The 144,179-nt window shown below is 36.1% G+C and overlaps 3 protein-coding genes across 6 annotated transcripts; 2 read left to right on the top strand and 1 right to left on the bottom strand.

Moving 5' to 3' along the window:
* The first annotated feature begins 7,026 nt into the window (after nt 1-7,026).
* On the top strand, nt 7,027-82,918 carry LOC106074221 (chitin synthase chs-2-like). Of its 2 annotated transcripts, XM_056008386.1 has the most exons (24): nt 7,027-7,403; nt 10,107-10,364; nt 11,043-11,154; nt 12,035-12,427; nt 44,014-44,132; nt 46,280-46,459; nt 48,486-48,687; nt 49,393-49,530; nt 49,727-49,854; nt 49,990-50,147; nt 50,309-50,433; nt 50,732-50,971; nt 51,854-52,195; nt 52,851-53,044; nt 54,095-54,185; nt 54,627-54,784; nt 55,856-55,935; nt 56,178-56,280; nt 69,874-70,027; nt 70,482-70,643; nt 74,187-74,322; nt 75,339-75,539; nt 76,365-76,591; nt 77,051-82,918. In XM_056008386.1, exons 1-24 carry the CDS (start codon nt 7,366-7,368, stop codon nt 78,929-78,931), a joined length of 5,820 nt encoding a protein of 1,939 aa, XP_055864361.1. In that variant the 5' UTR covers nt 7,027-7,365; the 3' UTR covers nt 78,932-82,918. The 2 variants fall into 2 exon arrangements, with proteins under 2 accessions (XP_055864361.1, XP_055864368.1); XM_056008393.1 differs by lacking the exons at nt 7,027-7,403; nt 10,107-10,364; nt 11,043-11,154; nt 12,035-12,427 and adding an exon at nt 31,906-32,813.
* Nucleotides 82,919-94,959: 12,041 nt separating this feature from the next.
* LOC106074220 (uncharacterized) lies at nt 94,960-121,165 on the top strand. Of its 3 annotated transcripts, none has more exons than XM_013234958.2 (5): nt 94,960-95,165; nt 107,196-108,047; nt 109,743-109,809; nt 113,747-114,281; nt 116,641-121,165. In XM_013234958.2, exons 2-5 carry the CDS (start codon nt 107,613-107,615, stop codon nt 117,242-117,244), a joined length of 1,641 nt encoding a protein of 546 aa, XP_013090412.2. In that variant the 5' UTR covers nt 94,960-95,165; nt 107,196-107,612; the 3' UTR covers nt 117,245-121,165. The 3 variants fall into 3 exon arrangements, with proteins under 3 accessions (XP_013090412.2, XP_055864397.1, XP_013090413.2); XM_056008422.1 differs by lacking the exon at nt 94,960-95,165 and adding an exon at nt 97,391-97,545; XM_013234959.2 differs by lacking the exon at nt 94,960-95,165 and adding an exon at nt 105,642-105,720.
* An 859-nt stretch (nt 121,166-122,024) lies between these two features.
* Nucleotides 122,025-142,949, bottom strand: LOC106074215 (BOS complex subunit ncln-like). Its single transcript, XM_056008406.1, has 15 exons — nt 142,521-142,949; nt 132,476-132,666; nt 132,216-132,360; nt 131,705-131,799; nt 131,371-131,454; nt 131,180-131,283; nt 130,326-130,414; nt 129,650-129,774; nt 127,869-128,059; nt 127,295-127,412; nt 126,403-126,566; nt 125,545-125,598; nt 124,188-124,266; nt 123,987-124,069; nt 122,025-123,833 (listed from the first exon to the last, which is right to left on the bottom strand). The coding sequence occupies exons 1-14, from the start codon at nt 142,693-142,695 to the stop codon at nt 123,998-124,000; spliced, it is 1,686 nt and encodes a 561-aa protein (XP_055864381.1). The 5' UTR covers nt 142,696-142,949; the 3' UTR covers nt 122,025-123,833; nt 123,987-123,997.
* Between the last annotated feature and the right edge of the window lie 1,230 nt (nt 142,950-144,179).

Genomic DNA, 144,179 nt, shown 5'->3' on the forward strand with positions numbered 1-144,179 from the left:
GTCGTATATGTGGAGTTATTTCCCTTATTACTTTTTGCACATGTCTTTTCTCCTATTCTCGGGTCAGGTTGTAATTTCACACAAGTATTCATAGTCCATGACAATATATCAATCAATAAGGAACTCAACCAATCATTGGTAATTGATAACTTTTACTTTTTATTATAGAAAATGGGAGCTTACCAGTGTCATTCGAGGCGTGCTTCAGCCATCACTGTCTGGATTGTGTCATCATCATCATCATCCTCATCATGCTCAATACGATGGCGAGAACAGCTTTTGGTGGAGAGGGAGAGAATTGTGAATGGGTGGGGGGGGGGGGGGAGAGGAAGATGTGTCTTTACTTTCATTGACAAGGAGGACTCAAGCTGTTGGCTTCTGGAGAATTCATTGATCTGCAATCAACGATCTGGATCGATTCTAATAAAGATCAATAATGACGAGATTGACAATGAAACACTATCCGCGTCTTAAAAGTTAGTTAGTAAAAGGAAGGGGGGGGGGTAGACTAAGTAGCAGACACATGAGTTGCATTTCAAGTGTGTGCGTGCGTGCGTGCACACCGGCAGTGTCAAAAGGACCACCTCCTGTCCCGAGTATGCAGCTTGCTCTTTTTTTTTTTCTAAATGTTTTCTCTTCAATGTCCCTCACCGCCCCGCTCCCTTCTTTCTTTCCATGGGCTGGCACACACACACACACACACCAACTTGATGTTGACATTACCGGTGACGTCACGTTGTGTTCATTTGAAAGTTTTACCAAGAGTTGTGTTCCTTCGACCACTTAGGGAGTGGTGACAGCGCAAATTGGTTTGTGGACAGGGAAAAGTGGGAGGGGGGGGGGAGGTTGAAAGAAAGATAGTTAGCAGCAGTTCACTTAAGTCAGTCAGATACCAATTCACTTCAGACGTAGTAGGCTAGTCAGGTATGTCACGTGTCTAGAACTTCTAGACGGCACGAACCAATGATCTGAACTTTTGTTGGAATTCAATGATGATAAATGTCACGTCGTTACGTAACAAAGGTTGTATGGATGTGCCTCGGGTTATCAGTTATAATTTCCAGTAATACTACATGCATAGGCAATGGTGATAATGGATGAGTGCAATGCTTAAGATAATTAAAACCTAATCTAAACCAATTTGTACATTTTTGTCCAGAACTTGTTAACCTTGGTGGTATGGTAGGCGCTCTGGCTGCCATCTCAATGGTCTAGGGTCCGAACCCTGCCAGCCGTCACCCCCCCGGGAGCTTTGGGCTAGGATGTAATAATCTTCAATTCTGAAGGGATATCCCAAACATATAAAACAAACAAACATACAAACCTTTATAATGGTGATCTTGTCAACTCACTAGAATAGAAAACAAGTAAAATTATTTTTAAAATAAGACCATTCCTCCTTTATACAGCTGACTAACCTTTGTAAGAGCGATTACTTTGCTATTAGTAGCTATAGAATGATAGATTGTTTTTTTAAAAGGCACTTTTTTACCCCGCCCCTATGGACCCTACCCCCCCCCCCCAAAAAAAAAAAATTATGGTTAAGCGAATGTGTAAATCTACTCAGAGTTTATTAAATTCTAATGATATAGATCCATAATAAAAGACAGTGCGCAAAATGTGCCTGAATCTCTATTTATTTATTAAACCCAAACCATGATTAAGCTATTTAATGAATACGGCCTACAAGATGGAAAACCCGCTAACGTATGTCCGTTCAAGATAAAGATAGTCTAGACCTCTAATCAAATTTTAATTCATTTTTTTAAATTTTACTTTAACAATTATAACTGTCCAACTAGATTTTTCCCAGTGTGGCTAATTAACTAGTAATATTTTTTTTGCCAAAATATACATCAACTGTCATTTTTCTCGGAAAATCATTAGAGCCGTTTTCGAGATCCGTATCCAAGTTTCACCATTTTGTTCTTTGATGTTTTTTGATCCGATGAAGAGTTTGCAACCGGAAAAGAGGAACTGCAAAAAAAAAAAAAATATTAAAAAATTATGTATTAAAAAAATAAACAACCACTTTTTTTAACCTGTTGACCTTTCATGAAAATGGATCTTGACTTTCCTTCAGTGTTATCTTGCAATTGCCAGCTTCTAATACAAACTTACCATACACAAATCCACTAAATTATGGGCTACTAAATGAAGGATTCTTAATGAACACATGGAACATTAACATCAAACGTAGGCTATGACTCTGTATAAATTCAAATCTTTGAAACAAAAATAAATGCTTTACATTTGTTCACCATTTAATTTCATTACAATTGTCATAGTACAGGAGACCAAAACAAACTATCTGGAGTCAAGTCTGGGACTGTCTCTCCACAAGATCTGCAAGAACGAACCCCAGACAACAACTGTAATCTTCAACTCATTTCAGTGAGAAGTCAATGTCTTTGATTTAATTAATTAAGCTAACTATTACTTTCAGACTATTCCCCCATTAGAAGTGCCATCCCAGATGGTCAACATGTGAGTTCTGAGTCATCTGTTGATAATACATAGAGGTAGACCTGATAGATTTCCGACACGCGTATCACGTGACTCATCAAGTGGTCGGGTCTCTGGGAATTCATTGTGCAATTTAAGTCTTTGTTTCACGTGGGCCCGATAGCCCGCAAGCCAGTGTTCTCATCGCTGTGCGACAAGATAAATATTTCTAAAATAAAAAAAAGATATTTTTCTGTCAAAAGATGGCGATGTGTATTTTTCAATCTTTTTTTTTTATTACTTTAAAAACTATTGCCAAGGCTTAGAGTAGTGAACCAGAAGTCTATTATTTGTGTGTATTTAAAGTACAGCAACTCCTTGTTGAAGGCATTACTTCCCGCTGCTGTCATCACTAGCTCTTATAGGAGAAACAAATCTATTCAAATATTGACAGTGCTCTTTCGATTATGAACTTTAGGGGCTGAAAAGTGTCTTTTTTAACGATTTTACTTTGAAACCAGGCTAAGAATAGAAGTGACCTAGCTGTTTAAGTGTTTTATTATGACAGTTTGTATTCATTAGTGTGTCTCTATAGACTATTCACTATTTAGTCATTAAATGGTGTGACGTATCACCAGATGCAAGATAAGGACATCCTTGTAACAGGTGACATCCCCAGTGCATCTTGGTACCACTTATACTAAAAGTGAATCATCTCGTATTGTGGATGGGGATGATATTGAGTTATGGACCCAGGGTCAATGAATCATTGGCTGGAAACTGACAGGAGACTGACAAAACAACAGAGAGAGACGTTGGATAAAGCAAAGACAGACAGACAGACAGACAGAGATTGGGTGACACAGAAAACGTGAGAGTGAACATGAGAGAGACACACACACAAACACGAAGGGAAGACAAGATAAGAGAAGGAGATAGAAAATGAGAGAGGCGATAAAAACAATAATGAGAGATGAGGATACATCGAAGAAGAGCGAGGGGAGAGGGGAAGAGACAATGAGTGAAAGGGGAACGACAAGGAGAGAGATAAAGAGATGGAGCGAGAATATGAGAGAGAAGAGGGAGGGGACAAAAAGATAGAAAGAGAAGGAAGTGAGAAAATAAAGAGGAAGAAATAGTGGAGTGAGGAAGTGAGAGAGGAAGAGAGAATGAGACATGAGGAGGGAGAAAGAGAGAAATGAGAGTGACAAGCATAAGAGAGAGTGAGAGAGAGAGAGAGAGAGATGTACGGGAGAGATGGGGTGATAGAAATAAGTTGAGAAGTAGAGAGTGTGATGAACTAAGGATACAGACGAATGGAATGATAAGAAAGAAGTAGAGAGAGAGAAAAACAGAAGAGGGGGGAGATAGAATGTGTGTAAGAGAAAGTGTGTGAGAGGAAGACGGAGACAGAGGAGATACACAGACAGTAGGCAGGTAGATAGTTAGGCAGGTATGTAGGCAGGTAGATAGTTAGGCAGGTAGATAGTTAGGCAGGTCTGTAGGCAGGCAGACAAAGAGACGGAGATCTTTCGCTAACTGAAGTCAGAGGAATAAAAGAAAATGGTGAGGGGTGGCATCTTGAAAAAAATATTTACAAATTAGTGAAATGATGATGGCGTGTGGGGGGTAGGGTAACACTTATCAAATATGTTTGGGGGTGGGGTGACACATATCAAATAGGTTTGGGGGTGGATTGTAAAGTTTTTGCATGGTATAGAAACAAGCGCTTTAATTATTTTTAAAAAAGGCTATTTATTGGAAGAAGCTATGCAAGAAGATGTCGTCACTAGTAGAACTAATAAGAGTCAAGAGTTTTGTTTGGTATTTGATTGTACCAAATGTAACCAGGAGATTGTAATGGTGTCACAAAGAGAAAAGGTAATATTTTCTATGATCTGCCCTGCATAATATATTTACTTGCTGGAAATCAACAGTTACAGTAATCCCTTGATCAATATTGAAACACATTGACCAGGGATTCTCAAAGAAAGAATATAAGTTTAACAACATTTAGTATATGTCAATGGTGCGACCCTCTTTCAAATTTCATTTTAGGGGAGGGGGGGGGTTCATTAACATTTTTACTCGCTTGCCACAGACCTCAGATCCCCTCAAAAAATTATTTTAAAAATGCAGTTCAGTAACTTCATTTAACATTGTGAATTACGAAGGGTCGAATTGCATTGCGTTCCGGGCCGGATATGGCTCACCAGCCGTAGTTTCTGCATCAATGGTAAATGTATATGTAATATTAGGTTCATGTTTAGTGATATTACATGCACATTTTGTGATTTAACATTCATATATAGTGTTATTGCATGTGCATAGCCCAACAGAGAACATCAGAGGACTCGAGCTGAACATCAAAGCCCAGGGAAAAGAAATGTTTTCTAAAAATGTATCAATATAAAAAAAAATAATATAAGGTCTCTAGATCGATGTGTTTATATGTTAAATTAGAAGTTTTTGTTTAGAAAGTGTACAAATGTTCTATTCTACTTCTAGTAGTAACTAGGTTCACACAGATGCTCATTTAAACTTCCTTTTTAGCGGCCCCGAAAGGGGAATGGACGCTATTAGCCTTGTGTGGTCTGTCTGTCCGTCCGTCCGTCCTTTCCATTTAGATGTTGTAAAAATGTAAACTATCAAAAGATATTGAAAATCCGACATTTTTAAAATCGACTATGCAAGCAGTTTTTTCATTAAAAAATACACCATTTTTACAAGCATTCACTATTAATAGTAACAAACACGGGGGGCTATTTAGTAAGGGAGATAACTATTTACCATATTTTTAACACATTTATGCGAACGCTTTTAGATTTTTTGTCAAAAAAATATTTACAAATGTATTGCTAAGTTAAATATGCTCTGTCATATTATCTACTACATTCACAAAAAAAACAACAACCCCTGTTTACTTGTATTTTTAAAGAGAAAAATGTATTTAATATACCTTTAAGTGGAGCATAATTAAAACACCATATAGAAAGTAGTTTTTCATATTATCGCGTTAGCTGCAGCACTGTACAGTCCTGAATACATAACTGAAGGAAATGTTTTTGTTTTGTTTTCTTGAGGCTTTGAATAAGAGATCGACCCTTTAGAAAACAATTAGATCAATGAAATAATCATTATATTTAATCAGTTAGGCCAGATTCACGTCTAACTTCATCTTCACTTTCACCTATCCTTTGATCTGCTGGTCCTTTGGGCACCACACAAGATCTGTCAACCTTCTTTCTCCATTCTTGCTATCATTTGCCCTTTATAGAATTTCATTCTGATATTCTTTCTGAAAATATTGAAACCTACCTTTTTTCCTTCCTGGGTAGACCACTTCGAGGGTCGATTTTGAGTTTGTGCTCCCACACAAACTGTCTTCGTAACCTCGTTTTTAATTAGTCTCTAAATCAGGGTCCTGGCTATCAACAAGTTTTGAATACAAGCCACTAGATTATCATTAAAGGTATTTTAATGTTGAATTATGACATTTAATTCTTTCTTTCCGTAATTATTTTTCCACGTTTTGAAGGAATTCTTGTATTTGCTCATTACTATTTCACTACCCTGTTATGATTGGGCTTCAATAGCTTTATTGTTTGTTATCAGAAAATGTTTTATTTGGTATAGAATTAAAGGGAAGTGCATGACACAAAGCCAAGTTTTAAAAAAATTAAATATTAATTAAATTTAATGAGGTCACATCAACGATGGTATCGTCGATTGGGAGAGAAAGAGTTAAAAGTTTCTTATTGAATCACGTTCTCTCCAAATAATCCTGTGATTGGTTTCCTCCCTCCTAGACTAACAATGTCACGTGATCCACCCGGAGACGTAAATGTTATCCGCCTTCGCATAGATTTGGCTCCGAATCCACAAGACATTGGTCATCTGTGCACCCACACCAGGTTTAGTCACAACAACATAGGCGAGCCCCGAGACAAAGGCGGCACTCCTTAGCAATGGGGCGCCATGCCGTACCTTTGGCCTATACGACGCTCTATAACGCGTACCTCAGCGCCATTGAGTTGCACTTCTCACTGCATTGTTCTAGGGTTTAATTTTTTCTGTATCCTCGCTTGCGTCCCCTTAGCGTTATTTGAATACCGTCTGCAGTGTCTACAGCCTAACGAAGACTAGTCAAAGGAAGAAAAGCAGGGGTGAGGGGGGTATTGTCAATATCGTTACCATCCGGGCTTATAAAGAAATATGGGCGTTTCTGTATGTACTCTGGGGTGGGTGTGGTGGCAGCACACTATTGGTAAATATACCATAATATTACTGCCAATCTATAGAGACCAATCATAGGGGGGTAGTGGAGCTTATTTCTTACGGGCAAGTGCGAGATGTAATGGGGACAGGGGTAGGCAAGGAATTTTTTGTAAGTACCTCGGGATGGGATGACGGGTGGATGCTGGCTATCCGGTAGCAGTTGCGGTCTACCTGCACCACATCAAATACACACCTGGGCCATCTCGTTCTGTCGTTGGAGTAATTTATTTATAGACTTCCTCGCCCTCGTGCTCCTAGCACTGCCCCCCCCCCCTCCTCATGACAGTGATCTACACCTTCTTTTTATAAACAAATACATCGGATGAGTAGGTAATGCCACTGAACTATGTCAGTTGTCATTCATTTGGCGGCTGGTTGGCGATCATTTATTTTGCTACTTGTGTCGTGCATTGTGAACTGGGTCAAAGGAGGGTCTCTGACATTAGTGTTATATCTCGAGTTTGATTTAATGTCTTGATGTATTATCGCAATCAACGTGTACAAAGTGTATGAGAGAAGAAAGAGCCAGGTCAATGACACCTAAGTAAAACAACGAACGGAAATAGTGGACAGTGACTTTGTGTTAGAAGTGCAAGGGTTTCAAAGATCGTGTTGTTCTGATAGTGGCGGTGTGTCTGTGATATGACACGGGTGAAACCCCCTGATTCCCAGGACGTGAAGTAAGTACACCACTAGAGTCTAAGTACAGACATTTGGATAATTTGTACCATTTAATTGTGTTGTCTGTCTTTATCGACACTTGTATTTCGCCAATTCAATTCATGTTACTCAACTTGTAAACTTGTTTTTATTTCAAGCTATACTAACTCTAGTTAAAGTTCTATGAAAATAATTTTTAATTTAAAACTTCTTATGAAAATATTTTCCTGCATTGCTCCTTGGTTTCAAAACAAAATCCTAATAGAATAGAGTCTAATAGAAATCAATTTACTAATCAAGATTCTGTGTATATTTCTATCTACCATCAAAGGGCAGGGGGGACAAAGGAAGTTATTTCAAATCGTTCTTTTTCTGATAACATTCCTACAAAGATTCTGAGAATATCTTTAAAAACATCCTGATTTTTTTTTAAATTTTATTCTTAAGTTTTCTAGGCAGTTTGTGTGTCTAGGTCTTGTACTTTCATCAAATATCTTACTACGTGCAATGACTTGAGTTTCACTTCTGTACCAACTTTCTGTCACTTGATGAGCTCCTGAATGTTATGTTTCCTTAATTTATACATTGTTAGAAAAATCAACAACTGATTTTTGGTTTCGATCTTTGAAACTTCATTTTGGTGTCTTTGTTGTATTCATCTCCTGCTTTGACGGAAAATCTTAATGTGATTTCTCAGCTATTTAATTCATCTTAACACTGGTACCACTGTCACACATTTTTCAAAGTATAAATTTACAAGATTGCTATCGAATGTGCAATAATTTTTAATCATGATATTTCAAAAATGAAATAATGACCATACCATCTAAGGCAACAACATTTTTGACATAATGGGCCAGAAACATTAACAATAAAAACTCATGACGGCAAGTACAAAACTTTTGTACAAAATTTGAAATACAATGGTATACATTATTTTCTATAGTCGTTCTATAAAGAGTATACTCTCTTAGAGCTATTTTCTATAGTCATTCTATAAAGAGTATACTCTCTTAATGTCATTTTCTATAGTCATTCTATAAAGAGTATACTCTCTTAATGTCATTTTCTATAGTCATTCTATAAAGAGTATACTCTCTTAATGTCATTTTCTATAGTCATTCTATAAAGAGTATACTCTCTTAATGTTATTTTCTATAGTCATTCTATAAAGAGTATACTCTCTTAATGTCATTTTCTATAGTCATTCTATAAAGAGTATACTCTCTTAATGTCATTTTCTATAGTCATTCTATAAAGAGTATACTCTCTTAATGTTATTTTCTATAGTCATTCTATAAAGAGTATACTCTCTTAATGTCATTTTCTATAGTCATTCTATAAAGAGTATACTCTCTTAATGTCATTTTCTATAGTCATTCTATAAAGAGTATACTCTCTTAATGTTATTTTCTATAGTCGTTCTATAAAGAGTATACTCTCTTAATGTTATTTTCTATAGTCGTTCTATAAAGAGTATACTCTCTTAATGTTATTTTCTCTAGTCATTCTATAAAGAGTATACTCTCTTAATGTTATTTTCTCTAGTCATTCTATAAAGAGTATACTCTCTTAATGTTATTTTCTATAGTCATTCTATAAAGAGTATACTCTCTTAATGTTATTTTCTATAGTCGTTCTATAAAGAGTATACTCTCTTAATGTCATTTTCTATAGTCGTTCTATAAAGAGTATACTCTCTTAATGTTATTTTCTCTAGTCATTCTATAAAGAGTATACTCTCTTAATGTTATTTTCTCTAGTCATTCTATAAAGAGTATACTCTCTTAATGTTATTTTCTATAGTCGTTCTATAAAGAGTATATTCTCTTAATGTTAATTTCTATAGTCACTCTATAACAAAGTATACAAAGTATGCAAATAGGACAGAACAATTATGTCGTTTGAATGTTTAAACATTTAGATCTGGTACATGAACTATGATACAGGAAAAATCACTATACAGTAAAATTTAAAAATATATGCAAAGCCAGTATAAAATTAAATGATAATTATTTCATTTTTTTTTTACAGAAATAGTTTCAGAAAACATATTAAGTTTTATTTCATTTGCAAATTTGATGTCAGTTGCAAAACCTGAAGTTACATTTCTTATTTGTTCATGTAGATGTTTATCTGTGGGTCTAGATCACAGCTCATTTAGGCACACAATTAAACTTGAAAATATTTGTTCACACATGTCAGTGCTTATAAATCTACCATTCCCGCTGAAAACTTCTTCAACACTGGAACCATGTGACTTAGTGGTTCTCAAATGGCTTTAGCTTAGTTGATTTAAATATGTCTTAATGATTTCCGTTTGAGGAAATCCTTGATGGTAACTGCAAACGAATTTTGAAACAAGCGTTCATCAACTTTATAAGCTTGGAGGTCTTGCAGTACGTATAAAGCCTCAAAGAATTTTATCCACTGACCATTACCTGTTAGTTGTTCTTATTGAAATTCAAATTTAATTTCCCCAAAGTCGTGTGGTAATTTTTTTTTGTGTGTCTAGGATCGGTGACCCACATGGAAACCTTTGGAGGCCACATGAGGCCCGCGGGTCGCGTGTTGATTACCCATAAATTCTAAGCTAAGGACGTGAATGTTAACACAGCTTCTAGAAAAGACCAAAAAAAAAATTCAAATATTATATATTTCAATGAAATATTTCTTACTATTTGTGTGTACTTATGTTTCTAAATGTGTTCCTAATACTTCAGTTTTATTCACCATGACCACCTGGTGAAATGTGAAGATAAAACACTCAACATCTCTCACGCCAAGAAGGCAACTCACCACGAGCAGCTGGCCAGCAAGCTCAGAATGAGTGGAGCTGACCCCGACAAGGTCAAAGATGTAGAAGGCAAATCCTCAAAACGACCAGCCAGCAAACAGCTTGACCTAAGCAAAACAGACCTGAACAAAATTAAAGAGTTGGGATTCCCAGTTCGACTTCTGTTTGAGGAATTTATTCAGAAGTAAGAAAATAGTTTATTAGCATTACAGATCTATCAAAAGCTATTAAAGTGATAAGTTTTTTAAAATGTACACATTTTGTTTTGTTCTTTCAAAGTGTTCCTCTCTGTGCTAGACTACAAAGTGTTGTTTTTTTTTTATTGAATTTTTAGTCTAGAGTCTGGACCAAGTTTTTAATTTAAAAACTATACACATATATTTGCATAGATCTTTGCTACTTCCTATACCATTTATACATATTGTGCTAAAAAAAGAAGTCTTAAATAAATCAAGAATTCTTGTCAAGTAAATCGCTTTCCTTAAAGAGATCACATTCACTATTATTCGTTTAGCCACCCTATTTGGGGTAGAATCTTATCTGAAAACTGAATGACTGCAGCGTATACTTAGAAACAACACTACTGCCTACTCTTGTACTAATATAGCACCAGTAGATCTACAAGGTTTCAATAACTAATTTTAAATGCTACACACGTCCTAGACAGTGGCTAAATTTAGTCCTCTAGTACTACGCTAAGCTACATTGTAACCAAATCGCCCACCACTACTTTAATCCTCTAAGTTGCTTTTTTTTTTTTTTTTTTTTTTTTTTTTAGCCCAAGTTTTGACTACACTTTCGTTGTTTTTTTGTTTTTTTTAATTTACATTTTTTTTTTTTCGTTGTTGTCTCCCTTTATCAGGTACAAATTACTCGTATTCTCTCCCTTGGCGGAAATTGAACCTACTGCAGAGCATTGTAGATTTATTGCCAAAAGAGCGGGACTGCGGGAGTACGAGATTACAGATGAGAAGGTGCGTGTCGCAATAATCTATCCCTATCATCAAACACCATAACCAATAAGACTTATTATTAAGTTACAGAAATAAGTCCTTTATTACAATACCTCTATTCAAGTCACAACTTCTTGTAATCTGGGTGGAACCTGGACACGGATCTCAAACAATTTTCCTAGAAATTTAACAATTGGTGTATATCACTGAGAACAGAATGCTCGTTGGCCACACGGTGAAAACTTTAGTTTGACTGTTATAATTTTACAAAATAAAAAAAAAAGAAAGAAATACAATTTGGCTAGAAATCTAGGTCTACATCTTTATGCAACATTGGTTTTGTAAGGACTATCGCGTTCTTGAAAGCACTATCGCGTTCTGGAATTTTGGAATTTAATGTATTATTGATTCAAGAGCTTAATAAATTAATGTTCAGGAAATTTTTCTGAGTTTAGACATACAGACCTATCAGTATCATTGGAATATTATAAATTATTTTAGTACATCTAAACATTCGCTTAACCAGGATTCTTTCTCTTTGGAGAAAATGCGGTAGGATTAAAAATTGTTTTTAATTTAAAATTCATTATTACTAAGAGAAGCACTATCGGTCTCTAAGTTATAGAAAGGATGTATGATCTTTTTAAAAAATATGTGTAATGTTTTTCTTCTTTAAATCCATGGACCATTTTATATCCACTGTTTTAGTTACACAATAGAAAAAAAGGCTTTACATTAACTTAAGTAAATAACTTTAATAGCTATAAAATATAAAATTAAAAGACTTCATCAATCATAATAATCAATTAATACTTAAAATGAACAATATTTTTTTTACAAGGGAACACTATTCCGAATCTTGAATTGTCAAAAGTTTATTTCCCCCACCACTTTGTTGCAGATATTGCTGAGCTATGCTGACAGTGCCAAACTTCTGCAGATGAGGAAAGACGAAGAGAAGAAGATTATCTTGGCGCAGGCTCAAATCAGGGGCTACCTGGTGCGGAGCAGAAGCAAGAAGCAGCAACAACAGAACCAGGAGCCCAAGAGCTCCACCCCGAAATCTCTGGACCCATTAGGATTAACACGAAAACATTTGGAGAAGTTGTTGGACCAATCGCCAACGTCCACGATATCCACCAGAAGTGGGGACAGTCCGTCTAGCACGCTCATGAGGAAGCGGAAAGATGAACTGGAGATGAACGCGTACGAGGCGCTCAAGAGGAACAATAAAAGTTACGATGACCAGCTGAAAAAAACTTTAAAACAGTTAGACAAAAACCCAGACCTTAAGGTAAACATTTTTTTTTCTTTTAAACAACTTTATATCACAGAATGTTTATAACTGACTTCGGCGCTGTGGCTGAGTGGTAAGGCGCCTGGCTTCCGAACCGGAGGTCCCGTTTCGAATCCTGGTAAAGACTTGGATTTTAATTTCGGAATCTTTGGGTGCCTCTGTGTCCACCCAGCTTCAATGAGTATTAGAAATTAGTTTGGGAAAAGTAAAGGTGGTTGGTCGTTGTGCTAGCCACATAACAGCCTCGTTAACCATCAACAAAATATTATCCATTTTCTGTTATGTTCGAAGTGAAGCGAGGTGTGAATGTGTAGTTATGTAAATGAGTGTTTGAGTATGAATGACGTCAGAAGCAATTACGTTTTCATTAACATAAATATTATCTTCTGAAATTAAAATATGAAAAAATTCAGACCTGTATATGTCATGAATTTTTTACTGAACGTAGGAAACATTCTGTAACATACAGGGGCGGACTGGTTGTCCAAATCGGCCCGGGCATTTCCATACCATCGGACGATAAATTGTATATCATATGATGGGTCTACATGTCCTCAAAATCATTTTTTAAGTTTGATAATGTACCGATAACTGTATACATGCATACATATATAGGCCTTATGTCGCTTTTTAATCGCTAAGTGTGTAGGCACTAAAAGGATGAGTCCTACTAGTAGCACTGTCTACAGATGTAGGCTTTTACATAATAAGCTGGAAAATGTGTTAAGATTAAATTAGTATTGCATTTTCAACCTAGGAAAAGAGTTTTTATAAGATAATTTTATAAAACTTTTTAAACAATTTCATACGTGTCAGAGTAACCCTTTCGGTGGCTTTAACGGCCCAAATGGGTACCGGCCCACCGGGTACTGCCGGGTACTGTCCCAAATGCCAATATAGCCAGTCCGCCCCCCACCCAGTATATATATAATTAAATGAGACATTAAAAATGGCTCTTAGTGACACTGGCAACTCCTCCATTGCATCAACGTCGTGCTGTCAATGGCACAACACATTCAACTAATTAGCTCAATGTTGACCCAAGAGCTCCACAGTCCGAGGCGCTGCATACCATCCTTATTGTTACACACTGACTGCCCACCCCACCCGTACACCCACAGTGCAGCGTACGCTGTGTACCGTAGTGATCCAAGACTGTTACACCCCCCCCCTCTCACCTTACATTTGATGTTTACCACCCGCCCACTCTCCCATTCAATGTAAACATAGATCAGCGCACATCGCTTGTTCTCAAACTGAGATATACGGTCTCTCTATAGTCTATTTGATCAACTCAGATCATCGATTCTCAAACGGGGTGTCGCCTATACCAACTAACATCACTTTTGACAAATTTTAGTCGAGGAATATGGTATGCTAAAATGAACCATTACGCAAGTGTATCAATCTGTCAACGTTGTAACCAAGTTACATCGATCAGATTGTTGAGGCTGCAACCATTTAAAACGAACGATATTCACAAGTCTATCAACTGACCATCCTTGTAAAGTGCGATACACCATCCTGATACATGCTAATAGTGAACGTAGATGGGTTTGAAAAGTTGTACCGCAGGCAGACGCTAAATAAACCAACACTTATTAAATCCCACATCTCATCAATCATCAGATTAATTTACATTTATGTTATATATATATATATATTGCAGCCACGGGAAATACTGCGTTCCTCACTGAACTTCGGACTCGAAGACTAGCCTTATATATAATTGCTGATTGTTAAATAAAATTTTATGAATATTGAATAAGTCTTAATAATTTTTTTTAATGAAGATTATATCAAATGGACACTTCTGTTATTATACAAGTTCAATTATTACTTGATCTGATTTACTCAAACCGTTAGATTTTTATTTCATGAGTTGGCAGCTTTTTTTGTTTAACTTTAGTTGCTGCTAGCAATAGTGTAGATTTTTGTGTTCTTATATTTGCCTCATTCCGACGTAGCCACAAATTTAACATCGATGTGTGACTTTGTTCCAAAAGTTGTTAACTTTGCACCTCTCGTTTTAATTCTCATGTACATACAAATTTACAGTTGGACTTCACGTCATAGGTTCAATGGGTCATTCAGACTTTGCAGGTTTTTATCCCAAAAAAGATGAGGTCTCACAGCAAATAGTAAAACTCAAGAGTTGAGAAATGTAGACATTTTGTTTATCGTTTGCTCAATAAGTTCAAAAAATGCGCCTAGGAATTGTAAATTAAGTTTGTCTTGATAACGGTTTTCACAACTGATTTCCTTTCTAGAGAATACATTGACACTGTTATAAATTGTCTTTACACATACAAATTAAATTACGTATATTTCAATTAGTAAAAAAAAAAAGATTTGCAGTAGTCTCCCTTAAAGGTTTGCAGTAGTCTCCCTTAACTCATTATAATATTTCCTTTATATAAACAAAAAGTATTTTTACAAAGCTTATATAAACTCACTCTTCTGTCTGTCTGATTGTCTGTCTGGTAAAAGATAGTAAACGTTATTTCTCCCAAAGCTATTCTCCGATCTAGTTAAAACTTTGCACTATATTCATTGGCATAGACAAGACATAGACAAGACATAGAAAATAAATACATTGAAAAAAAAACAACAGTTTAGTCAATGAATTACTGATAATTGTTATTTCGTTAGATACCAACAAGGGAAATTAATCCTTCAAAGTTAAATATGTCGCTTTTCGTCCCTTCAGGTTTGACTACGATTTGTTCTCCCACACCAATTTGAGATCCAGTTGAAACTTTAAGCAAAGCTTTATTGTACCAAGTCAAATATTAAACCATTTGAAAATTAACTTTAGTCTTTAGTAATATCTAGACTTTATTCTAATAAAAACTGACTATATGCATAGCATAGGCTAGACTCTTATCTTATCTTATCTTATATAATACAGACGTTACTCCAAAAAAGAAGATGATTACGTCCTACGCGTCATGCATTTAGTCATGCATATTAACCAATGACTTAAATTCTGACAAGTCACTGGTTTTCCTGGCTAGCTCAGGCAACCCATTCCATGCTCTAATAGCACTAGGGAAGAAGGAGTATTTGTACAAATTTGTCCTAGCATATGGGACGAGGAATGTGCCCTTATCTTTGTGTCTTTCAGAGTATTTTATTAAATGTTGTTTTTGTATTTAAAGATTATGGTTCAGTGTTTTATGTATAATTGCTACTTTACTTTTGAGCCTTTTGTCCTGAAGGCTTTCTTCTTCTTCTTCTTCATCGTTCTCATTGTTATGTTGGAGTGTTCATATGACTAGACCAATACATGAGATGAACTGCGCAGTGGTTTCCAAATCAGGGAGCTCTCCATATAGTTTTCTTTCTATTGGGGTGATTTGGGGCCAATGTCTTATACGGGCCTCTTGGTAGAGAGAGCAGTTTTGGAGGACGTGGTCGGCATTTTCTGGTGATACTCCACATGGGCAGATTTCACTGGTTCCAATTTTGAGCTTCCGGAACATGTGTTGTCGCATTCTGTTGTGTCCGGTCCTGAGTCGAAAGATTAGACGTTGGTCTTGTCGGGATAGCTTATAGTAAGCGTCATCTTTCTTGTGATTTGGATGGGAGCTCGTCCATTTCTCATTTATTTTATCTACAATTAATTTCTTCATTTCTTCTGGATAGAGTGCAGAGTTTATTTGTGAGTTTGTTCTCCCACTCTTGGCGAGTGTGTCAGCCTTCTCATTTCCTGCTAGTTGTATGTGAGCTGGTATCCATTGAATAACAGTTTTTTTGCTATTGTTGTTGAGCTTTGTAAGTGCTGTTCTGAGGTTTTTAATATAAGGGGAATCAGAGTTTTGCAAGCTTTGGAGGGTTGTTTTCGCGTCTGTTAGAAAGACAATTTGACTGTGAGGGGAACTTGGATGATTTGCTAGCATGGTAGCAGCTAGTGCTAGTGCTTCCCTTTCTGCTCTGTGACTGTCAGAGAGCTCTCCAGTTGCAATGGATTTTTCTAGTTTTCCTCCATCTGGCCATTCGATAAGTATTCCAGCTTCTCCATTTGTGGTGGCTTTATGGGATGAGCCATCCGTGTAAACTCTGATCCACTGATTGCTAGGGTAATTGTTATGTAGAAAACAGTTCACTATTTCCTTGAGCTCTGTTGGTCTGTAATCAGATTTTCTTTTTATGTTTTCAATATGGTCCCTTATAGTAGGAAGAGGGCTTTCATCCCAGGGTGGAGATTCATTATAGTGTATCGAGGATTCCAGAGTAATTTTTTCAAGTTGGTGTTTCTTTTTTAGGTTTAGAGATTCCTGTATGAAATTGGTCCTTTTGAGACGGTTTTTTGTGCCAGTTTTGTGGATTTTTGTTCTGAGTGGGTGCCTCTCCAAGGTTTCCAATTTAGTTAATTTCCGAAAGGATTTTTATTTCTCTTCTTTCATCCAGAGAGATCAGGGCAGCGGTTTCCTCCATAGCTCTTATGGGTGTTGTTTTGATTGCTCCTGTCATTATCCTTAGACCAATATTTTGAACCTTGTCTATTTTTTCTTAGGTTTTCTAAGGCTTTCTAAATTTAGTGATTTTACTAAAAGTGTTACTCTAGTCAAATGTGAATATTAGTTTGTTATGAATCTCACTGCTCTATTTTGTGTCTGTTCCAGTTTCTTAATGTTTTCTTGAGTTGAGGGGTCCCAAATGGAGGATGCATATTCTATTATTGGCCTAACCAAGGTTAAATAACATTTTAGTTTTATGTTCTTATTTGATTTATAGAAATTTCTTTTAATAAATCCTAATGCTTTGTTTGATTTTTTTGTAGTTTCATCAATATGTGGATTCCATGACAGTTTTTCATTTATTATAACACCTAAGTATTTTGCGTTTTTAGTCTGTGTTACTGGTTTGCCATGAATAAGATAAGTGGAATTAATTTGTTTTTGTTACTCTTAACAAGTGACATTTTTCTGTGTGGAAAGACATGCTCCAATTTGATTCCCATTTCTGTAATTCATCTAATTCTCTTTGTAAAATATCTGTGTCTTGTGTTGTTTTTATTGTTCTATATATTATGCAATCGTCTACAAATAATCTGACTTTTGTTCCTGAAGTAATGCAATTTTTTAAATCATTTATGTAAATTAAAAATAGTAGTGGACCCAAGACTGTTCCTTGAGGTACGCCTGAGTTTACTGTTATTGGTGTTGATTTAGAGCCATTTATTATTACAGTTTGTTCTCTCCCTATCAGAAAATCTTTAATCCACTGATGCAGTGGACCATTAATGCCGAAATATTTTAATTTTTTAAGCAAATTATGGTGGTGAACTTTGTCAAAAGCCTTTGAAAAATCTTGTAAGATAGCATCTATTTGTTCACTATTATCTAAACCTTTTGAAAAATCATCAATTAGTCCTATTAGTTGTGTTTCACATGATCTATATTTCCTAAAGCCATGTTGGTATGGTGTGAGGACATTGTGTTTGTCTAAGTGGTTTATGATGTTGCTACATATTATGTGTTCTAGGATTTTACATGTGATGCTGGTAAGTGATACTGGTCTGTAGTTTCCTGGGTCAGATTTTTCTCCTTTTTTAAATAGGGGGGTGACATTAGCTTCTTTCCAGTCCTTTGGTACTTGTCCCTGGTTAAGTGAAGCCTGAAAGAGTATTTTGAACAATGGGGCTAGCTCATTGCTTAGTTCTTTGAGTAATCTAGCTGGAATACCATCAGGTCCAGACGCTTTATTTGGTTTGGTGTTGGCTAATAGTTTTTGAATTGCATTTTCTTGTACTACTATATCTTCTATGTTGTCTACTTGGTTCAAATTCAGTAATATGTCTTTGTCTCCTGGGGCTGAGAATGCTGATGCAAAGTATTTGTTTAGGATGTTTGCTTTGGTTTCATTATCATTATGTATTATGTTATGTTCATCTTTTAATGGCGCTATGCCTGTTGTTTCCATTTTCTTAGACTTAATGTATGACCATAGGTTTTTGTTGTTATCTTTTGATATTACATTATTTATGTATTCACTCTGCAGCTGTCTGCTTACTTTTTGGCTTAAGTGTTTAATTTTTATATACTTTTTGTAAACTCTTTCTGCATTAGTTTCTTTAAATTTTCTATATAGGTTTTCCTTCTGTTTACAAAGCTTCTTTAGTCTATTATTAAACCAGCATTTATTTATTTTGTTTAATATGTATTTAGTTGGTATATGATTTTCTATAATGCTTTTAAGATGGTTTTTAATGTAATTCCAGAGGTCATCGACTGGTTGGTTAATGTCTTTTTCTAATAAGAATGTTTGTTGAAAGTTAATGCAGCTTGGTGTAGTTGTGTTAGGTTACATTTATTCCAGAGTAAGATTTTTCTTTTGGGTTTTGTATTGGCTACTGCTTTTATCTGACTGTGTATTTTTATGATCTCATGGTCTGATAGACCAGGGATAATATCATAATCAACTACTAATCCAGGTCTGTTGGTTAAGAAGAGATCTAATGTGTTGTTTAATCTAGTTGGCTTTTTAATGATTTGATCTAAACTTAGGTTGTGTAAAGTTTCTATGAAAAGCTCATTTATGTCCTTAAGGTTTTGGTGTTTATCTATGGTTAGTGTTTTCCAATTTATATCAGGTAGGTTGAAATCACCCATAATCCAAAAAACTGCATTTTTATTTGTCTCTTTAAGTGTAGTAATCTGATTACATAGTTCCTGCATGTATTCTAAACTAGAAATTGGTGGTCTGTGAATGCTGCCTATTATTAGGGATGTTTATGTGGTATTAATTTTACAAAATGTTGATTCTATATTTTTTGAGTTAGGTAAGGTAATTTCTTCTGCTATAAAAGTGTTTTTTATTGCTAAAAGAACTCCTCCATGATTATCAGCTCTATGTTTTCTAAAAATTTCATAATTACTATTGAAAATTTCTGCATTATAAATTTCAGGATGTAGCCAAGTTTCTGTTCCTGCAATTATGTCTGGTTTCTCACATTCTAATAACATTTCTAAGTCTGCTGTTTTGTTCCTAATGCTTTGAAAATTTATTACTAAGGTTTTAAGGTATTTTGGCAATCTAGTCTCAAGATAGAATCTATACTATTACTAGATCTATTCGATTTTTATATATAGATCTAGACTAGAATTAGATTATAGATCTTAATATACTAATGGAGAGATGATATGCGGTGTTAGCTAATAGCGTTGCACAAGAAACGAACCTGGGTTTTTCTAAACTCTAATACTTGGTATGTAATAGTAAAAAAGCACCTACCTAAAGAAATCGTAACTAGAAATAAAAAAACTATCTTTATTGTAGTATATATACGTCTGTGATTGTATATTATATAGCCTTCGTAACTTCTTCTATAGAGAAATGACTTTTGTAATTTCTTTTACTGAAAAATTGGGCTATTCGCGTCCGACAAATATATAATTTTTATGTTCAGCAACGAACCCCATTAATTATTGGTAATTAATTAATTTGTTTGAAAACGTATAAGGGAAATAACTAGAGATATAGTCTGGAGCTCGTTTCCGTAAATAAGCTTTAACAATTATTTTTTTTTTATATCTTATTTGTGTCAATGTACTCATATTTCAATCCCTACATTTAGTTCATATTTTCTTTATAGTCATAGAGGGAAAATTAGATTTTGGTTTAAAGAGGAACTTGCGCAAGAAAAAAAAAGTACCTCCTATTGTGGATTTATAGAGCGATTTACTCATCTAAATAACAAATGAATGTTAGATTGAAAATAATGGAATACCCATATAAAATGGTTACGTTACATTATTCTAACAGAAAGTAGTCATTGATTCTCATAACATATATATTATCTTTTTATATTTTACTTTCTTTAAAATTCATCTAATTCTCTTTGTAAAATATCTTTTTAACGAAAATATAACAAAATTGAAAAGTCAACACTAAACATGTGTGTTCCAATGTAGCACCATTCTGACAAGATTGTGTATTGATTCCTTCTCTTTACTTCCACTAATGGTCGTGCCGTGGGATATGTTTTTCGGACTGTAGTTAAGATCGTCCAGAGTTAGTTCGAACCCCTCTCGCTATCCGCTGCCATACTGTGGGAGGATGTAATTTTCACGACAAAACGTCAAATAGCCTACTTAACTAGAAAAGAATATCCAATAATTTTCCTTAGATGTTTAATTTACATGTATTAAGAATAAGCCAATTGTCAGGAATTATAGTGGAGTCTGAATATTTAGACACACAGAAGTGTTTGATTTATTTAGGTCGTCCTTTCTAATATTTATTCAACTAACATGAAGTCATTTTGAAACAGGAATATGTTTAAAAAAAAAAAAAAACATCGCGGTTACAATTATAAATCAGACACACTATCATATAACGTCATTGGGGCCAGTCAGCGTGACATGGTCGCACTGACCAGACACTGATGATCACCCGTCACACCAGGAGTGTCCAGTGATCCTCCTTCTATTTGTCCACAGCTGGTCTTAATATTTTAAGACCAAGTTTAGTTTGGTCAAAGTCCATCTGTCTCTTTTCAGTTGACCTCGCCCCTCCTATCCGCCTTCATTTCTCTCACATTTTCCGTTAGTCATAATGACCCCCCCCCCCCCCGTTTGACATTCCCATGTTCCGAGAGAAAGAGAAACGCCATTGAAGTGCTCTTTGAACACACCTAAGATCCCATACTACGTAATAGAGAGACTAGTTGAAGGAACACATGTATTAGATCGGTAGCAGGAACATTGTGACATAGTTAGTAATGTTGCTAGACACAAATGTAAACTAGATAGAGAGATAGATAGATAGATAGATAGATAGATAGATAGATAGAGTGATAGAGAGAGAGAGAGAGAGAGAGAGAGAGATAGATAGATAGATAGATAGATAGATAGATAGATAGATAGATAGATAGATAGATAGATAGATAGAGAGAGAGAAAGATAGATAGATAGATAGATAGATAGATAGATAGATAGATAGATAGATAGATAGATAGATAGATAGATAGATAGATAGATAGAGAGATAGATAGAGAGAGAAAGATAGATAGATAGATAGATAGATAGATAGATATACACATAGATACATAAATATTTGAGTATTTTAATTATTTGAATAAATTAGTAATGAAGTTAGAGGCTTATCCTTTGTGGCACATAAAGCATGTTGTCAGGTTATAATTGTTTTTGTTGATTAACTTGTATCTGGTGTTAAACATTGTGGTAGTATAAAAATGCTGCTATGCTTAGGGTTACCAGATGTCCGACGAAAGAAGGACATGTCCTCCTTTTTGTGGTCGTGTCCTCCGTCCAGCAGGCAATAGCCTAAATAGCGAAAATGTCCGTCTTTTACTCTGTTTTTCACTGCAATGGCTTTTTAGCTATCGATCCTAAATATCTTCTGGTTGAAACACACTGACCTCACTCCTTCGTTGAAGTCATAGTCAAAAGTATTTTGACTACCTCCTTCCTGATAATGTCTTGTGTTCGTACAGTCAAGATAGTTCAAAAGAAACATTCAGAAGAGCTTCTGAAGATCTGTGATTTGTAATTTTTATTTTATTTTTTGGCCATTACTTGGTAGAATACTAGACAAATAGGACGTTTTTGCTGATTCATTGAGAGGCATATTTTATTCTTGACCAAGTTGGGGTCTACAATCCAAAGTAAATAAAGTCAACTGAATTCAACACTAATCCGCGTTTGTGCAAATTATCTCATATATATAGAGTATTGTTGTTTTTTTTCAAGCCATTTAGTGACATGTTTCCTCTAATACATTGTAAGCTGGTGTTCTTTTGTCCTCCTCTGGAAGTCTGGGGCTGTGGTACATTTACCCATGATGGATTTTTATGAAATAGTGAACCGTTAACAGTGGTTTCATTATTTAGTTTGGCTTAGTATTGAATCAAGCAAAATATAAAAATACTTTTAAAAAATAAACATACAAGTATATCTAAAGGGGAATAGCTCCACATTTACAACTATATATCTCAATAATATATCATTATTTTCGTTTTTGATATCAAACAAAATAATTAATTACTAATAATTATTGCCTATTAATTGGTAAAATAGTAATTGTTTAAGGTTTTAACTTGATCCGAGAATGTATGTGTGAGAAATAACATGTAGAAATATCTAAAGAGACGAAACCCCGCATATTTAGCCAAAGCGATTAATATTTAAGGATAAATTTCCCTTTATGATATGTAACTACACACACGGCTGATTCTTGTTTTATTAGGTATAATAAATAATTATGTAACTTTATCCTACAATGGGTGTGGGAGAAAAAACGTGTTCAAAACTTACACCGGATAGACAGATTGACAGAGGGAGTTGATAGAAACTTTGTAAAAAGCATATGAACATTTCTAAGACATTTGTTTCCTTTAATACTGCTGACCCATCACCTAATTTCCAATGACTCACCATTAGTTGGTCTACGGTCCTTTCGCTAGGAAAAAAATCCCCCCCCCCCCCCCAGGATTTAAACGATGTGCCCGCTGGACGACAGACTTCATTCCAGACCACAGAGACAACAGGATGTCCAGTAGAACGTCCAGTGCTGAAATGTCCACTGACACGATCGGTATGTGCAAAGATGACCGCGATCAGTGTTGGTCTTGAGCAGAAATATGTTCCAGTTTTTTCGTTCTATTGTTACTTGACGTGTTGTAATGGACACAAGATTGAACAGTATTAAGGATTTTTTTTTTCTTCTGAAATTGTAACCATAAAAAGATTGTATTTGAAAGTGCCTCTTGGTGCATCTTTTTATGAAAAAAACCTCTGACTATTTTTAATGGTGGGAGGGGGAGGTAATTAAAATTTAAAAAACTAATAGCATTTATATTTTAAAATATACATATAACATTTAAAGTAAGTAAAGTGTCCCTTTCAGACGGGAATTCGAACCCGTGACCCCTCGGATTAGAAGCAAGGCGCTGTACCCATCACCCACCATGCTGGAAATCCTCCTTTATTCACAAACAAACTAAATACCTATACCTTGAGATCGTGTGGCCAGCACAATTAGAAACGTTTATTTTTTCCTACCCACTCCCTTTCCTCTTTGTGATTGAATGCTCTTGAATGTCCAGATTGTTGTCCGATATTAGAAAAATTCTGTCCAGTACCCGTACCATCTCTCTGGCCGGGCCTAAAGGTAGTCGTCCCCCAGGTAGGAAAATGTAACGCATTGACATCATCATGCTACGTGACTGCTGTTCTACGAGTTCAATCGACCATGGAGTGACGTCATTCAAAAATATGTGTATTTCGTTCCAACATTACTGTAAACTGTTTCCATTGAAGAAGAGAGGCGTAAACTCGTTATTGTTTGATGAGGTATATTTTAATTCAACGTCTTGTGTCATTACCGATATATTTTAGTTTCATTATAGGCTGTTATGGCACGATTAGGAATTAGTTATTTGTTTCATAAATAGGGAAAGTTTTGACTTAGAGACAATGACGCGACTAGTAAAAACTAGACTAGGTTTTGAGGAAGAATAGCGAAATGTGAACAAAATACTTTTGAAGGCTTAAAAGAGAGGCAGTTTTTATGAACGTAAAGATTTATCTTGACGACATTCGACAGTTCCCTTCGCTATTTCTAAACTTCTTATTCGACATTCGCTATCAGCATCGACTAACTTCTAGTGTTGGCCTTTCGTCTGTGTTCTTTGATTTCGTTATTTGAGTGCTACCTACGTTTGATTGTTTGATTTATCTGTATAAGACACAGCGCGGAAGCTCTTAACAAGACTCTAATAACCTTTGGTTTCTCAAATATGAGTTCCACCTCTCTTGTCCTCATCATGATCATTAAATGAAACTTACGAGTTGTGAAGGCGCTTGGATAAGCTGAAATCGAAGAGATAAGCTTTTAACAGATTGTTACCTCCATGCTGTGGGAGTGCAACATCTCAGAGACTTTGGGGTAGAAACCAGATAGCCCAGTCCAAAAAGTCCACCACGCCTGGAGAAGAGATTCTGCTTCATAACTCTTCAGACCTTTGTAAGAAATCCTTCTCAGAGGCCCACAACTGTCGGATTTTTATCACAGGCTATTCCGAAGAAATTACTCGATACAAAGAAAATGACAAGTTTCTAAAGTAAAAGCTAAAAAAAAAGGTTATTTGGACATGGTCTGATAAAAATTCCTGGAAATAGTTTTAAAGGAATATTTGGAAACAAAAAGTCTCAGCTCGTTGGCAGAAATGAAACTTAAACCCCTCAACTCACTTTACATGTATTAAAAGGTCTTACAAGGACCTTTTCAGCATTACAGAGATACATAAATACCGACATTCCTCTCTTTCATGTATCTATCTAATACAGAGAGAAAGAAATATTGAAAATTTATAAGTATGTGAAACTCTTCTAAATAAAAAATATTTCCTGAAATTCTTTTCTTCTTGAGTGGTGTAAAGCTCTCCCAACACACATAATACCACACCACACTACACACACACAAACATCCACACAAACATGCACACAAACACTATATTCCCTATTTCTAACTATAGTTTTGTCCCACCTTTGACTCCCTGCTCTGGGAAAAACTGAACTTTCAATGTCTATAGTCCATTGACTCGCCCCGCAGTTCCGAGTGACTATTAGTTCTACACCTCCCATCAAATATCCGCTTCCCATTTCACTAAAAGCGGTCATTAGTCTCCAAACACTGCAATCACTTTGGAGTCACCTCGCCGTGACCTTGACGACATTTGAACATCTACTTCTCTCGTGCTGTGTTCAAATATCCCTGGTGACTGTGACCACACGCTGGCTAGCAGTCGGTCAAGAGTACGGACCCAGAAGTGACAACTTCTCACCATTGTCTTTATGCCGGGGCAGACACTGACCAGAGACCTGGGGAGGGGGTGGGGGAAGAAGAGGTTTCTTCTTTACCATTTGCATCTCTGTGCCTGAAGAGCATACACTGAGCTGATCCAGAGTTAGCTCCCCTTCCTCCCCCTTTCCACCTCCTTGTGGGATTAACATATTTCTAAAGGGCGGATTTTGGATGTGATCTTGTTTCATTTTGTTTGTAATGAAACTCGGCTCAAAGATTTCGTTTGGTGTTTGAAGACGAAGCGTCTAGTGAAGACCTTTGCGTGTGCGTGTATATGTGTGAGTGTATATGTGTGAGTGCGTATTTGTGAGTTAAAAAAAGGTGGGGTTGGGTTATGTCCAGATACAATAGTGTAGCAATGATACTCGGATATGATAAAAAGTTATGCTCTGATTATATATGTTGTTTTTCCTGTAAAAAAAATCTGGCTTTGATTTTTTTTTTATAAATAGCCACGTTCTTCCTGCCTTAGTTTTTAACTATCTCTCAAACACATTCTTTATCCTTCACTTTAATTCATTACAAAGTTTATACCAACTCACTCTGTCTGTCTGTCTGTCTGTCTGGTACAAATTTTGTACACGTTATTTCTCCCACTTCCCATTCTAGGATCAAGTTCAAACTTCGCACAATTATTCATTGTTCTAAACAAAAATGAAAAATAAAAAAAATAACCAGTTAATTATTGAATTAGTGGTAACCAATTACTTTTTTTATTTAGAACAAAGGGAATAAATCTTACAGTATTGGAATGTATGTTGTGCAGTTCTTTCCCTTGTGTAAGCTTTTTTTAATTTTTTTTTTTCTTTACATGTTTGTTTGTTTTGTTAATTTTATTCTGTTTCCTCTTAACTGTCCTTCCATTTCTCTACATATAATCAAACTTTTGGAGATCCAAGATCTTTAGACTAAAGTTTGGTGCTTGTAAGACTTTATAGGCTTTCTTTTAAGTCTCTTACTTTCTAATATTCAGTCAGTATGAAAACTAATACGATTGTGTTATTAAATCTCACTGTGTCTGTAGACTTGATTTAATATTACCATCCGTCACCAATAAAATTACCTTCATTCAAAAAAAATAATTCCCCAATTTTTTTTTTTCATGGGCATCACTCTCTGGTTGGTCTCAGCTTATGGGTCTGCATTCGTTGCATAACTGGCCTTCATACTCTCTGGTTGGTCTCAGCTTATGGGTCTGCACTCATTGCATAACTGGCCTTCATACTCTTTGGTTGGTCTCAGCTTATGGGTCTGCATTCGTTGCATAACTGGCCTTCATACTCTCTGGTTGGTCTCAGCTTATGGGTCTGCACTCGTTGCATAACTGGCCTTCATACTCTCTGGACTCGAAGACATCGCCATTATTATTATTTTGAAAGTGTTATTAGTTAAATATTTGTACGCTTCTGAATGAAGCGTAAATAAAGAAATTTTATTTAAAAAATGAAGTACAATTTCGTTAAGAATAATTATTAAAATGTAATCAAAGAGTAATCCAAAGATAAAAGAGTTCATTTACATTTGACCTTTGTAAGAAAACTAGATTCGATAGTGGGCATTCACTTCCAAACTATCATTGTGACAATGAAGGGGAGGGAAAATACTGCAATGACTCTTACAACATAAAGAGTTGTCGTTACTAGCCTATCAGGTCTCCCTGCTTCCAAATAGACTTCTCATTTGATAATCTAAAATTAATCTTATCCTTAAAATTTTAGAGGCGTTAAGAAAAAAAATTGATATTAAATATACTGAAACATAGTGGGTTGTTCTGATACTTCATAGATACTTCATAGATACTTCATATATCATAGTGGCCGACACAGAACTATGTTTAGGAGCTTTTTATGTCAGTTCAAACTATTTATGTTTGGCTACAATCACAACATCCAGAACAACCCACTATGTTTGGGGTAGATAGGTCACTTACTAATCGTTGCGTTCTGTAAATTAATTATTCGCCAACCAATATAAATTAATTATTCGCCAACCAATCTACATGATTCTCACTACTCTTTTATATCTTGGAATAGTTGTGAGGTAACCAAAAGTATCAGACTTCGGATCTTTTCCATTTACCACCCATGTAATAAGTAAAAAAAAAAAAGTCAGTCTATCAATGCCGATAGTAGTTATTCTGATACGATTGAGATAGCTGCTCATCACTACAATAGCCTCGCTTATTCTCACGCTAAAAGTTTATCACGTTAATAGCTCTTTGTTTACACTTTGATTTTAAAGATCCTGTTCACGTTCTTTAAGCAATAACATTCAATGCGAGAGACAAAGAAGAGAAAGTGATGGGGACAATGTGATGGCAAAAAATTGGAACCCAAATAGATAAGGGTAAAAAAAAAGAGGAACATTAGGGGAAGATTTCAAAACAATGAAACGACAGTTTCCATACGGTACTGTATGGTTCTGAAACATGGAGATCAACTGAAGCGACAACAAAAAAAAGTGCAGACCTTCATCAACAGATGCCTGAGAAATATCTTTAAAATACATTGGAATAACAAAATAGAAAACATCAAACTGTGGGAGATGGATGGACAGAGAAATATAGAGGTGCAGATCTTAGAGACAAAGTGGAGAAAAGATACCAACAAAAGAGCTAGACAGGCCTTAGAGTGGAACCCACACGGCACAAGACGTAGAGGAAGACCAAAAAAAGAACGTGGCGACACAGGGTACTAGAGGACAGGAAAGAGCTGGGAAGCCATTAAAAAACTAGCAAGAGACCGTGGAGAGTGGCGTGTTTTTACCGAGGCCCTATGTTCCATGAGGAACGCCAAGGAAAGATGATGAAACGACAGTTTAGAAAGGTCAAAGACGCCTTTTTGAAAGATCACTGCTGCCAACTAAATGCTACTACAAATCAAACAACTTGATCCTGCAATGCTGAAAAGTACACACAAATGAGTATATGGTTTATTGAAAGTCTTATCAGAACTTCCTAGATCTGCACACCGGATACACCAGAAAGCTGGCTCTTTGATTTGCATCCATGTAGGAAAAGCTCCACTACAGACCTAATCCTAGACGTCACCATTATATGTGTCACGTGATGTCTCTATTTTTAGAATTGCTAAGTATACCATGCATAACTTCTTACTTCATTACAAATGAATAGTATCAATGTCTACAATATACCATCGAGATGCCATTCAATTAGAGTTTTTTTTTTTAATAAGAACTGGGCTAAAAAAGAAGTGAGCAGATTCCCAGACGCCGTTTGTACAGTTCTCCCTTGAGTCCTGGTGAGGCTGGTAACATTACGTGTTTGGTGTGCCCCCCCCACTCATCTTTCCCCAACAGTTTTGAAACCGTCTGGTCGGATTACGGAGCAAGCAGTAAACTTAAGGGTCCCGGGAATTAAATATTGGTTCATAAACAGAGGTCCCCTTTCAGTCTTGTCCTCAGCCCTTTGGTCAAACGATGTGACCGTATTTGTTGCCAAACAAATACTCCAGCCTAGCCGTAAGTGGGGCATTGCATTGCGCATGCGTGATTTTGATAATCTCTGAAGACCGTAGTCTGCAACGAGAGGATTGAACTGAAATTCTTTTTTTAGCCAATTGTGACCCTTGTGTCCATCCTCTTTGCATCAGATCGATGATAAGTTTCACACAATTTCTGGTTCTCTCGGACTCTCATTTTTATACGTCCGGAAGACGAGCAGTCTTTGAAACTGACTGCATTCTAAAGCAAGGCAGCTCATCCGCCTAACATTGTTGTCTAGTGGTGTCAGAAGTGGATCCCTCAGAAATAGTCGTATAATTTAACGTGACGATTTGTGCAACAGTTCAGAGAGACTCACAAGCTAGCGTTGTCACCTAAAGTTGGCTGTTCAGTTCGTACTCTCTGGATGTGTGTGGTGCTTTCATTCTCAGCTGGGACTAACATTTCCTTTGGGAGAACATTCACGTGGCTGTGTATTTCAATCAGATCAGCTCCATTGTTGGTTAACAGAGATTTTTAATTCTGGGAACTGTTTGATCTGAAAACGTTTCTTTGACTTTGTGGTTAGAGTATAGACATTCTCTTTAGTTCAAAGACAGGTAAAAGACTCATTAAGATGTTAAGATAAATTCATAGACAATGTACACATGCCTGGTTGGGTAAGTGATTTTATTGCAATGATTAACATTTTTAGTTATGGCTAAAACCTTTAAAAACTTTCTAATCTAATAAGAGAATAAATTAGTCAAAATATATCCTAACCGAATAGACACTAAGGGTTTAGGTACGAGATGAAAAGTAGGACATGATAGCTTAACTCATCAAATAAAGATCTTTTTGTAAGATAAGTAATCTATAATCAATGTACGTGATTCGATTCACACTCAACGAACTCGTAAGATGATATTTGAGAGTCTACGAAATATTCTGTGGCTTTTTGAGCATTCAATGGTAGTGAGAAGTCGGCAAGTATAATCCGAAGTTAAGAAATTTCAATCTAAGATTTCGTGTCAAAAGAAAAGAAAACTTCGTTTCCCTTCAACGATTGGACTGGAATTTAATTGTGGGATCACCTTAGTCTATGACCAATTATTTTACACGGTAAATGCTAAATGGACAATAGCGCCATCCTCTGTTGAAAATATCATGTATAGAAAGATTGAGCTGGGAAAAGTTAGATATTATTTCCCTTTAAAACTTGTTTGTATGAAAAAAAAAGAGCCCCCTTTCAAATTTTGTTAAAGTAAAAAAAAATCTCTATTTTTAAACTTCTGGTTACTTGCGAAACTTCGACTTAAATCATCCCCCCATTTTAACTCACAGGGCGACAAGCCGCGTCCATAAAGCTCGGTCGCAGGTGACTTCCCAGCCAATGAATTGAAGGTCTTCTCAGAAAATACTACACCATGTTTTCTCTTTACTCTTTACGACCTCCACGTTGACCTTCACCTATCCCTTAGTCTGTTGGACCATTGGGGCAACTTACTAGATCTGTTGACCGTCTCTCTCCATTCCTCTATGTCCTTTGCTTTTGATAGAATCTTCTTCGGTGGCAGGCCCGTCCTTTCTTTTATGTTGTCTTCCCATCGTTTTCTCTGTCTGCCTATTCTTCTTTTTCCTGGTGCGATGCCATGAAGGAAGGTTTTTTGCTAACTGTGAGAACCACAGAGTTTTAGTTTGAGTTGTTGTTTTTTAACCAGTATTTAGCAGATCATCGAGGGGTCTGATCGCTGAACTAATCTAGTCTCTAGTCTCTTCGTTGTTCATGTCATGGCTGTGTTTAGTCAACATGTTTTGTTTCGTCTTGTCTAAGGATACGTCCCGTGGAGATGTAGAGCACAATTTTGTATGCCGGGTAAGGAAAGCAGGAGCCGTCTTTCAAAAACTAGGATCAATTCGAGCAAACAATTCAATTAGCCTGGAGACTAAGATGTACCTCACTGTTCCAAACTTTTGCTTATCGAGCTAATATTATTTACCATTGAAACTTTTGTCCTTTAGGCCACATTTATATGTGTAAACATGAGTCCAGCGTTACCCATCGAGATAGAGACAATAATATTTTTATGCATTAATTTAAAGTTAGAATTTAGTTAATTTGTATTACTTGCTCCTCTGTAAAGAAGAAATTCCACAAACTTTTTCTTCTTTCAAGAAGGGAGCAAACTTATACATACTAGTTGAACTAGTTCCTTCCCTCTATGGACACAGTCATCGCCTCCATATTGACAGAGTTTCGTCATAAAGTCTACCACTCTTAATGTATATATTCTAGAACAAACAGAAGATTCTATTGAATAACTACTCTGAAGCTTCTCTCCTCTTCCCCTGCACCAGTCTCTTCAAACGGAGGCTAACTTTTAAAGATGTCATCACTTAATGGAAGTGCAGATGTTACTCTGGTCCTGGTTCAAATAGTCTTATTACATCCCTAGAGATTTATCTGTGTCAAATAGTCTTATTACATCTCTGGAGATTTATCTGTGTCAGATAGTCTTATTACATCCCTAGAGATTTATCTGTGTCAGATAGTCTTATTACATCCCTGGAGATTTATCTGTGTCAGATAGTCTTATTACATCCCTAGAGATTTATCTGTGTCAGATAGTCTTATTACATCCCTGGAGATTTATCTGTATCAGATAGTCTTATTACATCTCTGGAGATTTATCTGTGTCAGATAGTCTTATTACATCCCTGGAGATTTATCTGTGTCAGATAGTCTTATTATATCCCTGGAGATTTATCTGTGTCAAATAGTCTTATTACATCTCCAGAGATTTATCTGTGTCAGATAGTCTTATTACATCTCCAGAGATTTATCTGTGTCAGATAGTCTTATTACATCTCTGGAGATTTATCTGTGTCAGATAGTCTTATTACATCTCTGGAGATTTATCTGTGTCAGATAGTCTTATTACATCTCTGGAGATTTATCTGTGTCAGATAGTCTTATTACATCTCTGGAGATTTATCTGTGTCAGATAGTCTTATTACAAAATAGTATTATCATAAGATAGTCTTATGACAAGATAGTCTCATTACACCTGTGATCTCTCCAGTTCTCATGTTTATTCCATTTCTAACCATTTTATTATTTTTCTAAATAAAAGCTATTTGGTCTAGTGTTGGGCTAAAAAAAAGGACGGTATGCAATGCTGAATCTGTAAATAGGATGTATGTATGTATGTATGTATGTATGTATGTATGTATGTATGTATGTATGTATGTATGTGTGTATGTATGTATGTATGTATGTATGTATGTATGTATGTGTGTATGTATGTATGTATGTATGTATGTATGTATGTATGTATGTATGTATGTATGTATGTATGTATGTATGTATGTATGGAAAGATCTAAAGTTTGGATGGATTCAATAAATAAACATCAGGTTTAAGGTAACAAGCAAACACCATTATCAAATTATAATACAAGTTAAAAATTCCTTTTCTTTGATTTCTTTAATTAATTTCATATTAGTACCTCACCCCGTAAATCAAACAGACACCCACTCTATAGACTGTGTCAAAGAATGTTTCTATTTTTATCACTTTTGAAGAACCTATCAACTCTTAACCAATCACAGACTTTCTTTAGAAATGTTCAAATCATTAGACATCAACTCCACCCCCTTCCCGCAAGCCTCCCATGTACATACAAGTTGTCACATCAAAATTCAGTATTTGCGTTAGACTCTTACCACTGACTGCAGTTCGGTAGCTGGAGGATGTCAAGAAAAATACTCATCATCATTTCAGAACGAGGCTTCCTTTCAACTTCATCGCCATCAAAAAGTGAACCTGATAAATCAAAAAAGGCTATTTGCTTTACAATTCTAAGTAAAAAAAAGATGAGAAACTAAGTTCGGGTCCATACAAAATGTATTACAATGCATTACATTTAAAGAAAGCTGGAAATCAGCAACATTGGCAGCGTATTTTTTTTCTTTTCGTGAAATGAACATTGTGTTAACATCTTTAAGTCATATTGTGTTAGTGTTTGTTTCTTAATCAGAGGATTACTGCACTTGAACTTTGACTAATATCTGATCATGTTCAGTCAATAGAAGGAACTTTTTTTACGTAAGTCTTTTTAGTAGTATAGTGGTTGTGTAAGTGTGTGTGTGTGTGTGTGTGTGTGGTTTGGAGTGGTAAATCGTGTTAATGTTTCACATTCAAGATTTCAAAACACAAAGTATTAGGTTCTAGTTCAGCTGAATGTTAATAGTTCAACGTACAGTTTCCTCAAGGTGTACACTTAGAATAGAGGCCTACCTACTCAACAAAACAATATTTAATGTAAATCTAATAATCAAGACTATACAAAGTAATATTTAGATCTGGTAACGAAGACTTCTTATCTGTAAGACATTTCTTTATATCTATTCTGCTAATAGAAATCTCATTAAAGTGAAATGTTTTTTTTGTTCTTCTAGTAGCTGCTTTTCTAAGTCATTGTGTTCAGTTTTAGTTTCTTCTTAATTCTAAAAGGTTTTTGATTCCTAAAAGTTTTTTTTTTTAAATGAGTTGGCAGTGATAATATTTTCTGCAAAGTCTCATCTGTGATTAACGAGATTTTTTTCTGGTAACTCTTTTCCATGCTGTCTTTTTGATATGTTATCTCAATGAGAATTATTTTAAAATAACCTTATGGTTAGTAAGAAATGAGAGTTAGAATTTTATTATGTGAGTCATTTTTTGTGAGCCACAGTAAATATATCCTCATTATCGCGGCCTACAATCCCAATCGTATAGTGACGTATACAAACTTATACTTTTGTTGTCGTTTTTATTCCCGCTTCTTTCTAAATGTTTATTCCATGTTAATATTTACACAGTAACTAAGTTTTGTTGGCGGTCATTGAATCAGAACAGAAAGTAGACTTGTACATGTCTTGTTTCCCAAGTGACACGTGACACGACTGTTTAAATACCCCGTGAGACAGCGAAAGAAGCGACCTCTTCTTCAATACACTGAGTTCTTCAATTTGTTCATGGCGCCGACACATCCAAGTGTTAGGAAATGTAACTCTATAATGTTCAGCTCTCTGTCGGAGCCATGTACCCGCTGGTTCTCTTCTTCTTTGAACTAACGTCTGTGTGTAATTGATTAACTATGTGACCATTGCATTAAATCGTACCAAATTAGCATAAGCAGACGTTATCTTACTGGTAGCATGGCATTCTTACTGTTTGTTGTATCTGTAAGAGGCTTATGTTCGTTAAATCTGGCACACATTTCACTTTGTTTCAAATACAATACAATGAACTAACTTAATAAAACAACGACAAAGCTTATACGAAGTGTTGTATCAATTAGATTGGATCTGTCATGTTATTAAGTTTGTAATAGATCTAGACTAACCTGTGCGATTAGAAATATTTCTACCAATTGTTTAGCGCTATTTCATGCTTTTAGCTTTCTCACTTATCTGGACCAGTTAGGAAAATGGGTGTGGGGGGGGGGGAGAGAGAAAGAAAGGGTTGTCTGGGTGGATTTTACCGTCATTGGTTTTTAAAGGCATTTACAACAAAAACGAAGGAAACTACCTGACTTTAAACTTGTGGCTCACGTCACTCTCTGGTAGTGAGGTACTGATGGCTCACGTCACTCTCTGGTAGTGAGGTACTTATGACTAGAGAAGATTGTTTAGTTATATTGTTTTGTTTCCATTTAGATCAGCAAATTGTAAAGGGGCTAATTCAGGGTATACCACCTCTTCAGTCAAGTACAATTTCTTTCCTTTGTTTGAGATATCAAACAAAATATTTAATTACCAATAATTAATGAACTAATTGTTGTTGTTTTTTTTAATTTATCCTTGTTTTGTCAGGTAAAAGAAATAATTGTGCTAAATTTCAGCTTGATGCGACATTGGGTGTGGGAGAAATAACGTGTACAAACTTTTTACTTTGATATAAGCTTTGTAATAATAAAAAAAAACAACTTATATTTCTTTCTGGGAAAACTCTAGCTTCTTTAGACAGCCCTGTTACTTATATATGTCAGTTAAAATGGTGTTGTTGAGTCCTATTTAATAGTAATAATAATAATTGTAACAATTACTACTACTACTACTACTACTACTACTACTACTACTACTGTCACTACTACTACTACTACTACTACTACTACTACTGCCACTACTACTACTACTACTACTACTACTACTACTACTACTACTACTACTACTACTACTACTACTACTACTACTACTACTGCCACTACTACTACTACTACTACTACTACTACTGCCACTACTACTACTACTACTACTACTGCCACTACTACTACTACTACTATTTCTACTACTACTGCCACTACTACTACTACTGCCACTACTACTACTACTACTACTACTGCCACTACTACTACTACTACTACTACTACTACTACTGCCACTACTACTACTACTACTACTACTACTACTGCCACTACTACTACTACTACTACTACTACTACTGCCACTACTACTACTACTACTACTACTACTACTACTACTACTACTACTGCCACTACTACTACTACTACTACTACTACTACTGCCACTACTACTACTACTACTACTACTACTACTACTGCCACTACTACTACTACTACTACTACTGCCACTACTACTACTACTACTATTTCTACTACTACTGCCACTACTACTACTACTGCCACTACTACTACTACTACTACTACTGCCACTACTACTACTACTACTACTACTACTACTACGGCCTTGTCTTCGAGTACGACTATGAATGAAGAGTTCAGCAGTGCACGTGACTACACAGACGTCGCTGTAACTTTCATCTTTTGTTACATCTGTTGCAAACAAAGGCGTTGCTGATGATCTCGCTATGTTCTCTTTTTGATATCCGCTCCTGTCTACTAACTAAATAAAAGGGCACTCACTGTTTCACTCATAACAGAGAGTACACGTCATATCAAGGTCTCTGACACAGGCAGTATGACATTAACTTCAATTATCTTGTATCAGGTCAGGTCTCAGGGTGTGTACTGCGCAGCACTTCATTTCTGAAGTGGCTTAAAGGTCAGAATGCAGGAAAATGCTTGGCAGTGCGTATCTGCGAGGCATAGGTCCACTCAAGTTGTATTGATGAGTCTCCCAACGAAAATTAAAGCCCCTATATTGATGAGTCTCCCAACGAAAATTAAAGCCCCAATATTGATGAGTCTCCCAACGAAAATTAAAGCCCCAATATTGATGAGTCTCCCAACGAAAATTAAAGCCCCAATATTGATGAGTCTCCCAACGAAAATTAAAGCCCCAATATTGATGAGTCTCCCAACGAAAATTAAAGCCCCAATATTGATGAGTCTCCCAACGAAAATTAAAGCCCCAATATTGATGAGTCTCCCAACGAAAATTAAAGCCCCAATATTGATGAGTCTCCCAACGAAAATTAAAGCCCCAATATTGATGAGTCTCCCAACGAAAATTAAAGCCCCAATATTAAATGAGTCTCCCAACGAAAATTAAAGCCCCAATATTAAATGAGTCTCCCAACGAAAATTAAAGCCCCAATATTGATGAGTCTCCCAACGAAAATTAAAGCCCCAATATTGATGAGTCTCCCAACGAAAATTAAAGCCCCAATATTAAATGAGTCTCCCAACGAAAATTAAAGCCCCAATATTGATGAGTCTCCCAACGACAATTAAAGCCCCAATATTGATGAGTCTCCCAACGAAAATTAAAGCCCCAATATTGATGAGTCTCCCAACGAAAATTAAAGCCCCAATATTAAATGAGTCTCCCAACGAAAATTAAAGCCCCAATATTAAATGAGTCTCCCAACGAAAATTAAAGCCCCAATATTGATGAGTCTCCCAACGAAAATTAAAGCCCCAATATTGATGAGTCTCCCAACGAAAATTAAAGCCCCAATATTGATGAGTCTCCCAACGAAAATTAAAGCCCCTATATTGATGAGTCTCCCAACGAAAATTAAAGCCCCAATATTGATGAGTCTCCCAACGAAAATTAAAGACCCAATATTGATGAGTCTCCCAACGAAAATTAAAGCCCCAATATTGATGAGTCTCCCAACGAAAATTAAAGCCCCAATATTTCAATGTCCTGACCTGCTAGTACTATGATATAATGGATTTGGTTAAAATTATTTGTCCAAATTTATTATGGCTCAGTCTCCAAACGCAGTGGAACTGACCAGATCAATTTCTGGTGTAGGTTTTTTTTCTTTTTGAGTCGAGATGGACTGAACTGGCAAATCTTGGAGAGGCAAACTTCTCAGTCATTGCATGAGAATGCACGGTTGTAGTTTTTGTCCATAGCCACATTTATTTATAGATTGTTGGCATTGTCTAGTGTTTTTTTTTTTTGTCATGGTGAGTTTTATATTTCTCTCTGGTCACATCACAGTGTCACATCGCAGTGTCACATCACGTTGTCACATCGCAGTGTCAAATGGCGGTGTCACATCGCAGTGTCACATCACGTTGTCACATCGCAGTGTCACATCACGTTGTCACATCGCAGTGTCACATCACGTTGTCACATCGCAGTGTCACATCACGTTGTCACATCACAGTGTCATATCACGTTGTCACATCGCAGTGTCAAATGGCGGTGTCATATTACATTGTCTTTAAATACTGATTGCAGTTTACAAATCAACATTCTTTAAATATTGTATTCTTACTTGGCCGTCTCACTTGACTTGACTTTCTTGCTCTCTTGACTTTCACTTATGACTTTCATCTTCAGACACCTGACAGCACCTTTATACGCAGCGCACACACACACACAAGATCGCCCTGGGTGTGCCTGTTTACCGGCACCGCCTGACACATGGTGACGTCGTCTTAAGCAGCCACTTCACAACGCCTCAAGTCAAACACGTTTGGTAGTGGCTCTGTGGACCGAGCATCTTGGACCGTGCATAAATTGAACACATTGATGCAGTAGAGAAAATAGACTGACTCAAGCAACCAAATAGTAAAGTTTCTGACGCCTCTAGTTAACATCAACCTCAGGACGTTTAAAACAATAATGTAGGACAATAATGTAGGACAATACGCCACCATAGCCACCATAACCACCACCATCCTTTTAGTCCCTGGGTAAAATGTAAATCACCCGTTGAAGACAGGAAGCTAATTAAATAGTTACACATTTTTGGGGGGATAGTGTGCGTTTCGTTAGAGAGATTGTAGATAAAAGATAGTATCTGTAAAATAAAAGGGGATAAGCTTTAATCAATTAGTCAGATTACACTAAATGACACAGATACAAAACGATTATACGCTGTTAGAAATGAAGACCAATTTTAAGCTTTTAAGAAGAATCAATGTTTGTTCATTTTTTATAATAAAAGTTACCGAAAATGTGATGCTATTGTATTGTAAACATGACTTTGTTTCGCAGTTAATAATTAAATATGCAATGCAACAAGATGTGATTAAAGAAAGATAGATTCGACTTTATTGAAATTTAAAAAAAAGTTTTTTATGTACATTTTATGATGGTTCGTTATCTACGGAGACCTAATTATAATTGGGTAAGTGACACTACTATACGGTAGTAGACGCCACAGAATTAAGAAGAACATTGCTTTATAGTGGATTTCCTAATCATTGGGACCGGACCTATTACCGATTAGCGAATATTTCGGATTCAGCGAAATGATTACAATACGTCAACTGGTACATGATATTTTATTCCATCTCTCTGAAACCAATTCTGTGTATGAATTGTGTGACCAGAAAGTGAAATGTTTCATATCCACTTGTATAGGCACTGTACTGGTCGAAAAAAAAAAAAAGTAGTTTAGAGCCACATAAAACATTGTTCTGTTGTATTCATTACAATGTCTATCTATGAAACATGTACTGTCATTTTCAGTACATAATAAGCTGCTTCACTGTTCTTTTTTAGTTTTTTTTCTCTATTCCTAAACATATCCTAAATATCGGTTTCGGATTAAGCGGACTTTCGGATTTACGAATTATCAGGACTACTCTGTGTTAAGATATAGTCACAAACTGCACTATGCCTTATGCATTGATAGATAAGAGATTTGTTTGCATAAGTTAACCAGGACAGGCATAGTGGTTGGCAACTAAAAGCCTATTTACTTTAGATTTACATAAAATTAACTTACTTTTCAAACTTATTTCTAACTATTTTATTTTAAATATGCAACATGTTAAAATAGTATAAATTAGTTATTGATCTATGTATTAGATATATTCCATTGACCTTCGCACTTATTGATCTAGAGTCTAGAACTAGTGAAGCCCTTTACATTTTGTATATCTCAAAACATTCTTGGACTTAACGCTGTCCAACAAGTCTACAGAAGACGGGAAGTGTAGGCCTCCGTCTAATTATTTACTCAACTCCTAATTGAATACAAATGAGCATTGTAGTCAAGTGCAGTAATACCTCTTGAAGCCGAGTTTTACAAAAAATATATTTTGTTTTTAAGTCATTGGAAACAATTTCATTGATAAAAAAAATAATTTCTAGATAATTAAATAATCCTGAAAAATGTGTATCGGTCAACCCTTCAATGAGCGGTCAATAAGTGTATCGGTCAACCCTTCAATGAGCGGTCAATAAGTTCGTTTTTCTTTCCCCCCATGAAAAGAGTCCAAGCTAATAGTTAGAAATAAAACAAAACACTAGATTTGACGTTTCATTGAAACATTTACATATTATACATGAAGTAGTCAGGAGACACAAAGTACTGTATAGTGGTAACCGGATAGCTCAGTGTCTATTCGGTTAGTATTGAAAATTATTTTCTGAATTTGTATAAAAGTATGGCTTTTAAAGGCTAAAAATACTATGTACTTAATGTAGTCAATATTTAATGTAACTTAATACACGCACACATGCACGCACAACCCTCGACATGGTCATGTTCCATTCGTTTAATGTTTACCAAGGTGAGTGCTCAATGTCAGAGTGACCTGGAGAGAGTGCCCACCTTTCTGTGATCTCCACTTGTCTGTCCCCTGACTTCTTGTCCACTTCATGTCTCTGTCACTGTCCAAGCCACACTGCAACTGGGTAAGTCACGTGATAGGAGCATCTGTAGGAGTCACGTGATAGTGGTATCTGTAGGAACCAAATCAATGTTGTCAATTTGTTTTGGGAAGTTTCTGTAAGTTCAAAAAAGTCAAGATGTGCCTTTGCTTTAGACAAATAATTAAACACCGAAATTAGATCTAGATGGCTTATATTCATGTTATGTCTGGTTTTTCCAGATAGTTATGTATTGATTACTTAGCTTTATGTTCAGAAGCACTTTATTATTTGTTAGTTTTACAAGACGGTTAGTTTTGAATTACCTAACAATGAGGTTTCTTTAATTGTAGAAGTATTAGTTCAGTATAAAGACTGTTTGCAAAATTAATTTTATTTTAAAATAATTATTTTTTTTCTTACTAATGAAATCAATTGTATGAAATAACACTTTTTTTTCTGTTTAGTATTCAAGTGTATCTTTCGAGAGATACTAAACTCTACTGGCAGGGACATCTATATACAAAAAATAGCACTCTATTAATTGAAATACTTAATTTGATAAAAAGTCTGCAAGTTCAGATCTGAAGATATTAGTTCAACTATAATGAAAGCATTTATTATTTAATTTAGACAATTCATTTTAAAAAGCCTTGAAAAATAGCTAGTTCTGGAGACCATTAGTTATGTATTAAAATAATTCTGAATAAGTCCATCTTTGTTGACTCTCTACTGCAATATACTACAGCTCAATGTGTTTTGTTTTTTCTTTATTCGATGGTATTTAGTTTGATCGAGACCGAACGTTTATAATAGGCCTGTCTTTATCGTGTGTGCCATGTTACACTTTTACTATTTGCCCCATCGATGTTGTAATTTTTATTCTGTTCAACTTAATTTTGGTGTTGTATTTTATGAATACTGTGCATGAAATGTTGTTCACTAAATTACAATGACTTTTGCATCAACGCTTTATCAAATTTAGTCATGATATCTTTATGTCCTTGCTAAAAAGATTGAAGATTTCCATTGTTTAAATTTTCCCTTTGGCAAATACATTTTTAAAAATTGGTATAACAGAAAGACAGGCCAGATACAAATATATTGGATAAATCTCGCTGATAGGAAGTCGAATCTCAATCTCTTTAAAATCTTGTTTAAAACGGTTTGATATTGACTTATACATCTATTTATCTCGTATAAAGTATTCTACTAAGTACTATTTTCAATATCACTAAAAAAAATTGTATACCAAAGCGTAAGTATCTATTGTGTTGCATGAACATGTAGTAGTGTCTGTCTAACTAGCTACAATTGTAACTAACAATCAAATACATAGCCATGTAAAAAAAAAAAGAGGAAAGCTATTGATATTAGTATTGCTAGAAAGAATTACTTCCTAAAACTACCCGTTGAAGTATATAGATATACAAAACCATAATTGAGAACCATTTGAACTGGAAGTTCTCTTTAATTCTACCTCAGATAGTGAATGGAAGCAAACATCGTGGCACCTTCATATGTGTACGCTCTCACTACTAGCAAACCTTCTCAAGAAATAACAATACACATTGTATCTATCGACGTCTGTCTATCGTATCTTATATAATACAGACGTTACTTCAAAAAAGAAGATGATTACGCCCTACGCGTCATGCATTTAGTCATGCATATTAACCAATGACTTAAATTCTGCCAAGTCACTGGTTTTCCTAGTAATCTCAGTTTGCTCTCTATTGTGTTCATGAGGGGAGGGGACATTTAGGAGAAAACTTCCAGGATATCTATGAGCTTTTAAGCAAGCTCAGCTCCAGTTAAGCCTCGAGTTAGAAATTAAAGCATTAAAAGAGTACTCGTCCCGTTTAGAACTCTGGACAGCTCAAAAAATTTACCAGGCCAGTCAGCCAAATCTCTCGGTTATAGAATTATGATAACATTAGTTACTCCATGTATAATCCCATCAACCTCAGGCGTCCTCAGGTCTGGTTTAAACATTGTTTTAAAAAACTTTTTTTTTCAAAGTACCCTTTTTTTCTTTTTCTTTTTGTTTAATTCTCTGAATCCGAGACTATTAACATCGCCCACAAACAAAACATTAATTATATATATTATAATAATAAAAACTGCCTGATAATACTGTATTAACAGATTTAAACAAATAAGGCTTATTGATTGTACAATACAGACATTTATTCTTTACTACATGTCGATCCTATTTGACTCAATGTGAAATAATGCAACTATGTAAGAAAACAATATCACAATCCAAATATTAAAAAAATATATATAAAAAAGAAGCTTATCTATGTGAACACTCTGCATCTACAGCTATATATCGCAATAATATAGAAGTTATTTCCCTTATTTAATATAAAGCAAAATAATTTATAACCAATAGCTAATTGGTTAAGTTTTTACTTGAATCATGTTTTGTTAGGTACAATAAATAATTTTCTTCAAATTTCAACTTGATCCGATAATGGGTGTGGGAAAAATAATGTGGTCTATTATCTAAAGGGACGAAACCCTACATATTTAGCCGTATTTGTGAAAACTGAAGTATTAATTTCCATTGTTGATATCAAACAAAATTATTAATGTCTAGTAATAAATCGACTAATTAGTTACATTTTTATTTATTGATTCATACTTTTTCTAAGCCAATGAATAACTGAGCAAAGTTTCAACTTCATTCGAGAATGAGTGTGGGAGTAATAAAGTGTACACACACTTTGTATCAGACAGAGACAGTGAATTGGTATAAGCTTTGTACAAATAGTCAATGAGTCAATGTGTATTATAACTAGATCTATCTACATTTAGTTTTGTGGACAAATCATTTACATCATTGATGAATATGTCGCCCACTTCAGACAAGTTTGGAGACGAGACGTTGTCGAATTCTCAATTAATAACGTAAAATATTTTTTAATCAATATTAGCGCGTTAATGGTTGCCCATACTGTGTACAGTACATAAATGGTTGCTCATACTGTGTACAGTACATAAATGGTTGCTCATACTGTGTATAGTACATAAATGGTTGCTCATACTGTGTACAGTACATAAATGGTTGCTCATACTGTGTACAGTACATAAATGGTTGCTCATACTGTGTATAGTACATAAATGGTTGCTCATACTGTGTACAGTACATAAATGGTTGCTCATACTGTGTACAGTACATAAATGGTTGCTCATACTGTGTACAGTACATAAATGGTTGCTCATACTGTGTACAGTACATAAATGGTTGCTCATACTGTGTACAGTACATAAATGGTTGCTCATACTGTGTACAGTACATAAATGGTTGCCCATACTGTGTACAGTACATAAATGGTTGCTCATACTGTGTACAGTACATAAATGGTTGCTCATACCGTGTACAGTACATAAATGGTTGCTCATACTGTGTACAGTACATAAATGGTTGCTCATACTGTGTACAGTACATAAATGGTTGCTCATACTGTGTACAGTACATAAATGGTTGCTCATACTGTGTACAGTACATAAATGGTTGCTCATATTGTGTACAGTACATAAATGGTTGCTCATACTGTGTACAGTACATAAATGGTTGCCCATACTGTGTACAGTACATAAATGGTTGCTCATACTGTGTACAGTACATAAATGGTTGCTCATACTGTGTACAGTACATAAATGGTTGCCCATACTGTGTACAGTACATAAATGGTTGCTCATACTGTGTACAGTACATAAATGGTTGCTCATACTGTGTACAGTACATAAATGGTTGCCCATACTGTGTACAGTACATAAATGGTTGCTCATACTGTGTACAGTACATAAATGGTTGCTCATACTGTGTACAGTACATAAATGGTTGCTCATACTGTGTACAGTACATAAATGGTTGCTCATACTGTGTATTGTACATAAATGGTTGCTCATACTGTGTACAGTACATAAATGGTTGCTCATACTGTGTATTGTACATAAATGGTTGCCCATACTGTGTATTGTACATAAATGGTTGCCCATACTGTATATTGTACATAAATGGTTGCTCATACTGTGTACAGTACATAAATGGTTGCTCATACTGTGTACAGTACATAAATGGTTGCTCATACTGTGTACAGTACATAAATGGTTGCTCGTACTGTGTATTGTACATAAATGGTTGCTCATACTGTGTATTGTATATAAATGGTTGCTCATACTGTGTATTGTACATAAATGGTTGCTCATACTGTGTATTGTATATAAATAGTTGCTCATACTGTGTACATTTTGTGTACTTTCAGATCATTAACGCTTTCAACCCCCCACCCCCAGCCTACGAGGGTTTCAGGAGAGAATCAGGAGCAACATCAGGAAGTGATGAAGCCTTAAAGGTCATGACATCAGGTCTTAACACACACAGGTCAGTAAGCACCCTATATTATGATTAACATTATAGTAGTGTGTACTATATAAATGAAGGGGAAATGACTGGAGATGTGTGCTTCAAGTCATAAAAAACAATGTGCCTGGTATAACGATAAGATTTATATCATATACTTTGTTCTATACGTAATGGTATGACATTGTATCCGAGATGTTACATGTAATAAAAATAGTTTTACAAACATTATATAAGGGGAAAAATAGTGCTTATTTCCAGACCTATCTCACAAATCTTGTAAGATTTATTTCCCTTTTTCTATATCAAACAAAATGAATTAATTACCACAAATTAATTATTTTTGTTATTGATTCTTGTTTTGTTAGAGACAGTTTCAACTTGATTCCAGAATGTGGGTAGTGGGAGAAATATCGTGTATGGAGTGAGGTGATAGAAGCTTTGTAATGACAAAGAACAACTAAGAAAATCCTAGCTCGCAGATTAAGCGACTATGGAAGTTAACAAGAATAACCATATCAGCCAAAAAGTTTGGTGCTAAGTGATCTCGCAAACATCTTGGTGTTCCTGGCAGTCCTAAAACGATTCTTTTTACCTGCTGCAGATCTGAAATACCTTTGGAAAATTTCTCAGTACACCTTCTTAGAGAGTTACAATGTATTTTGTTTTATAACAATTATTATCCTCATTATTATTACTTTGAAAACATCGTTATCAAATTTCTCTTCAAGTTTTGCTTATTCTGAAATAGTTGGCTATTGGTCATTTGTTTAGAAGTTTTAGACACACGTGATATGTAAGATTGGTCACTAGTGCGGTGTCATGCAAAATAGGAGGCCAATAATATTCTGTTTCAATTAATTCGCTGTACTAGATACTCACTATTTCCTTGCACAATTATAATGTTTTAAATTTTTTGGGTGTCAGATTGTTTGTTTTCAGTGACATGGACAATTCCTTTTTTAACAATGTCCATTATATTTAAAATGTCATTGTCATTCGAGCTATTGGCTGTGTTGACAGAGTATAATCAATAGTTAATACACAGGTTTTAAAAGGATGAATGGAATTATTTTTTTTACTTTTTGGTAAACTATTTCTTTTTTTTTCTCTCTCTCTCATTCTTTCTATTGTACTCTCTCTCTCTCTCATTCTTTCTATTGTACTCTCTCTCTCTCTCTCTCTCAAACACACTCAAATTAAAACTATTTCATTCAGATTTAGTATCCGAGTCCTTCCCAACGCTATGTCAACTTCCCCTGTACGATGAGATCTAGTTCTGGGACCAACGGTCGAGTTCCTTTTACGGCGAGTCGATATATCAATGTAGTCTTGGGTCATGTGATCCACAGTTCAGAGAGTACACGCAGACGATCAATACTTCCTGGTTTCATGGACGTAGTCTATCTCCCGAGTACAAGAATGACCTTTTGAAGGACAATGTCCATTATAATAATATCTGAATTAGAAACATGTTTCTAATAGGCCTAAAAACAATTATGATAACAATCCATCTCGAAGACATATTTGAAGGCCTGAACTTGCTTAAGAAGTCTTTTGTTACTTGTTAAGAAGTCAGCACTGCTGCTGATCTGCCACATTATCATCAAATTCCACAGTGGACTATAGTACATTTTCTTTCACTTTAACGAATCTTGATCCTAGCAGTGCCCGAGAATGATTTTAGATGCTGTTTTTAATAACAATAATATCTTTATAATCCTAGATGAAATTTATTTTACAATATACCATTACACATTTCATATATCATAATAATAACTTGTGAGAGCTCAGCATCTCAAACACTTTCAGTAAATCTTAAGAAATATTTTGACAAAAAATTACAGAAAAAGTGTTTTATTTCTGTTTGAAACACATCTTCTATTTGGCCCTGGATATTTATTAGTTGAACGCTGTAAATCTTAATTGATGACTTGAAAAAAAAACTCAATAAGATTTTTTTACTATTCATCTTTTTCTTGATGTTTAAGTTCAATAAATGTAATGTACAAGTAATGTAATGTACAAGAAATGTACAATGCATTACGATTTATTGTATAAGTCCATCCGTTGATCAAATGTAATATTTTGGTGAATTTACTGGCTTTGTTTTATGTCTTGTGTGATCAAACAATAATTTTGATTAAAGCAGCAATATTTTTTTCCAGGGGCGGCGACACCATGCGTACAACCACAGGAAGTAGCGATGACGAGTCCAAGCAGCAGGGCAGGAAACGTCGCAAACGTCATCGGAGAAACTCTCAAAAGTCCAACACCACGGCCTCCGAGAGTACAGCAACCACCAACATCACCAACTTGTCCGGCGCTCAGACCATGGAGGACACCAAGTAAGTGGTGCTACATTTGTCCGGCAGATGACCATTCCAACTTACTTCGCTTTAGCTGATTGGTACGTTTCAATTTAGAGAGGCATTGGTTCACTTGTGGTACTTTTGAAGAACATCAGGCTGATCGAGAATTGGCATTTTAAAGTATTGGTCTATTGGTTTAGTGTTTAATGAGCATTAATGATTAATGTGAGTTCTTAGGTTTCGAGTAAAAGAACTTGAGAGGTGACAGTTGACAGACCCATAAGACGCGTAGTTGAGTGGCCTAAATCAGGAAGTTTGAGTTTAAATCCCTGTGTAGAATAGGAGTTTAAGATTTAACTCGAGCTGAGTTTTATGTTTGATGAGTGCCCAAAGACGTATTGAAACCTTTTCACAGCGCCTTAGACCTGAGCGCTCTGAATATGCTATAGATACATGGAAGACCTCTTATACAAAAGCAATAATAGTAATTATTATATTGTTTATAGTTCTTTTTGTTTTTGTTTTTAGTTAAATTCTGTCTAGTTATAATATGATATGAAAGATTGGCTACTTTCACTTGAGTATTTTACTTCTCAGTAGACTTAGATATCCCGTTATATGGCTGGATTCTATTGTTTCACTTGAGTTATAATTCAACATTTTAAAATATTTACTTAAAACTCTACCACCCACACTGCACAAAGTCCAATCTAACCAGCAGGCATTAGTTTTGTTTTTTTTTGTTGATGTTGTTTTTTTTTACCGTTCGGTCGTTTAACAATTGTATTTATCCTTAAGAGATCTCCACTAACACTCAGCGGTCAGCTATGTCTTTTTAGTGGACGAGCTTCTATTAGTGAGAAAAAAAAAACTTCCTTGGACTATTTTTTGTCTTAGTCTGCACTCTTTGTCCAGTCTCCATCTATTTTGAGAGGAGATAGCCAGTGGTCAGCAACTGAATTTAGCTTTCTCTGTGAGCATTTTAGGTTTGCCCTCCTCTGTCCGGTCAACACAAGGGCGTTTGTCAACGTTTTTCTGGACAGTCTCTGGGATTACATTGGGCATTAGATGGGATTGGAATCATTTTAATGGAAGCCAGTATCGAAAGATTGAGGTCAGTATGGCCGACCAAGACAACATCAGTGAGGTTACAAGGTCAATCTGTTTAAACAAGCGGACTAGGGTTAAATTTGAGTTTGGGTCGAAAAAATCAATACATTTGCCTCTCAATTGTCAGCTTTAGCCAATGTCCAGTGCTGGGCTAATTGTTTGACCAGCTTTGAGTCTGTGGACTACTTGTGTGACTGGTTTAACTTATGTTGTAATATTTGGTTTCCCACTTGCCAGTGTTGGAGAAAGTGTCATAGCTTTCAATAAGTTTCACTTTTAGATTCATGACATTCAGTTTAAGTGTATACATAAGAGATTTATATCACGCACCAAAGACATTGAACAATACATAATAATTTAGTTTTTTGTTTATTCAAAGTATTTTTAATGAATTCTTATAGAATTCAAAGCTATGTTCTTCTAGTATTTAAGAACAACTTTTTGGGTATTTTGAAAACTTTTCTCTAGAATTGAACAGGCTCTTAAAGTATTTTTATAACAAACACTTTCTGGTTATTTAGAATAATGTCTCCAAGTATTGTTAACATATTCCTCTAAGTATCTTGAAATAATGAGAACTCCAACACAATCATTAAGAGATGACAGCTATGGCCACTAGATTACTTTGTTCTGGACAAATTATATATATATATACATTGCTACATTATTTATTAAAAGAAACAGGAGGTTATCCATTATCAGACAGACAATACTAACATTATAAATATCAGCGAATTAATTAATTTTAATTAACCAACATCTTTAAATCCTCAGGAGCGAGAAATCCAAACCTTATGATAAACTCGATTGTTGAACTGCACATTTCATTCAAGATCCTGACATACTATTTCTCTAGTCTTTAAGCTGGAAATCTATTATCCATTATTTTTTATTTATCTATCTATTTATCCTAGACATTAGTCTTTAAGCTGCCTGCATCTTCTTGTTACAGTGCCGTGGCATGGGATGTGTTCCGGACAGTGTCCAAGAGAAATGAAACTTTCTACGAGTCCACCACCAATTGGTTTGAGGTGGCTGCCAAGACAGTCAAGGTCGTCGCCTATGTTATTATCTTCATTGCCGTGCTGATTACTGCAGTGACCAGCAAGGCCAGTCTTCTGCTCATGACCTCAGCCATTGGCAACGCCGACTTGGTATGTATCACTTGAGAATCAGGAATCAGACTTGACAGTCTCAGTAGTAAACCTTTAAAATGACTTTCATATAGCTTTGCGCATTCTTAAAATGTAAGTCTATTTGTACTGATGTTAAAAGTGTCACTGAACATACATTTCACAGTGTCATTATATCACATTATGCTGTATTGGTCAACGTTGTCCTTCAACTCAAATTGACCATTAGTTTTACTTTAAATGTTTTTTTAGCTCCTTTCCAAGCCGCCTTTAACTGGTCAGTTATCTCAATGTTAACATTTGTCAAGGATGTAAAGGGGGAGGGGGAGATATGGGAAAGATTTTAGCAACAAAACTTTAGACTTTATGTTGTAAAAATGCTTTTTATTTATTTGGGCGTCTGTTACTTTTGTGTGTGTGTGTGGCTTTCCGTCAAAACCAAAGATTCAGGTAGAATTTTTTTTTATCCTAAAATTTTCAAAAGCATCATTGCGTCAGACTTAAAATCTGAGTGTGAACAATTTCGTCCAATCGCCTTGGACATATTCAGAGGAATTCTAAGATGTACAGTTTTCTAAAAGAAAAAAATATATATGTAAATTTTATTACATTCCGAATCAAAATATCTAAAAATAAAATATTTGGACAAATTTAAGAGGATGATACAATTGCTTCAAAGGCCGTTGTGATAATATTTTATGTGTTTTGAACTTTGGCATTTACCAGGGCACTGAAAACAGAGACAGATGGGTGTATCTTCTGATAGCTGCTGTAGGATTTCCTTATCTGGTGATATTTATAGAATCTTTAGGCAAAGCTCTGTTCGGCAATCTACCAGGACCATCGTTCTTAAATCTTATATGGGTAAATATATTGACTTTACCTTTTTAACCTTAAGATGAACAGACAATATTTTGCAATCAAACAATTAGTATGTCAATGATGATACAGAAATATTCTAGATGTTTTAAATAAAGAAGTTGAAGTTTATGTAAACGTTTTTAATTTCTTAGTTCTAAGTGTGAAGAGTTGATGCTGAATTTGATGTTTCTGTTTTCAGGTGTTATTTATAGAAACCGTTCACAGCTTTGGTCTGTGTTTGTTCTTGTTCCGCGTATTACCTTGTCTGGACACAGTGCGATGTTTATTGTTAATGAACGCCTTGTGTACAGTTCCAGCCATTCTAAGGTACTGTGAGAAGCTTTAAATAATATTGTAGTCAAATAAAAAGAAAATACATGAACCCTAGACTGTCAATCTTTGTGGTGATTATTTACATAAATCACTTTATTGATCTTGTTTCTGTTGTTGTATTTTTTTTAGACTATTCGCAACTAAAAGGTCAGAGGACACCAAAAGAAAGATAGCCACTATCTTGTTAGACATCCTGGCTCTGCTGATGCAGCTGTCAGCCTATGCTATTGTCCTGGCCTCCATGAAGTCCGAGTGTGTTAAGTCTCCAACAGTACCTGGAGATAAAGGTATAGAAGTATAGAACTTGGTGCCCAAACAGACGTCTCAAAAAACTCTTTTAATTAGTATAGTTTCTTTGAAGGTAGTACCAATTATAGCTGCAATATTGGAAAAATGTTTCCCACTTTGGAAATATTTCTGAGGTAGTGCTTATTCTTATTCCTTATAGAGACGCCAACTGTGTCCACTGGCTCCGCCTGGCAGAATAGCTACAGTCTGTCGGACATGTCTTGGGAAATACCTTTGTCTCTGTTACTGATATCTGTCAAGTGGTGGGAGAACTTCTGTGACGAGGTAAGAACACTAACACTTTTAATGGCAGACTGTCTATATAGACAAGATTCAGTGTCTACAAGTAAATAAATAATCCAGCAGAGAAAGCATGATCGTCAACCAAAGTTTTACATTCACATGGATGCTAATTATTTCTTAGAGCTATCTTTTTAGTACATTCAAGTTATTAAGATCTATTCGTTTATTCATTCAATTATTTCACTAAACTGGAAGCACTAAATGTAACATCCAAATAAATGTTTTATTTTTGACATACCAAAGTACCGGTACTACTTAAATTCTATCCTGACATGTCCAGGACCTGCGTATTGGCTGCCTCTATGTGCCCGTTAAACAGTTCAAAGAGACGCTTCACAGATGTCGTGTCAAGTGTTACATTCTGGCGAGTCTCTGGAAGATTGGGGTCACTTTCGGCTTCGCCTTCCTGCTGGTGCCTCGCCTGGCTATGGTGGACAAGGCCTTCTCTGACCTCCTGTACACTCCAACGGAGATGGTCACTTACAACGGGTCCCACATTGGTCAGCCTACGCCTGATCCGGTACGTCTTTATACAACCTAGTTTAGGTACTGCTACTAATGTATTGAACCTATCCAATGTCTTCTATTGTAATGTGAACATTTCTACAAAACTCACAGTCACACGTGACATCAATAAGTAAAATAATTTACTACTGTTAGAAACAGTGAATAGGATTTAAATAGAGTTTATTTGTGAAAGGTGTAAATTTAGATTGAGTTGTCTTTAATTACAATAGTTCAAATCTTTCAGGTAAACATTTATATTTATTTAGCTTAGCACCATCCTGGATCGCTCCTACTTTCCACTAGATGTATTGCTTTATATAAGTACTTGCTTAATTATCGTGTTTGCTAAATAATATCTCAGAAATTATTTGAACATTCAGAGTATTTATTTTCTGAACACGGGCTCTTTCGTCAAATTATTATGTATAGATTTTTTAAATAATATTTTCAATTTTCAAAAATAACTTTAAGGTGTGTATGTATCTCTACTAAAATGTAAAAAGATTGTTAATGATTTGATTTTCTAGGCATGTTATTTATTAGCAAAGTCTCCATTCTTGCTCAATTTATTTACTTTGTCTTAGAGTTCATATAAGTATTTCATATACTGTGTTATTGTGTTCAGTCCATTCAGTTCCCTATCAACATTACACTGTGTTATTGTGTTCAGTCCATTCAGTTCCCTATCAACATTACACTGTGTTATTGTGTTCAGTCCATTCAGTTCCCTATCAACATTACACTGTGTTATTGTGTTCAGTCCATTCAGTTCCCTATCAACATTACACTGTGTTATTGTGTTCAGTCCATTCAGTTCCCTATCAACATTACACTGTGTTATTGTGTTCAGTCCATTCAGTTCCCTATCAACATTACACTGTGTTATTGTGTTCAGTCCATTCAGTTCCCTATCAACATTACACTGAGTCCTATCGGAGCTGCCACGGACACGGAAGGCGCCAAGATGCCTGAATCTCTGTTCATGGGTATAACTCACCAGAACTGCTCCAAGACCAACATCACCGTGGATGGGGACAAGAACACTACCGTCTGCACCACCACCAAAGTGTACAGGTGGCGCCAGTGGCAGACATACCTGCCCCCTATCGTCCAGATCGTCAGTACGGGTTTGTGTTACTACTTTGCCAGGTTGGCCTGTAAATTGTGCATGCAAAGAATCTCATTCTCTGTGCCGCTGAGTCTGGCCACTCCTGTGTCTGTAGCTGTCATTATCACGGTAGGTTCAAACATTTCCATCCCATTAGACAGTTGTGTATTTGGCTTTCTGTTTGTTTTAAGATTAGGGATGATAGGTTTGCATTGACAGGAACTCTGTCTGATATGGAAGTCAAAATAACTGCATCAAATTGTATAAAATAACATTCAAACAAAATACTCAAGAAGCGATAGTTCAGTATAAATGTAATCACGAACACAAAGAAACATTCGAATTTTACCTTTTCAAAGATATTATTTTAATGATTATATAAAATAAAACTATTTAATATGTACACTCTAATTATCCCTAAGTTGGCTGAATGTATAAAATAAATGTATAAGCTAATATTAACCTATTCCCAGTTTATCATTCGTATTTCCACTTTTTATGTTTATGAAAAGATTTGTTAAAACGAGATTAATTATGTTTATGCAAAGATTTGCTAAAATTAGATTAATTATTTTTGGAGTTAGATAATATTTGAAATGTGTGTTCTGTTTCACATGATACTATTCTTATTTTGCTTTTCTTTAGATGTATACAAGCAAGCAAAAAAAAAATCCTATAAACTTCAATATTAATTATCAAATACATTTGAGATTTATGTTAACAATTCTTAATAAGAAACAAAGGAACTTTTCAATGAAATGTCTACATTTTGTCTCCCCGCTAGATTTGTTATATAGACAGCAGTAAGTTGGAACTCATGACAGGTTTCCTCAAGTGGACATGTACAGAGGGCAGTGGCGAGAAACGTTGGCTTATATGGCACCTGGGCCTAGGATTTGGTCTATGGTGGGCATCGCAGCTGTGGATCACGCGTTATATCTGGACACCTAAGGCTCCACGTTTGGCATTCACAGAAAGGTCAGTTAGAACCAATAGAAATAGACCTGTTAGTGTTTCAAGCTGTTTTTTTTTTAAATAGTATTTATCTTTTTTTTTATCTGATTGGAAATCAGGCGATGATAAGGACTAAGCGACCAGAGCCCTCTATTTGTGTCCTTAACCTGTCTGTTCCTTACCTTTCTGTCCTTAACCTGTCTGTTCCTTACCTTTTTGTCCTTAACCTGTCTGTTCCTTACCTTTCTGTCCTTAACCTGTCTGTTCCTTACCTTCCTGTCCTTAACCTGTCTGTTCCTTACCTTTATGTCCTTAACCTGTCTGTTCCTTACCTTTCTGTCCTTAACCTGTCTGTTCCTTACCTTCCTGTCCTTAACCTGTCTGTTCCTTACCTTTCTGTTCTTAACCTGTCTGTTCCTTACCTTTCTGTCCTTAACCTGTCTGTTTCTTACCTTTCTGTTCTTAACCTGTCTGTTCCTTACCTTTATGTTCTTAACCTGTCTGTTCCTTACCTTTATGTCCTTAACCTGTCTGTTCCTTACCTTTCTGTCCTTAACCTGTCTGTTCCTTACCTTCCTGTCCTTAACCTGTCTGTTCCTTACCTTTCTGTTCTTAACCTGTCTGTTCCTTACCTTTTTGTTCTTAACCTGTCTGTTCCTTACCTTTCTGTCCTTAACCTGTCTGTTTCTTACCTTTCTGTTCTTAACCTGTCTGTTCGTTACCATCCTGTTTGGTCTCAAGATCTCAATGCTTCTGTAAAACGTGGTCTAGTTCCAAAGACTCGGCTATGTTGTCATCACTTACTTGAAGACTGCAATGAAAACTGTGTGTGTGTTGTGTTACTGATCCGTGGAATGTTCTTTGCAATGTCTCAATAACAACTTGATTCTCATAACTTGTCTTTTTCTTAGCTCTTCTGTTGTTTCCAGAAATTAACATAAGCAAAAGAGAAGATCAGCAAATGTCTCATTTTTGAAATGGTGTCATTTCCTCTTGATAATTTATTATTGTATTGATTCTAAACAAAGGTTTATAGAGCTCTAATAACAACATTTTGTTTTGTCTAAACATCAGGTTGTTTCTACTGCCACAGTACTGTGGTGCACTCATTGAGCAATCGTTATTACTTAACAGACGACGCAACGATAGAGAACGGATACTCAAGGTTTGTCAATAGTTGAGTCAATTAACTGTAGTTCTAAGGTTTACAATACCTATCACTTTTCAATGCTAAGAAAAAAACAGAAAAAGAACAATGTCACCAACTATTTTGAAAAAGTTTTAATTCTTTTTAAAATATATAAAAAGGATTTTTATCCTAGAAAATGTAAAAACTTTATTTTGCAATATTTTTTCCCTTAAAAAAATGGATTCTCATATGTTAAACGGCACATACTTGAACAAACTAACATGATTTTCTTTAGAGTTTAGAATACCAAGATTATTTAAACGTATGTTGTAATGAATTTGTAACGAGAGATAATTCTATGTACACGTACAAAGAATAATGTGCTTTTATTATCCGTGCATTTGAAATGTATTCAGAGTGAGTTGTCTTCTAGTACACTAACACTAAAGGGTCATCTCTACAATGTCTCTCTTCCAGGAAATGGTCTACTCAGATGACGTCAGCATGGACAGCACGAGCACGGATGCCACACTCCGCCGCCAGAGGGAGCAAATTGTCCCCAAAATTTACGTATGCGCCACCATGTGGCACGAGACTGAACGAGAAATGACCGAGTTGTTGCAGTCTGTATTTAGGTGAGACTTTCATTGTATTTAGGTGAGACTTTCATTGTATTTAGGTGAGACTTTCATTGTATTTAGGTGAGACTTTCACTGTATTTAGGTGAGACTTTCATTGTATTTAGGTGAGACTTTCATTGTATTTAGGTGAGACTTTCATTGTATTTAGGTGAGACTTTCACTGTATTTAGGTGAGACTTTCATTGTATTTAGGTGAGACTTTCATTGTATTTAGGTGAGACTTTCGTTGTATTTAGGTGAGACTTTCATTGTATTTAGGTGAGACTTTCACTGTATTTAGGTGAGACTTTCATTGTATTTAGGTGAGACTTTCATTGTATTTAGGTGAGACTTTCACTGTATTTAGGTGAGACTTTCATTGTATTTAGGTGAGACTTTCATTGTATTTAGGTGAGACTTTCGTTGTATTTAGGTGAGACTTTCATTGTATTTAGGTGAGACTTTCACTGTATTTAGGTGAGACTTTCATTGTATTTAGGTGAGACTTTCATTGTATTTAGGTGAGACTTTCACTGTATTTAGGTGAGACTTTCATTGTATTTAGGTGAGACTTTCATTGTATTTAGGTGAGATTTTCATTGTATTTAGGTGAGACTTTCGTTGTATTTAGGTGAGACTTTTGTTGTATTTAGGTGAGACTTTCACTGTATTTAGGTGAGACTTTCATTGTATTTAGGTGAGACTTTCATTGTATTTAGGTGAGACTTTCACTGTATTTAGGTGATACTTTCATTGTATTTAGGTGAGACTTTCATTGTATTTAGGTGAGACTTTCATTGTATTTAGGTGAGACTTTCATTGTATTTAGGTGAGACTTTCGTTGTATTTAGGTGAGACTTTCACTGTATTTAGGTGAGACTTTCATTGTATTTAGGTGAGATCTCCTCAGCTTATCCCTGTTCTAATTTAGGTCTTTTACATGTAAAAGACTTAAACTCTACAAAGTCATCTTTCTAAATGATTCAATTAATTTGCAGAGGTTTTGCTGATTTTTTTCTAGCAGAGTTTTTCTAATCGTTACTTTCTAAAGAAGCCCATTGAAGTTACTTTGAGTCCTTCTTTCAGGCTGGATATTGACCAGAGTGCCAGAAGAAACGCTCAAGATTATTTTAATGTCCAAGACCCTGATTATTATGAATTTGAAGGTAAGTGCTTAGCTCTTTGGACAGAATGATAAAGTTACTGCATTCAATGAACTGATATTGTTCAGGCCATTTGAGAATAGAAGTTATTACTAAGTTTTAGGCACGTCTATTGGTTGAAAAATAATCCATTATGATAGGAAGATAAAGGTATAACACTACTTTGGATAAAGTTTTAATTACAAACCAAATAGTCCTTCCTTGACCTCCTTGACCCTAACACTGTATTGTGTCCAATCTTGCAGCCAATATTTTTATGGATGACGCCATGGATTTCAATGAAGAAGGGGAGTGGATGCCAAATATTTTTGTCAAACAAATGGTGGCCCTTGTGGACGAAGCTGCCAGGTAAGCAAATGTTGCCAAAATAACGAGTAGCCTAGACTGTGCTGTTTGTCTTACTGCATACATTTCATTTTAAGAGGAAATTAGAAAACATTTATTAGAATGTTTCAATTTTTTTAGAACAATACTTACAAAAGTACAAGTGAGAAATTCATAAAATTCTTATGTTATCTTTTGAAATATTACAGCCGTTACTTCAAAAGAGAAGGCAATTAAGTCACACGCGTATTCCTGTGTCAATCTAATCAAACATGTTAACAAAGTATTTAAACTCTGCTAAGTCATCGGTTTTCCTGGCAGATTCAAGCAACCTGTTCCATGCTGTAAGGGCATTAGGGAAGAAGCAAGAAGGAACACATTTATAAAGTTCCCCCTAGCCTATGGTATAACAAATGTGTCCTTATCTTAGATTTTTTTTTTTTAGTTTGAGTTTTTTTACTTGTATTATTACTCGGGTCGAGTTGTTTTTTCCTGATGTAGATTTATGTAGTGTTAGGTCTTGATGAGGGATTCATTGGAATAGTGAAACGTCAAACAATGTTTTCAGAATATTAAAACCCTACTGTTGTGTTTTGTAGGGCTAGATGTTTGAAATAGCTGGCTATAGTAGATCTAGCTGTGGCTATAGTAGATCTAGCTGTGGCTATAGTAGATCTAGGTGTGGCTATAGTAGATCTAGCTGTGGCTATAGTAGATCTAGCTGTGGCTATAGTAGATCTAGCTGTGGCTATAGTAGATCTAGCTGTGGCTATAGTAGATCTAGCTGTGGCTATAGTAGATCTAGGTGTGGCTATAGTAGATCTAGCTGTGGCTATAGTAGATCTAGCTGTGGCTATAGTAGATCTAGGTGTGGCTATAGTAGATCTAGGTGTGGCTATAGTAGATCTAGCTGTGGCTATAGTAGATCTAGGTGTGGCTATAGTAGATCTAGCTGTGGCTATAGTAGATCTAGGTGTGGCTATAGTAGATCTAGGTGTGGCTATAGTAGATCTAGGTGTGGCTATAGTAGATCTAGGTGTGGCTATAGTAGATCTAGGTGTGGCTATAGTAGATCTAGCTGTGGCTATAGTAGATCTAGCTGTGGCTATAGTAGATCTAGCTGTGGCTATAGTAGATCTAGCTGTGGCTATAGTAGATCTAGGTGTGGCTATAGTAGATCTAGCTGTGGCTATAGTAGATCTAGCTGTGGCTATAGTAGATCTAGGTGTGGCTATAGTAGATCTAGGTGTGGCTATAGTAGATCTAGGTGTGGCTATAGTAGATCTATGTGTGGCTATAGTAGATCTAGGTGTGGCTATAGTAGATCTAGGTGTGGCTATAGTAGATCTAGGTGTGGCTATAGTAGATCTAGGTGTGGCTATAGTAGATCTAGCTGTGGCTATAGTAGATCTAGGTGTGGCTATAGTAGATCTAGCTGTGGCTATAGTAGATCTACGTGTGGCTATAGTAGATCTAGGTGTGGCTATAGTAGATCTAGGTGTGGCTATAGTAGATCTACGTGTATTCATGATTTGTTTTTCTTCTCTCCCACAATCTCTCTACTCTCTCTCTCTCTCTCTTCTCTCTCTCTCTCTCTCTCTCTACTCTCTCTCTCTCTCTCTCTCTCTCTACTCTCTCTCTCTCTCTCTCTCTCTCTCTACTCTCTCTCTCTCTCTCTCCCTCTCCCTCAATGTCGTATTACACTTTTTACTCTCATTCTCTCACACACAGACACATCTCTCTCTCTCTCTCTCTCTCTCTCTCTCTCTCTCTCTCTCTCTACTCTCTCTCTCTACTCTCTCTCTCTCTCTCTCCCTCTCCCTCAATGTCGTATTACACTTTTTACTCTCATTCTCTCACACACAGACACATCTCTCTCTCTCTCTCTTTTCTCTCTCTCTCTCCCTCAATGTCGCATTACACTTTTTACTCTCATTCTCTCTCTCTCACACACACATCACCTGATCATACACGCAGTTAGACGTCTCCATTCATCACCACCACACAAACACACACACACACCTCCGTCACGAAACTATGCCACCCTCAGTGCACATAAACACCAGTGCATCCCCTGTTCTTTCCACTCACTGACACCAGTTGACCTAATTTTACCCCCCCCCTCCCCGCTCCCATCCTTCCCCCAATCACAAATACAGTCAATTTGTTCATTTACTGAAATTGTTAAGTAGTTGAACAGTTCAATTAGATCGAGATTTGTTTGAGTTAGCTCGACCCTAACACAGTCTTTAACCATTGAGAAACCTAAACCCTAAACTATTTAAAGACTCTACATTCATTATATAACAAAACTGACAGGAGAATAGCTTAATATTTATTAATGTAGCATAATTGTATCTATTCTGGAGTTCTGAGGTATTTTCTTACTTCTATGTTAAAAAGTCACCTTGCAGAGTGGCATTACGATTATAAATATAAATTTTCCTTTTTTACAAAGCTTTTATGAGCTCACTCTGTCTGTCTGTCTGTCTGGGTGAAATCGTGTACACGTTAGTTCTCCCACTTCCCATTCTCGGGTCACGTTGAAACTTTGCCACAATTATTCTTTGTCAATCCCAACACATGAATCAATAAAAAAAAGTAATCAAATATTTTATCAATAAGTTGAAACTAATTAATTTTAACTGATGTAAGGGGAGATAAGCCCTGTAAAGCGAATACGGTCGTCCGCTAAAACTAACTATAAATTTTTCTGTTTGTAGAAGTACCTAGACTAGTTCAGTGACTTGCACGTTCGCGTTCCATCTTGCAGACTCGAGACATTCGGTTGGAATTCAGACTCAAGCATCAGGCAGGTCGGAAACCTCCTCCCAGATCCCCTCTGCATCCTCCCCCCCCCCCCCCCCCAAAAACACCTTTTTCCCAACTGGTCACAAAAGTGATTGGCTCATAGGGCACTGAGCACGCTCTAATCATGAAACTTGCGTTAAGACTTCTACATTTAATTTTTTAAAATTTCAAATCGCACAAATTTATTTTATTTTTAGTCCATGGTTAGTCTAGATTCTAGATCAATTAAAATTAATTACATGATTTATTCAAAATAATTGAATATCATTTGTGACGCTTTGTTTTAAACAAAAATATGTTTTACTTGTTTCAATTTTTTTATATTTTGTCTTTTATTTTTGAATAATATCACACTCTCTCATTTATGGCATACATCTTATTTCTAGAAATCGAACTAATTACTCTACCAGTTTAATTGTTACACCAATTTACGTTGACTTCCTGCTGAGTTAATTACACGCAATGGGGAATAAAGGCAGCCGAGTTTTACAACGAATACCACCCTCACACACACACACACACTCAAATAGCTTGACCACACACACACACTCAAATAGCTTGACCACACACACACAATTGTGATGAAAGTTTTCACGTTTTACAAACAGGAAAAAAGAGCCCCCCCCCTTTCCCCACACACCTTTTTTTTTTCCTCGTCCTTTGTGACACATGTGTGCGTGTGTGCGTGGAAGAGTTTCAGTCTAATGACCTCAAAGTTTGATGTCATTTAAACATTTGAAAGGAATCATTCACGTTTCTAGAAAAATAAATGTCATAAATACGAATTTCTGCCAATAAGTGTTTCAAAGCAAATATAAACACAGTATTAATAAACCCAGAAATTGAAAAACTGAGAAAAACTTTGTGTTCTTGTCCATAGCATGTTACATGACTATCGCTGTACTGTCTACGCTGTGTCTTTAGTTTCTCATTTGAAATGTACACTATGTCTCTAATTTCCGCGTCCATGTCTAGATTGTGACTCTACATTCTGTGCAAATGTCTAGATTGTGACTCTACATTCTGTGCAAATGTCTAGATTGTGTCTCTACATTCTGTGCAAATGTCTAGATTGTGTTTCTATTTTCCGCGTCCATGTCTAGATTGTGACTCTACATTCTGTGCAAATGTCTAGATTGTGACTCTACATTCTGTGCAAATGTCTAGATTGTGTCTCTACATTCTGTGCAAATGTCTAGATTGTGTTTCTATTTTCCGCGTCCATGTCTAGATTGTGACTCTACATTCTGTGCAAATGTCTAGATTGTGACTCTACATTCTGTGCAAATGTCTAGATTGTGTCTCTACATTCTGTGCAAATGTCTAGATTGTGTTTCTATTTTCCGCGTCCATGTCTAGATTGTGACTCTACATTCTGTGCAAATGTCTAGATTGTGACTCTACATTCTGTGCAAATGTCTAGATTGTGACTCTACATTCTGTGCAAATGTCTAGATTGTGTTTCTATTTTCCGCGTCCATGTCTACATTGTGACTCTACATTCTGTGCAAATGTCTAGATTGTGACTCTACATTCTGTGCAAATGTCTAGATTGTGACTCTACATTCTGTGCAAATGTCTAGATTGTGACTCTACATTCTGTGCAAATGTCTAGATTGTGACTCTACATTCTGTGCAAATGTCTAGATTGTGTTTCTATTTTCCGCGTCCATGTCTACATTGTGACTCTACATTCTGTGCAAATGTCTAGATTGTGACTCTACATTCTGTGCAAATGTCTAGATTGTGTTTCTATTTTCCGCGTCCATGTCTACATTGTGACTCTACATTCTGTGCAAATGTCTAGATTGTGACTCTACATTCTGTGCAAATGTCTAGATTGTGACTCTACATTCTGTGCAAATGTCTAGATTGTGACTCTACATTCTGTGCAAATGTCTAGATTGTGACTCTACATTCTGTGCAAATGTCTAGATTGTGTTTCTATTTTCCGCGTCCATGTCTAGATTGTGACTCTACATTCTGTGCAAATGTCTAGATTGTGACTCTACATTCTGTGCAAATGTCTAGATTGTGTTTCTATTTTCCGCGTCCATGTCTAGATTGTGACTCTACATTCTGTGCAAATGTCTAGATTGTGTTTCTAATTTCCGCGTCCATGTCTAGATTGTGACTCTACATTCTGTGCAAATGTCTAGATTGTGACTCTACATTCTGTGCAAATGTCTAGATTGTGTTTCTATTTTCCGCGTCCATGTCTACATTGTGACTCTACATTCTGTGCAAATGTCTAGACCCTTGTTTCTAGTTCCTGAGTCCATGCTAAAGTTGCCTCTATTTTATATGTCCATAACTAGACTGTGTCTCTACATTATGTGTCTGTGTCTAGACTGTGTCTCTACATTCTGTGTCTGTGTCTAGACTGTGTCTCTACATTCTGTGTCTGTGTCTAGACTGTGTCTCTACATTCTGTGTCTGTGTCTAGACTGTGTCTCTACATTATGTGTCTGTGTCTAGACTGTGTCTCTACATTATGTGTCTGTGTCTAGACTGTGTCTCTACATTATGTGTCTGTGTCTAGACTGTGTCTCTATTTTTACGTACACAGTCACATATTAAAACTAAGAACATTTCTTGTTTGTTTTATTAAAGCAGCGAAGGTTATAGGTGGTCATAATTAAGGAGTGATTAGCTTTAAATAAATAATCTTCCTCTTTACGAAGATCCGGGATGGCGGTGGTTAATCCCTCATTTCATAGGATACTTTCTTTGAGATGTCACCGGATATCCTTTGCGCTTCTGTCTCTAAGCAAACGGACGCGTTACAAGCGCGAACAATGTCGTCACGTCCAACTGCGGTATTAGATAATGTTTTCAAACTGTTGGTTGGGAAGAACTTGAATACACAATGACACTTTTCTTGTGTGTCTGTGAGTTAGAAAATAACCCGCCAGGGAGTGCTCAATGTTAATAATGTAACTCAAAGAGCGGGAAAGAAAGTAGCTGAATCGGATTGCACCAAGACTAGCAGATTTAAAATGTACAGTTCAAAGTTCATCAGCCTAGAAGAAGTCAATGGCGAGATAGAAATCGGATGCGCTTCTTGAAATAAAAAAAGTATTTCCACAAACTGTTTGAAACTTATTTAGTAATAGAAGGAACTTGAACATTGTTTATATAAAAAAAAGTTATAGAACATGTCTCAATCATGTAGAACTCGAGTTGACTGTTATTGGAGATTTTCAGACTAAAAGTAAACATCATTCATGTGACAATCTGTTGACACTTTGAATAGCTAAGACATGATGCGGTGCTGAGAAGTGTATACATGGTTCATTCAAACACTTTGAATAGCTAAGACATGATGCGGTGCTGAGAAGTGTATACAGGGTTCATTCCAAGACTTTGAATAGCTAAGACATGATGCGGTGCTGAGAAGTGTATACATGGTTCATTCCAACACTTTGAATAGCTAAGACATGATGCGGTGCTGAGAAGTGTATACATGGTTCATTCCAACACTTTGAATAGCTAAGACATGATGCGGTGCTGAGAAGTGTATACATGGTTCATTCAAACACTTTGAATAGCTAAGACATGATGCGGTGCTGAGAAGTGTATCTAGACGGTTCATTCCAACACTTTGAATAGCTAAGACATGATGCGGTGCTGAGAAGTGTATACAGGGTTCATTAAAATACTTTGAATAGCTAAGACATGATGCGGTGCTGAGAAGTGTATACATGGTTCATTCCAATACTTTGAATAGCTAAGACATGATGCGGTGCTGAGAAGTGTATACAGGGTTCATTAAAATACTTTGAATAGCTAAGACATGATGCGGTGCTGAGAAGTGTATACAAGGTTCATTCAAACACTTTGAATAGCTAAGACATGATGCGGTGCTGAGAAGTGTATACATGGTTCATTCAAACACTTTGAATAGCTAAGACATGATGCGGTGCTGAGAAGTGTATACAGGGTTCATTCAAACACTTTGAATAGCTAAGACATGATGCGGTGCTGAGAAGTGTATACATGGTTCATTCAAACACTTTGAATAGCTAAGACATGATGCGGTGCTGAGAAGTGTATACATGGTTCATTCCAACACTTTGAATAGCTAAGACATGATGCGGTGCTGAGAAGTGTATACATGGTTCATTCCAATACTTTGAATAGCTAAGACATGATGCGGTGCTGAGAAGTGTATCTAGACGGTTCATTCCAAGACTTTGAATAGCTAAGACATGATGCGGTGCTGAGAAGTGTATACATGGTTCATTCCAACACTTTGAATAGCTAAGACATGATGCGGTGCTGAGAAGTGTATACATGGTTCATTCCAACACTTTGAATAGCTAAGACATGATGCGGTGATGAGAAGTGTATACAGGGTTCATTCCAACACTTTGAATAGCTAAGACATGATGCGGTGCTGAGAAGTGTATACAGGGTTCATTCCAACACTTTGAATAGCTAAGACATGATGCGGTGCTGAGAAGTGTATACATGGTTCATTCCAACACTTTGAATAGCTAAGACATGATGCGGTGCTGAGAAGTGTATACATGGTTCATTCCAACACTTTGAATAGCTAAGACATGATGCGGTGCTGAGAAGTGTATCTAGACGGTTCATTCCAACACTTTGAATAGCTAAGACATGATGCGGTGCTGAGAAGTGTATACATGGTTCATTCAAACACTTTGAATAGCTAAGACATGATGCGGTGCTGAGAAGTGTATACATGGTTCATTCCAACACTTTGAATAGCTAAGACATGATGCGGTGCTGAGAAGTGTATACATGGTTCATTCCAACACTTTGAATAGCTAAGACATGATGCGGTGCTGAGAAGTGTATACAGGGTTCATTCCAATACTTTGAATAGCTAAGACATGATGCGGTGCTGAGAAGTGTATACAGGGTTCATTCCAAGACTTTGAATAGCTAAGACATGATGCGGTGCTGAGAATTGTATACAGGGTTCATTCAAATACTTTGAATAGCTAAGACATGATGCGGTGCTGAGAAGTGTATCTAGACGGTTCATTCCAAGACTTTGCTTATCAACACATTTTTATGTCTGTACACCGGATACACCAAAAAAGCGTGCTATTTATAGATTGTCCATGCATGAAATTCTCCTATTTCGAAATATTAAATTTATAATACGTGTTTCTACCGGATAGTGCAACAGTGCAGTGTATATGTATATCTTTTATAGTAAACATGAACAGAGATGGGGTTTTCCCGTTCATGAGACCTTCCACTATAGCCACATACGTATTATAGCTCCGATAATGAGACACTATAGAGGTCTTTATTTAATAGAATAAAATATAGGCTTACTGGGCTGGGATCGTTGTTTTGGTAGCCTGTAAGAACATGGAGCCACTCTTCTCAAAGTCGACCGCTCCTGATATTTTGAAAAAAAAAAAAAGTAAAATAGTATAAGAAATGGGCGCACAACTCTCAGGAAAGATGGTTAAAAAAAAAAAACAAGAGAAAAAGATTGGACCAAATGACAAGGAGAAAAAAGGCTAGGGAAATAGACCGTGAGAGAACGACCAGGCGTAGACGTTAGGGAACCGTTAGCAATGAAATTCCAAGTAAACATTCCCCAAATCTGATAGTTAAACAACCCCTCCCAACGGGACGCCCTCGTTGGACTTTGTGACTTCATTAAAGGAGTTTTGAAGGCACACGTCATCGGGCATTATTCAACGTAGTTAACCCAAAACATCTGTAGGTGGACGACGCGCCTACTTCCAACAGATACAACTTATTACCAAGTCTGTTATTGACTAAGTCAATGTTTGAGACATGAAATAGATCAAATAGAAAACAGGCGAGACGGGGGGGGGGGATTTCTTTTTTTTTTTATTTCGCTTCTGCCTATCTCTCTAGCCTAGTTCTTTCCCTTGACAAGTTTACTTTTCTTTGTCAATTATTATAGACTATGTCAAACTTCTATTTTGGGCTCCTCCAATACTAACATAGGAATTAACGAGAAGAACTTGTTCATGTTTCATCGTTCACTAATAGAACTAATTGTTGAGGTGTTCTCGGGGAGGTCAAACAAAAGTATTCACTCAACAATGTTTGCATCAGTAGAACAACAAAACAACGCAATAATAATAACCGGCAATCTTTCTTTCTACCCGGATGTACTTGTAGCTTGTTGAGCTTGAACAATAGAATTGTTTTCAATGACTTCTTCATCATCATCATCTTTCCTTTGAGTTCCTCCTGGAACATAGGGCCTCAGTAACAACACGCCACTCTCTACGCTCTCTTGTTCCTCATGGAACATAGGGCCTCACTAACAACATGCCACTCTCCACGGTCTCTTGTTCCTCATGGAACATAGAGCCTCAGTAACAACATGCCACTCTCCACGATCTATTGTTCCTCATGGAATATAGGGACTCAATAACAACACGCCACTCTCCACGATCTCTTGTTCCTCATGGAACATAGGGCCTCAGTAACAACACGCCACTCTCCACGATCTCTTGTTCCTCATGGAACATAGGGTCCCAGTAACAACACGCCACTCTCCACGGTCTCTTGTTCCTCATGGAACATAGGGCCTCACTAATAACACGCCACTCTCCACGGTCTCTCGTTAGTTTTGTAATGGTTACCCAGCTCTTTCCTGTCCTCTCGGCTTCATCTAGTACACTGTGTCGCCACGTTCTTTTTGTCCTTACTCTACGTCTTGTGCCCTGTGGGTTCCACTCTAAGGCCTGTGCCCTGTGGGTTCCACTCTAAGGCCTGTGCCCTGTGGGTTCCACTCTAAAGCTTGTGCCCTGTGGGTTCCACTCTAAGGCATGTGCCCTGTGGGTTCCACTCTAGGTCTTGTGCCCTGTGAGTTCCACTCTAAGGCCTGTGCCCTGTGGGCTCCACTCTAAGGCCTGTGCCCTGTGGGTTCCACTCTAAGGCCTGTGCCCTGTGGGTTCCACTCTAAGGCCTGTGCCCTGTGGGTTCCACTCTAAGGCTTGTGCCCTGTGGGTTCCACTCTAGGTCTTGTGCCCTGTGAGTTCCACTCTAAGGCCTGTGCCCTGTGGGTTCCACTCTAAGGCTTGTGCCCTGTGAGTTCCACTCTAAGGCTTGTGCCCTGTGGGTTCCACTCTACGTCTTGTGCCCTGTGGGTTCCACTCTAAGGCCTGTGCCCTGTGAGTTCCACTCTAAGGCTTGTGCCCTGTGGGTTCCACTCTAAGGCTTGTGCCCTGTGGGTTCCACTCTAAGGCTTGTGCCCTGTGGGTTCCACTCTAAGGCCTGTGCCCTGTGGGTTCCACTCTAAGGCCTGTGCCCTGTGGGTTCCACTCTAAGGCTTGTCTAGCTCTGTTGGTGGTAAATGTTTGGATCTGAATACAATTAGTGATTAGAGTGTGAACGAATTTATTCCTTTTGTCTTTCAACCATTTGTCACTGCTCTTCCTTCGTGGGTGGAGAGTATTGAAACAAAACGAAATCATATAACACACTTGATTTATTTCGGACGTTAAGAATGATAAAAAAAACCCAGATTAAACACATTGACCAAACATTGACATGAACTTCATTTCCTTTTTTTTTTTAATTTGTTCGTCGCTGTTTTGTATTTGCATTTAAAATGAGATGAAACTTAAAGTGACTTAAACCAATAACTTAATCTTGACTCTATTGACATAACTGCCAGATTTTCAAATGTTCATTTCAAGTCGCTGTACAATGTTCATGACTATTTGACATCTGATAACACTGATGTAGGCTCCTTAGGGTAAAAACACGCAGTATTGTTCACCACATGAAAGGAGCGTTGAGAATGTCACGAAAACAAGTTATTTGCTGATATGTGTTTAAACACTTGGTTTTAAATTTTTCAAGGATGATTATATACATATCTACATCATATATTTTGACGCAAACAAAAACTGACGACGTTTAAAAAATGCATCTGAAATATATTTTAAAAGAAACTTAATCTTGACTCTATTGACATAACTGCCAGATTTTCAAATGTTCATTTCAAACTTTTTATTTAAATGTGCAATGAAAGGTAAAATTTTGTTTATCGGAATATTTTATAAAACAATATTTTCAGCATCTATCTATATATATATATTCGTGGCTCAAGAGTTTGGACACGCATGAAAAAGTAAAGGAAATATCACTCTTTTATTTCTGCAAGTCGAACGAACTAGAGTTACCCTACGAAAAAAAAGATCTAGTGGGAAAACAAGTAGTATTCACCCGTCACTAAATAGCAGTGCCGGACTTAACCATTGTGGGGCCCTATGCGAAACGGAATTATAAGTGAAAATTAAGAATTTATATAAGAAAATACATTCGTCTTTGCATTTTATTCATTCTTTACTACGTACAGAATTACTTTACGAGCCTTGCGTGTAGCGAAGTCATACAGTATATCATAAAAATTTGATTTCCTACATAGATCACGCTCAATTGCAAGAATTACCAAATGTTTCAATCTATCTACGAGAATTGTTGACCTCAAGTAACTCTTCATTAGTTTGAGAAGCTTCTTTTACCAGACTCCAAAATTACGGGATAATGCCTTTTTTTATAGCGCGTAGGATTGTCGTTTTCCATATTGAATGACAACCTAAAATGACAGTTTTTATCAATATATTTCAGGAGATTAGTATGAGTTTTCTAAAGATTTTAATAATTTCCAGATATTTCCAGGACTTTTTCGTATATTTTGCATTTTAGGAGATTTCCAGGAGCTCCTGGTAAATCGACAGGAGGCCTCGGGAAATCTTTTATTAGTTATTAAATGGTTTAATTTAATAATTTATACACCTAGAATTAGCGCGGGTCCTATGAAAGTGCGGGGTCCACTGTGGTCGCATAGGTTGCAGTGGCCTAAGGCCGGCCCTGCAAAATAGTGGCGTATGCTACGTCACCCGTCGATTAGTTCAAAAATATTTTCTCTATTGCTCAATGCGTTCAAGTATGACAGATATTTCAGGGTTGTCAATTCACGAAGAATATAGGAAAACTCTCAAAAGCCATACCCATGTATACATAAATCATTCGTATGCAAAATGATATACACCAATAAATTTACTCTCCAAACGTAACCACTACATTTCACCGTATCTCTTAATATCTAGCGCTATACAGTAATGGCCTTAGAAAAAAATGTTTAAATCAGATGTTAATTGAAATGTAAACATAGAACAAATTCGTGTGATCCTCTCTAGTTTAAAAATCCCCTATTTAACGTTAAATAGACGTTGGTCTAAAAATAATGGTGAAGTGACTAGGTCTTGTTTGGGTCTTGTTTTGGGTCTCGTTTGAGTCTTGTTTGGGCTCCTTGCCCTCAACGAAAGAGGCTTGATTCAACGCTTTTCCATCTCAATGGAAAGAGTAGCATTCTAGGGTGTTATCTTTCACTCAAAATCTATTCTAACTAATCATCAGGACAAAACCAGCACACCTGATGCACCTAACAGATCGAGTAGTTTAAGGGCGATGTTCATTTCTGAGCCCCCCCCCCCAAATGAGACACTGTCAATATATCACTGTACACTTATGTCTCATCGACCTTAGCAAAGTCGTAAATGCTGGTGTGGTCTTTACATAATGCGCGATGGTGTATGATGTCCCATCATGCATCAGGTCACCCAGCATTCCTCAGAGGGTCAATCATCAATGTCAGTAGGCTGATAATGTATAGACTAGATCGTGATCGAAGGTGTCACTGACGTAATGGGGGTCCAATGTTGAAACAGGTGCGGGAAGAGAGGGTGGTGGTGTTGACAGAGCTCCTGTGTATTACTTGTTTCCCTCACTATTTAATCAGGGAAATTAGTGAGTGGTGATAAGTTTATACAGTAGGTGACGCTTAATCTATAAAATTATACGCTACAATGCTCTTCATATCTCATATCCATTTTTTTAGGGGGGAGGGATTTTAAATTATACTACTGCACAGAATTATAAAGAAAATAGTAATTTTAATCGTGAAGGACTAGAAAAAGAAAAGACTTCATCAGATTATTCTAAACTAAAATAAATGTACTTTTAAATGATAGATACAATGATCCTTAATATAATGTGCATGTTTATCACACCCATAATACGAAACTGTTTGTAATTTGTATTTTGAACTAATTATGAAGCTTTGATAAGGAACCTCATTCAAAATAGGAATGTCATGACCTTTTTTTATGAAATGAAATTCACAAAGGCATAAACCATACCTTATAAATGCGCAATGGATTTTATATATCCCTGGACAATAAGTCAACTCTCCGTATAGTATGTATTCTTATACAAACCTGTAGAAGCGGAAGAAAACTCCCCATGTACAATACATTGTTTTCTGACTAATACTTCTTCATTAGAAACATTATAAAAATAGACTATCCTTCTTACCAACGTTGTTGTTGTGACACATGAAATAGACTTCAAGGTTTCAGGAGAAGTGGAAACAGAAAGCTAATTACGTTAGAGTCGCTGCCAGTAGGAACTATTTATTGAAGGGAGATTTCGTAATAGAAATTAGATACCTTTCTAGTTCTGAGTTTGGGAATCAATAAATTGGGGAGACGAGCTTCTATCAGGATTTTAAAAATGTTCGTTCAGTCAATAAGTTGCAAGATTCATGCTAAGTCTACTTTTATTAAGCGTATTGGTGCTAATTGCGTGTTTCCAATTCATTTATGATTTCTATTAGTCTTTTATTCATAAAGAATAATTCTGTTGTTTCAAGGATATCCTGCATACGATCCAGATCAGGTCTTTGGATTCTATTGTTCAGTTTTACCAAGACGTATTAACCTATCAAATGCTTCGTAATAAAATTGTTGTTGTTTTTTTCAGCATTATCCACGAATCGGACATTACTTTACTTCCTCCGGTGAAAATTCCAACACCTTATGGGGGACGTCTGGTCTGGACATTGCCAGGTGGCAATCTGTTGATAGCCCATATAAAGGATAAACACAAGATCCGTTATAAGAAGAGATGGTCCCAGGTAAATAATTTTCATCAAACGATATGCATTTGTAGATTTATTATATGGTCTTTTTTATACATTGCTAAGAGTTTTAAAAAGTACACTATTGACTTGACACTACAAGTCTATCCTGCCATCTTCCGAAAATAATCAGCTAGTTAAATAATTAGATCGTAGTTTACGTGTTAGTGTATGAGAGACCTTAGCCTACCAATCGTCCAATTTTCATTCAATAAATTAGATGAAAGGTGAGTTTAAATGTAGGACACTCACATCTGCATGTGTTGTTTCATGACTTGTTTCACTGGTTTATTTGATTAGGAAAATTGTCAAATATAGTATACAGTGGTGTAACAGTGGGTCTATCTACCTCTGGTCAAAAGCAAGATATCTGTCTTTGTTTCTTTGACTTAAAATGTATTTTCAATTCTTATTCTATATTGGACTTGAACTCGTCTCATTGTTTCCCCAGGTGATGTACATGTACTATCTACTAGGCTATCGTCTGTTAGGTCAACAGGACGAGTCTTTCAATTCTTCCACCCTGGAACGTGATGAGAAGTGGAAGAGCACCTCCAGCCATTTTATTAAAGGGAATCTTTTCAAGTACATTCCAGAAAGAGTTCTAGTGCAGGTCAGTCAGCTCTCCAGACAATGTTCTAAGGCAGGTCTGTTAGCTCTCCAGACAATGTTCTAAGGCAGGTCAGTTAGCTCTCCAGACAATGTTGTAGTGCAGATCAGTTAGCTCTCCAGACAATGTTCTAAGGCAGGTCAGTTAGCTCTCCAGACAATGTTCTAAGGCAGGTCTGTTAGATATTCAATGTTCTAGTGCAGGTCTGTTGGCTATTCAGAAAATGTTCTAGTGCAGGTCTGTTGGCTATTCAGAAAATGTTCAAGTGCAGGTATGTTGGCTATTCAGAAAATGCTCTAGTGCAGGTCTGTTGGCTATTCAGAAAATGTTCAAGTGCAGGTATGTTGGCTATTCAGAAAATGTTCTAGTGCAGGTATGTTGGCTATTCAGAAAATGTTCTAGTGCAGGTATGTTGGCTATCCAATGTTCTAGTGCAGGTATGTTGGCTATCCAATGTTCTAGTGCAGGTCTGTTGGCTATTCAGAAAATGTTCTAGTGCTGGTATGTTGGCTATCCAATGTTCTAGTGCAGGTCTGTTGGCTATTCAGAAAATGCTCTAGTGCAGGTATGTTGGCTATCCAATGTTCTAGTGCAGGTCTGTTGGCTATCCAATATTCAGGTGCAGGTATGTTGGCTATCCAATGTTCTAGTGCAGGTCTGTTGGCTATTCAGAAAATGCTCTAGTGCAGGTCTGTTGGCTATCCAATGTTCTAGTGCAGGTCTGTTGGCTATCCAATGTTCAAGTGCAGGTATGTTGGCTATCCAATGTTCTAGTGCAGGTCTGTCGGCTATCCAATGTTCAAGTGCATGTATGTTGGTTATCCAATGTTCAAGTGCAGGTATGTTGGCTATCCAATGTTCAAGTGCAGGTATGTTGGCTATCCAATGTTCTAGTGCAGGTCTGTTGGCTATTCAGAAAATGTTCTAGTGCAGGTATGTTGGCTATTCAGAAAATGTTCTAGTGCAGGTATGTTGGCTATCCAATGTTCTAGTGCAGGTATGTTGGCTATCCAATGTTCTAGTGCAGGTCTGTTGGCTATTCAGAAAATGTTCAAGTGCAGGTATGTTGGCTATCCAATGTTCAAGTGCAGGTCTGTTGGCTATTCAGAAAATGCTCTAGTGCAGGTCTGTTGGCTATTCAGAAAATGCTCTAGTGCAGGTCTGTTGGCTATTCAGAAAATGCTCTAGTGCAGGTCTGTTTGCTATTCAGAAAATGCTCTAGTGCAGGTCTGTTGGCTATTCAGAAAATGTTCAAGTGCAGGTATGTTGGCTATTCAGAAAATGTTCTAGTGCAGGTCTGTTGGCTATTCAGAAAATGTTCTAGTGCTGGTATGTTGGCTATCCAATGTTCTAGTGCAGGTCTGTTGGCTATTCAGAAAATGCTCTAGTGCAGGTATGTTGGCTATCCAATGTTCTAGTGCAGGTCTGTTGGCTATCCAATATTCAGGTGCAGGTATGTTGGCTATCCAATGTTCTAGTGCAGGTCTGTTGGCTATTCAGAAAATGCTCTAGTGCAGGTCTGTTGGCTATCCAATGTTCTAGTGCAGGTCTGTTGGCTATCCAATGTTCAAGTGCAGGTATGTTGGCTATCCAATGTTCTAGTGCAGGTCTGTCGGCTATCCAATGTTCAAGTGCATGTATGTTGGCTATCCAATGTTCAAGTGCAGGTATGTTGGCTATCCAATGTTCAAGTGCAGGTATGTTGGCTATCCAATGTTCTAGTGCAGGTCTGTTGGCTATTCAGAAAATGCTCTAGTGCAGGTCTGTTGGCTATTCAGAAAATGCTCTAGTGCAGGTCTGTTGGCTATTCAGAAAATGCTCTAGTGCAGGTCTGTTTGCTATTCAGAAAATGCTCTAGTGCAGGTCTGTTGGCTATTCAGAAAATGTTCAAGTGCAGGTATGTTGGCTATTCAGAAAATGTTCTAGTGCAGGTATGTTGGCTATTCAGAAAATGTTCTAGTGCAGGTATGTTGGCTATCCAATGTTCTAGTGCAGGTATGTTGGCTATCCAATGTTCTAGTGCAGGTCTGTTGGCTATTCAGAAAATGTTCAAGTGCAGGTATGTTGGCTATCCAATGTTCAAGTGCAGGTCTGTTGGCTACTCAGAAAATGCTCTAGTGCAGGTCTGTTGGCTATTCAGAAAATGCTCTAGTGCAGGTCTGTTGGCTATTCAGAAAATGCTCTAGTGCAGGTCTGTTTGCTATTCAGAAAATGCTCTAGTGCAGGTCTGTTGGCTATTCAGAAAATGTTCAAGTGCAGGTATGTTGGCTATTCAGAAAATGTTCTAGTGCAGGTCTGTTGGCTATTCAGAAAATGTTCTAGTGCTGGTATGTTGGCTATCCAATGTTCTAGTGCAGGTCTGTTGGCTATTCAGAAAATGCTCTAGTGCAGGTATGTTGGCTATCCAATGTTCTAGTGCAGGTCTGTTGGCTATCCAATATTCAGGTGCAGGTATGTTGGCTATCCAATGTTCTAGTGCAGGTCTGTTGGCTATTCAGAAAATGCTCTAGTGCAGGTCTGTTGGCTATCCAATGTTCTAGTGCAGGTCTGTTGGCTATCCAATGTTCAAGTGCAGGTATGTTGGCTATCCAATGTTCAAGTGCAGGTATGTTAGCTATCCAATGTTCTAGTGCAGGTCTGTTGGCTATTCAGAAAATGCTCTAGTGCAGGTCTGTTGGCTATTCAGAAAATGCTCTAGTGCAGGTCTGTTGGCTATTCAGAAAATGCTCTAGTGCAGGTCTGTTTGCTATTCAGAAAATGCTCTAGTGCAGGTCTGTTGGCTATTCAGAAAATGTTCAAGTGCAGGTATGTTGGCTATTCAGAAAATGTTCTAGTGCAGGTATGTTGGCTATTCAGAAAATGTTCTAGTGCAGGTATGTTGGCTATCCAATGTTCTAGTGCAGGTCTGTTGGCTATTCAGAAAATGTTCTAGTGCTGGTATGTTGGCTATCCAATGTTCTAGTGCAGGTCTGTTGGCTATTCAGAAAATGCTCTAGTGCAGGTATGTTGGCTATCCAATGTTCTAGTGCAGGTCTGTTGGCTATCCAATGTTCAGGTGCAGGTATGTTGGCTATCCAATGTTCTAGTGCAGGTCTGTTGGCTATTCAGAAAATGCTCTAGTGCAGGTCTGTTGGCTATCCAATGTTCTAGTGCAGGTCTGTTGGCTATCCAATGTTCAAGTGCAGGTATGTTGGCTATCCAATGTTCAAGTGCAGGTCTGTTGGCTATCCAATGTTCAAGTGCAGGTCTGTTGGCTATTCAGAAAATGCTCTAGTGCAGGTCTGTTGGCTATTCAGAAAATGCTCTAGTGCAGGTCTGTTGGCTATTCAGAAAATGCTCTAGTGCAGGTCTGTTGGCTATCCAGAAAATGATCTAACGATTATACGATTATACGTTTCTGTAGGTTGGCTTCATGTAAATAAAAAGTTTTATTTGTCTACTGAATATTTTATTTTTTTTTATTAGTGGAAACATTTTATACTGTTAGTTCAGATAAAAACTAGACATGAAGACATTTTGAATAAAATATTTTCTGTTGGTCGTTAGGCTGAGAATACTTTTATCCTGGCTCTGGATGGGGACGTAGACTTCAAGCCTCATGCCGTGCAACTGCTGGTGGACAGAATGAGAAAGAACAAGAAAGTAGGAGCAGCTTGTGGTCGAATCCATCCTATTGGCTCAGGTTTGTCGTGCATCTAGTCAAAGTCTAACATAAAATCTGTTACGTAGTGTCACTACATTAATTGGGTTTTCTATTTAGTACCAACATTGTAGTTTCAACACGTTTATTGGCTCCTCGCCTTAGTATCATTATATATGTTGGCTCCTCGCCTTAGTATCATTATATATGTTGGCTCTTCGTCTTAGTACGATCACATACGTTGGCTTATCACCCTAGTGCCATCACATATGTAGGCTCCTCTCTCAATTACCATCACATATGTTGTCTCCTCTCTCTAGTACCATCACATATGTTGTTTCCTCTCTCTAGTACCATCACATATGTAGGCTCCTCTCTCTAGTACCATCACATATGTTGTCTCCTCTCTCCAATACCATCACATATCTTGGCTCCTATCTGTAGTACCATCATATATGTTGGTTAATCTCTCTATTACCATCACATATCTTGGCTCCTCTCTCTAGTACCATCACATATGTTGTCTCCTCTCTCTAGTATCATCACATATGTTGGCCCTTCTCTCTAGCACCATCACAAATTTTGGCTCCTCTCTCCAATACCATCACATATGTTGGCTTCTCTCCCTAGTATCATCACATATGTTGGCTCCTATCTCTAGTACCATCACATATGTTGGCTCCTCTCCCTAGTACCATCACATATGTTGGCTCCTATCTCTAGTACCATCACATATGTTGGCTCCTATCTCTAGTACCATCACATATGTTGGCTCCTCTCCCTAGTGCCATCACATATGGTGGTTCCTATCTCTAGTACCATCACATGTTGGCTCCTCTCCCTAGTACCATCACATATGTTGGCTCCTATCTCTAGTACCATCACATATGTTGGCTCCTATCTCTAGTACCATCACATATGTTGGCTCCTCTCCCTAGTACCATCACATATGTTGACTTCTCTCTCTAGTACCACTTATATATGGAACAACAGTTACTATTGCCGTGGCTCCCATTGTATATTTTATTTATTATATTCTCTTTATCTCTGGTAATTAGGTCCCTTGGTTTGGTACCAGATATTTGAATACGCTATCGGTCACTGGCTCCAGAAAGCTGCTGAACATATGCTCGGCTGCGTCCTCTGCAGTCCTGGCTGCTTCAGCTTGTTCCGAGGCTCGGCTCTGATGGATGACAATGTGATGAGAACTTACGCTACAAGATCTTCTGAAGCCAGGCACTATCTACAGTACGATCAAGGTGAGTAAATACCATGCTACACTTTTTCTTTTTTTTTAAACTTCTTTTTTACAGTTGATATTGTGAAAAAAACAACTTCTGACATACTAACAGAAACATTAAGACTAGAATTTTAACAATAATCTAGATTCGCTTGACTTAATTTGGTATTGGTATCTACGAAATGCATTTTTGAATATTTTGTATAGAATATCTGCTACGAAAACAGAATAATCTATTTGGAATAGGTATACCGACTTTTAACCTGAGTTATCCGTTCATTGTTTATATTAAGATTTAAAAAAAAAACGGTTTACATTATTTACATAATAAAATAATAAAATAAATCAAGATGGTAACAAAACAGAAAAGGGGGGGGGGAATGGTATAGAGAATGTTGGGGGAGAGGGGGGATATAAAATCATCGCCTTCATCCTCTGTCTCTTGACTTTTGTCGTAGTGGTGTGAAAGTTTTCGTAACCAAATACTTCCATTTTTCCTGGTCAGCACAGAAAGATTGGAAACATGTTTTGAAATTAATAGATAAATGAAGCAATGTACGCCATATTGAAGGAGCCCTGATGCCAACTAAATAAAATAAATGACTTTTTGATCAAAATGAAGGCGCATACAAATTGGATTCTCGGGTGCTGAAAATGCAGAAACACCAAATATCAAGCTACTGTAATTACCCGCCTGAAATAAAATCTACAATACGTTAGTCTCTATCGCTTAAAAAAAGCTTTTTTGTTTGCTTTATGTGTAGTGTTGTTACACTTATAAGCTTGCATTTTTCATATATGTAAAATAGTTTACAAGTAAAATTCAACGAATGTCCACTTCCAGGTGAAGACAGATGGTTGTCCACTCTGCTCTTACAACAAGGTTACAAGGTCGAGTACTGCGCAGCCTCTGACGCAATGACGCACTGTCCCGAAGCTTTTAAGGAGTTCTTCAACCAGAGGCGTCGCTGGATCCCATCCACCTTGGCCAACATTATGGACCTGCTTCAGTCTTTCCGAACAACTGTCACCAGCAATGATAACATCTCTTACCTCTACATGGCCTACCAGGTATGGCGCCAAGTGGTTTGTTTTGACTGACCACAGTACTGTAATGTACTCAGTGAGCTACCAGGTAGGGCACCAACTGGTTTGTTTGGACTGACCACAGTACTGTAATGTACTTAGTGAGCTACCAGGTAGGGCGCCAACTGGTTTGTTTAGACTGACCACATTACTGTAAGGTACTCAGTGATCTGTATTGTATGCAACTGTGCAGAAGCTAGTTAGTGGACAGAAAAGGGAAACTTGAAAGTAAAGTAGGCATATTTTATAGGGTCTAAGGTCCAAAGTAAATTAAAGTTAGAAGCTACACAGATATTATATATAGTGTTGTTTATTCTATCCCATGTATAAAACAGGAATTTCAAGACGAATTTATAGTATAAAAGATAAACATAAACATAAAATTAGTCCAGTATTACAGACAATCGATTAAATTCATGGGAATTTTTTTTTAAATCTCCACAGGGTCTTTTGATGCTGTCCACTGTGCTAGGACCGGCTACTGTACTGCTCATGATGGCGGGCGCTATCAACCCAGTGTTTAAAATCACTTTGTGGCAATCGTACATGCTGATCGTTGGGCCCGTTGCCTTGTATCTTATCCTTTGCTTCATCACTAAGTCGGATACCCAGTTGAACGTTGCTGCGGTTCTAAGTGCCGTCTACTCTTTGCTTATGATGGCTGTGATTGTTGGCACCGCCGTGCAAGTAGCAGAAGACACCGCAGTAAGTCCGAACGCCCTCTTCTTGTTCATGATGATAGCCATATTTATCGTTTCCGCCTCGTTCCATCCTCAAGAGTTCTTCTGCTTGTTGCCTGGTGCCTTATATTTCCTCGCCCTGCCTGCTGGTTACGTGCTTCTGATGGTCTACGCTATGTGCAACCTGCACGTTGTTTCTTGGGGCACCCGAGAGACCTCTTCGCTGGAGAGGAAAGCTCAGATCAGGCAGAGACTCGAAGCTAAGAACAGCGGGGGCATCTATGGCTGGATTCATAGACAGGAAGAGGAAAGTACTTGCTGTGGAAGATTCATGAAATATATCAAACGGCTCTGCGGCTCCGGGAGTCAAGACCTACACACCGAGATCTTGAGACAAGTCATTGAAAAACTAGACAAAGTGGAAGCTGGCATGAGAACTGTGGCTACCAACGGTTCATCCGCCTTCCAGCACAACCGAAAGCGATCATCATCGCGATCTCGTCACTCTAAGAAATCAGCCAAGTCCACCATTAACGACATTGAGGAAGAAGCTGAGAACGGCGATGCCAGTTCCTCCGCATCAGATACATACTCAGAACAAGACATCTACATGGAAGAAGACAGAGATGACCTCATCAACCCTAGATGGTTGGACGATCCTGGTCTGAAGCACGGAGAAGTCCAGTATTTGCCTATGAGAGAAATCGAGTTTTGGCAAAGATGTATCGCCAAATATCTTCACCCTATAAATCCGGACAAAGCTGTGGAAGCCAAAATCTCAACTGATCTAAAATCTTTAAGAAATAACATTGCGTTTGCCTTTTTCATGATGAATGCATTTTGGATGGTGATCATATTTATGCTTCAAGGAGTCAAAGACAAGATTAATATACTTATTCCAAAGTATGGCGGAGGGACATTGACAATTGAGCCACTGGGACTCATATTTCTGAGTGTTTTTGCATTGCTTCTTCTCTTGCAATTCATTGCTATGTTGCGTCACCGATATGGCACTCTGCTACATATCCTTGCTTCCACCGAGATACGTGTGGACAAGAAGAAATTCAATCAGAAACAAGCAATCGCTGACATTGTGGAGTACGCCAGAAAACTCCAGAAGCTCTCCGGGTTTGATGAAGACCTTACTGATCCAGACTATGAATATATGAGCTCAACTGAAAGTCGTCCAAGTAGTATGCCTTCAGGATCGGACACGGCGTTTTTGCCAGAGTCCAAGTATCCTAGGGGCTCAGACGTGGCCCAGAGTAGCCAGCAGGCCATGGATTCGCATTCCAAGATCAACCCAGCTTTCCAGGATGTCACACCCAATCCGTCTGATGCTGCGACTTCCGGTGAAGAGCCGACCAAGGGTAAAGGCGCCACAGAAGAGGGTGAAAAGAAAAAGAAAGGGAACCATTCCAAGCTCGGGCGTAGTAAGTCAACTATGGTGGACAAGAACAACACTCTGCGCAGGCAGTTCGAGCGAAGGTATAAACAGATGCTGAGGAATCACTCGGAGGAGACCGGACAAGATCCAAACTTCGACCCCTTCGTGAGCAGGTCACTGAGAGAAACACGTAGACCAAACAAAAGAGAATCCGTGGAAGATCTTGAAGCTCGCTTCAACAACTTCAACAACAGATAATGTCAAGTCAATACAAAATGATGATGGGAGATTCGTCAACATAACAAAACAATGTATAAAATATTCAGTTGATCTAACCATTCAAAAACTATGGCACAAAAAGAACAAACAAATGTGTTAGATCTATGTTCTAAGTGCTTCATTGCCACAATATGCGAACACTGTATCTTCTTTAAGTACAAATTAAAAAGTCCTACTCAAGTCTCTGATCAAATGTTGGACTCAATGACTGAGAGCTTCTACTTCTAGTTGTCATTTCATTGTCTTTCATGTTGCAATCTCGAAACAAAGTGATCACGTGATCACGTAAACTAAATGAGTTCTTCATTGTGTGTATGTGTGTCGGTGTGTTTCCTGAAATAAATACTACGCTTATATTTAAACTGTTTGCACCTACGTTTGTGTGTGTTTTGTGATAGAAGGGCTGTGTACACCATTATGATATATTATTGATATTTAAATGGAAACTAATATTGTTATTCCTTATTGTTATTATTGATTTCAAACAGATTTCTGTATAAATATGAGCTTAGTGTATATGTGTGTGTATGTGTGAGTGTGTGTGGAGAGACAATGAAGGAAATGTTGCTCAAATCTGAAAAGACTAACAATACATAACATAACACTACATTACATAACATAACACTACATTACATAACATAATACATAACATAACATAACATTACATAACATAACAATACATTACATAACATAACATTACATTACATAACATAGCAATACATTACATAACAATACATTACATAACATAACAATACATTGCATAACATAACAATACATTGCATAACATAACAATACATTATATAACATAACAATTCATTACATAACATAATACATTACATAACATAGCAATACATTACATACAATAACACTACATTACATGACATTACACTACATTACATAACAATACATTACATTACATAAGGTTACATAACATAACACTACATTACATAACATAACACTACATTACATATCATAACAATACATTAAATAACAATACATTACATAACATTACATATCATAACATAACAATACATGCTGTAGACTCGTAGTATATTTTTTATTTTTTTTTAACTTTGTTCTTTATTGAAATATATTTTGATGTTAAAATTATGACCTTTTTTTAAATGTTTTTCTTTTTCTGCCGTGTGCGACCCCTTCTATATGTGGAATGTATAATTTGGGTTCAATACGCCGTGTGACCCCTTAGATATGTGAAATGTATAATTTGGGTTCAATACACTGTGTGATCCCTTAAGGATGTTGTTTTGTGTTGCTTTTGTTATTTAGCTACATTTGTATTGATTGATTTTCTTTATTTCTCTCATTGGCATGCCCTCTCTCCTCCCATGATTTCTTTAAAAGGCTAAAATAATAAAGAAAAAAAGTCTTATTTTTATTTTAATTAATATCTTTTAAAAATATGTATATAATTTAGCAGTATAAAAAATGAATTCTACGAGGTCTTTTATAATATTTGTATATTCAACGAAAATCAAACTTTAACTTACAATTTTAAGAAAACGGGAGACTACCCTACGAATTACTTTAAGGAAGAAAAGAAGACTTACATACCTTTCTATATATCTATATACACTGAACTCTGTGCAAGTTCTTCAGGATATTATTCTTATTAAAAGTGTTAAAGTTTAAAATCTATCCTTCTTTTCAAGATATTAAGTAGTAATTCTTGACACTTATTGCCATTAGGATTACAAATATAAAAGAGGTGTCGCTGTGAGCGGTTTTCAGCTTCGAACAAAACTTGGACCATCTGCTACATACTATTTTATTGATTAGCCTAAACTTATTTGCTATTACATATATTGACACATGTTTATTACCATAACTCTCTGCTCTATCAGTTACAGTCTGTAAAACCACGACAGTACGGCCACATAAAGAGCAAGTCCTTGAAAGTTGCATCCCCTATGTATAAAATTGATTTGATTATAATTAATAAACGCATGTCAGTGTGTGTGTGTTTGTGCGTTAGTGTGTTGGATTGCTTATATAATATAAATAATGTGACACTAGATCAGTAGTTACTTATTAATATATTAATATTTGTCAATATTCAATTCCATGCACAACCTTATGTCTTTTATTGCCCTTGTTTAAGTTGCAGATTACATTCTAATCACTTCAATGTGTCCTTCACTTGTTCATAGAGTTTGTGTAACTTCTGTTCATGTGCAACTTTTGTTACTCCATTTGTGTATGTTGGTCACATGAACAGCTAGTTTGCACTGACCACGATCTAACACACAGAACCTTAAAGGTTGTCCACTTAAGTAGAATGAAACGGAGCGCCGTGTCTAAGCACCCCTGACATTCATGTATATGTATGACTCTAACATTTCACCAACAATAAATCATTTCCCGCTTAACGCGATGCATTAGTTATGTTTTAAATTATTCATAAGTTGACAGTGATTTAAATAAAAATAAGACACACTTCTGAGATCAATATGTACAGGTAACAAAACAAAAATGTGTACGGGGATTTTGATAAATGAAGGGAAAGGTTTGAAAATTTAGCTTTTTGGTATACTGAATACGAGAGTACTGATTTTCTAAAAATTTCTAACATTTATTTTTGTACTGTTCATTTAGCACTAAAGAATCCAATTTCGAAGCTCTTCGGCAAATATCACACAGTAGTTGTTAATTTAGTTTGCCACTGTGGTCTTTCACTATAACGTCCTTGACATTGTGACTTTATCGACTTGTTTCAATATCTCTCGCAGTCTTTCTCTTTTCTTAGTCACACCTTTATGTAGAATTCATTGATATCTCCCTTATCTTTCTCCATAACGCTTTCTCTTCTTTTTCTGTCTTACTGTATTTCACCTTCAACTATCCCTTAGTCTGTTAAGCCGTTGATTCATTTCTCTCATGTCTTTTGCCTTAAGTAGAATCTCTTCCAGTGAGAGGCCTGCCCACTCTTTGATGTTTTCTTTTCATCGCTTTCTTTGTCTGCCTTTTCTTATTCCTGGTACTGTTCCCTGAAGGATGGTTCTTCCGCGTATTACGTGTGTATTATAATATTGTTAATGTCATATTTGAATGTCATCCAAATCTTAATGTAAACAAAGTGCAGATTACTGTGATTAACTCAATAATGGAAATCCCTAAACAACGTTTTAAAATAGTGACTTGGGTTGAAGCAGTAACGCGAAACGTAAAAGATACATAAAACAAAAACAGTACCAAAAAATAATGAGTGTAGATGTATTTGCTCTTTCGAGAATCAACAGCTATGTAAAATAAACGTTTACCTCCCTTTTATGTCAAGACGCTATAGTGTGATACATTACATCCTAAGGTAACATTGTTTTCTATTGTTATATGTTCACCATGTACACATTTCAAAAGCATACATATCTATAACCACAACTGGAGAATATCTTGAACAACATACAATTGTTATTAATGTTTTGTTGTTGTTTTTTTCTAATTAATGTTGTTTTAGAATTCCTGTAGGTCTTGACTAGATTATATGACATTTCACTTGAATGTCACCAGATTATATGACATCTCACATGTGTGTCATCACATGAAATTGTTTGGTCGTATCGTTTTTGCGGCGATATGATGGTGTGATCACACGTTGATAATTGAATAAGATGACCCAAACACGCAAACATAGAAACACTCACAAGCAAACATAGAAATCTACACTCACAAGCAAACATAGAAATCTACACTCACAAGCAAACATAGAAATCTTCACTCACAAGCAAACATAGAAATCTACACTCACAAGCAAACATAGAAATCTACACTCACAAGCAAACATAGAAATCTACACTCACAAGCAAACATAGAAATCTACACTCACAAGCAAACATAGAAATCTACACTCACAAGCAAACATAGAAATCTACACTCACAAGCAAACATAGAAATCTACACTCACAAGCAAACATAGAAATCTACACTCACAAGCAAACATAGAAATCTACACTCACAAGCAAACATAGAAATCTACACTCACAAGCGGATTTCTTTTTTTTTTTTATAAATGTGATCCAGTTTCCCAATAAAACGTTGACAACAAGACAGAATTCATTCATAAATAATTACGAACAATATTGAATATTATGAAATAAGAACTTGAAATTATATTACGTAACTATTAGCATACACCTTTTGAAATGATTAGCGAACACATTGAAATGATTAGCGAACACTTTGAAATGATTAGCGTACATTTTGAAATGCTATTTCTCTTGTCTCTTTTTCTTCTCTTTTGAAGTCTCGTCTGTAATTTAGAATCAGGTTGTTTGTTTTTAAATGAGATTCGCGCCTTATCTCACTCCTACCTTCTCCAGCCTATCTTGTTCCTCAAAATTGTCCCTCCATCTTGTCCCTCCCTACCTTTACATCCTATTATGTTCCTCCCATCTTTGATCTCCAACCTTATCTCTTCAATCTTTAATTTCCTTCCTTATCCATTCAGTTTTTTCTAGTCTCAATTTTCCTCTTCTCCAAACTTGGCCCTCCCATTTATTTCCCAAAGTTGTCCCTTCCATTTATTTCCCAAACTTGTCCCTTCCATGTATTCCCAAAACTTGTCCCTTCCATGTATTCCCAAAACTTGTCCCTTCCATGTATTCCCAAAACTTGTCCCTCCCATTTATTCCCCAAACTTGTCCCTCCCATTTATTCCTCAAACTTGTCCCTTCTATTTATTCCCCAAACTTGGCCCTTCCATTTATTCCCCAAACTTGGCCCTTCCATTTATTCCCCAAACTTGGCCCTTCCATTTATTCCTCAAACTTGTCCCTTCCATTTATTCCCCAAACTTGGCCCTTCTATTTATTCCCCAAACTTGGCCCTTCCATTTATTCCCCAAACTTGGCCCTTCCATTTATTCCCCAAACTTGGCCCTTCCATTTATTTCCCAAACTTGTCCCTTCCATTTATTTCCCAAACTTGTCCCTCCCATTTATTCCCCAAACTTGGCCCTTCCATTTATTCCCCAAACTTGTCCCTTCCATTTATTCCCCAAACTTGTCCCTTCCATTTATTCCCCAAACTTGTCCCTTCCATTTATTCCACAAACTTGTCCCTTCCATTTATTCCCCAAACTTGTCCCTCCCATTTATTCCCCAAACTTGTCCCTTCCATTTATTTCTCAAACTTGTCCCTTCCATTTATTTCCCAAACTTGTCCCTTCCATTTATTCCCCAAACTTGTCCCTTCCATTTATTCCCAAAACTTGTCCCTTCCATTTATTTCCCAAACTTGTCCCTTCCATTTATTCCCAAAACTTGTCCCTTCCATTTATTCCTCAAACTTGCCCCTTCCATTTATTTCCCAAACTTGTCCCTTCCATTTATTCCCCAAACTTGTCCCTTCCATTTATTTCCCAAACTTGTCCCTTCCATTTATTCCCAAAACTTGTCCCTTCCATTTATTCCTCAAACTTGTCCCTTCCATTTATTTCCCAAACTTGTCCCTTCCATTTATTCCCCAAACTTGTCCCTTCCATTTATTTCCCAAAACTTGTCCCTTCCATTTATTTCCCAAACTTGTCCCTTCCATTTATTCCCCAAACTTGTCCCTTCCATTTATTTCCCAAAACTTGTCCCTTCCATTTATTCCCCAAACTTGTCCCTTCCATTTATTTCCCAAACTTGTCCCTTCCATTTATTCCCCAAACTTGTCCCTTCCATTTATTTCCCAAAGTTGTCCCTTCCATTTATTCCTCAAACTTGTCCCTTCCATTTATTCCTCAAACTTGTCCCTTCCATTTATTTCCCAAACTTGTCCCTTCCATGTATTCCCAAAACTTGTCCCTTCCATTTATTCCCCAAACTTGTCCCTTCCATGTATTCCCAAAACTTGTCCCTTCCATTTATTCCTCAAACTTGTCCCTTCCATTTATTCCCCAAACTTGGCCCTCCAACTTATTCACCCAAACTTGGCCCTCCCATTTATTCCCAAAACTTTTCCTTTCCATTTTGCCTCCCCCCCCCTTTTTTTTCTTGTACTATCACCTTTTCTTTCCTCCGGGTCCCTCCCGTTGACATTAAGTCTCCCGTCTTTTCCCTCCTATCTCCTTAACCCCACTCTTTCCTCTACCAACATTTTTGCTATTAGACCAAACGTGAACCGATCAATGGTTCTAAAACAGTTTCCTCATTTAGTCTAATAGATTCTAATAGAATTAGATGTCATTTTGACTCATTAAAACACATTATTTTTATTATATTGTTTTCTTTGTTTTGTATGTACCTTTATAAAAAATTATCCAACCATTTAGTTTCCATGTAGGTTTTAAAACTTGATCAGACTTGTAGAGTTAAACAAATTGTTCCTTCACTGTTCATGTAATTTCCTTTTTACTTTATATCGTATGAGACATTGACTTCATGCCCCATTGAATGTCACTAAAAATGTTGCATCTGTCAAGTCAGGATGATTTTGACATTATTTGAAAATGTTGACTTTATATTTCTTGGCAGATCGTATTGTCTTTATGTACGAGCACAGCGGGATTGTAACCATGTGTGCCTTATTGAACTGACCAGTCCATGGGTACAAATGACCTATAATAAAACAGAGTGTGTAATCCTTTGTTGACATGATACAATCAAAAGACGAACTCCTTATTAAACAGTAAAAATAATACCATACGGTTATTATTTGTTTGTTGTTATTTTGTTTACCTCTTGATTGATTGGATCGTCTGTTTACTATTGAATGGTATTCTGTGTTTGCTATCTCTAGAAGGATAATACACTGCGAAACATAGAAGCCTAATTCAGTGGCGTAGCATCCATGACCCGAAGGGGTTCAATGAACCAGGGCCAACGACCAACGTCCACAGCCTGTGGTGTAGCAACAGTGGCGCAAAGGAGTTCATTGCACTTGGGGCCATGACTCACGACCAGTTGGGGCCATGACTCACGACCAGTTGGGGCCATGACTCACGACCAGTTGGGGCCATGACTCACGACCAGTTGGGGCCATGACTCACGACCAGTTGGGGCCATGACTCACGACCAGTTGGGGCCATGACTCACGACCAGTTGGGGCCATGACTCACGACCAGTTGGGGCCATGACTCACGACCAGTTGGGGCCATGACTCACGACCAGTTGGGCCCATGACTCACGACCAGTTGGGGCCATGACTCACGACCAGTTGGGCCCATGACTCACGACCAGTTGGGCCCATGACTCACGACCAGTTGGGGCCATGACTCACGACCAGTTGGGCCCATGACTCACGACCAGTTGGGGCCATGACTCACGACCAGTTGGGGCCATGACTCACGACCAGTTGGGCCCATGACTCACGACCAGTTGGGGCCATGACTCACGACCAGTTGGGCCCATGACTCACGACCAGTTGGGCCATGACTCACGACCAGTTGGGGCCTACTTTAACAACTGAGAACTGTAGAGGAAAAAAATAATTGCACTTTTTGTAAAAACCGATACAAAATAGAATCTGAAAAGTTTGATATGATGGACCGTCACATTCGTTTTGTTCTTGTATCTTTATAAATCATTGATAGTATTAGCATTAATGGGGAAGGGGGGGGGAAGAGAGAGAGTCTGACGCGATGAATACTGCAATTTGTACAGAAAAAGAAAGGAGATGGGCTGGGGCATGGGCGTAGCCAGGATTTTTTTTCGGGTGGGGGGGTTGGGGGGGGGATTTTTTTTCTCCCCCCCCCCCCCGAAAAAAAATATGTTTGTATGTGTGTGTGTGTACATAATTAATCTCTATTACATTCTGACCCTTCATTATTTTGGAAGACGTTTATTGTGTCCCAGAATAGATTTTTACTGGAGTTAGTGAAAAAATTGTTGACTCCTCGCCCTTACCAGCAAGCGGTCTTCATGGGGGAGCTCGAGCTCCCCCACTCAGAGCTCCCCCAGCGCGGGGCGAAGCCCCGCCGCCAAGCACTATTTCTGGTATTGAAAGCCAACTAAATGCATATTCTGAGGTACCTACAGTGCATTATTTTGCTATTAAAAAGTTTTATTTAAAAAACCTAATGTGCTATTCTTTACTCACTTAGACCCTCCCGCGCCGTTCGGCGCATTTGCTGGCAAGCTGTTGGCAATGTCTGAAGCCTCTTTCCACCTCCTCTGAGGACCTCCATGAAATTGTGGCGCCAAGTTGTACTAGAATGTCATCGCAACTCTTATTATGCGTAATTCATTTTGTCGAGGAACATGTCCCGCAAACCCCATACGACGCTCTGTCACAACCTTACTAAGGGGTCGACTCCCACTTCGGCATAACTGATTCCTAAAATCCGTCTTAGCCATCTTTGTAGAGCTACATTTAGTGCTTTTCAATTTCATTGCACTTTATTAATGGAGCCCAGCCACTGGTAGACATGTGTAACTTCTCTTGATTACTATCTCGGAATTAGGTGACTATTTTGCTTTAGGTGTTATATCGAAAAGGAAGTTTTATCGTCAAAATCATCTCTTGGGGGGTTTTAAACTGAAATATATCTGGAGTTTTTTTTTAAATTCAAAACCACATTTAGCTACGGTCATAGAATTTGGTGACTGTATTTTGCTTTAGAAATAACATTGAAGAGAGAGGCTTTCAACCTTAAAACGCTCTGTATGGGGATTTTAAACTCAAAACTATCTTGAGGGGTTTTAAACTTTTAAAAAAGCCATCTGGAGGTGAGGGGTTGAAACTCAAAACCCCCATTGGCTTGGCTACGCTCAAAGAATTTTAGTGTGTAATTTGCTTTTTTATATTGAAGAGGGGTTTATCGTAAATTTTGGAAAGGGGTTTAAAATAAAAAAAATCTTCCTTAGATGTGCTCTTGGAATTAGGGGATTGTCGTTTGCTTTTTTTTTTGTTTTATAGAAGAGGGGGATTTAAATGCAAAATGGTAGGGGTTTTTAAACTTAAAACCCCCTTGTAGGGGTTTTCAAACTCAAAACCACTTGGTAGGGGGTTTTAAACTCAAAACCCCATTGGCTGTGCTAGGGCAAGTGATGGTTTTGTATTAAAATTTCACCTAAAATAAACAAAATTAAAGCAAAAGATCAGTCACTAAACTCCGACCCCCCACCCTGCGGGGGGGGGGGGGAGATTTCATTTCGGGGGGGAGGTGAACCTCAAAATCCCCCCTGGCTACGCCCATGGGCTAGGGCGACAATAACAATTAGGTGTATATGGATGGTCCTGATGGTCGCGAATTAAAATTTTGACACCGAATTAAAATTTCGACACCGCTGCTAATTATTCAATTTTATCAAAGCTAAATCTGTTTCTTTTTTTTTCTGTACTTATAATTTTTAAAATTGCATTTTATTTTAGTGACTACAATTCCAGATTTTTGACAGATGTGATTCTCAAACTAAAGTATCCGATCCTCTGTAATGGGACTAGGGAAATGGAAATTCAAAGAGAATTGCGCTTTCAGAATTGTTGATAAAATCAAGATTTGTGGTATTGTCTATACCTGTAATCCTTTGTTCTATTGTAAAGACCAGTGGGAGAATATTTTTGTCAAAGCCTCAAACTTAATTAAACGTTACCAGCACACAGGTTCTACAATATTTGGTAGAGCTGTATTGATAAATAGTTTGGTCATTCCAAAGATTGTCTATTTAGCTAACATTACAGAGCCACCTCCTAAATTCATAAACAAGCTGAACAAGTTAATTAGAAGCTTTATATTTAAAAACACTATTAGGAGCATTAAGCACACTACACTCATTCAAAACAAAGAGGATGGGGGGATAAACTTGCAAGATGTTAAAACAAAAATACAGTCGCTAAGGCTAAAATTTGTAGGTCAAGTAGTTAGAAACCCAACAAACTTTCCCTTGACAATTTACTATTATGGTTTAAGATTAAGTAGTCTTCTTCCAATACACAATGATACTCCTCACTATTTTGGTACAGTCACTCATCCATTTTACAGATCTATTTCAAGAGTTTTACCTGGTAATGAACATTTAATACACAACAAAATCAAAGAATCATACATAACACTTAAAAAGCTGTTACAGGAAAGCCTAGTGAATAGGATTAAGTGGGGGAGAGTTCTTGGGGTGACAGAATTCAAGGACACATTCATAAACCTACACAGTAAACATATCCCACCAAAAGCTAGAGAGATTAGTTATAGACTTATCTTTGGGATGACCCCTATGGTTAGAAGACGGGCAAATGACCGTGAATGTATATTATGCCACCTTGAAAATGCTGATAACGAAAAACACATATATATGGAATGTCCATTATTCCTTCAAGTTAGAAGTACTGTAATGGACCTATTGGAAGCAAACTGTGGCAATTATGTAAATGTTAACTTGTCTATTATTTTAAACAAGCTGCCAAAACTAAAAAATAAAATGATACATAACTTTAACTTGATTATTGTTTCCGAATACAGAAATCTTGTTTGGGCTACCTGGCTCAAATGTCTACATAATAATAAGGTGTTTGATCCTAATCACTTGGAATTATTGTTTAGAAAAATAATGGACTTTAGGGTAGAGAATTATCTAGTTTGATTTTCATATACCTGTATAATGCTCATGTAGTTTTTCAGAAATAGGGTGTTGGGATATCTGATATTGTGTTGATTGTTCTGGAGTAGAGTATACTTGTATCATTTTTCTGTCTTTAGGGGGTTCATTGGTTAGGTAGTATGTCTTTGATATTAAATAATATTTCTATTACTGTTATTATATTTTTAGGTTAATCACTTTTCAATTGTTTATGATTTAATACTTGTGAATTATGGTAACTTACAAATAAAAACATATTAAAAAAAAAAAAAAAAAAAAAAGCCCACAAAAGAGGCAAGATGGCCCATAAAAGAGGCATATAAAGCCCAAAAAAGAGGCAAAGAAAAGAGGCATAAAGCCCAAGGATTCCTATGATGATAAAGCTAAAACTGAATAGCGCAAATTCTGAGGTTTCCTTTAAAAAAAAAAAAAAGTATCCGATCCGAGTGTGTAGACCCTGTAATCTAGTGTTAAACATTTAACCAGGACCACTGCGTCTCTGAAGTCTTCATCACATTGTTTTGTTGTCTTCTGTAGTGTGTAAACAAAATGTTTATGGAATCCTTAGAAAATAATTTGTAAAAAAGGAGATGAACTCTCAGTGAACTAAAAAAACAACTAATATGAAATATTTCTCTGATCAATGCTTAGTATTTGGTTCATGTTCCTTATAGACCGTAAACACCATTATATATTTATATGAAAACCACTGATCAGACTTCAGTTAAAATTGATATGAATATTGAAATTTGACTGGAAAATAACGCCCCACAGATTCAAAACGAGATTCCAATACGAGTCACCAGTGGATAGTACGATGGCCTTCGGGCATAGCTTTATCAAAAGAAGCCGCGCGTGTATTATGCTCAGTGTACTAACAGCTAACTACTACTTATACATGGTCTTAAAGGATTTCGTCAGCTGTCTTAAAGACGCTATGACTTGGTATGTGTTTTGAGTCTATGGCAAACGGCAATGAGATTCCGATATTTGATGAGGTAAAGCTGTTAATGTAAATTTCTCTGTGTTGCTCAAAGGCAAAAGAGCACCTGGAAGCTGCAGCACTTAGAGGTAAATTAGAAACCTTCGAGAATATTGTTCTGCTTATTATCAAGTACTAAATTGTAAGCGCAGTCAGCGTTGTGTCAAAAAAATGTTGGAAAGTGAACAGCAAGATCTACAGAAAGCAGAAAGTTAACTGAAGAAGATCTCGATTTGAGAAATGACTTTTAGAGAGAAATACATGAGGCTGCTTAAGTAGCTTGATCTTGGGCTGTTGAAACAATTTTATTTGCACTACACCTTTGCTGAAAGTTATCAGGTAATTTGATGAGCCTACCACTAATTACTGTGAAGAAATAATTCAAATTCAATATTTAAGAGAAGACTTTCAAAATCAACGTATTTTACGGGACTATCATTGTCATTGGTTCACAATTATTTGACAGATTTCATCACATAAAATGTCATCATGTTTGAGTTGTTAATAACCAGTTACATTTCAAGTACAAATGAAAAAGTGTTGCATGATGCCGCCTTTCCTCTAGTCGCATTTGACCCAGATGATATTGACACAGAATACTGTTCAGTGATGAAATCCTTAGAAGAAGCAAGTCTGTGTTCTAGATTTGGCAGTTTATCATAAACAGATACATGACATTGGTCTGTTTTTATCAAGACAAATACATTTTATCGTCATGTTTTCCAAACATTATTGCAGCATGTTTTTTTATTTCTTACTTTGTCTGTTATCTTTGTGTTCAGCATAACAGTCGGCATTTCGATTGATTTCATTTTGTGTTCTTTCCATTTAGTAGGAAACAGCCAAATGTTTAGAAAAAGATGCACTGGTTACTCACTTTGCTAGATACAAATGTTTAGAAAAAGATGCACTGGTTACTCACTTTGCTAGATACAAATGTTTAGAAAAAGATGCACTGGTTACTCACTTTGCTAGATACAAATGTTTAGAAAAAGATGCACTGGTTACTCACTTTGCTAGATACAAATGTTTAGAAAAAGATGCACTGGTTACTCACTTTGCTAGATACAAATGTTTAGAAAAAGATGCACTGGTTACTCACTTTACTAGATACAAATGTTTAGAAAAAGATGCACTGGTTACTCACTTTGCTAGATACAAATGTTTAGAAAAAGATGCACTGGTTACTCACTTTGCTAGATACAAATGTTTAGAAAAAGATGCACTGGTTACTCACTTTGCTAGATACAAATGTTTAGAAAAAGATGCACTGGTTACTCACTTTGCTAGATACAAATGTTTAGAAAAAGATGCACTGGTTACTCACTTTGCTAGATACAAATGTTTAGAAAAAGATGCACTGGTTACTCACTTTGCTAGATACAAATGTTTAGAAAAAGATGCACTGGTTACTCACTTTGCTAGATACAAATGTTTAGAAAAAGATGCACTGGTTACTCACTTTGCTAGATACAAATGTTTAGAAAAAGATGCACTGGTTACTCACTTTGCTAGATACAAATGTTTAGAAAAAGATGCACTGGTTACTCACTTTGCTAGATACAAATGTTAGTAAATAAATGTTTGATGTATTTACTGTTAAGTAATGGGCGTAGAATTAGATTATAGTTTGTATCAATGTTTAAAAGTTTTATACCTAGAAGTGTTTTAAGAATGTAAATGTGTAGAATGTAGGATTCCTAAAACATTTTTTATTTATCTGAAACACATTTAAGTCGTTTAATTCTGTTAAAAAGTTGTAAGAACATTAACTTTTAAAACTATTACTTGCTGGAGTACTAACTGAATCAAACGTAGTGACATTATTACAATTGACTTTTACAAAAAAAGATACTTAATTTGCATTGGAGTGTCTTTTGGGGGCGGAGACCCACAGGCAACTTGCTACGCCATTGGTCCAATTCATTGTTCCATTTCCACCGCCCCATATTTGAGCCCCAGACAACTGGGTACTTGTGGGGCCCTCAGCCAGAAATATTTGGACTCCAGACAACTAGGTACTTGTGGGGCCCTCTGTCAGAAATATTGGACCCCAGACAACTGGGTACTTGTGGGTCTCTCTGCCAGAAATATTTGGACCACAGAAAACTGGGTACTTATGGGGGTCTCTCTGCCAGAAATATTTGGACCCCAGACAACTGGGTACTTGTGGGTCTCTCTGTCAGAAATATTGGACCCCAGACAACTGGGTACTTGTGGGTCTTTCTGCCAGAAATATTGGACACCAGACAACTGGGTACTTGTGGGTCTCTCTGCCAGAAATATTGGACCCCAGACAACTGGGTACTTGTGGGTCTCTCTGCCAGAAATATTGGACACCAGACAACTGGGTACTTGTGGGGGTCTCTGCCTTTTCCCCACTTCCAACAAATCTTCAAATACGATAACCAGAAAATCACAGCTTCACGAAAAACGCATGAAAGAGCTCACTTCATTCTGTTGGGTCCCCAGACTCTGGCAATGTAGCTAGAGATGATCCCACAATGTTGCGAAGAGCGAACACTCGGAAAGTTTCTCCAGAATGAATTGTGGGGTTGTGCACCCTGACATAAAATTGAATTATAAAGATCTTTGTAGAGAATAATCATTTTGAATTAAAGCCTAACCTATCAAAATAATATTCTTTTGCCATTCCCCCCCCCCCAAGCCTAAAACAAAAAGACCGATAAGATGCAAATTAAAAACGGAATTAAGATGCTGGAAGTAATTAACATAAATGGAAACAGCTTAAGTTTTATTTAAAATAAATGAGTAATTTGTTTCAACAGACAACCCTAACCACTACACGCGTTTAATTTCCTCTAGTCGTGTCGCTTTAAGAGATCTCGGTACGTCGCTTGACATTTACTCTTGTGTATGAGGTCACGTTCAATATTGGATAACGAAAATATCGTTAGAGTTTCATCACGTTGTTTAGGTTAGCTTAGAATTGAATATTTGCCTAAATATGGGCCTGCTTAAGTGCCCTAATACTGGCCTGCTTAAGTGTCCTAATACTGCCCTGCTTAAGTGTCCTAATACTGGCCTGCTTAAGTGTCTAAATACAAGCCTGTTATGTGCTTATAAATACAGGCCTGTTATGTGCCTATAAATACAGGCCTGTTATGTGTCTATAAATACAGGCCTGTTATGTGACTAAATACAAGCCTGTTATGTGCCTATAAATACAAGCCTGTTATGTGCCTATAAATACAGGCCTGTTATGTGTCTATAAATACAGGCCTGTTATGTGACTAAATACAAGCCTGTTATGTGCCTATAAATACAAGCCTGTTATGTGTCTAAATACAAGCCTGTTATGTGCCTATAAATACAAGCCTGTTATGTGTCTAAATACAAGCCTGTTATGTGTCTAAATACAGGCCTGTTATGTGTCTAAATACAAGCCTGTTATGTGTCTAAATACAGGCCTGTTATGTGTCAAAATACAAGCCTGTTATGTGTCAAAATACAAGCCTGTTATCAGTCCTGTTACTAGCCTAGTTTTGTGTCTAAAACTACCCTAGTTATTTGTTTAAGGATTTTAGATTTTTAAAATATGTATTTAAAATGTTTTCTTTGCTACTAACAACATTAGACTAACCAATTTTCTATGAAGATTTATTAGCATGGAGATATGCAGGATATATATTCAAGTCAAAGAACAAGTAGGATGGAGAAGGCGTTTACATGGAAATAATTTAAGTATCATCTACATTGAAACTAGAAATGTACTTTTTTGAATTGAATAACGTTAAGATATTCATTACAAAAGGAATAAGGCTTTCAATGAAAAAAATATTTAAAAAAAAAAAAATCCTGGTCGACTTAATTAAAAGAATGCGATGTTTGAATGTCCTTATTAAACTTTAGGAAAAATATATCCAATGCTGTGCGGGGGAAGAGCGAAGGGACATAAAGTGCCAGTGCGAAGTCAGTAGACTCAAGACTTCAAGATACACCTCCACAGAGAAACGCCTTCACATAGATAAGCCTCCACAGAGATACGCCTTCAGAAAGATACGCCTCCACAGAGATGTGCCTTCATAAAGATAGCCTCCACAGAGAGACGCCTTTACAAAGAGACGCTGCTTCAAATATGCACCTTCAGAAAGATAACCTCCACAAAGATACGCCTCCACAGAGATACACCCCCATAGTAAACATTCAATTTTTCATTTAATTATCATAAGTTACTAATGTCTAAACCTCTCAATTTAAAAAGTTTTAATTTGTTTAATTCTTTTCATAGATAACATTAAGTACATGACTTATCATTGGTCCAATACTTATCATTGGTCCAATACTTATCATTGTGACACCAGCTGAAGTAAATAGTTGAGGATCGATGCATGTGGTATTTAGTCGCTTATATTCCCCGATACCCTATCTCGTATTCAGGAACACTTCATTCAAGTCTTCAGGCAAAATGGGACACGAAGAGGCGAGGGAGGTAAAGAAAGATCGCCTTGCTCAATGCCCACGGAAAATGAATTGAAAAGAACTTTTGCCGTCGATTTGTTTGAAGTCTACAAAAAATCTGGCCACTATTGAAAACCTATTTGCCAGTGTCTTTCCATAATGTGCCAGAGAGGATAGAGCATTACAGTGTTCCAGAATATTGCTATAATGTAGTCAACTATATGAGTTCACCAAGTGTACTGGAAGAGATCGGTTTGAGTGACCTGTCAGAGTGTTTACACTGTAGCAGTCAACTGTAAGTACATGTTTATAGGAAAAGACAGAAAAAAGGGATCTTTTTTATTATTATTATCGTTTAAAGCTTCAGAAGTCGTAAGGCATTCACAAACAAGTTCAACCCGCCAATTAAAAAAAAAAATTGGTTATATTCGATATATATTTATATATTCTTTATAACGCAACCTTCATGTTTATATAGCATGCCCCCGTGGGAGGAGACATCAAAGGGGGGGGGGGGTATCTGGGAGACGTTTTCATGCTGACACATAGCCAACATAAGTCTGCTCAAGTCAGGATTCGAACTCGAGCCCCCTTGATGGGTAGCCAAGGGGTATTCGTCTCTCGGTCACCCATCCAATATTAAATATACAATAAAACATTATTAAAACGTATGAATCTAGAAGCTTCTCTACAAGTCAACATGGTTCGAGTCACATTTGGATCAAATGAATAACATTTGTGTGTGTGTGTTATGTGTTAGGATGCGCGGTGTCTGAGCAGAAAAGCGCTTGGGGTCCCGGGTTGGAATCCCGTTGAAGACTGGGTTTTTTGTTTCGGGATCATTGGGCGCCTCTGAGTTCACCCAGCTCTAATGAGTACCTGACACTATTTGGGGAAAAGTAAAGACTGTTGATCGTTGTTCTGGCCACATGACGCCCTCATTAACCGTGGTCCACAGAAAAAGTCTCCTCCTGTTTCCTATAAACTTGTTTGTGCGAAGCAAGATTTTCTTACAAAGTCAAAGTCTAGATAAAGACTCGATGCCTCACCAGATCAGCTTACCAATATCGTGCCTGATAACAAAAAGTTCTGTGCCTCAAGGATACAACTCCATCAACGTCATTGAACCATATGTTTTTTTTTATATGTTTATATTTTATTATAGCTTTATGTGTGTAAAAAAATAATGCTTAATTTAAAAATGTAATTTAGATCGTATATTATTATTATTATTGTTATTATCATTATTATATTTGAACATATATAGAAAAAAATCCAACATAAAAAAAGCAAAGTGTTCCACTAAATTTTCCCATTGGGCAAAATGATCGGTCAAAAATGTTTGGGACACACCAGTCTCAATCAAAACTAAACTTTTTTATCCTACAACTAAACATACTCAAATTATTGATGAAATCCAGTTGTTCACAACAAGATGAAGATATTTGCCAATCACATCTTGAAAAAAAACAACATTTAATCTTATTTCTGTTACTCAATGTTTCCACACACTTATCACCCCTCCCCCCAACAACCAATAATGTCTGCTAGCAATGTAACACTTAAAACTCTACAGCACAAGCCTGCTCATTGTGTGATACGAATTCATTACGTCAGCCCCCCACTGCGTATAATTACCTTGGGAAACATAAGACCTTATGATTTAATCAATGATTGGGTGTATTCGTGGTCTTGGGTTGGTCGAACGATAGCAACATTAGAAAGCCAATGGTCAATAAAGTTAACAAAACTTAGCAGAATAGCTCAGTTAGTTTTAATAATATACACCAAGTCATTCCAGAAAGCAACAACAAAAAAAAACAGCAAAAGTAAAGCATGGTTTCAGAAAACGAAAGACATCAAAAGTTTAATAGTAAACCCTGGTTTCAGAAAACAAATATAGAAAAATTTTAGGGTTTAGATGAAGAAAATCCCATCTGTAAGTGTAACCGTCTTTACTTCCCGGTGTACGACTTCTACCCATTACAGTTGACTGGACTCAGGCAGGCCCTGAAAGTTCCAAAGTTTGAGATCCCAGTCTTCCCCAGGACTCGAGCTCGAGATCTCAGGCGCTTTGCCACTCAGCGGTTCTCTCAGCCACTAAGCCCCCCATGATTAATTGGGGTTCTATTAATATTTGGTACTTTTTGAGTATTTAGTTAGTTTAATGTATAGTCCCATCAATTATTTCTGTTGGTAGCATAGAAAAAAACAAAACGACATTGTTGACTGGTTTTATTTGTTTCTTTATCTGTTGGCTGGGAATTTGTATTTCGTTTATTGTATGACAGTATATAGCTTTGCTTTGTGTTAAAAAGCTTGAAATGTCTCTGTTTAAAGCACTTCCCCAATCACCTTGTAAAGTGGGTTGGGTGGGATTGATCCTCTAAAAATAGATTGATTTTAAATAGATATCCTTTGATCCTTGTCAAATCTTATCGTCTAAACAACAAACTTGTCAATGATACAAAACATTCGTGTCAATAGATCGCGGAGACTATTTATAGACGCATACAATTTATATAACGCTAACATAGGCCATAAACGTATATATCTGGATCTGCCTGGGATCAAGGCTTTTCTCTTGGATGTGCTGGCCTGGGAGTCTGTACTTAGTAGTTTGTTCACGTTGATAGAAAGTGTATTCCAATGACATGATGAAGTTGGGAGCGTAGGTACAGTATACCTCTTGGTTTTAGTTTTCATAAATGTCGCTAGATCAATGACTTACTTATATGTTGTCATAAAGCCACTTTTTAACAAAAAATTATTTCCACGCTTATACTAGATCTATCTCCCTTTCTCAGTTTCTCTCTTTTCCTCTCCTCTCTGTAACCCTCCCCCTTTCTCTGAATATTTTCCTCCCTCTTTACTTACATATAACCATACATGTATGAATCGTATCTCTTCCATAAATACTTAATTATATGTTCTTACAAATATATAGTTTTCAAGCTCGTTCACTTTACAAAACTTTACACATTGAATCAAGAACCAATTTTTTTTTTGTTATGGAGATTATCTCTGGGGAACTTAGGGAATTTCAATGCCATGATTCCTAGGGATTTCAATGCCATGATTCCTAGGGATTTCAATGCCATGATTCCTAGGGATTTCAATGCCATGATTCCTAGGGATTTCAATGCCATGATTCCTAGGGATTTCAATGCCATGATTCCTAGGGATTTCAATGCCATGATTCCTGTCTTCCAGTCTTCTGATATCTCAGTTTTTCTTTGGCTACTTTTGATGTACTAAATTTTGAGTTATGTCCCTGTTATTTGGGTTAGACCAGAACATCAAGGGCAAGCACTGAGGGGACAAATGTTTTTTTAAAAAAGAGAAAAGTGTGGTATGTGTGTGTGTGTATTTGCGTGCGTGCGTGTGTGCACAAGAGAGAGAGAGAGAGAAAGAGAGAGAGACTTTGTCTTGAACGAAAACACAGACTTTATCTGTTTATGTTCCCATGGTATATGATAGTGCAAGGTCTGTCCTACTCCAGCCTACATTCGTTTTATTCCCAGTGAAAAGATGACGTCACACAAGTGTGTAAATTGATTACAAAGTGTTTTTTCTCAAGGCTAAGGCATTCATTCATTTCATATTGAATATGGGACACGTTTGACGACTGCTAATCAACCTTGAGCGTTGAAATTGAACTCTTTAGTTAAAGAGTTACATGTACGTTTCGATTCTCAATTGACAAAATTGTAACAAATATTAGCACAAACCTTTACACGGGAACTCAATTTGAATGTGTTAGTAGCCTAACCTCGGTCTTTTTAGCGGCCCCCGTAAGGGGAAAAAGCCGCTATTAGGTTTGTGCAAAATGTCCGTCTGTCCGTCTGTCACACTCAGATCTCGAAAACTAGAAGAGATATGAAAAATATTATTTCATCATTAAATGCGGTTTGAAAAGTTTAGGTGCAACGGCTACTTTTGGTTTTCTAAAAGCAAACCGTTTAATTTATAAAATTAATTATGCAAGCAATTTTTTCATAAAAATACACCAATTCTAAAACAATTACGTAAATGTAAGGGAGGCAATGTTACAATATGCTAACAAAGATGGACTATCTCTGTGTATTTTTAGTATCACTAAGTCAAATATATTTATAAAATGTACAGGAAATGTTTACAACAAATATAAATAATAGTTAAAGATGTTTTTCCTGGTCTACTAGGTGCTAAAATTAAAAGAAAACATTTCTTTTTGTTTATAAAGGCTAATAATGCACTTTGTATGTAAATATCCCGCACAATTTTTAAAATGGACTTTTTGTGCCGCGACTTTCGTGCAGTAGCGTAACGTCGCAACATGTCCAGTTGCCAAACCAATTCCTTAAACTTTAAAAAAAAAATCAGATTTTATTTATTTTTTGTTTAGTGCCCCCATCCGAATAAAAGAAGATTCTTTTTGTGCGTTTTGTCTGTTGGTCGGTCTGTCCGTCACGATTAGATTAACAGATAACGCTAGAGGCTATTGTAAATCTGATTTAACCTTTAATTTTTCATTAAGAAATATTGCAATAGTTTTAAGTATCTATAATAGATTGTTCCGGATGTTTTGTGAAAAAAAATTCAATGCCAATGAATATTTGTTTGCTCTTCTAACTAACTTATTAGATTTTATTTCCATGCTTAAACGTTGCAAGAAACACACGATCTTTAACATATTGTTCCGTTTTTTTTAATGTAAATAGCTTATAAATGCTAAATAAAAATATCTATACTGATTTATATTTCATTAACTATAAAGTTGTTCCGGATATTGTTTTATAAAAAATAAATTATGTCAAATGATTGTTTGAAATCGCATAATTGACTAATATTACACGTATATTCTTTGACACTACGTCACTATAGTTTATTTATCAATATCAATTGTTCCGAATTTTTAATTTAAAACAAATTTATGTCAAATAATTTTTTTTTTTAAATATCGATAAGAGGTTATTCAGGAATTTGAAAATCAATTTTTAGACTTATTTTACAGTTAATTTTCTTGCCGAAACATAACAAAAGTAGTTTAATCGATAAAGAATGTTCCGGATTTTGTTTCGAAAAAGAACTCGACCTACATTACCTTAAGTTTCTTACAAAAGTGATCCGAAATTTATATGAAAAATCTAAAAACGCTAATAAATGTTTGAAATCCCTCTTCTAATAAATAAAACAAATAATTCTCTCATTTACGAAAATTGGTTGTTCCGGATTTTTTATGAAAAATAGTTTAATTTTATTTATGTAAAATCGCACTTCTCTCTTACACTACATTTAACTCTTTCTCTTCGTTATTATTTAACACGTTCTGATGGAATCAACGTTGGTATCGTCAGTTAGGAGAGAAAGAGTTAACTTTCTAGCTAAAACGTTAGAAAATCTAATTATCGTTAATATTATGCTCCGTTTTTTAAGGAAAACAACTTTCTAACACCAAAGTATGGTTTGAAAAAATCTCCATAAGGCTATGGTACATGTAATTTTCATAACAGATCATCCCACAAATTTAATTAACGGCATTTGATTAATCTTGAATTCTTATTTTCTCTCACTATAAATATATAAACATCCGGAACAATCTATTATAGTAACTTAAAACTAATGCGATGTTTCGGAAGGGAAATTCAATTTTAATTAGATTTTCAATAGACAGACTGACAGACAAAACAAAAAAAAGCTTCTTTAATCCTTTTAAACTTATGTTATATACATATTAAGTCTAACTAGCCCATCAAATGAAATGCTAAAAGAACAAACTCGGTGCACCAATGTCTATGATTCCTCGAGAAGCTGCTCGTATAGATGACTTTTTTTTAGTCTAACTAGGACGTGTGACGTAATGGATTTTTTTTCCTTTGACGTCATATGGAGTTAATTCTTTAAATGAAATGCTAAAAGAACTCACTCGGTGCACCAATGTCTATGAACACTCGACAAGCTGCTCGTATAGATGATATTTTTTAGTTTAACTAGGTCGTGTGACGTAGTGGATTTTTTTCCTTTGACGTCATATGGAATAAATTCTTTAAATGCTAAAACAACTCGGTATAGTAATTTATTAAACCTCGTAATGTGACTCGCATTTTAAAAAGACAAAATAGATTTAGATATAATCTAGATTTTTTACACTAGATCTAGATTTTTTTTACACTAGAGCTAGATTTTTTACACTAGATCTAGATTTTTTTTTTCTTACACTAGAGCTAGATTTTTAAAACTAGATTTAGATTTAAGTTATAATTAAAGTCATTATAGAATCTAGATCTAGAATTTCTTGATCTAGTTTAGAATGTTTGTTGTTTTACATGTTTCGGATGTTCCTTCAGAGTTGTAGTCCAAACCTCCCGTAGGACGACGGGGGGGGGGGGGGGGGGGGGAGCGGGCAGGGTTTGAACCTGGGACCATCGATGAATCCAAACGACAGTCCAGCGCGCAAACCGCACTACCAGACAGTCATGATTTAGACTAGATCAAGATCTATAATTTTAATTTCTAGGTTTAAAGTGTAGATTTTTATTTCTAAAGTCTAGAATCTAGATTGTCAATATGTCAATATTGCAATGTTATAAAATATTGCAATTAGTCTATTAATTGATTATCTAGTGTTTTTTTTATATAAATCTTATCTAAATTAAATCTACATTATCCCAAATATATATTTTAGATCTAGATCTAGTAGCCTAGATAATTCATGGGCGTAGCCAGGGGGGGGGTTCTTGGGGTTCAAACCCCCCCCCGAAATGAAATCGGGGGGGGGGGGGGGGGGAACGGAATTAAGTGACTGATTTTTGCTTTCATTTTGTTTATTTTAGGTGAGATTTTAATACTAAATCATCACTTACCACAGCACAGCCGAGGGGGTTTTGAGTTAAAAACCCTGTACCAGGGGGTTTTGAGTTTAAACCCCCCTACCAGGGGGTTTTGAGATTTTAAAAAACCCTATCAGGGGGTTTTGAGATGCAAATCCCTCTACCAGGGGGGTATTGAGTTTAAAAACCCATTACCAGGGGCTTTGAGTTTAAACCCCCTACCAGAGATTTTTGCAGTTAAATCCCCCTCTTATATAAAACAAAACAAAGAAAATGCAAACAGCAATACCCAAATTCCAACAGCACAATTAAGGAAGATTTTGATTTTAAAACCCTCTTCAAAATTTACGATAAATTTTATGAGCGTAGCCAAAGGGGTTTTGAGTTTAACCCCCCCCCCCCCTCCAGTTGGGGTTTGAAGCTAAAAAGTACCTCTTCAATATAAAAAAAAAAGCAAATTACAAACTATAAAATCTATGAGCGTAGTCAAACGGGTTTTGAGTTTAAATCCCCCTCCTCCAGATGGCTTTTTCTTTAAAGTTAAAAACCCCTCCAGATGGTTTTGAGTTTAAAATTCCCCTACAGAGCGTTTAGAGTTGAAAACCTTTCTCTTCAATATTATTTTAAAGCAAACTACAGTCACCAAATTCTATGATCGTAGCTAAATGGGGTTTTGAATTAAAACTCCAGAGATTTTTTAGTTTAACCCCTCAGCAGATGATTTGACGAAAAAACTTTCCTTTTCGATATAAAACCTAAAGCGAAATATAGGCATGTAATTCCAAAAGCGTAGTCAAGAAAGGTTACACATTTCTACCAGTGGCTTGGGCTCCATTAAAAAAGTGTGAATAGTCTTCTGCCGAAATTGAAAAACATTAAATGTGGCTCAACAAAGATGGCTAAGACAGATTTTAGGAGTCAGTCATAGAGATCGGGTCTAAATCAAAGAAATCATATGCCGAACTGGGAGTCGAATCCTTAGTAAGGTTGTGACAGAGAGTCGCATGAGGTTTTGCGGGACATGTTTTCCGACAAAATGAATTACGCAAAATAAGAGTTGCGGAAACAGCTTTCCGGAAAATGCGCCGAACGGCGCGAGAGGGTCTAAGTCAGTAAGAATAGCACATTAGCTTTTTGAAATAAAACTTTTTAATAGCAAGATAATGGACTGTAGATACCTCAGAATATGCATTTTGTTGGCTTTCAATACCAGAAATAGTGCTCGGCGGCGGGGCTTCGCCCCGCGCTGGGGGAGCGCTGCGAGCTCCCCCAGATCCCCTTGCTAGCAAGGGCGGGGAGTCTACAATAAACAATAAACGTCTTCCGAAAGGGTCAGAATGTAATAAAGATTAATTATGTACACACACACACATATAATTTTTTTCCGAGGGGGGGGGGGGCATCCCCCCCAAAACCCCTCCCGAAAAAAAATCCTGGCTACGCCCATGCTAGATATAGATATTGAGAGTGCTAAATTAGTAGTTTAATTTAGGTAGATCAACATCCTCATTCTAGTTCCATTTAAATGAAAATGCTCAATACCAAAAGATTATCTAAAATCGCTCTTCTGACATATTGTACTTATCCGGTAGTTGTCATTCCGTAATGTGTAGGTATATTATCAATAGTAGACTATTAGTTTGTAACAAGTTTGTCATTAGATTAAGAGCAATGCCTAGTCGTGCGGTTAGCGCGCAGGACTGATTATCTCTAGGTTCTCGGTTTCATATCCTGCTCGATGCCATCCTCAGTCGACCAGCGAATATGCGGATCCGACAGGGATCCGTCTCCCACGGGGGCCGCCTCTGAGTTTGTGTGGCAATACAAACTCTCTTTGTAATCTTGTTTTTATTAAGTCTATATCAACTCACTCTGGTAAAAAGTTTGTACGCGATAAAAATCACGATATTTCTCCCACACCCAATCTCGGATTAAGCTGAAATTTTGCACAATTATTTCTTTTACCTGACAACAAAAGAATCAATTTTAAAATTGCGATTGGTTAATTAACTATTGGTAATTAATTATTTGGTTTGTTAACTTGAACAAGGGAAAGAAATAGTACTTGACAGATGTGGTGGTATAAGTTGAATTATATATATTATATATATTATTGAATTATTATGTCAACAAGCATCAGCTCACCCTATCATACAGTTTATTTTCTGTCAGATACAAATCGGATGAATTTGAAACTTTGCACAGATATCCATTGTCACAGACAAAACTTCAATAAATAAATTTTTAAAAAATATTAGTAGTAGTTAATTCGATTTGTTTTATATAGAAAAGGAGATAAATCTTGCAGTATTTAGACATAGGCCTATGCTGTGCAATTATTCTCCTTATATAAGTGTTGTTGTTTTTTTTTATTTCGCTTATTTTGTTATTCTGCCTGTAGTATATCCACTCCGTTGTGTTTGATGTTGTATCGAAATAGTAGACAAGACGTAATGCCGAAAGTTGTGTCCATATCTTCAACCGCTGCATGAGACCAACTCGGCATTGCCAATCTGTATACTCTATACATTCACTTGGCACCACCGCGTTGATAATCGTTCGTCATACCACGTGACCCGATTATCAGATATGAGGATTAACAGAGTGCAAGTTAAAACTATCACTTGTCTAATCCTTTAATGTTCAAGTTACATTTGTTGCCTGTGTTATCTTTAGAACGAGGCTTAGCACGCAATTAATAGACGTCTGATTGTCTTTCGACCAGTATTGGTTCTGAGAATGAAATGAATTGGTGCCTGCGTGGCACCCAGCGGGGGTTCCATAATCTACTACTTTAGTTCACTGATTGAAAGTCTGACCGATATGTTCATACGTTCTACCCATCACTAAATGAGAACCAAGACGAGGGCCGAAAGTACTTATAAAAGCAGAGGCGTGGTAAGTTACCATTAGGGCCCGGGTTGAAGCATATGATGTCCCTCCTCCCGTAGATTTAGTGTTAGAAAAGCCAAACTGAGTCATCCTGTATGTAATAGTACCTTCTATATTAAGTCCTAGAACAATGACATAAAGATGTCTCCATGATGGTACTGAATCTCGAGTGTCATTACGTTCAATTTAGTGACGACTTTTAACAAGTAATACATGGTGTACATTTAATACATTGAAATTCTTAGAGTCAGTCTTTTTACAAAGCTTATATCAACTCTGTCTGGTACACAATACAGTACACGTTATTACTCCCAGTTCTCATTATCGAATCAAGATGAAACTTTGCACAATTTTTCATTATCGACGTCAACACATGAACCAATCAAATATAAACATTAGTTAATTAATTAGCGCAATTAATTAATTTTGTTTCATGTAGAAAAGGGAGATTACTCTTGCACTATTGAGAGAGATTTGGTAGTAATTATGCAGTAAAAGTATTTTGTTATATTTTGCTTGTTTTCATTTACTATGGGCCAATAGAGGTCATAGGCCAGGTTATAATGAAACCCTTCGCGCCCTTGTTATGTTACTATGCCACTGTAAATAACAACAGGCTGTTGTTGGAATCGATGTGTAGCATTGAGAGGTACTAATCGTTACGTTTAGAATCAATGTATTACTTGGGGCACAACGTTCTCTCTACTAGACTAAGGGGGCTCCAAATAATACTTATAACTGTTACGTATTAGTCTAAATACATAACTTGTGTATGTCAATGTTCAAATATAGGCCTATAACTAATTTATCTGTAACGTAGTATTGACAAGTTCAGAAGAAACAACAATCATTAGAACATAACCATCTGGCAGTTCAAGCCTTTCTTGTTATACAGGGAACTAATTGATTTCTTGGGGAAGGAGTTCCCTTTCCTTCTTTTCTTTCTCCTCCTGCACCCCGTCCCTCTATCCACACACATTTTCTTAATCGACCAAATGACGTTTTTTGTTGTTTTTTTTTTTTTGGGGGGGGGGGGGGGGGCTGGGGCTAAACTTATAAGCGCGTATCACAACTCTGGTAAATAAACATAGATCTAGGTGAACTCAGGCTAGAGTTTTGGTCTACAGACAGCAGACAATAAGTATTGTAAGTACTACTAAGTATTTATAAATCTTTTTCTTTTTACGTTGGATCTGTAAATTGACGCATGATGTGGTAAATGTTTCCATTCGGTGTTATGCTCTACTGATTATTTAATTATCTGCTTTACAATATAGACTAGGTTTTGTTTTACATTTTTTTAAAAAGTTCGCTTTTAAAAGGGAAAATACAGTACATGTAGATTCAATTAAAAGATTTTTTTATTTATATATATCTTGATAAGTATTTTTTTTTACCCCCTGAGTTACTTGAGTAACGAATTCACTGAGAGAAAACTATGAACACGGTACTTCAAACAACAGTATTAAAAGGGAGGAAGGGGGAATCAGGTGTAAGCCTACTATACCACAGTAATAGGTGTAATTTTTGTGTGTTAAATTATGCACTTTCTCATGGCCTTTTTTAAAGTAAAAAATGTATTATGATAAAAAGTCTATTTTCTAATTAGATAAAACAATGTAACTGCATATGAAAGATCGTTTTATGTTGACACTTAGCATATCATCACACAGCCAACTGGTAGATCTAGATCCATGTTCTACTCGACCTGTACACCAAGAAATCATTTCAACCACAATAACGGAGAAATCTTGCAACGAACGCGGATACGATTATGTCATCATTCTGCATTGAATCCGCATCCAATGTATTGCGCTAGCGTAAATTAGCCAGCGATTAATTAATCATAGGGGATGTAAGACTGTAGACAGGACTGAAACAAGAAGGCAGGACTCACTAGTTCACCTCCCCATGTATATAACCTTTTTGTGAAGTAACGTCTGTAACATATAAGATAAGATAAGAAAAGTAATAAAGTTCGAATTATTACCACTAAAAGTTGTCTTTGGTCCCGCCTCCCTACCACTGCCTGACAATGTAGTACACTAGTGTCAGCTGACATGAGAATTATGTCACACTTAGATTCTGTATCTAAACGTAATTAGTTTATTTACACGTGAGTGTGTGTGGCTAGTGATATTGACGTGAAGTACCCTGCGTGCAGCGGGGCTCATATAATGGCCACGCTGCCCTTAAGAACATCGATTATGTTTTTACTGACTCATTAAGATACTAGTTCTATATCAGGTAATTACCTCCCCTAATGCACCTTTGGTCCCATAGACGTCTCTTGGCGCCGCTTGGAGCTAGATCTATGTTTATGTTGACACTTGTCTCTAGCAGTCTTGTAGTCAACACGTTTGAATTCACAGGATCAGCAACAGATAAGCAATACTCTGGTGTCTACCCATCCATAAAACTGCATTCAATGGAAGGGCATACAATTTAAAGTGTTTAATCCTGGTATTCAGAATGTCATGCTGTATTAATCCTATTTAACCGTGTCAAGGGAGAGCAAAAGACTCAATAAAAAATCATTTCGCTCCATGTAAATAATTTGTTGACTGTGTTGGCTATATAAATCTTCGTGTCTTTAATATGTCTTCCCATACAATCCACAGCTCTGGAAGACATGAGGCGTGAATACGTGGCGAACTGACATGACGGAAGGAATCGTTGGAAATAGTGACCCGCTCATTTCATGTATCCCCAGCGACACAGTCCACACTGGAGTCTGGAAGCTTTTAAAACGAACAGTTGAGCCCAACACAATGTGATTCAGATTCCAGGACATAATTTATATTCAATTATATCAAGAAGGTGAACATCTTTAAAGAACAACAAGGGACACTTAAGCAGTTTGTAAAAGAGAAATGATAAAATATTTAACTGTATATATCTGCTATATATACTTTTAACAGTATCTCCTTACAAAGTTTGATTATGTTTAGTTTATCAAGATTGGAAATCTCAAACGGAATCATTAGAACATTCGTGGGAAATTTGTTTCATCCTTCAACCAACAAAGACAACTATAAATGCCAACAGAGATCACAATTGTAATTCCAGCGACTGAAGAGGAAGATCTGTCTGCTTCTGACAACGAGGATGTCCCATTGAGCAATCGTGGCCAACGTTCTGGTACAAGTTCAACAGACATTGCCGCTGCTTCTTCTTTCGTGAACGACACAACAAAACCAACAGGTAATGACAGAAAAGGAACAGGTAATGACAGAAAAGGAACAGGAAATGACAGAAAAGGAACAGGAAATGACAGAATTCGTTCGCGCACCGGACGATACAGTCAAAGCAAAAACGCCACCAGAGTCTGCCAGAAGAAGAGTTCAGGAAACGGAAAGGACAAGCCCACCATTGGCAGGCGTCAGACGTCACAACTACACTATTTAAATGACGACTTGGACAAGACGTACAACGTAGTTCTAGACAGACAACTCTTTAGGCCAGTTACTAAGGTAAGTTTTTATTGATGGTTTGATTCTTTGTACAAACTGTTGCCAACGGAGGTCTACAACTAGATCAAAGCCTGATTGGGTTAATGTTCAGATACTTCACCTGTCTAAAAGGGTGGACAGTTAGATGAAAACCTACATGGATTGATACTGGGGTACTTTACCTAAGTAATAGTACTTGGAAAACAAGAATTATCAGCAAATAATAATCTTAAATAATATGTTTTTAAAATAGTAAATAAAAAAAAAACTTAAAAAAAAAGAATTATTTCCCTCTTTCTTTATTAAAAACCCCTGTAATTAACACTATTTAATTAACTATTTGGTCAATATTTTTATTGATTCATGTGTTGTCTTAGACAATAATAATACTTTTTTTATGAACCACAAACTTTTAGGAATCCTTTAAAAACTTTCGTAATTATAGACCAAATAAACCTGAAATCACTGATCAGGCAGCTCTAAGTGGTACTCCGTCGAAATATAACATTAATGTTCATCATAGCTTTCAGTTACCTGGAAGATGAACAGTCTCCTAGAATATTTGATTTACAAGTTGAAAATCATTACATCCTACCCTAAAGTCTCCCTCTAGACAGCGGGGAGGAAAGTGGAAAGGGTTCAGAGTCGAGACCAATCGAACACACGGCCAGACAGCCATCCTATTACACTTCACTAAGCCCATACATTATGTTTTGTTACAAAATTGTTGCTTTGCTTATTACGTTTACCAATTTTTGTGGCATTTTATGTCTCTAGAAATGATATCTTCCCTTTGCAATTTCTTGTGTGATGAAAGGAGTGCAGTCCTTGATACACAGCTGCGGTCACAGGTTACGCATCTATAATCACCAGGCGTCAGTATCACCCTTTTTTCTACTACTGTTGTGTATGGCATCTGCAAACTGGGATCCTTCTTTTGTGCTCGCTCTCCATGTGGATCTATCCAGTGCCACTTTTTCCCAGATGTTAGTGTCGATTTGGAAGAGCTTATGTCGCGTTTGTATCTATCCGTGCACCGTAAAAGTTGACGACCAGCGACTCTCCTACCATCTGATAGATCACCACACAGAATTTATGTACGAAATATTAGGCTCAATGTAGAGTATATTGTCAACATAAAAATGAGGTAGTCATGAGTTTTTAATAATCTACCCGATGATAATATCGTATTGTAGGAGGATATAGGGGGAGTAATTTACATTTCTTACGCTGCATTCCAAATGTTTGCTGTTGTCGTCAATGTTAATTTAATAAACATCTGTTTATACAACATTTTATACTTTTTAATTATGTTATTAATATATTAATATTGAAACACTACGTTAGTAGAAAAAATTAAATCACATTATTCAAGGTTTGTAACTGTGATCGATACGTTTAAGGTTATAATAATTGAATTATGTCCCCTTGAGCACTATTTTTATGAATAAAGAAAAAAAAAATGGAATCGGCAATAGAAGCAAAATATCAAAACAGGACAAAACATATACCTGTATTGATAAATTATTTAACTTTGGAATTTGATGTAAGGTTATTAAAATTATATTGGTGGGCTTACATGTCAATGAAATCAAATAGTAACCAATGGCAGTAAGTACATTCTATACTTGTTTTATTTAACGTCACATACTGTGATGATAACACTCGCGAATGCTTCTTCCAAGAGAGTTATTAGTTTTTATTGTTTCTGCACAGCCAGACAAGGTTGAAGATGAGCCAACTAAACCACAAGGGATCCATGTTTCAATTACTGGTAGCTACGGTAAGTACACTCATGCTTAAGCATTCTTTATGATGTTTCACTGGACCCATATCATTATAGACGTCAAATGTCAATCTATAGTGTAGACTCAAAGGCTGAAATCACAAATTGTCGTCTCTTATATTTTTTACAAGATATCAATTTCAAGATATCAATTTCAATTATTTGTTTTCCTGGGTGGGGGGGGGGGGTGCAAATATTAGAGGCACTGTATGTGAGAGAGAGGGAGAGAGAAAGTGGAGTATTTAAGTTTATCCTAGCCCTAAACTACTTTTGTTCTTATTTGAACTAAGTGTTGATGTTCTTCAAGTGTCACCCACCTCGCCCCTTCCAACCTTATGACCTTTTAACACATGTTTTTGGCCTGACAGACCTTATCTATCTCAACATCTCATCTCTCCCTTGACTTTCATCCTTGGGGTTCTGTGACACTAGGTGTAAAGTGTAACCAAATCCCTCCATTTTTGTTCCGGTCAGCAGCTGTACCTACTAGAAAATCTGGAATTCCATTTATTTCGTTCCCTATTCCGTGTGTCCATGTTTTCCGTTGTGTGTTGATTATTTGTGCCTGTAATTTGTGTATGTGTAATGAATGTGGACGTATGGTGTTTGTGAATGTGGTGTTTGCGTGTACATATATTTATCTTTGACTTTTCTTGACAAGCCGTGTTGACTAAATGACCACCAGATCCAATCAGCATTGAGCGAAGCACGCGCGGCAAATAGTTTAGATAGAACAAACTTTGGTCTCACTTTTCCGAGACGTTTTGAGAAGATTCCAAATGGATGGTTTAGTTTTAGACCAACCCATGTGAATCGATTATTGAATTGTTTTCAGTCATAGACTCGCACTGTGTTTCTTTGTTGTGATAAGATGTTTTGATGAAGTCGCCTTTCGTCTAGTTTGGTAATTATTGTTTGCGGTTTATAACATCCATTTTGTTCGCATGCGAGTTGATCCCATAGTTCGTGAGTTTTCAACCAAATATTCTTTTACAACCATCACACTTTATTAAAGCGCTATGTAAAGTTCTGCCCCTGCTATCTAAACTAGAACAAAATAAAATAGAATATAATTAGAATATTTTATTATATAAATAAATGTTTTAGCAACTTACTTGTATCGTAAAATGGTTTATAGCATGAGAATATTAATTTTATTATTATACTTGAAAATTTGTTACCCTCGATCAAATATGTCTGTTCTTTGTTGGACAAGTGCCCCAATAGTTGTTTCTAAAATACATATGAACATTGGCAGCGTTGTACTAGTATGTGCATTAAACTTTTAGTCCACCTTCTAGGGAAAGAAATTATCATTTTGATATGTATCTATGGTCTAGACATTTTTAGGTACTTTAGTTTTTAATTATTTTGACTGTGTTCGTAATTCAAGAAGTGAATATTTTGAAAGGATAAAAATAAAATAAAACATTAGTAAAGTTATTGGCGAACACAACAACAAGACACGTTCTTCACGTCCAGAGATTGAAAAGTAACTCAATATTTCACTTAGATCTACAGTATGGCTAACTTTGTTGAGTTTAGTATTCTTAAATATTGTTAACGCTATTCCTCTCTCACGCATTCTCCGATCAAGTTGATACTTTTAATAATTATCTATTGTAGCTAACAAAACATGAATCGATAAACAAAAATATTCAATTAATTATTGGTAATTAATTATTTTGTTTGTATCGAATACGGGAAATAACTTGTACATTATTGGTAGATATATAAGCATGTATAGCATGAAAGTAGCGCTATATAAAAGCTATAAATATATAGATATAGTTTTAAGGACGGAGTTATTCCCCCTTAGATGAGCTTTGGTTTTCTGTTTTAAAGGGATGTATTATAGTTTGCTGGTTTTAAATATAAACATTGTTTCTTTTGAATGTAATCTTTATTGGTCGGCCCAAACGTATCTTTGGTAAGTCTGAGATTGTGGGGTAGAGCTGTTTATCTTTGAATACATTTCAATTAAAATTAACCTCATTAAAAAGTGTTCCCATGTAAGTATTCAGTATTACATTGTACAAAAAAATGATAACAGCTGTACTACAACTGTCGCCATAGAGTGATAACAGCTGTTTCCTAACTACAACTGTTGACAGAGATAAAGTCACTGCTTCAATCTTAGGAGTCAATGTCGCCCGCTGACAAATTTTCAATGACTCGGATAATTTGATTCTTTAAAAATAAACAATGGCAAATGCACCAAATAGAAAACGAAATCAAGCTAACCCAGACAGACAGACAGACAGACACACATCTAAATAACAGCATGCATTGAAGCAATAGTTTCATAAAACAAAACAAAATAGGAGCAGATGTGTATACCCAACGCCCCATTTACAACCCCCTTGTGTATTGTGATGAAGCATTTACAGTGTTAATTTATTGATAAATGCATATATTTATATTTTACAGCCAAATGCGTAGCGATTTAGTCTATAACTGTATATCATGCTGGTGTATAGACAGACGTACATCACCTTGGCTATAACGGTCCTTATATCGGTTATATAGGTTATATAGGTTATAGTGTATTTAAAAAAAAAGCATTTTTTAGAAGAATTTCTATTTGGAACATTCCTATTCTGAGCCTTATGTACAACCATCGTCTTAGTCCTAATGCGTTCTTGTCAAGTAAAATCTTTTGTTATCGAGTGGTTTTTATAATTTCGCTAAAATCTAAACTTTACCTTCAAATGTCAAAATTTCGTTTTGTTATAGCTAAGGTATATCATGCATAACCTTTTATATATAGACCTATACAAAGATGTCAACAAACGTTAAAACGTTACGATTTAAATCCGAATATTGAACAGGGCTATACCCCCCTCCCCATCCCATTGTTATCTAATATCCTGTTATTTGAATCGATATGTTCCGATGAGTAGACAAACTATTCCGTTGTTTAATTATAGTTTCACTCACGAGCGTGTTTACAAAATGTTAGGCTTCTACACGCTAACACAGTATAGTGTTAAGCCAAAGCCTCCCAAAAGACTTTGTAGGCCCTATAATAACTTATAATTATAATAAGTACTACGTGTATATAACTATAACGGGCTAGTCTCTTAACAATGCAGCTGACCACTTTGTATAATAAGTATCAAATGTATAGCTTATAACAATACAGTGGATCACTTTGTATAATATAATAAGTATCAAATGCATATAACAACACAATACAATGGCTCTGGGTTTCTGAAGTTCAAAATATGTCAGCCGCTTTACTTCCATTTATAATATTCTTTATCACGCGCTATTCTTGCCAATGAAAAGATAAACAAAAACTGAACCTCTGTGTCTTCGATACCCACTTATCGATTTCCTCTTGGTGCCGCCTTTGTGACCCGAGTGAGATCCAAAATGAACTCCCCACAACTCTACCCACCCGCTGTAAGCTCGCGATGGAGTCGGCTGCTTTGTTAAGAGAGGGTTTCGATCGATAACTCTACTGTCTGACACAGCGACCATCTAGCACGGTTTACACAATATGGCTGCCTTGAGGATGTTATTTGTTCAATCATAATTGAGTTTCGAGTAAAATTTGATCTCTTTAAGATTCATTTGTTTGAAATGACATCTAAAACTGTGTACAGTACGAGATAGGATTCAATGCGTGTTGGTAAATTCAGTCCAAATTAGGTCTATTCCTGCTGTTGGAATACTAGCTCTGCGTGAGTACTTGATCTATCTCTTTGACTCACCTCTTGTGGCATCGCTTACAACTTGACTCAATGCAATGCTTTAGAACCTGCTTCGTAGCCAATTCCAGCAGCTCGGACCCAGACAAGATCGGACGACCTGTTAACGTATTTGAGGCCCAGGCCTTACTTAGAAGGTAAGTATAGCTCTGTGATGTGTGTGTGTGTCACCTTGACCTGTTGGAGAAAAATTTTTGTCACATGCTATATATCCCCAGACATAGACCTGGAGCATCAGGAGATCATGGTCAAAGCTCTGAGGGCTTATAGCCGTCACAGGAACTCTGATGTCATCCTGGGCGACGCTATTCCAACATCGGCAAAGGCTACAGCATGTGTAAACAGAAAGGTTTCTGATACTCTAAAAGCAGCGCTGACAAATCATTCAAAGACAACCCCTTACGAATCTGACCCAAACATCCTTCTCCCTAATTACGCCAGCGGCTTTAAACTCTCTCAGTGTCGTCTGCGCTTTTTCGACGATAGTGACGACATCAACACACTCACATCAGTGCCAAGCGGTAAAGGCCCGTCATTCTCTACGAAACGCAGACCGTTATCAACTTCTGCTTCCGCTACTGTAGCGGCTATTCCAACACTGTACCAGTTGGAAGAATCAGATGGAATTCTAGTCGATGCCGTGGGTCATGTTTACAAATCCAAAAGACTTCGCCCCTGGACGCCCTGTCCCATGAAAAATACAGAAAATATAATTCTGCAAAAAGAAAACACCCACCAACCACAGTCACCCAGGTATTTATTTTGATTTAGGGGACAAAATCCAATATAATGATTGTAGTTTTAAATTTTGCTAAATCAACATTTTAATGCTCTTGTATCAGCCTGACGCTGGGACTGAGATTATTGAAGTCATCCTTGCGAACAAAGCTTGTATCTACTTTTATCACTAACAGTGAACGTTTAAGTGATTTACAAGAATCTTATCTGCCTATTACGAAAGGCTGGGAATGAGCAACTATTTCGACTAGGCTAAGAAGCATTGACTTCAAGGAAATAAGACACTTCTCCTAAACACAATGTTTTATTAATTATAAACTTTATGAGATACGGTGTACAGAATTTAATTACAAAGACATTACCATGGAAACGATGTTGATGATTACTGGACCAAAGGGAATGAATCAATCAAAGAAACATCTTGCATGTCTACCTCAACTGTAAAGTAAATGTGTCAGTCAGCCAGAATGTATACATGCCTATATACTATCTATACTGGTGGGAATCAAAGAAACATCTTGCATGTCTACCTCAACTGTAAAGTAAATGTGTCAGTCAGCCAGAATGTATACATGCCTATATACTATCTATACTGGTGGGAATCAAAGAAACATCTTGCATGTCTACCTCAACTGTAAAGTAAATGTGTCAGTCAGCCAGAATGTATACATGCCTATATACTATCTATACTGGTGGGAATCAAAGAAACATCTTGCATGTCTACCTCAACTGTAAAGTAAATGTGTCAGTCAGCCAGAATGTATACATGCCTATATACTATCTATACTGGTGGGAATCAAAGAAACATCTTGCATGTCTACCTCAACTGTAAAGTAAATGTGTCAGTCAGCCAGAATGTATACATGCCTATATACTATCTATACTGGTGGGAATCAAAGAAACATCTTGCATGTCTACCTCAACTGTAAAGTAAATGTGTCAGTCAGCCAGAATGTATACATGCCTATATACTATCTATACTGGTGGGAATCAAAGAAACATCTTGCATGTCTACCTCAACTGTAAAGTAAATGTGTCAGTCAGCCAGAATGTATACATGCCTATATACTATCTATACTGGTGGGAATCAAAGAAACATCTTGCATGTCTACCTCAACTGTAAAGTAAATGTGTCAGTCAGCCAGAATGTATACATGCCTATATACTATCTATACTGGTGGGAATCAAAGAAACATCTTGCATGTCTACCTCAACTGTAAAGTAAATGTGTCAGTCAGCCAGAATGTATACATGCCTATATACTATCTATACTGGTGGGAATCAAAGAAACATCTTGCATGTCTACCTCAACTGTAAAGTAAATGTGTCAGTCAGCCAGAATGTATACATGCCTATATACTATCTATACTGGTGGGAATCAAAGAAACATCTTGCATGTCTACCTCAACTGTAAAGTAAATGTGTCAGTCAGCCAGAATGTATACATGCCTATATACTATCTATACTGGTGGGAATCAAAGAAACATCTTGCATGTCTACCTCAACTGTAAAGTAAATGTGTCAGTCAGCCAGAATGTATACATGCCTATATACTATCTATACTGGTGGGAATCAAAGAAACATCTTGCATGTCTACCTCAACTGTAAAGTAAATCTGTCAGTCGAGAAGCAGCCAGAATGTATACATGCCTACAGACTATCTATACTGGTGGCAGTCAGTCGAGAAGCAGCCAGAATGTATACATGCCTATAGACTATCTATAACTGGTGGGAATCAAAGGTTAGAGTAGGAACAAAAACGTATCTATAAAAGTGCAGATTAAATTGTGGAATACTTAGAATAGGCCTAGAATTTATATTCAAAACTAAATAGACCAATTGTACCTTTCTTTGTATATGAGACATTGAAGCACCTAAAATACAGTATCGAAGAAGACATAATATATACTGAACTACATAACTTTTTTCTGATCAAGTATATATTTCATTCATATCTAAACCTTTATCTTCAATTGAAAGAGAGAAAAGGAATGGCTGTATTGGCTAACTCTTCTAGATATTACATCATCTAATCGTAATGGTTGTAAAGTAGTATATGTAGTATGTGCTTAGAACACATAGTCTCTAAAATGAATATATTGATATAAAAAATGTCTATCATTTCACAAAATATTGTTTTCATGGGAAATATTTGTTTAATTTGTGATACAGTAGAGTTGATGGACTATGTGGTATTGGTTTAGAGGGGAAAAACCAGGTGATAGAAAGAAACACATACTTACGATTCAGGCGTAGAAAGTAGTGGCAAAAAAGATCTCTTTTAAAAATTACAATTACTGCTATTTACTTATGTATCAATTACATTTTTTGATGAACTTTTTGTTAACATTTGTTCATGCTTGTACTCCCTTAGGTCTAGTGAGGTGCAGCCACCGGTAAGTTCTAGTCTCAGTTCCAAACCAATAAACAGGCGAAAAAGTGTTCCCAGTCCAGGACAGCCGGTCAGAGCAGCCTCAGTCAGGATGGACATCCCACAACCCTCTAAATCCTTCCAGCGTAGAAATATGACCACCCACCTGTGGACCGACGGCAGTCAGCTCATGAGCCGCAGCATGCCCACCTCGTCCTTCCTCCATCAGAGGTACAACAGTTCTTTCCCGACATCCCCGAGGTCCTCACGGGACACCGCCTCCGAGAAAACATCCCCCGTGGCGGGAAAACAGGCGAACGCTCGCCCGTCCTCATCTTATTCCTACGATGGCGGCTTCTTCCTGGGCGCCCACTCTGGACAGGCAGAGTACTTCGTCATCCACCCGGACTGGGTTTCGGAGGCAGTCACCATCAAAAAGTTGTCTGTCGGCAACAAGACTGTGGGGGCGCCGGTAGCCAAGAGCGCTAGCTTTAAAAGTGGCATTTGGTCTGGGCGCAGATGCTTAAGTGCGCCCCCTGCCAAAAGAAGAAACCCCATTACTTGGGAGTCTCTGGATTCAAACGGTGTACCGGATAAACAGTTCTAGGATTTATTAAGATCGTGTAGTTAGTTTCAAGAATTATTTTTAAAAGTCTGGTAAAAACATCAACATAGCAATGGAACCACCAGATCCTTCAAAGCTTCAGCACAGTACTTAAGTCTCATCCGCCTTTTTTCTTTATCTTTCAATGTGTAAATAACACTGCAAGTTGCTAATGTCGTTAAAACATTTGTCTTCACACGTATGGCTCTATCATCAGCTTTCACAAAATAATAAAATAAAAACTAATTTTTAAACCAACTTTGAAATGTTCTTATACAAGTTAAAAACCGGTCAATTTGGTTTTTGTCATCAGAAAATTGTCTTAACTTATTGAGACATAGTCATGAAACGGAGTCCAGTTTTTTATATATATTTTTTTTTTTAATTTTATTTTATCTGGACTTCACTTTGTAAATACCTGTGATGTGTAATTAAATCTATTTTGTATGTTCATCGTTCTCTACTGCTGTACTGTCTGCTCCACTAGCACATCCTATTCCATAATTATTTAGATCTATATGTTGCAATGTTAAGCGGTGGTTTCCTAAGCGGTCACAATGTTGAAGTAATTGTCACTTTCATTCATGGAGTCCAATTTCTAAACAGAAAGCTTTAGCAAGCATAGTTGTCTTATTTTCTCTCTTTCTAAATTAAAGATTCATTGCTTCGAAATGTAAACAGCATCTTACAAATTAAAGTCTAAACAAAGAGAAAATTACTGTGATTAACTTTTAGTCTAAAAATCTTTAAAAAAAAATAATTTTAATCTGAGAGAAAAAGATGAGAAAGCGATTTGAAGAAATTTGTTGGCGATTTAATGGGGCCTTGTGGTAAAATGTAGGAAATTGAAAAGGGGAAGTTTAAAAGAGATTTGTAGAAAAAAATAGATAAGTAAACAATGTCAAGGACGCATATTGCAAGAGCGACGTCGCCAACTCAACAAATAATTATGTGTGCTACAAGAGAAAGGACGAAGAAATTTGATTCTGCAGTAGGTAAAAGGTAAAAATGATTATATTTTGTATTAATATTCTTGGTGTCTTCTGTACACCGGATACACCAAAAAGCTTGCTATTTATAGATTGGCCTCCATGTAGGAGACTCTCCACTAGAGTGTAAACTAATATAGCCTAGACGTTTGGATTTGCACACATTAAGACGAAAATGTGTAAGATTAAACTTGTCGTAATCTTTGTTTCTTGTGAACTAAGGCCTAATAGAGTCTACCGCAGTTTTAAATGTAACATTTGTGAAAACAAAACAATGTAAGACCCATAGACTTACAGATATTATATATATATGTCTATGGTAAGACCGTTCTTGTTAAGTCCTTTGTCTCTCTGAGAAATGGCGTCAAGTCGTCACTGAAAGGTCGAGCATGGGAACCACTGCTGTTGTAGTATACTATCGGTGACTGTTGTAGTATACTCTCGGTGACTGTTGTAGTATACTATCGGTGACTGTTGTAGTATACTATCGGTGACTGTTTTAGTATACTATCGGTGACTGTTGTAGTATACTATCGGTGATTGTACAATTTGTGATTGACTTTTGTTATAACTAACTCTTTCATCTCATGGTGTTGAATGTTAGCCTAATCCTGTTATGTATAACATTGACTATATAATCTTTCCTTCTTTATACTCTGTTCATGTTGCAATGGGATGTTCCTGGTTTAACACTATCCACCATTATCAATTGAAGGGCTTAGAACTTCCTAAACGTAAAAAGTCAATTGCCAAATGTTAAAAATTGACCAACCCCTAAGCCTATAGTTTTATAGTGAAATAATCTATCCCCCAGGAGTAAATATTTTGTTTAAGACAGATGTACCGTAAGGTTACATTAAACTATCTACCGACTGGCTAGTCTAGAAGTAAATGCTTGAAAGGAGGAGAGTGAATGTTTGGTCACCAATTTAAAGCAAGAAGCTTTCTGAGGCCTACATAGAAAGGAGATGAACCTTTTCTCTCACTGCGAAACTTTTGATAAAACTACTCAACTCAGCTTGACATTAACTGTTGTAGTTGCTGTTTGTAATTGACAAAACCAATTCTAAAATGCCCACTATTCCATTGTTAGACTTGAGTTTCTTCACGTAGAGCCCATATACAGACATCTATTTTTAGAAGCAGTCTTGCCCTCAGCCCTCCAATTGTTTGTTTCAGTGCTGAAGGAAATCGTTGTTGTTGTTTTTAAGTGTTCTAGAAAAGTGACTGTTAAAAAAAAACAAAAGGGGAGAGAAGAAATATAAAAAGAAAAAAAAAGTTGCATTAAGCCTGAATTAAACTAAGTGCACATTAAATGAATATTAAAAAAAAAACGTTTCTTCAGTAGTCAGCAGTAGATCATGTAACAAGATTGTCATAGAACAGTAGTCAGCAGTAGATCATCCAGCGCAACAAAATATTGACTTTTAAGTTGCAACAAATTTTGATTCAAACCGGGCGGACAAATAAAATGTCCGGATTAAATAACTTAACCTATGCTAGGATTCGAACCAGAGATTTTATTTAGCTTCCTGACTAGCTTAATACGTTAAGCGTAAAAAAAATATTGGTGAATTACTGTAATGACTTCAAATTTCCTTTAAAAAAAACAATCTTGTAGACATTTCCCACTTCACAGATGTCTCACATCGGTGCTAAAGATTGTGATCAGATGAACATGGACTATATACTATCAAAATGTTCGATACTTACTATCTACTAACTTGTTCAGTGCAATGCATTCTGGGGGGACTGGAGTCTAGGAGTTTATACAAGCCAGGAGGCTCTCTGTTTTGGCCCAAGAGAAGGGGTGGGTGTTTCTCAGCCTTTAAAAAAAAACGTGTCCATACTTCGACGTTCAATCTCTGCTTAATGTCAACTGCTAAGGACATTCAGTTTTTTTGCTTATAAGAAACATGAAAAGAGCAAAGTGCAGGAGTACTGCAAGACTTAAGTTTGTTGATCTTGCTACTCAAGCTACTTGGTCACCTTGCTAATTGGTCACCTTGCTACTTGGTCACCTTGCTTGCTAGGTTGACTTTTAATTGAAATACTTTATAAGCAAAGTCGGATTCCGCATAATTGTTCATCTAGGAAATTACTGTGTCAATTTGTTTTCATGCAAGTTTTTAAGTATGCTAACTACTTATGTTACCATTAGTCCAACAACTAAGTTGATGTCTGTGCTAGTCATTCCAGTAGGAAAGTTTTTGTTTGTTTCTAGACAGTTACCTCAAAGGATTTTGTTTGTGTGTGTGTGTGTATGTATGTATATATGTTGTAATGCTTTTTTTTATTATTTGGTTCAATTCTAAAAACTTTGCTAAAAGTTATTAGTTTGCTCGGTCAAAACAGGCAAAGCAGATAATATATACTTCTCAAATTTTGGAAAAGATCATTTCTAAACTATTTCAATGGAAAGAACTCAGAAACTTTCAGAAAAACACATTGACCTACATTGAATTCTCTCTCCTCCACCCCCACCCCAGTACTGAATAATTTCAACTATCCAATTTGTCATGCCACAGCTTGACAGGAAACATGTCTTGTTATTTCATCTTTCATGTGCGATCGTATGTACATCCAAAGTGTAATACTGTACCAGGTGAGAGAGAGAGAGTCTAACTTCTCTAACTAAATTTGAATGATTCTAAAACCTGGTCACGAAACCGACCACTTGTCAAAATGTTTCTTTGAAATAAGCTTTAATGTTATATTGACATACGTGCTTGTTATTTGCAAGTTTTACATCTAGCACAAAATAGCACTGCCAGTAATGTAGCATTGAATGACATCAAACTGAGTTGATATTTGTTGCAAATGTTTTACATATGTTTTTTTTAAATATCTTTTTTTATCATCAACAAGTCTTAGCAGCTTTACATTGTATGCTATTGAATTACTTAATTAAACCTTTTTTTGTGTCCCAAAGGAATGTATAGTTCTTTGTCTGAATTTGACTTAAACATATTTGGACTAAAAATTGATGAAACTTTGGATTTGTTACAAATATTTTAATGACATCATTTTTAATTTAAAAAAGGCATAACTGCTGTATATACCACTTTTTCTTTTGGATCCGTTGCCTACAAAAAACATATCAAGAATAACTAGGAAGCTTGGAGCTTTTATAAAATACACAAATATTCAGTTTAAAAAGTAAAAAAGTAACAAGAAATGTATGTCTGTGTATTATTATATACTATGATCTACAATGAGAATCAGATGCTGCAGAACAGAATTTGTCTTACAGATACTAGACTAGGATCATTCTGCATTTTAATTTCTTCTGTTTAAAGTCACATGAGAAATCAGAAGCAGCTTTTGTCCTAGTGTTTTATCTTTCCCAGACTTTAGTTCAACCATCACAGTTTGAATTTTTAACTGTTGAGAAAAGTAGACAGTTGAAGTCATTTTAATACAAGGATAAGATCATAAAGCAGAATAAACGTCGAAAAACTAACAAGATTTCAGTGCAATGGTAGAAACCACATGCACAAAAGCTCAGTACTATTGTCCTGGGAACAAACTTCAGGAAAAGTAGATCTTGTTCAAACAATAAAGTTCAAACTGTTTCCCTAAGACTAGTGCTAATCCCACAACAGCAAACACTAAAGCTGAAACTGATTCACTCTCTAAACCTTAGGCTAATCCCACAACAGCAAACACTAAAGCTGAAACTGATTCACTCTCTAAACCTTAGGCTAATCCCACAACAGCAAACACTAAAGCTGAAACTGATTCACTCTCTAAACCTTAGGCTAATCACACAACAGCAAAAACTAAAGCAAAAATAAATGTTCTGATTTTCTTTATTTTTGTTCTACACTGCCAGTAGACTTTTGCATCTGAATAATTGCAATCAGTCGACAAAGTCATAATGAAGTGTCTTCATCAATGTATAAAATAAATGGAACTTTGTATCTGTATAAATCATACATGCAATACATTCAAACATAGAAATGGAAGGGGATAATACACAAGTGGTGGGAAATGTTGGAAAAACATCACAAACAAAATTTTCAAAACAAACAAGAATAGACATTAGTGGTGTTTTTTTTTTAAACAATCTTCTGGTTTATCTTTATAAAAAAAAGTACATAAAATGCAACTATAAGGAACTATGAAGATAATAACTGGTCAAAGCTTAAAACAAACACTGAAGTTCATTCTAAAACTGCTATGGGACACTGCCACCAGACACACAGCATATAGTGTCAATCAAATCACATTGAACAAAGTAACAAGGTAGAAATAACTTTTTTAATGTTCTATATATTTCATGTTGGGATTTCAATATTTCATATTCTTGATAACAGTAACTACAACCAGCCATCACAAGGTATAAAAGGGGTACTTTACTTTTTACAACCAGCCTTTGCCATAATTGTTCCTGGTTCACTGGCAACTTTATTTAAAAAGCAGACTTTATTACAGATACATAAAACATGCTCTTTAGGTTTTAGTTCAGATATAAATTTTTTGGTTCAGAATATAATATATAATACATTAATGATTAAAAATTTTACTAAAATCTTCATTTTAATAGAAAACAAGTAAAAAATAAATAATACTTAAAAAACAACCAAAGCTTAACATGTGGAAAGAAAACCACATTTACAGCTATATATCTCAATACTGTAGATTTTATTTCCCTTTCTAGATATCTAACAAAACAAATAATTACTAATAATTAACTGACTAATTGGTTAATGTTTTTTTAGTGATTCATGTTTTGTTGGGTACAATAAATAATTGTGTATCGTTTTTAACTTTATCCAAGAATGTTCTGAGAGAAATAGCATGTATAATTACCTAAAGGGACAAAACTCCACATATGTAGCCATATTTCATACTGTAATATGCAAGGATTAATTTCTTTTTTTGGTATCAAACTAAATAATTACCAGTAACTAATTGACTTATTAGTTAATTCTTTTTATTGATTCATGTTTTGTTAGGTACAATAAATAATTGTGTAAAATTTCAATTTGATAATGGGTGTGGGAGAAATTGTTAGACAGACAGAGTGAGTGTAAAAACATCTATACCTTGGAAAAAATTGTATAGAATCTTCTGCATTTAGACTATCTCACTTGTTTCTACAAAGCAAACAACTTTAATGCCAATGTTTATGTCAATCATAAATATGTATGTGATTAGAAATACTGATCATCTAAAACTGCATTACATTAGACCAGTCTCACACTAAGGAATGAATGATTTACGATGCACTTAATATATTATACATATATTTCATAGACTTTTTGTCATTACAAAAATTAGATACATTTTATTCACAAAGTGAAAAAAGAACAAAAAAGACTACAATTAGAATAACCTTACAGAATAAAATGCAAGTCACTAATGGCCAGTTCTATAATATAAATAAACTGTTACACCTCTGTACCTGTCACACACACACAATATGTACATCCACAATGTTCTATCTTAAAAATATTTGTTTAAAAAATGTGAACTAAAGACTTTCAACAAATGCTGCTACTCACTACTTGCCCAGACCAATGGATACAACCAAAATTTCAACACTTTTGTTTCAACACTCAGGATGCAAATATTTTTGGTAAACTTGACTTGGCTAACTGAAATATAAGGAAGTATATAGTTGTTTTGTCAAACGTACACTGAGCAAGGTGATCATAAAAGTCAGGCACACAAAATCTATTTGTTTTTCTTGAATTAAAAAATGTGTTTTAAATAATGTCATTTTCCTTATAATTCCTAAGAAAACTTACTCAGAGCTCATTCAATACACTTTGGATTTAGGGCTGACAGGCATCACAGTTTTCTTGAGTGCATAGTAAATAATATGGAAGTTCTGTTTTGTCAAGAAATAAGTAAAATAATATCATTAGTTTCTAATGGTGCAAATGATGCATGTTAAGTTGAAACAATCAATGGTTGTTCAAGATACTTATCAATGTTTCAGCAATTACCTGAGCACACAAATATGTCAAGGCAAGATAACCAGCAATACACAGAGCCAGAAACAGATCAAAAACTGCTGGCTTCACACTGCAAACAATAAGAAACTTTAATAAGTACAAATCATCTAAATATAGGAATAAAGGATAGTGACAAGATTTAGATGATGGTGTGACCAGATCTAGAACTGATGATGGTTCCTATTGCTTCCTATAGTTACTGTGTATTTGTTTTACAAAGAATTAATGAATTATGTTCCTTGCCATTTCTTTTGTTATAATCACAATTTTCACACAATTGGCTAGAGTATTTTTTTTTTATTATATTTTAATGTCTTCCTTTTTTTTTGTGGAGTTATCTACCTTTGCTTAGGGTATAAAAGGTTAATGCAATTGTCACCCAGCATTCACCACACAACAGATTTTGATAAAAGCGTTGAGAAATGGAAGATGACAGACATGAAGAGATAATCTCCATTCACAGCATACAGTATTTACTTCTCTTTCTAATCATTTACACTTCCACCATAGCCACCACTAGAAATATATGATTTTCGTTATCTATTTTGACCAGGACTTTATACATTCATTTTTTAGTTAAAAAAAAAAATAAAATAAAAAAGTAATTTTTATTTGAATTTGCTAATTGGATAAGGGAACTGTATGAGAAATTAGTTCCTTTCCAAAATATCACCTAAAATTGTTCATTGTTTCAAATAGATGCAAAATACAAAGACCTTATTCCTTTAGAAATATTTGTGTTTTTATTTTGTTTTAAATAAAATCTGTTCCCTTTCTTAGACACTTTTATTAGACTGCCCAAGTACCCTAAACCCCAACTGCCAAGACTGCCCAAGTACCCTAAACCCCCAACTGCCAAGACTGCCCAAGTACCCTAAACCCCCAACAGCCAAAAAAAAAAAAAAAAAAAAAAAACACTGATAAAGGTTACTTCAGGTCATAACAGAGTTGCATACAATCATATCTTACTTTTAACAACAAATAAAAAATTACAATAATAATTAATGTTACAATCTAAAATGATTTATTTATTTATTTTTAGAACTAATCACTGGCTCATCACATTCACATATATTGAATGTTAAGTCTTAAGAAATTTTTAACACATTGACTAAATTGGGACATGTTCATTGAATTATACATTATAGTTTTTTCTGTATGCAGAGATTTAAGCCTGGGTTAACATAATGTAACAATTTAGGTTAAGGTTGGCTATACTTACTAAAATATATATGTTGGCATCAAAGATAATATATCATCTAGACAGATAAAGCCATTCATGGTAATACTGTCCCTTTCAATGTTTCTTAGAAAATGTAGGTTAACAAATAAATAAATGTGTTCTTACTTGTAAGCATTCATCACATATTCAGCACCAGAGTAGAAAACAAATTCTGGATCCCTGAAATAATGCATGTACAACTAAAAATTGTGTAATAGCATAATGTACAACTTAAACTAGTATCTAGTATCTCTAAATGTCACAAATAGGTTGGATCATTTTTAAACACTTTAATAATTTTGTTTTTTTCCTTTTCTTTCCAACACAAACAGTATGTAGATTAAATCCTTAATTTAACTCCCTGGCCTTAGTGCGCAGATTAAGGCTGTGGCTTCATCAATGCTTTCAAATTTATGTTTTCCTTTTTTTTTTTTTCTAATGTATATGTTTTAACTGCATAAAACTTTATCTTCAATAGTTTCCCTTTGCTAATCAATTACTTCTTCTTAACATGTTGTTACAGAGAAAGATGTTTTTAAAGAGTGAGGGATTAGAAAAACTCTATTTTCTACATAATGTTAATATGGGATAATGAGCTCAAGACAATCATTTAATGTGCTTTTTAAATCTGTTATTTAAAAGTTATATGAAAATATGCATAAATATGAATAAATATCAGTAAAAAAAAATACTTATGACTAATTTAGATCATAATATATTTCCTAGATCTAACCTAGAGCTTTTGATTTGTCCACAGTTTTAATTTCTTCAAGATTTCCCTTTTATATGTTTTAAATGTGTTTTGTGACAGTGTGGACTAATATGATATGATATAAATCATGGTAGTGCACTTCAAAAGGGTTAAACAAAATTAATAACCATACAATTGTGGAGTATAATTTCGGAAACAAAAAGTTAATTTATATTAACAATTATCCAAATACATTAGTTAGTGACAAATAACATTTAAAACAATCTCATCACCTTTTGTCTGCTTTGATTACAGTTTTCTTGACATCTTTAAGGTAACGTCCCATAGTCTGCTCTAATGTCATCAACAATTCAGAGTCTGGTTTCAACAGCTGTGCAGCCCTTGCAATGCTGGTAACATAGTCTAACCATGACTCAACAACACTCTCTTCCACAGCCTTCAAGAACAATATAATGGTTTTAAAAAAGAGGCACAAGATTTAGTTGGATCAAATTGGTTGCAATCATAAAAAATTAGAAGTCTTTTGATTTCCTTATTTTTCTATGGTTGTAGAAGACCGGGAAGAGCTGGGACACCATCAAAAAGCTAGCAAGAGACCGTGGAGAGTGGCGTGTTTTTGTCGAGGCCCTATGTTCCACGAGGAACTCAAAGGAGTGATGATGATGATGATGAACCATCAGACAAGATGTTTGTTTTTCAAAGCCTAATTTCATGCCTTATCCAGTAACATTATTTAATATAAAATAGCTGATATTTTTAGTGAGCAAAATATAATGAAAGAATTTTTAAAATAATAAACACAAAAATCATGCTAAAAATTAATTTTATAACTGATAAGCTAATTATTGTTATTACCATTTGAAAATGATTATTTCATTTAAAACATTTTAAAAAATAAATGTTGAAGTTAGATTGATACTGAGCAAAGTTTTCATAGTAAAAAGGTTTTCAATAGATAAGTTTGGTTTACTTGTTTAGAATCCTAGAAGTAGCACATAAAGGCAGGTAGCCAGCATTTTAAGTGAAATGTATGCATAAAAAAAATCTCTGATGATTCTCAAGTAGACATTCTTAAGTGATAAATTGACAACAGGCCAATGAAATCTGAGAGCGGCAAGTTAGCACTTGGTAATATCACCTATCAAATATATAAGAACTCCTTACCAAAGTATCTTTAAACATTCTTAGGTTTCCCTGACTAGTTAAGTTGTAAATTTGACGAGCGAGTCCCTCTGCAATGAGCTGAGTATTTCTTGATATCACAGACAATTTAACTTTTTCTCTAGAAAACATTTGGACAAGGAAAGTGTTAAATATAAGTAATTATATACATTTTACCATAAATAACTGCATATTGTTTTAATAGCTTAGACATTTTTTTAAAACTAATAAGGTTTATATATATATATATATATATCTATATATATCTATATCTATATCTATATATATATATATATATATATATATATATATATATATATATATATATATATATATATATATATCTATATCTATATATATATATATATATATATATATATATATATATATATATATATATATATATATATATATATATATATATATAAAAGAAATACATTACTTAAAATGAAATGTAAAACAAAGTCAAAATTTGTTTTTTAAGATTTAAATATAATGAATAACACAAAAAGTTGTGTTTTCTTGTAACGGTGAAGTATTTCTATTTATTGGCATTAAGGCCTGCTTAATAACAAACCTTTGATCCAAAATTGTGGTTCTTTCAGGACTTTTGTGTGTGTCTAAATGACTCAAGGTAAAAGCTAGCATACGTTTGATGCTGAATCTCTCATGTTCCCATGCCAACATTTCATCTGCCAAGTTGATTTTTTTGTGTACCATCCCTACTTTGACTTCTGGGAAATATTCACTAGCAACATCTGAAATATGCTACAAACCAAAGTTGTACACATGAAAAAAAAGGTTTAAAATAATATAAACAAGATGAAAGTATTGTACAAAGATTTTTCTTCAGCTTACTTAAAAGTTCTACCCTGACGTTCAATCTAGTTCAAAAAGTTTCTAAATTATGTTTTATCATGTCAAGGTCATCTAGATTATATGGTCCAGCAGTAAAAAAAATTTTTTTCCCTTAATTCTAACAGTTCATGTCACCCTGGCCAGTTGCTACCATGCGCAAATACTCACAAATGTGACAATCAATACTAAAAAAAAAAAGTGTAAAGGAGAACTAGGAGGATCTTATCCACCTGTTTTCTAATCTTTTAGTAGTGGTGTACATCATCTTCACCCCATACATCAAATAAATAACATCAGCTGCCACTGTTCATCTTTTTAGAATAATAGTTTCAATTAACAAAGGGTCATAAATTACATTCAAACATACATGCAGTATGATGAAAGTGAGAGTTAAATTGATTTAAAAAAAACAAAAAAAAAAAACAAGACAGACGGAAAGATGGCTAAAAGTAATAGTAAAATGGACAGATAAGGTAAAAGTAAAGCTCCCTAATTCACTCTGATGTAAAGGTTATCTGTTTCTGTGGTCTATGGTTAACGAGGGTGTCATGTGGCCAGCAAAACTGCCAACAACCTTTACTATTCCCCAACTTATGTCAGATTGTCACGTGTTTATTATGTTTATTTGATTTGAAGATCTTGATGATATAAACTTGTGACATGTGCAGGTCCGGAGGTGCCTTGATTATAGTTCAAACACTTTAATAATCAATGAAGTAACAAAATGCTGATATGTTTTTCTTGAGTTTTAATTATTTAAAACTTGAACTTGAAACAATAAATGTAAGTACAAAAATATATAAAACAGATACAGGATTCAGTAAAAATGATCAATAAACTGAGTAACTATTTACTTTAAAACTAGCGACTTCTAAGTCTAACTTTCTAGCTCTCCATCGTCTCAAACAAACACTCCGCCTTTTATATCTTTCTTTAGAATAAAGAAACATGACATCTCAATACTCATCCTTGACCCGTTTAACTTTAATTTTCCTTTTAATTGTTTTTGTAATTTAACCTATGTTAATTATGTTTCCCTGCTGTAGCCTTGAACTAAGTTTTAATCGGCGTCTTTCTGGCATTTAAGCATGGGTACGCTGACCTGATTTGAGATAGGTACAATGTCCTCATTTTGTGAACAATGAGGTGTCACTAGGGACATGACACAGGTGTCCATTTAAACTGGGTGGACTCAGAGGCAACCTAAAGATCCCGAAATTAAAGTGACCAGTCTTAACCATGATTCGAACTCAGGACCCCCATTCAGAAGTCAAGCGCTATACCATTCAGCCACTGCACCTCTGGACAGATGATTAGACAGCAGAAAAACATGGTGGTTTGTTCATACATGAGTGGTAAATAAACAATTTAGAGAACTATTAAATTCTTTAATATGTTACGAGTAAGTACAAGTTTTCATTTTAAAGTCAAACTTAATCACACAAAAAATCTATTGTTTAGATAAAGTGTGTACTAAAAGCTAATGTAAAAAACGAATACCTGAAAGAATTGTCCACCAGCGCTGTCTTCTCTTGGTGGCTTTGACACATGTAAATTAATGTTGTCTGTGGCTCCCAATGTATCCAGGCACAAAACAAATGCAACATCAGACAAAATGTTACCCTCTGTTGTAATAGAAAGAAAACAATGTTTTTAAAATTAATAAATGAAATCAACAGTCAGTGGATAAAAATAGAGATGGCCCTTAAAGTCTTTACAAATGATAATGCATAAATAGCTTTCAGCCATAAATTTTATTTGCTTCATTGAAAACAAAACATAACTTAGATAATGTAACAACAAAGCCTTGAACTTTAAAATCCTTCAATGGTTTATTTAAAATATGAAGTATTTCACATAACATTGGGATTTTTTTATTGTTTTTTTAAAAAGGCATTTCTTTAAACTAAGCACTGAGTTAAGAATACCAAGATTGATCAAATCACTGAACATGAAAGAAAGGTGGTTTTGAAAAACTGTATGAATTGTGTTTTTTGTTTGGGCCTTTAATAAAAACCTTTTATTATAACTTAAACTAAAAAATATAAATAGTTAAGAAGGAAGGCTGGATTTAAAATAAACTCAACAAGCTTACTATTCCTTAATGTTCTATTTTAGTATGACAAACAGTCCTTAAAAAAACAACATAAATTTCAGCTGCTAGTCTCAACTCTACCTGCTCCTTCAAAGTTGTCCTCAATCCATTTCTTAGAACCTTGGTAATTAAATTTACCACCTCCAGACAACAAAAACACAAGGTTGTATCTTGAACAGGTTAAAGTTTTTTTTTAATTCCAATATAAAAAGTTATCTGGTTATAACAAGAATTGCATTATAAATTATCATTAACTAGCTTTACCCACCTAAAAAGCCTGGGTTTTTTTCCATGCTTCATTTGATTTATTTTGGGCGGGACCCCCCCCCCCCCTTTATTGCACTTTCAAAAGCAAGTGGTTAAAAAAGGAAGTATATTTTGGGCCATTAAACATTTGTATTTAGGTTTTTATATATCAGGGTTATATTATATTATAATATTATTATATAATATATACTCATAGAACAAAGGGGAAATCCACTGCCGAGGACAAACGCAGACAGCGAAAAGAAAATCTAAATCGACAACATGCTGACAATGGTTATGCTTGCCCTAGATGTGGCAAAATATGTAGGTCACAGCTGGTGCTGTGCAGCTATGGGAAATACTGTACTCCTCACTAATCTTCGGACTCGAAGACAAGCCTTGTTATTATTATTATAGACTTCGTTAATAGAAGTCTCACGTTTTTTTTGACTTCCACAACTAGCATGTGAATCAATCATAGCTTTCTAAGTGAGCACCTAACAGGAACCTGTGTACAAAATTTCAGGATGTTCCAGAGGTTTCATGATAGATAAGTTAATGGTATTTGGCAAAATACAGAGAGAGAGAGAAAAACAGAGAGAGGTGAGAGATAACGCTAACTACATAACCTTTTACTAGGCATTGAAATAGTAATAATAAACCAAATAAAAAATACTTGAAAAGGATACTTTGCATGCGTACGAGAGTTGGTGTACAGTTTTGAGAATAATCTGGCAAGTTCTAGCAAAATAATCATACCAGAGCCATTAGAATCAGCTCCATAAGCTAACCCCTGTAAATATATCAATTGTAAAATGTGTTTACATCTAAATAAATAACAAAAGCAGAAAATAAATTTTAAGAATAAAAAACTATTTACTGGTGCAATGCCAGATGCATCATAGTGTGCAGAAATAACAATGGAAGGAAGCTGTTCCTCAATGCCATAGCCAGATAATCGCCCCTGTGAAAATATAAGCGTATCAGATTTTTTTAATGCACAAAGACAAAGTTTACAGACAATAAAAAATAGGATTTCTGTTTGTTTCAATCAATAGTTAGTACATGTCATCTTCCAATGAAAGAAAATAGTATCATCTTTCATTTCTATTTGCTAAAATTATTTATCAAGCTACTTTAATTGCTTTTTATGTTTTAAGTAAAATGCATATAAGTGTTAAGAAGTATAAATTCATGATAATGAAATTAGATACCTGAATATTTGCTATTTCAAAATCTGGCAAAGCTTCTGCAGGATTTCCTGACAGAACAAGCTGAAAGCCATTAGCTAAAGCAGAGCTTAACAAAGCTGGTAAAAAAAAAAGATTTAAAATAAATTAAAACCACTGTACTCAATAAATTCACTAATATGAATATAATTTACATCATATTAAAATTACAGCTTTTAATGTTACACTGTTTGGTCTTTCAAACATCCCATATAGCTAATATGAGTGACATACTCTTTTTTTTATTCACTTTGTATTATTGTGTTACCTAAAATAATCTAATGTAACAGGCTTTAGAAAAAGATCAAAATATGTAGTATCCAATCATAAAGTAGATTAAATATATTACATTTGGAAAACGAACCACCCAGTTAAAATAATATAGAATATATTAATTTTCTAACATGATAGGAAAATCTGTTCACACAAGATTTTTAAGGTACTGGTTCATTTATTAGAATAATGTATTTAGAATTTAAAGAAAAAAAGTAATGACCTTCCCAAGCAGTAGCCGCATTGTCGCCAGAAGTACCTTCTTGGATGTCCTTGTATATATCATTGATATATTCGGATTCTACAGTGAAGTACACAGGTACAGTTGATGGCTCCACAAGTAAATCTTGTTCTAAGCTTTGAAGATGCTGTTCCAATATTGTGTTAGAATTCAACATATTACTTAAAGTTTTTAAAGAAAAGTTACAACTCTTCAAAACTAAATTTTTCAAAATCTAAATCATGTAAGATTGTTTTAAAAACCTGTTTTTCTTCAGGTGAAAGTGCTGTCAAATTTTTTGGGAGAATCACTAAAAGTGAACCTGCATTTTGAGTCATAAGCTCTTTGTACTTAGCCATAGTGACATCTTGCAATCTTGCAACAGCGCAACGCCGTGTCAGCAGTTTTGAATCAATCGATCTTGCCTCCATATTTATGATAGCATTTTTACAACCTAGAATTAAAAAAAAAAAAAAGGTATAGATTTTAGAGTGATAGGTCTAGAAAATTGCTGCAAATTAATTTAATTATAATAGAGATCACAACTAAAAAAATAATCAAATTTTTCTTTTACAATTAAAAAGCAGTACATTAGATGCACATTTTTTTCTAAATTACAAGCTGTCTTTATAAAAATAAAATAAAAAACTGCAAGGAGTATGTCGTGTAAAACAAATAAACTGCTAGATACTAAATATATAGAGAGACATCGTAGTCTAAGCCATATTGGTAGTATCTAGTTTAAGTTCAGAAGGTTATGTTGTTTTTTTTTAATCTTTATTTTTAACTAACTAAAGAGAGTGCAAGCTATTAAAAAGTCCTCATTCAGCTACTAGCAATACAGTAGTAGGCACTTTTTATTGGGCAGTGTGATAACCACAATTAGTATTATTTTTCTTATCTTTATAATATACATTACTTTTAAAAAAATGATACGTCCTACACATCATGCAACTAGTCATGCATGTTAACCAATGATTTAAATTCTGCCAAGTCACTGGTTTTCCTGGCTGGCTCAGAGAGCAACCCACTCCATGCTCTACTAGCACTAGGGAAGAAGGAGCATTTGTACAAATTTGTCCTAGCATATGGAACGAGGAATGTGCCTTCTTATCTTATATAATACAGACGTTACTTCAAAAAAGAAGATGATTACGTCCTACGCGTCATGCACTTAGTCATGCATATTAACCAATGACTTAAATTCTGCCAAGTCACTGGTTTTCCTGGCCTTTATCTTTGTGTCTGAGTATTTTATTAGATTTTGATTTTGTATTTGACGATTATAGTCCAGTGTTTTATTTATAATTGCTACTTTACTTTTAAGTCTTCTGTCCTGAAGACTTTTTAAATTTAGTGATTTTACTAAAGGTGTTACACTAGCCGAATGTGAATATTTTGTTTGTTATGAATCTCACTGCTCTATTTTGTGTCTGTTCCAGTCTCTTAATTTTTTCTTTAGTTCTGGTGTTCCAAACAGAGGATGCATATATTGGCCAAACCAAGGTTAAATAACATTTTGTTTTATGTGCTTATTGGATTAATAGAAAATTCTTTTAACAAACCCTAATGCTTTGTTTTCAGCAATATGGGAATTCCATGACAGTTTTTCATTTACACCTAGGTATTTTGCGTTTTTAGTCTGTGTTACTGGTTTACAACGAATAAGATAAGTGGAATTCATTTGTTTTAGTTTTTTTTTTTGTTTCTCTTAATAACTGACATTTTTCTGGGTGGATAGACATGCTCCAATTTGATTCCCTTTTCTGTAATTCATCTAATTCTCTTTGTAAAATTTCTCATCTTGTGTTGTTTTTTATTTTTTTATATATTGTTATAAACCTGGTGGTGGCACAGATGGGGGTAGTGGTGTGTGTGTAGTCAGCCGACGCAAATCGCCCCAGGCCAGCGCTAGACGAGCGGTCAAGCGTGACGAGTTACGACTGTCAGCCGAGTCGAGGGTCAACAGGACAGTTCGGGAAGGATCGCCGACGTGAACAGAGCTCACGAGCGTCACGAGAGTTATAGTCATCTGACCACCTAGAAACGTCGAGGGGCGTTCTGTCCGGTTCGAGAAGGCCAGTAGGGACCCTATATAAGAGCGGAGGTTGCGCAGTCAAGACGGTCGAGAAAAGGGGCTCAATACAGCAAGGTTCAGAAAGCGGGTTCACGACAGGAGTTCAGAACACGGTCGACTACAGCACAGTTCAACGGTGTGGTTCTGTACGGAGCATTACGACGGTTCAGTGCGGAGTACTGTCAAGTACAGTTGAGACGAACGGCGTCTTGATCTTGGTCTGTGATCGAGTCCGACACAACGAGCCCAAGTGTGTGAAGTCAGTCCCGAACTGTTGAACCCAGTGCAAGCCCGGAACGAGACGGGGAGGCCAGTGCAAGACTTGATACGGCGGAACGGTGTTATCGGAGAGATATTTGTTATCGCAGAGCTATTTGTACTGTTCTACGTGCTGCCAATTGTACAGTATTGGCTGTTATTTATGGACATTAAACCTTTACGTTATTTTGGAGCCCTGACTTGTCAAGTTCTTTAAGTTGGTGGTGTATGGTGCAGTTTGCAGAGAGCCTGGATAGTGAGATTCGTAACACTGGTGTCAGAAGTGGGATATGATCGGAATCGGATTGGATCGGATCTACTATGGCTCGTCTGAAACTGCTGTACGAACTTGAATTTACAGAACTGAAGGAAGAACTCCGTGGACGAAGGCTGAAGGTATATAGTAACAAGGAAACTTTACAAGCACGCCTCCGAGAAGACATGTTGGAAGAAAAAGAAGATCCGGACACATATCTTTTTGAAGTTGAACCTAACTTGCTGGAACAGCTCACCAGTAGCATGCAGCAACTGATCACCAGTACCAGTATCATGCAGGAACAGATGGCAGCTATGCAAGAAGAGATCACCCGTAGCAAGCAAGAGCAGATGAGCGCCGTACGAGAAGAGGTTCGTGCCACGAGTACAATGTGGAACATGTTGAATGAACAGACCTGTTCCGGGCTCGAACAGATGTATACTTCGGTGAAGGAAGTGACGAGACCCATGCTGAGAAATTCGGAAGACGTGGTAGAAACCCCATGCTGCCAGAGTGATTTGAAGGATGGAGCAGCCGCACCATCATTCAACGTCGAACTACAACCCATCCAAAGTTTTGAAGAAACAGGCAGAAACCAGTGTAGTGCTGATGAAGATTGTGCTCTCAACGAGAACCAGAAGCAGAAGGAGACTGATGAAGAAACGAGAAAAGAGACCAATAGTTTGATCAAAGGTCGTGATGCAGCTGTACCTGATATGAGCACCTCAAACAGCAAGACGGATCAAGAGAACGCTGAGTTTGCCTACAAGCCTGTTGCTGAGGGACGTTTACATGATGAAAGCTACCGGCGAGGCTTGGGCCCTACAGACGTTCGTCCAGATGCGAAGATTAGCGAGAGAAGCACTGATGGTGGTCAAGAGAACCCAAGGAAGCCTGACGTTGAAGATGATGGACATTTGCACGATGAAAGCCATCGACAAGGTCTGAAACCAACAGGCGATTGGCCCGATACTGAGACGAGAGAGAGAGGTCCTGATGATGAAGAAGAAAGCCGAATAGAGCCTGAAGCCGATGACGAGGGACCATTGCACGAGGAGTGTTACCAACCTGCCCCACGAGCATGAACCCCAGACAAGGCTGAAGATGATGACTTGTCCCACAATTCCCTGTCCTGTGGATTTGAAGCCCATCCCAGTCCTTCTTCGCAGTGTTCTATGAAGCCACCTCTTTGGTCAACAATCTTGGTAATCCCTGCCCTTACATCCTATACCTCTCCATGTGTCAAGTGGCTGTCCTCAGTACCGACAGACAAGAGAGCGATGCAACCAAAACGTCACTGCAACAAGAGGACGATCAACTGGAGGAAAAGAAGAAGGCGGCGTTTGCGTAGTCCAACGTGCATGGTGATTCAACCAAGAAATAACTGCAGCCACATGAAGACCAACTGGCGGAGAAGAAGAAGAAGGCGACTTTTCCTGAGTGCAACATGGATGACGATGCGCTCACGACATCAATGCAACCAGATGAAGGCTAACTGGAGGAAAAGAAGAAAACGTTTACTAAATTCAACGTGGGTGGCGATGAAAGCACGACGTCGAGGCAAACAGATGAAGGCCAACTGGAGGAGAAGAAGGAAGCTGACTGCAACATGGATGGCTCCATCAAGCTCAAGAGGCAAGCCGACTGCCACTGATCGACCCCCGCCTGCAGCGATGAAACCTTACAGCCAATGTCATGATGTTGATTCTGTCCGGGACGGACAGATCTAAGGAGGGGGCAGTGTTATAAACCTGGTGGTGGCACAGATGGGGGTAGTGGTGTGTGTGTAGTCAGCCGACGCAAATCGCCCCAGGCCAGCGCTAGACGAGCGGTCAAGCGTGACGAGTTACGACTGTCAGCCGAGTCGAGGGTCAACAGGACAGTTCGGGAAGGATCGCCGACGTGAACAGAGCTCACGAGCGTCACGAGAGTTATAGTCATCTGACCACCTAGAAACGTCGAGGGGCGTTCTGTCCGGTTCAAGAAGGCCAGTAGGGACCCTATATAAGAGCGGAGGTTGCGCAGTCAAGACGGTCGAGAAAAGGGGCTCAATACAGCAAGGTTCAGAAAGCGGGTTCACGACAGGAGTTCAGAACACGGTCGACTACAGCACAGTTCAACGGTGTGGTTCTGTACAGAGCATTACGACGGTTCAGTGCGGAGTACTGTCAAGTACAGTTGAGACGAACGGCGTCTTGATCTTGGTCTGTGATCGAGTCCGACACAACGAGCCCAAGTGTGTGAAGTCAGTCCCGAACTGTTGAACCCAGTGCAAGCCCGGAACGAGACGGGGAGGCCAGTGCAAGACTTGATACGGCGGAACGGTGTTATCGGAGAGATATTTGTTATCGCAGAGCTATTTGTACTGTTCTACGTGCTGCCAATTGTACAGTATTGGCTGTTATTTATGGACATTAAACCTTTATGTTATTTTGGAGCCCTGACTTGTCAAGTTCTTTAAGTTGGTGGTGTATGGTGCAGTTTGCAGAGAGCCTGGATAGTGAGATTCGTAACAATATTATGCAATCGTCTGCAAATAATCTGACTTTTGTTCCTGAACTAATGCAATTTGGTAAATCATGTATGTAAATTAAAAATAGTAGGTACATAGTACTTGTTATTCTACTATTTCTATCTAGAAAACTAGATGTTTGCAATAAATATTAATTTAATCTGCATTTTAAAATTATATATATTTATTCTGACATTCTAAAATAATCTGGTACTTTTTTATTAATAGAAAAAGCTATGCTGCTCGAACTTTCTAACATGCCAACCTTTCACCATAAAGCTCAAAAAACACTATTAACTCTTTCTCTCCCAAGCGCCGATAACATCGCAGATTTTTTTTTGTAAAAGCCGATTAAGCAAGGATATTGCCGTCGGTGCAGTTAAACATCTTTACGTCGTTCCTATTCTTGGTTAATAATTTTAAATGCTTATATTCTAAATCTACGTGATTTCCACTTGTAAAAGTGGAAATTGTTTACTTCCTTCAACATGGTTTTAATATTACAGAGCGTTTTGAAAGTCGTCTTTTTGTGTGTGTGTGTTTTTTAAAATGGAAATGAAGCCTGTCCCATCTGGCAGTCAATCTACTAAAACTTGTAGATCTAAATTATAATCTGATCAACAAGTAAGAGACCTTATTGATTCAGATGACAGTGATTTTGTTTTATCTATTCACAGTGATAGTTCTAGTGTCAGTGTTAGATCTAGATTCTAGATCTGAATCTGATGGTTTATCAGCTGATGAACCTGTCATGCCCCCTCCTAAAACTAGAACAAAGAATACATCTATCTAGATGTTTGAAAAATGCAGAGATGGGTACTAAAACAGAAATCAATTTTAGATTTATTCCTTCCAATAAATCTAGATCTACTTGTTCTGCCAATATAGTATATAAACAGGTGTCAACATGAACTTAATTCTTTCTGAGCTTGACTGTTTTTTTACTCTACTAGATACGCAATTGTTGATAATCTTGTTGATGCCATAAACAGTTATGCAATGTACATAATAAAAATAAACACTCCAGCATGCAGGACATTCATTTTTACAAAATGGAAACCAGTTTCTATGAAATTTATAAATTTTTGGCAATGACTACAATGATAGGATTAGAATTTCGTCGTTACGTGCCACACATCCATTAGGATTGTTTTAAATACCACAGTTAAAACATGGAAGTTTTTTTTTGTTCAGGCAAACATTATGTAAATAGAAATGAATCACTTTTATTTGAAATATATATCATGTACAGTGTAATTATTTTCTTACTGGAACTTAATGTCACAAGTTGCTGTTTCTTCTCATAAATTTTTTATGGCGGTGATCTTGGATAATGTCATTAATGTGCTCTAGTTTTGTACTCCATGAGTTTTTTATTGTTTTAGTGGTTCTAATTCATGAAATTATGAATAAGGATTATAAAACAATAGCATTTTATTCCGTTTGGAATAGAAATGATCTTCTTATGTGACTTGAATTAAATTTTTTGTTGTCCATTGGTGAGTTTTCAGATTTTCATTTTTACTTTTCATAAAGCAAAAAAAAAAATTTCACTTCAATTTATACACTTGATTATGTAATATCTAAAAAAAAACATTCATTTTCCTTTAATTCAATATCAAAAACATTATTCTATGATTGTAAATAAAAAAAGTTATATGCCATTTTAATTAAAACATGTTAGTGCACTACAATCGGATTAAATTAATAATTCCATCAGAACGTGGATAATAATTACGGAGAGAAAGAGTTTTAAAAATTTTGACTCAATTTTATATAACACACGAGTTTCCTTATGTGGGAAGCGTGGTCGAGAGGCCAAGTGCGCTTGAACTTGGCTGGGCTACCTAGAAGGGGGCTCGAGGTTCGACAGCTGAATCAGGCAGAGTTGTGTTTACTGAGCGCCTAAAGGCAGCACGGAAAACCAACTCCTAGATACCCTCTACCGCCCTCACTGGTCCACAAATGAGATTGGACCAAAAGCGCTCTGAGCATGTTATAAGCATGAAAGTAGCACTATATAAAAACTATAATAATAATAATAATGTGTATATATATGTCTAAGTCTAATATAGTCTCTTTGAGCTGATGAATCATCAGACTTTAAAATAGCCCATGACCCATCTCCTTCATTACCTAAAGGTAATTATTATTTTTTACAACCCGGTAGTGAAGGAAATGGGTCATGGGCTTATGGCTATTTTAAGTCTGATGGCTCATTAGCTCAAAGAGACTATTTGAAGTTGTGGAGCATGGGAAAGGTGGTAGATGGTGTTCTTGCACTGGAGTAAAAAGAAAATGACTTCATCAGTGAAAATTAAAGTAGGTACTTTGATAAAAAATTCAAACTCAATATATTGTAATGAAACTGATATAGTTAGATAGAGCTCTTTAAACTGAATTTATTGATACCTAATTTATGTTTATAAGATAATTAGAACAGAAGTTATAGCAATTTTAGTGGCGAAAATTTTGCCTATATTTTTAAAAATATTTCGTGACCGAAAAAGGGAAATTTTGCAATAAAAATGCTGTAACTTATAAACTATTTGAGTTATTTGCATGAAAATTTCACAAGAAATGCATGATTATGTCCTGATATTTATTTTACTTTCAAACAACGGATAGACTTTGACGAAATTTTCTTATTAATTTTTAAAGTGAGGTTACTTGTAAAAAAGAAACGATCGACGAAGAAGTACTTTTTCACATTTCAAAGACCATAACTTTTGAACCGTAAGAGATAATTGAATACAATTTTAAACAGAGATTCTTGATTACCTGTTTCTACTTATTTTAACTTTAAATTATATATAGAAGTCCAAGAAAATATTTTACACTTCATGACGAGGCACCACGTGTCAAAAAAAAAAGACAGAAAAGTGCTTTTTTTCTGTTAAAAAGGCTGTAATTTTTTAATTTTCAGAGATATATGAATACAATTTTCAGCACAAATGCATGAATTTAATTGTGTTGTTCTTTTCATTATTTTGAAACCTGAGATTAAAGTTAGCACAAAACTTAATTTTTGGTTATAGCACTGTGGCGACAGTAAGTAGATGTAATAAGTCACCAGGTCGAAAATAATTTTCCAATATGAACTTTTTTGCTTGCCCTCAATGATAGTGGCAGAATCTGTTAAAGTATTAAATTACATCCCGGTCTGTTGCTGCCACATTAGTGTGTATGACAATCATGTCAAACCGCAGCCATATCTCCTTCTTGAGCTCTGCGATGCTGCCAGGTGTCAAAGTTAGTGTATCATCCAATACAACTTAACTACACCACTACTGCTCCCTGCATCATCAGTTATGTTTTGTTTGTTTTACATGTTCCGGATGTTCCTTCAGAGTTGAAGATAGTTACTTCCTAGTACAAACCTCCGGCTGGACGAGGAGGGAGCGGGTAGGGTTTGAACCCGGGACCATCGATAAATCCAAAACGACAATCCAGTGCGCAGACCGCACGACCAGGCAGCCATCTGACTTTCATGTCACCACACTCACCACCCAGTGGCACACCACTGCCAGTTATGTCCATGATGAAGTTTTCTGTGAAAATAATTGAATAATTGTCTTTAATTTGATTTTCAATTAATTATCATATATTCATATTCATAATTTAACACAATTTATTAGATTTTGATTTATTTTAGAAAAGTTATTTTAAAATATTTTCTTAGCTACTGATCTAGCATAGTATGTAATAATAATATTCTTTTAAATAGACCTAGTATTCTAAAATTAAAAAAAAAAAAAAAAAAAAAAAAAAATTATGTCTTTAGAAGATGGGTCCTTGCTAATCCAATCTAATCTTAATTATATTTAATGATTTTTAGGAATCCAGTCTTTTTGGACCTAGATCTATTTAAAATCTAATTCCACTGCTAAATTTATAAATATATGTATAGATCTACTATTTAAATTAAATAGCAAAGATTTTTAAATAGGCTTAATTATAACGGAGTTATGATCTCGCAACTAGATCTAGCTTTAAAATTATTTCTTAATTAACGGCCTTGATCGCGATTGAATATCAGGCTTCTTGCGAGATAAATAAAGAAAATAACATCATAAAAGTTAAATATTATCATCAAAATAATATTTCTAAAGTTTTAAATTAATAGATGATCAAAGAATTGATCGCTGTTGATGGATTTAGAAATAAAAGGAATGTAAGAAAAATACGATACGGCCATTGTTATCATTGTTTCCATCATTTCCGGTAAAATGGTCGCGATCGCTTCGTTCTCGAAAACGATACCCCGTCCTTAGAGCTTACGACTGGCCATCAAGGCAACAACTTATTGAGATAAAACTAATGAAAATAGTTAGGTCTAATGTTAATCTACACGCAGTAATTAGTTTCAATGACGACACGCGATAAAAAATATAAAAATGTTGAAGTCAACTTACCCGCTATCTGCCGTACGAGAAATGTCCATGAAAACAATAGAACCACGCTGATGTCGATCTAAATAATTAACTGATATACTATCCATGTGAAAGGAATGGGCACAATTAATCCGATTAAGGATGATTTTGAGAACAAAACCACATTATACTAGACCACACATTGTCTCAGCCTTATATACTGCCACAGGGAAACACTAGTTTCCGGTAACCAAAAAAAATCGACCTATTCCGGAAAATCTAAGTACCTAATTAAAGATTAAAACATGTTTTAAATATATTTTCTTTGATCTGATCGAGATCGAGCCTTCCATCAGCTGATTGAGCTTAGTAACTAGGGGAGAAATCTGATCGAGGAAAAGTAACGCTTGGGCGGCTTGGCGATACCCACCCTACACCTCTTTGACCTTAAAATTAATTTTAACTAAGCCTAGTGATACATTAAATCAGATCTAGTTTTATAGACAAAAAGACGAGGAATTCAGTGATACCATTAATTATGATTAATTACCAGTTATTTCATAGGAATAGATGATAGGTCAGACCGTTGTGGCGCTATAAAAATCCAAGTTACATGAAAATTGCTGCTTGCAGGCTTAATTCATTCGAACTTCGCACTACTCTACTAGTTGGTCTTACTTAGTGATGTTATTATTGACACTATCATGTCTTTCATGACTAGATCTATGTGACTATCGTCTGTTGTTGACATTTTTTTATGATTTTTTTATTTTTATTAATTTATTATGAATATTTATTATAATATTATAATCTATATTGATTCATTAATTACCATAACTTGTTCCTTGCAAATCATAATGCTGCATTCTGTACACTCCAAATTCTTGAGCTGCATTTACAGGACAAACAGGTGATATGATGATGAAAATAGGAACAAAAAAAAGGAATGACAGAGGAAAACTACCCTTGAACATCTCAATGATTTCTCCCATTTCATCAAACCACATTTTCGTAGAGAATAGATCTCTCGTATCTTGATCTTTAATATTAAAATTATAGATCTAGATAATTTATTACAAACTGCTTATGGTCTATATAGATATACTAAGCTGGATCTAGACTCTAGATGTAGAACTATATCTAGATAGATATCTATTTCTCACTTCGTTGACTTGGTGTGCAAAGAGCCTAAGAGTAAGAGGGGAATATTATTAAAATGTTTTTTACTTTTGGTCAGTTCCAAACTAGATATAGATTTATCTAAATACCAATAGTACACGAAAAGCATTATCTCAATATGAATATGGTTCAAATATTTTGATTCAAGTAGATCTATTTATATTTTCATTGATAATAGAGTAAGAAAAACTACAAAAGAAAAATACATCAATTCATTGCAAACTATTTAAAAATATAGATTCTAAAAGAGGAATTTAGTTTTCAAATGGTCAACTTTTTACTAATGCATTTTTACGTCAATGACGGTAATTAGGCTGATAACAATTTATTTTCTTATATTTTTTTTTACTAAACATGCGAGCACGGCTTCCTGTATAAGGGAGTACTCATTTTTTTTTTTTTTTTTTCTAAGATTCTAGATTTTCTTTTTCTGGTCGAAAATTGAAACTACTAGGTTCTAAGCAGCCACAAGAGAGGACTGGCTATAGCGCCCTTTTGGCTAATGCCCTGTGGGTCGGCAGCCAAATGGGTAGGTGGACCGGCGTCGCATGGATTCTGCAGTAAGGCCCGTAATACTCCAAACGATTTTTAAAAAGCTCTAGCAATAGTTTGGGCCGTAAAGAAATTTTTCATCTATTTGTGTGGGAGACACTTCACCCTCATTACTGATCATGAGCCCATGAAACACATTTTCAATCCAACCAAAGGTATTCCAGCTATGTCAGCTGCTAGACAACAAAGGCATGCTGTATTCTTATCAGGATTTAACTACTCAATTAAATTTAGAAAGTCCAATTTAAGTCACATGCCAATGCTGATGAACTCTCCAGATTACCACTATACCCATTACAACCCCAGTAAATGGAGACAATTTTATAGCAGATAATTTCTTCTACAGTGAATTAATGGGAACAATACCGCTAAATGCGGCAATCATTGCTAAAGAATCTTGCCACGACCCACAAATAGCACAAGTATTAAGTTTCATCACACAAAGCAATTGGCCCAGATTCACATCACCTGGCATTGAACCATTTTTCTCAAGACGTCATGAACTAATGGTCCAAAAAAGATGCTTTTTGATCATTATCTCTTCACTATCTTACGGATTCAGTAATTCAAACACGCACTTGTGAGGTCTATACTAAAGAAATCAAATGTCTGAGTGTCTAAAAAAAAGTAACACTAATTCCCGGTATCTAATCTCCCTTTCTTGTCAAAGCTTCTGGAGCATATTGTGCTAAATTCTATCCCATCTGGAGCGGTATAGTCTCTTGGACGAATTCCTATCTGCATGCACTAAGTGCAATAG

Source organism: Biomphalaria glabrata, chromosome 1 (assembly GCF_947242115.1).
Source record: "Biomphalaria glabrata chromosome 1, xgBioGlab47.1, whole genome shotgun sequence".
Lineage (NCBI taxonomy): Eukaryota > Metazoa > Mollusca > Gastropoda > Planorbidae > Biomphalaria > Biomphalaria glabrata.

What these genes read in the sequence shown, in the direction of transcription:
- LOC106074221 (XM_056008386.1), top strand. Translation starts at nt 7,366, where the DNA reads ATGACACGGGTGAAACCCCCTGATTCCCAGGACGTGAA. An exon ending in TCAGGTCTTAACACACACAG is followed by an intron (nt 44,133 to 46,279) that starts GTCAGTAAGCAC and finishes ATTTTTTTCCAG; the next exon opens with GGGCGGCGACACCATGCGTA. An exon ending in ACAGTTCCAGCCATTCTAAG is followed by an intron (nt 49,855 to 49,989) that starts GTACTGTGAGAA and finishes TATTTTTTTTAG; the next exon opens with ACTATTCGCAACTAAAAGGT.
- LOC106074220 (XM_013234958.2), top strand. Translation starts at nt 107,613, where the DNA reads ATGCCAACAGAGATCACAATTGTAATTCCAGCGACTGAAGAGGAAGAT. An exon ending in TCTTTAGGCCAGTTACTAAG is followed by an intron (nt 108,048 to 109,742) that starts GTAAGTTTTTAT and finishes GTTTCTGCACAG; the next exon opens with CCAGACAAGGTTGAAGATGA. An exon ending in CACCAACCACAGTCACCCAG is followed by an intron (nt 114,282 to 116,640) that starts GTATTTATTTTG and finishes GTACTCCCTTAG; the next exon opens with GTCTAGTGAGGTGCAGCCAC.
- LOC106074215 (XM_056008406.1), bottom strand. Translation starts at nt 142,695, where the DNA reads ATGTGGTTTGATGAAATGGGAGAAATCATTGAGATGTTCAAGGGTAGT. An exon ending in ACCACAATTTTGGATCAAAG is followed by an intron (nt 127,413 to 127,868) that starts GTTTGTTATTAA and finishes AATGTTTTCTAG; the next exon opens with AGAAAAAGTTAAATTGTCTG. An exon ending in TATGTGATGAATGCTTACAA is followed by an intron (nt 124,267 to 125,544) that starts GTAAGAACACAT and finishes TATTGTTTGCAG; the next exon opens with TGTGAAGCCAGCAGTTTTTG.